The 144,179-nt window shown below is 43.7% G+C and overlaps 2 protein-coding genes across 2 annotated transcripts; both read right to left on the bottom strand.

Moving 5' to 3' along the window:
• Nucleotides 1-6,289: 6,289 nt before the first annotated feature.
• LOC130303509 (protein spinster homolog 1-like) lies at nt 6,290-9,456 on the bottom strand. The gene is made up of 2 exons (XM_056551805.1): nt 9,353-9,456; nt 6,290-7,880 (listed from the first exon to the last, which is right to left on the bottom strand). Exon 2 carries the CDS (start codon nt 7,853-7,855, stop codon nt 6,341-6,343), a length of 1,515 nt encoding a protein of 504 aa, XP_056407780.1. The 5' UTR covers nt 7,856-7,880; nt 9,353-9,456; the 3' UTR covers nt 6,290-6,340.
• Nucleotides 9,457-35,905: 26,449 nt separating this feature from the next.
• LOC130303493 (NLR family CARD domain-containing protein 3-like) lies at nt 35,906-139,252 on the bottom strand. Its single transcript, XM_056551798.1, has 7 exons — nt 138,932-139,252; nt 125,818-126,086; nt 120,436-122,131; nt 118,594-118,680; nt 67,223-67,306; nt 40,031-40,114; nt 35,906-37,548 (listed from the first exon to the last, which is right to left on the bottom strand). The coding sequence occupies exons 1-7, from the start codon at nt 139,021-139,023 to the stop codon at nt 37,191-37,193; spliced, it is 2,670 nt and encodes an 889-aa protein (XP_056407773.1). The 5' UTR covers nt 139,024-139,252; the 3' UTR covers nt 35,906-37,190.
• Between the last annotated feature and the right edge of the window lie 4,927 nt (nt 139,253-144,179).

The following is a 144,179-nucleotide window of genomic DNA, read 5'->3' as shown; positions in this document are numbered from 1 at the left end:
ATAGATAAATTTATATCATATAGATAGATAGATCAGTTTCCCAACCAGGGGGCCTCCAGCTGTTGCAAAACTACAACTCCCAGCATTCCTTTGGCTTTATGAGCATACTGGGAGTTGTAGTTGGAGGCCCCCCTAGTTGGGAAACACTGATCTATATCAATCATCTATCTATTATCTATCTATCTATCCAAAAAAAAATAAAAAAATCAAGAGACCAGCAGCACACAGAAAAATTAGTGCAAAAAAGGTGGAGATTTATTGCATTATCCCAGTGTACAAAAGAAGCGACGTTTCAGCGACCTCTCGTCGCCGTTCTCAAGGAGCTTGAGAACGGCGACGAGAGGTCGCTGAAACATCACTTCTTTTGTACACTGGGATAATGCAATAAATCTCCACCTTTTTTGCACTAATTTTTCTGTGTGCTGCTGGTCTCTTGTTTTTTTCTAGTACAAGTGAACCTCTCACCAAGGTCCACACCCAGCGAGCACCATTGCATTGGTTTTTTTAATTTTGTTGTGCTGCTCTTCTGGAGTTTTTTTTTTTTTTATCTATCTATCCATCTATCTCCTACCTATCTATCTATCTATCTATCTCATATCTATCTATCTATCTATCCATCTATCTATCTATCTATATCCATCTATTTATGTATCTATCTATCTTTCTATTTATCTATCTATCTCATATCTATCTCAGATAGATGAGAGATAGATGAAAGATAGATAGATATGAGAGATAGATAGATAGATAGATAGATAGATAGATGATATATAGATATACAGATAGAAAGATAGATTAATAGATGATAGATAGATAGATAGATAGATAGATAGATAGATAGATATGATATAGATAGATAGATGATAGATAGATATGATATAGATAGATAGATATGAGATAGATGGATAGATAGAGCAGTGTTTCCCAGCCAGGGGGCCTCCAGCTGTTGCAAAACTACAACTCCCAGTATGCTCATAAAGCCAAAGACATGCCGGGAGTTGTCGTTTTGGAATAGCTAGAGGCCCCCTGGTTGGGATACACTGATCTATCTATCTATCTATCTATCTCATATCTATCTATCTATCTCATATCTATTATCTATTATCTATCTATCTATATATCATCTATCTATCTATCTCATATCTATTATCTATCTATCTATCTATATATCATCTATCGATCTATCTACAAAACTAAAGATCCAGCGGCACTCCCAGATAAGGTGCAAAAACAAAGTGTTTTATTCCCCCATGTATGTGTGACGTTCCGATAGCATCCCGCCATCTTTATCATACGTACAGTTGTACATTCTGTAGTCGCTGTGACATCACTGTGCTTCATAATAAATTGTGACATCACTGTGCTTCATAATAAACTGTGACATCACTGTGCTTCATAATAAACTGTGACATCACTGTGCTTCATAATAAACTGTGGCATCACTGTGTTTCATAATAAACTGTGACATCACTGTGCTTCATAATAAACTGTGACATCACTGTGCTTCATAATAAACTGTGACATAACTGTGCTTCATAATAAACTGTGACATCACTGTGCTTCATAATAAACTGTGACATCACTGTGCTTCATAATAAACTGTGACATCACTGTGCTTCATAATAAACTGTGACATCACCGTGCTTCATAATAAACTGTGACATCACGTGCTTCATAATAAACTGTGACATCACTGTGCTTCATAATAAACCGTGACATCACTGTGCTTCATAATAAACTGTGACATCACTGTGCTTCATAATAAACTGTGACATCACCGTGCTTCATAATAAATAGTGTTGCTCGCGAATATTCGCAATTCGAATATTATTCGCGAATTTCGCATATTCGCGAATTCGCGAATTTCGCGAATATAGCGCTATATATTCGTAATTACGAATATTCGTTTTTTGTTTTTTTTTTATTCACAGTACACATCACAGTGATCATCCCTCTCTGCTTCCAGCTTGTGTGGTGTAAAGAAGGCTGTAATACTACTGTGTGAGACTGGCGTGAGAAAATTCGCATATGCGAAACTTAGCATGTGCAACTTTTCGCGTATGCTAATTTTGTATATGCTAATTTTCAAATATGTTAATTTTCGCATACGTGAATTTCCGCGTATGCGAAAATAAAACGGGAATATAACGAATATGCGAATATTCACGAAAATATAAAGAATATTCGTCCATATATTCGCGAATATTCGCGAATTCGAATATGGCCTATGCCGCTCAACACTAATAATAAACTGTGACATCACCGTGCTTCATAATAAACTGTGACATCACCGTGCTTCATAATAAACTGTGACATCACCGTGCTTCATAATAAACTGTGACATCACCGTGCTTCATAATAAACTGTGACATCACCGTGCTTCATAATAAACTGTGACATTACCGTGCTTCATAATAAACTGTGACATCACTGTGCTTCATAAACTGTGACATCACTGTGCTTCAAAATAAACTGTGACATCACTGTGCTTCATAATAAACTGTGACATCACTGTGCTTCATAATAAACTGTGACATCACTGTGCTTCATAATAAACTGACATCACTGTGCTTCATCCTGTAATTTGATGTCACTGTATAACAACCCTGTAGTGACATCACCGTTTATTATTCTTGAATGCTGACTTCACTGTGTATATTTTCCCGGTACAATGACATCACTGTATAGTTACCCTCTACTGTGACAACACTTTGTTTATTAACCCTGTAGTGACAAAACTGTTTATTGTCCCTATACAGAGACATTACTGTTTATATTAACTCTGAACTGTGATGTCACTGTATTGTCACTCGCAGTGCAAGGTAAATATGTACAGTGGCATTAGGGTATACAGGCTTAATATATACAGTGATGTCACAGTGCAGTGTAAATATCAACACTGATGATGCAGTATAGAGATAACACACAGTGATGTTATAGTTCAGGGATAATATACACAGTGATGTCACAGTACAGGGATAATATACACAGTAATGTCACAGTACAGGGATAATACACAGTGATGTCACAGTACAGGGATAATACACAGTGATGTCACAGTACAGGGATAATACACAGTGATGTCACAGTACAGAGATAATACACACAGTGATGTCACAGTACAGAGATAATACACACAGTGATGTCACAGTACAGGGATAATACACAGTGATGTCACAGTACAGAGATAATACACACAGTGATGTCACAGTACAGGGAGGGATAATATACACAGTGATGTCATAGTACAGGGATAATACACAGTGACGTCACAGTACAGGGTTAATACACAGTGATGTCACAGTACAGGGATAATACACAGTGATGTCACAGTACAGAGATAATACACACAGTGATGTCACAGTACAGGAATAATACACAGTGATGTCACAGTACAGGAATAATACACAGTGATGTCACAGTACAGGAATAATACACAGTGATGTCACAGTACAGGAATAATACACAGTGATGTCACAGTACAGGGATAATATACAGAGTGATGTCACAGTACAGGGATAATATACAGAGTGATGTCACAGTACAGGGATAATGCACAGCGATGTCACAGTACAGGGATAATACACACAGTGATGTCACAGTACAGAGATAATACACACAGTGATGTCACAGTACAGGGATAATACACACAGTGAGGTCACAGTACAGGGATAATACACACAGTGATGTCACAGTACAGGGATAATATACACAGTGATGTCACAGTACAGGGATAATACACACAGTGATGTCACAGTACAGAGATAATACACACAGTGATGTCACAGTACAGGGATAATACACAGTGATGTCACAGTACAGAGATAATACACACAGCGATCTCACAGTACAGGGATAATACACAGTGATGTCACAGTACAGAGATAATACACACAGTGATGTCACAGTACAGGGAGGGATAATATACACAGTGATGTCATAGTACAGGGATAATACACAGTGACGTCACAGTACAGGGATAATACACAGTGACGTCACAGTACAGGGATAATACACAGTGATGTCACAGTACAGAGATAATACACACAGTGATGTCACAGTACAGGAATAATACACAGTGATGTCACAGTACAGGAATAATACACAGTGATGTCACAGTACAGGAATAATACACAGTGACGTCACAGTACAGGGATAAGATACAGAGTGATGTCACAGTACAGGGATAATATACAGAGTGATGTCACAGTACAGGGATAATACACAGTGATTTCACAGTACAGAGATAATACACAGTGATGTCACAGTACAGGGATAATACACAGTGATGTCACAGTACAGGGATAATACACACAGTGATGTCACAGTACAGGGATAATATACAGAGTGATGTCACAGTACAGGGATAATGTACAGAGTGATGTCACAGTGCAGGGATAATAGACAGTGATGTCACATTACAGGGATAATACGCACAGTGATATCACAGTACAGGGACAATACACAGTGATGTCACAGTACAGAGATAATACACAGTGATGTCACAGTACAGGGATAATACACAGTGATGTCACAGTACAGGGATAATACACACAGTGATGTCACAGTACAGGGATAATACACAGAGTGATGGCACAGTACAGAGATAATACACAGTGACGTCACAGTACAGGGATAATACACAGTTATGGCACAGTACAGAGTTAATACACAGTGATGTCACATTACAGGGATAATACACAGAGTGATGGCACAGTACAGAGATAATACACAGTGATGTCACAGTACAGGGATAATACACACAGTGATGTCACAGTACAGGGATAATACACAGTGATGTCACAGTACAGGGATAATGCACACAGTGACGTCACAGTACAGGGATAATACACAGAGTGATGGCACAGTACAGAGATAATACACAGTGACGTCACAGTACAGGGATAATACACAGTGATGGCACAGTACAGAGTTAATACACAGTGATGTCACAGTACAGGGATAATACACAGTGATGTCACAGTATAACCATCTCACAGCCGGACCACCATGTAATTTCAGCAGAAAATAAAGCAGGGCCTCATGTTCAAGTTTCGCCTAAGGCCTCACAAAGTCTAGAGCCGCCTCTGGTCGGCCCTACCATGGGACCCGGTGGGACCATAAGTCCCAGGTGGCACTTTTCAGGGGCGGCATTTTGCTGCCCCCTTTTTTTTTTGTGGCTAGTAGGTTCATGGTAGGGTTGGCGCCGCCGCTGCTCACTGTTCTAAAGCAGCTGCAGGGTATAATAGCGCAGCGGGCACTTTAGACAGTGAGTCTGGCTCCGGCCGACCGGTGTCTGACGAGGGACGTCGCACAAGTGACGTACATCTGCAGACCCGCTCAGGAGGACGTCAGTGACGTCACTCGTCAGGCCGCTGCCGGAGAGGAGAAGCGCTATGCAGGGCAGGTAAGTGTGTCTCTGTGTGTGTCTTTGTCTCTGTGTGTTTGGGGGGGGCTATGGCTACCTAATGTGAGGAATCTATGCTACCTAATGTGGGGAAACTATGTTACCTAATGTGGGGAATTTGTGCTACCTAATGTGGGGAAACTATGCTACATAATGTGGGGAAACTATGTTACCTAATATGGGGAATCTGTGCTACCTAATGTGGGCAAACTATGCTACCTAATGTGGGGAAACTATGTTACCTAATGTGGGGAAACTATGTTACCTGATGTGGGGAGTCTGTGCCACCTAATGTGGGGAAACTATGCTACCTAATGTGGGGAAACTATGTTACCTAATGTGGGGAATCTGTGCTACCTAATGTGGGGAAACTATGCTACCTAATGTGGGGAAACTATGTTACCTAATGTGGGGAATCTGTGCTACCTATTGTGGGGAAACTATGCTACCTAATGTGGGGAAACTATGCTACCTAATGTGGGCAAACTATGCTACCTAATGTGGGGAAACTGCTACCTAATGTAGGGAATCTATGCTACCTAATGTGGGGAAACTATGCTACCTAATGTGAGGAAACTATGCTACCTAATGTGGGTAATCTATGCTACCTAATGTTGGGAATCTATGCTACCTAATGTGGGGGGCTTGAATGAGCTGCGGCATATAGGAGGCCTTAATAAATAATTAGAAACTTATACAGCAAGTGACATATGGGGGTCCACCTGAGTAAGTGACACATGGAGGGGGGGTGCTGAACAATTTATGTTTTGGGGGGGGGCACAGGCACATTCTTTGCACAAGGGCCCTCTGCTGTCTGTGTCTGCCCCTGGGTAGAGAATAAGGGGTAAAGTGGAACATAGAACAAATGCAGTTATATTTTTCTTAATTTTTTTTAATGAAGTAAACGAGATAAAGGTAAGCAATGACTTTTCCTCAGTCTGAAGCGCGGTCCTCATCGGCAGGAAGCAGTGAGGAGGAGGAGGATGACGGAGGTTCTGATTCCATCTCTGCTTCTTTTTCGTCCCTCTCTATATATAGGGCCGTGGCCATGAAGAAGGCCCCTCCGATGACTGCCATTATGGTGCAGGTCATGAGGGCATACTCCAGGCTGCGGTATTTCAGAAGAGGGGATTTGGCATATCCTCGTTCGTAGGTGTCAGATATCAGGCCGATGAGGTACGGGCTGCCGGCGTCACCTAGGAGGTGATAGATTGTCATCTGCACGGCCAGGGCTGAAGATCTCCTCCACGGAGTTACTACTTTTAGTATAATGTCAGATATGAGGGTGAAATTTACTGACAGAAGCGTCTCTCCGATGAAGATGAAGATGTTGGTGGCAACGAGGCTGATGTTGCCAAAAGTCAATGCCAACAGAAGAAAAGGGGCGGAGAGCATCATCGCGCATCCACACACAAGCGGGTCCGCCCGTGGGTTGGATTTGCGATATCTTTTACTTATCTCCGTCCCTGCTACAACTCCCAGAATGCCGGAAACCACTGTAACCACACCAAATATTAGGATGTCGTGATAGTCACACGGTTCAGCACGGCAAGGGTCCTTCTCTTGTAGGAGTGTTCGTGCGTGGGTCAGGTATGACGGACCCCATACACCTATGGCTCCCACTATGAAGGATACCGCCGTCGATCCCATGGTGGTTAACATGAAGCTTCGATTTTTAAATAGTTTTCTCAGATCTGTCGCCCATTTGGCAAACTTCTGGGATTTGTTGTTCTTCTTCCCGTTTGTAGTCGTTCTTGGAAGCTCCTTTGTGACCAAAATCATCAAAGCCACAGCTATGAGGCCCAGGCCAGGGGTGACCCGAAACGCCCAGTGCCAATCACCCCTTGCTGCATCAGTCACTTTGGGCCCGATGATGTATCCTAGTCCGCAGCCTACAGGTATGACGGAGTAAAACACGTTCAGCATGCGGGTCCGCTGGTCACTTGTAAAAAGGTCTGCAATGATGGAGGGGGCGATGGTGCAGAAAGTCGCCTCTCCGGCTCCAACCAGTCCACTCGTCAGCAGGAAGAGCAGGAAATACCCGTCAGGGATGAATGACAGGGTAAGTGTCATGCTCAGCCAAACGATGACTCCTGCGCAAACAGTATATTTCTTATTACAGTGGTCGCCCAAATATCCGGCAATTGGTGCGACCAGCACATAGCTTCCAATGAACAATGTATTCAATAAGCCGGACAGACTAGCATTGGTGTCATATGCTTTCTGTATATAAGGCAGCACCCCCGCCACGCTGGAGCGATTTGCATAGATGAGCAAATTAACAAAGGCGAGGATCACTACGGTGATGATGGAACGTGCAGTGGACATCACGCTTAGAGATGGCAGGTTCTGCCTCTCAGGGATATCGCCCTTTTCTACATCCATATCACTATGGTCCTCTATTGCTGCTTCCTCCTCCTTCAGCAATGGGTCTTGTGGAGAGGCCATGGTCACAGGTCAGAGCCTGAAAACACTAGATAGAGAGAGATAAGTGAACACATTAGACAACATGTCATCATTCCTGTCATTATACAATAGATCCTTCATACAGAGCAGAAATGTCCAGCACAGAACCACAAGATAACACTAAGACCATCGCAGCCTCAGAAGAAGACGCTTCTCTATAAGTGTTTTATATGGAGACGTCTTCCCTGAGGTTACCAATGTCTGATAACCCTGAACCTGTCCGGTCCTGGTAATATCTGATAGCCTTGAACCTCTCCGGTCCTAGTAATATCTGATAACCCTGAACATGTCCGGTCCTAGTAATATCTGATAACCCTGAACCTGTCCGGTCCTAGTAATATCTGATAACCCTGAACCTGTCCGGTCCTAGTAATATCTGATAACCCTAAACCTGTCCGGTCCTAGTAATATCTGATAACCCTGAAACTGTCCAGTCCTAGTAATATCTGATAACCCTGAACCTGTCTGGTCCTAGTAATATCTGATAACCCTGAACCTGTCCGGTCCTAGTAATATCTGATAACCCTGAACCTGTCCGGTCCTAGTAATATCTGATAACCCTGAACCTGTCCGGTCCTAGTAATATCTGATAACCCTAAACCTGTCCGGTCCTAGTAATATCTGATAACCCTGAAACTGTCCAGTCCTAGTAATATCTGATAACCCTGAACCTGTCTGGTCCTAGTAATATCTGATAACCCTGAACCTGTCCGGTCCTAGTAATATCTGATAAACCTGAACCTCTCCGGTCCTAGTAATATCTGATAACCCTGAACCTGTCCGGTCCTAGTAATATCCGATAACCCTAAACCTGTCCGGTCCTAGCAATATCTGATAACCCTAAACCTGTCCGGTCATAGTAATATCTGATAACCCTGAATCTGTCCCAGTAATGGTGGATTATAAGTGCTTGGCTGTCTGGTCACTGGGCCATGTGAACTTCATACTGTAGATACAATTGGGCTATCCTGCTTTATACATTTACTAATAATGAACCTACCCCACCTCATTGGGATCTATCCGTCCCCTATATGACTTTCTGCCACTAGTTGATTTGAAAATTTTCCCTTTCGGAGTACCCGGAGTATTTCTATTGTTAGTACACACAGAATTCTATTATATACTATTATATTTCTGCCCTAATCTTTCTGTCATTCTTTTACTACACCACCAAATCTTTCTCATAGACTTATATCTTTTAGAACTTCATGAATTAGGGCTCTTTTTCTTGGGGGCTTTTTTGGGCATAATTGCATTTTAGCAGTTTTGCAAGAAAAAGCTCTGGTCATGATACTATCTGTGCGTTTTATTATGTTTAATACCTAAGCCAAGTATTGTCACAATGCTATGAGAAATATAACTTTTGTTATTTCTTTTGGAAATTAATTTCTTTGCTAAAAAAAAAAAGCAACAGCAATAAAAAAAAACTGTCAAACAAAAAGCCCTGTGTATGTATGAATAGAAGAGGCTGAGACTTACCTTGTGGTTCTCTCTTCAGACAAGGAACGGTCAAAATCTTGAATTCTCTATCGCAAATAGAAACTCTCTAACAAACACTTTGCACCACAGGTTGTGAATGCAAAACACACTGAAGAGACTGCAGCCGGTGCGCACCTCCTTGTACAGCTTATGGTGACATCATCACAAGCGTGTGTGACATCACAGGGTTCTAAACCATCTTCAGGTATGTGTATATCTGTATAGTAAATGTGAGTAGCCATATTAGTCCAGTGATGCAGATTGTAAAACCTTTTTTATTGGACTAACAGAATTTTGTAGAGACAAACTTTTGGGATTCCTCCCTGATAATTTATAAAGTTCTTTGATCATTAGTCCTTGTCTATTGGACTTGATAAAGGGAGGAATCCTGAAAGCTTGTCTCTACAAAATTCTGTTAGTCCAATAAAAAAGGTATTACAAGAGACTGCAACATATTTTTTGATTTGTGTGTGTGTATATATATATATATATATATATATATATATATATATATAGTTCCAAGCGTGAGTAGGTGTCTCCAGCTAGGGTCCGTGTCCAGGATTCTGCATACGTAGTTCCAAGGAAAATACTGTGGCACTCAAGGTATGGTGAAAAAAATGAAAACTATTTATTCATCCCAAATGTGCAAAGAGCAACGTTTCAATGGTCTCACACCATTATTATCAAGCCCCCTGACGAAGCCCATACGCGAAACGTGCGTTGGGGTGTTGGTGCTTGGTGCTCCTGGCCTTTGGGTATATGACAGGTAGTCTTTTTTAGGTATTACCTACCTTGGGTTCCTATTTATGTTTGTTATATTGCATTGCTGCTCCTTATGTTACATCAATGTATGTTAGATATTATATCTATTGTTACGATATCATAAGTATGCTACGCCAGCCTTATATTATGTATGCTCTCGACTGAATACCTACATTACCCATACCAGGTCCACTGGCACTTGTTGTCTCCTGCGTAAGGTCATCCTCTGCCTTTTACTAATTTTTAAAACTGTTTTTTATTGTCTAATAAAGATTGTTATACTTTTTGAAATAATATTAGTATTGTGGGTCTCTGTTTTTGGCTATATATTGGTACCCCCGGGACCTACATACGGCACGTATTGTTTTGCCGTTTATGTTGCTTGGCTAAAATAAAAATTGTTACCAAACATAAAATAATTGTGTTTTAACACAAAATCTACCACCTCAATAATGTAATGTCTCAAATCCACAGAATATTTAGAAAATCTCATCAGTATATCCGAGATAGCTGATAATGCCAGGTTTTGCGGAATACTGGAATAGAGCGATTCAATGTCGCAAGTAAGCCACGACAGAGAATCGACCCATGTGAATTTAGTTCTTCTTACCAGGAGTTTACTGAAAATTCAGATTGTTCAGATACCACGGACACTAGCGGGGACTCAGAACCGCAATATATGAACACTCACAAGAATCGCAATGCGAGATGGCTGCACGGGCTTGCTGGGAGTTTTAGTTTTGAAACATCTGGAGGTCCGCAGGTTGAAGACCACTGTATCAGACATTGACAAGCGGTGATGATGATGACATGTGGTGATGTTGACAAGGGGATGATGAAGGGGGGGTGGGATTATGACAAGGGGATGATGAAGGGGGGGTGTGTGGGATGATGACAGGGGGATGATGAAGGGGGTGTGGGATGATGACAAGAGGATGTTGACAAGAGGATGATGACAAGGGGATGATGAAGGGGGGTGGGGATGATGACAAGGGGATGATGAAGGGGGTGTGTGGGATGATGATAAGGGGATGATAAAGGGGGGTGGAGATGATGACAAGGGGATGATGAAGGGGGTGTGGGATGATGACAAGGGGATGATGAATGGGGTGTGTGGGATGATGACAAGGGGATGATGAAGGGGGGTGGGGATGATGACAAGGGAATGATGAAGGGGGGGTGTGGGATGATGACAAGGGGATGATGACAAGGGGATGATGAAGGGGGGATGATGACAGGCGGTGATGATGAAGGGGGGATGATGAAGGGGGGATGATGAAGGGGGGATGATGACAGGGTGATGATGACAGGGTGATGATGATGAGGGTGTTAATGACGGTGGTCTGGATGATGACAGGGGGGGATGATGTATTTCCCACCCTAGGCTTATACTCGAGTCAATAACTTTTCCTGGGATTTTGGGGTGAAATTAGGGGCCTCGGCTTATATTCGGGTCGGCTTATACTCGAGTATATACGGTAACCTACCTACCTAGCGGCAAACCTTTTACTTGCCTTCCTACCAACTGAACTTACTACCTGTCTAAATAACTTACAAACTTACTACTTGCCTACCTACTTAGAGAATGTTCTACTTACCTAATTTACTACTTGCAAATGTACTACCTGCTTACCTAGCAAACATATTACCTGGGTGGAGGGGGGGCGGGGGCCCAGGCATATTCTTTGCACAGGGGCCCTCTGTTGTCTGTGTCCGCCCCTGTCTAGGAGTATGGTCAATCTACTCAGACCCATCTGTCATTGGTGGCTGGAAATCCTGGCTGATCCATCCCTGATTCATCTTGGCAAAAGTCAGTCTCTCCACATTTTTAGTGGACAGACGAGTTCGTCTTGGGGTGACTATGGCCCCGGCTGCACTAAACACCCGCTCTGATGGCACACTACTGGCCGGGCAGGACAGCTTTTCCAGGGCAAACTCCGCTGGTTGCGGCCATAAATTGAGTTTGGCTGCCCAGAAGTCCAGCGGATCTTCAATGGTTGTTGGCAGGGTCATGTCGAGGTAAGCCACCACCTGCTGGTTAAGGTCCTGCTCCATGTCCACCTGCTGCTGATGAGTAGCTTCACTATGTGGCTGAAGGAAGCTACTCATCAGCGACTGTAGACTCAGGCTGCTGCTGATTGAGCCGGTACTGCATCTGCCACCCCTCCCCAGCAGCCGTGGCAGTGGAAGGTGAGCGCAGAGGGCCCCCCGAGTCAGACCTGCGAGTGGATGGACCATGTGGCCGATAGGCATCGGCCAACCAACTACGTGGAAGCTCCCTGAAGTAGGTCAGTTTGTCCTCCCTCTCAGTGGGTGTAAAAAAGGCCCCCATTCTGGTCGAAGGTCTAATAAGGTGGAGATCCAGAAGTCATCGCGCTGACGAATTTTGACAATTCGGGGGTCACTACGCAAGCAACTCAGCATGCATCGTGCCATTTGTGACAGTGACTCGCTGGGACTACCTGCCTCCATCTCCACTGCATACTGCCACGGTGTGTCTGGGTCCTCTGTCTCGCCTCCCTAGTAATAACCCTCCAGCTCCTCTGGCTGCTCCTGCTCCTCCTCTCCTGTCCAATGACCAGAAACACCGGCCATCTCATCCACCGTAAACTTTGCTCCGCTCTGCCCCTCATCATCCTCCTCCAGTTCATCCCCCACAGGACTCATGTAGCCTTCTGATGTAGGCGCAATATCTCCATTGCTGTGACCAGCCATGTTTTCAATAATTTTTTGGAGTAAATGTAGGAGTGGGATTGCATTGTTCATTGCGTAATTCGAGCGACTAACAAAAAATGTGGCTTCCTCAAAGGGCCTCTGCAAACGGCAGGTGTCACGTATGAGCTGCCACTCGGTCACATTGAAGTTACACAGGGGAGTACTCCTATCTGCTTGTATCATCAAAAAATCTGTGATGGCTTTTCTTTGTTCGTATAGTCTGTCCAACATATGGAGGGTGGAATTCCAACGTGTGGCAACATCACAAATGAGACTATGTTGGGGGATACCGTTCTGACGCTGCAGCTCAAGCAAAGTGTGTACAAGTGGCTGAAGTGCATGCACAGTTTCCTTGCCATTGTCAGGACGTCTTGCAAATGGGGTGAAGACTTGATGAACTTCTTGACAACCAGATTCAACACGTGTGCCATGCAGGGCGAATGGTTCACACTTCCTTGTCACAGCGCGGCCACAATGTTCTTCCCATTATCGGTCACCATGGTTCCCATTTCCAGATTTCGTGGAGTAAGTCATACTCAGATTTCTTCCCTAATGAACTTCAGCAGTTCCTCCCCTGTGTGACTCCTTTCGCCAAGGCAAACCATGTGAAGGACGGCTTGACACTGCTGTGCCCTACACACGTGGTACGATGAAGGGCCACCGAGATTTGGATGCGCAGTGGAGGCCGAGGACACGGGGGAGGAGGAGGAGGTGCACACTGTAAAAGGACCAACTGCCTGGGAGCGAGAGCGTGGAGGAGGAAGCGGTGTGACCTGTCCAAGTTGCTGTTGTGGCTGTGCAGGAACAACATTTACCCAGTGGGCTGTAAAAGACATGTATTGTCCCTGCCCGTAGTTACAGCTCCACACGTCGGCGCTGCCGTGCACTTTTGCCGTGCAGGCTCAAGAACTGGCCCACCTTCTCTTGTACAAACTTATGCAGGGCTGGTACTGCCTTCTTCGCAAAGAAATGACAACTTGGGACTCTCCACCTCGGCACGGCACAAGCCATCAATTCCCTGAAAGTTGCAGAGTCCACCAGTTGGAAAGGGAGGGACTGCAACACCAGCAACTTGGACAGGAGCACATTCAACTTGTGCGCCGTTGGATGAGTAGGCGCATACTGTTGTCTCTTGGACATGGCTTCGCCGATCGATTGTTGGCGGAATGGCTGACTACGAGCGGAAGAAGCAGGAGCGCAAAAAGGAGGGTTTGACACAATGCTCCCTTCAGCTGAGGTGGTGGAGCCTTGGCTGGATGATGAAGGGAACGGATGGCCACTGGGTGATGCGGCAGGCTGGACCACTACCTCAGAGCCACAGTTATCCCAGGCCGCTTTATGGTGGTGAATCATGTGTTGACGCAGGGCCGTGGTGCCGAGATTGGGACCCTGGCCACGCTTCACTTTCTTCCGACAGATTTTGCATATGACTACGCTAAGGTCCTCCAGATTCTTTATGAAGAACAACCACACCGCAGAGTAGCTGATTTTCCCACCCGCAGTTCGCACTATTTCACTGCTATTGGCGCCGTCTCCAGGAACCCCTGTTCCACTACCTCCCTGAATGGTAGCTTGCCGCGAAGCAGGTGGTCTCCCCCTGGCACGTTTGGCTCCTGAATTTTCACTACTGCCACCACTATGCTGATTTCAAGCCGTGCTACCGCCTTGCTGCCTCATTGACAAAGAGCAAATCTCTTCTCCTGATGATGATGAAGCACCGCCTTCTGCACCCGGCTCCCAATTGCGATCGGCTTCATCATCATCAAAAGATGTGTGCACGTCAGTGAGGTCCTCCTCGTATTCCACAACAGTGTCTGCCTCAGGACCCTGAACAATTGAAACACCGCCTCCCATGTCCCTCTCCGCATCAATACTTGCCCGCCTTGTGGAGCAAGGGACGCATGTCTCCTCACATTCTTGGCTGCCCATTAGATGCTGACTGTCCTCTATTACATCATGCTCACTAAATAGTGGAGCTGAACCCAAAGCATGAGATACTTTTTTGGGAGAAGGAACAGCATAGGACAAAGGCAATGGGATTACAGGGATTACAGGGAACCCACCGACTCTTGACTGGGGTTGTCAGATGTCGCTTGTGATGATGGGGATGAGTGTGCAAACCAATTGATGAGGAGAGATGGGTCGATGACACGACCACTGGGTGTTAACGGGAGCTCAGGCCTATTGCTGCGACTCCTGCTGCCACTCGCCCCAAGTCTGCTGCCAACTCTTTCTGACGTATGTAGGCCTCTGCCCCTTCTCTGTGCACGTTCTGGCACTTCCCTGCCTGAGATACTTAGTGCGTTTATGAGGGTATAGAACAGCAGCAGGCGATTACTTATGGCTGTCCTTTCAAAGTATATAGGCCCTAGACAGAATAACAGTTACTAAATAGTACACTCCTTTGTTGTATGTAGGCCCTTTGCAATGATGAGCGCACTGGTATGCGTATTTCTACGCAGAAAGAACACTTTTTTTTTTAATTACACCAGTAGGTGTATACTAATGTGTGGAATAGCACTGAATTTAGCACAGAGACAGAATAACAGGTAGTAAATAGTACACTACTTGGTTCTATGTATGCCCTTTGCAATGATGAGCGCACTGTTAAGCGTATTTATACGCAGAAAAAAATTATTTTTTTGTTGTATACACCAGTCGGTGTATACTAATGTGTGGAATAGCACTGAATTTAGCACAGAGACAGAAATGCAGGTACTAAATTGTACACTACTTGGTTGTATGTATGCCCTTTGCAATGATGAGCGCACTGTTAAGCGTATTTTTTTTTCTTTAATACACCGGCAGGTGAATGACATGTGGTATAACACTTAATTTAGCACAGACAGAAAAAAAGGTAGTATATGGTACGCTATTTGCTTGAATTTAGGCCCTTTGCAATGATAAGGCCACTGAAAAAGCGTATTTGTACGCAGGAAAAACTTTTTTCTTCTTTAATACACCGGCAGGTGTATAACGTGTGGTATAACACTTAATTTAGCACAGAGATAGAAAAAAAGGTGGTATATGGTACACTATTTGCTTGTATTTAGGCCCTTTGCAATGATAAGGCCACTGTTAAGCGTATTTTTACGCAGGAAAGCCTTTTTTTTCTTTAATACACCGGCAGGTGTATAACGTGTGGTATAACACTTAATTTAGCACAGAGACAGAAAAAAAGATGATATATCGTACGCTATTTGCTTGTATTTAGGCCCTTTGCAATGATAAGGCCACTGTTAAGCATATTTGTACTCAGGAAAAATTTTTATTTCTTTAATACATCAGCAGGTGTATAACATGTGGTATAACACTCAATTTAGCACAGAGGCAGAAAAAAAGGTAGTATATGGTACGCTATTTGCTTGTATTTAGGCCCTTTGCAATGATAAGGCCACTGTAAAGAGTATTTTTACTCAGTAAAAATTTTTTTTTCTTTAATACCCCGGCAGGTGTATAACGTGTGGTATAACACTGAATTTAGCACAGAGACAGAGGAACAGGTGAAAAATGGTAAAAAGGCACTAAAGTCCACACTAATATGACTTATGTTACGCCTAGCGCTCCGGGTCCCCGCTCCTCCCCGGAGCGCTTACGGCGTCTCTCTCTCCGCAGCGCCCCGGTCGGTCCCGCTGACCGGGAGCGCTGCACTGTCATGGCCGTCGGGGATGCGATTCACACAGCGGGACGCGCCCGCTCGCGAATCGCATCCCAGGTCACTTACCCGTCCCGGTCCCCTGCTGTCATGTGCTGGCGCGCGCGGCTCCGCTCTCTAGGGCGCGCGCGCGCCAGCTCCCTGAGACTTAAAGGGCCAGTGCACCAATGATTGGTGCCTGGCCCAATTAGCTTAATTGGCTTCCACCTGCTCCCAGACTATATCTGTTCTCTGTCCCTGCACTTCCCTGCCGGATCTTGTTGCCTTAGAGCCTAGTGAAAGCGTTACTGTGTTTATCCATACCGTGTACTTGACCTCCTGCTTGCCTTATTGACTACGATCCCGGCTGGTAGGAGGTGGATCCTCTGTGCCAGAGAGGGATTGGCGTGGACCGTGCTAGTGGACCGGTTCTAAGTCACTACTGGTGTTCACCAGAGCCCGCCGCAAAGCGGGATGGTCTTGCTGCGGCGGTAGTGACCAGGTCGTATCCACTAGCAACGGCTCAACCTCTCTGACTGCTGCCTGCCCCGACCTTCTGCTACGTCCGACCTTGCTTTGTCTACTCCCTTGTACCGCGCCTATCTTCAGCAGTCAGAGAGGTTGAGCCGTTGCTAGTGGATACGACCTGGTCACTACCGCCGCAGCAAGACCATCCCGCTTTGCGGCGGGCTCTGGTGAACACCAGTAGTGACTTAGAACCGGTCCACTAGCACGGTCCACGCCAATCCCTCTCTGGCACAGAGGATCCACCTCCTACCAGCCGGGATCGTGACAACTTATTTCTGAACAGCAGCAGGACCCAACAGTGCAGCACCACCAAAAAAAAAATCCAGGGATTAAACCCTAAATTGCACTCTGTCACACAATTCTGAGCAGCAGATTTGTGGTGGAAAAAAAACTCAATAGAGCTGAAAAATGAGGAGATAAGATGCTTCAGAAAGTTCAGGCAGCTTGGAGATCTGTTTGAGGCAGCTGACAGCTATCTGCCCCTCTCTGCTGCAATGCTCAATAACGTGAATAGGAGGTTTAGCTATCAATGATCCTTCTCAGAGTAACAGCACAGCACTTCGCACTCCTGCCTTTCCCTAATGCTGATGTGACTAGCAGTTGCAGTGTAACGCTGTGGTATGAGCTATTCACACACACGCAGTCCCGTCCTCTCCATCTGAGTGCATAGATGAAATGAAGAGAGGCAATATGGCCGCCGATTATATAGGGGCTGTGACATCACAGGGGTCAGTGAACACTGATAGGCTGCATCTCACATGTGGTTCTGGGTTAGCCCCGCCTACCTTCATTCCCGCCGCTGTTTCCCGCCCTCCAATAATCCCCTGCCCCATGTACTCACATGTGGATCCGCCATCTTAGGTCCCCAATAGCCTGGAAAGCTGTAAAATGGAGTTTAATGAAGTGATTCGTGCGATAGAATCACGGCAATATTCGTATTCGTTGCAAATCGAATTTTTCATGAAATTCGTAATGAATTCGGGTTCGTCAACTTCGTTTCGCTCATCTCTATTTATATACATTTCACCTTTTTTGCTACTCCATTCCCTAAATTGAGAAATGTCTCTGAAATGATCTTCAATCCAGAACTAGTCATTTTACTTTGACATTTTGCTTTTAATGGACTTGATAAAAATAAGCTCCCTTATGTCTTGACTAGAGATGTCGCGAATTGTTCGCCGGCGAACAGCTCCCGGCGAACTTCGCATGTTCGCGTTCGCATCGCCAGGCGAACATATGTGAAGTTTGATCTGCCCCTATACTTTAACATTGCAGTAAACTTTGACCTTGTGATTCAGAGTCAGCAGACGCATTACAGCCAATCAGCATCAGTCCCCCCCTTCCAGACCCTCCTACCTCTTGCACGGACGCCATTTTAACCTCATTCAGCATGCTGCAGGCTTAGGAAGTGGAGGGTCAGAGAAGCTGCTCCTGCTGTATAGGGAAAGCGATAGCTAGGTTGCTACTAGGTGGTGTATTCAGGGTCCAGTTTACTTCTAAAGCACTAGTGTAACATCTGTTTTAAGGACAGCACCCAAAAAAGCCCTTTTTAGGGCTGAAAGATATCAGTCCTGGTTGGGAGGGAACCGCTGGTTAAAAGGGGTACTCCAGAATCAAACTTAAGTTCCTTCAAGCAACTATCTACTACAGTATTCAAAGGGCTGAAAGATATCAGTCCGTTAGTCTTGGAACAGCTGGAGGCACCCTGGTTGGGAGGGAACCGCTGGTTAAAAGGGGTACTCCAGAATCAAACTTAAGTTCCTTCAAGCAACTAACTACTACAGTATTCAAACGGCTGAAAGATATCAGTCCGTTAGTCTTGCAACAGCTGGAGGCACCCTGGTTGGGAGGGAACCGCTGGTTAAAAGGGGTACTCCAGAATCAAACTTAAGTTCCTTCAAGCAACTAACTACTACAGTATTCAAAGGGCTGAAAGATATCAGTCCGTGTGTTTTGCAACAGCTGTAGGTACCCTGGTTGGGGACCACTGCTTAAAAGGGAACTCCGCTGTCAAGCTTTTTTTCTTTAAAGCAACTAACTATTACAGTATTCAAAGGGCTGAAAGATATCAGTCTGTGTGTTTTGCAACAGCTAGAGGCACCCTGGTTGGGGACCACTGCATAAAAGGGGAACTCCGCTGGCAAGTTTTTTTGCTCATTGTCACACTAGTGCAAATCACATTAGGTGTGACAGTTGTGCAAATAAAAAAAATAAAAAATACCCTTTTTGGCTGTGAAATAACATCAGCCGTCACTGTTAGTTCACGTCACAGTTGCCATTTTTACTGCCTGCAGGGCAAATTGTGTCACCCTAGTGCAAATCACATTAGGTGTGACAGTTGCACAAATTTAAAAAAAATACCTTTTTTGGCTGTTAAATAAAATCAGCCGTCACTGTTAGTTCTCGTCACAGTTGCCATTTTTCGTGCCTGTAGTGCAAATTGTGTCACCCTAGTGCAAATCACATTAGGTGTGACATTTGCACAAATTTAAAAAAAATACCTTTTTTGGCTGTTAAATAAAATCAGCCGTCACTGTTAGTTCACGTCACAGTTGCCATTTTTCCTGCCTGAAGGGCAAATTGTGTCATCCTAGCGCAAATCACATTAGGTGTGACAATAGAGTCTTCTGGACTCTTGGATATGCGCTTGTTCTTATATTTCAGCCATGTGCACATGCCTAATTTTTCTGGCCTCTGGTGCTGCACTTTTTCTGCTGCTGTAATTTTTCTGGCCGCTGCTTTCATCTTGATTTGATGAAAAATTTTATTTTGAAAAGGATTTCTCTGTGATTTTCATCGTCCTGCATCATAGAGTATTCTGGACTTTTGGATATGCGCTTGTTCTTATATTTCAGCCATGTGTACATGCCTAATTTTTCTGGCCTCTGGTGCTGCACTTTTTCTGCTGCTGCAATTTTTCTGGCCGCTGCTTTCATCTTGATTTGATGAAAAAATTTATTTTGAAAAGGATTTCTCTGTGATTTTCATCATCCTGCATCATAGAGTCTTCTGAACTTTTGGATATGCGCTTGTTCTTATATTTCAGACATGTGTGCATGCCTAATTTTTCTGGCCTCTCGTGCTGCACTTTTTCTGCTGCTGCAATTTTTCTGGCCGCTGCTTTCATCTTGATTTGATGAAAAATTTTATTTTGAAAAGGATTTCTCTGTGATTTTCACCGTCCTGCATCATAGAGTCTTCTGGACTTTCTGATAATTTAAACTTGAATTTTCCAGAGTACTAACCATTACACCAAGGAACGCTTTTTGCGTGTGATTTTTAAACTTACATTTTCAAAAGTAAAATACAGAGAGGGACGAACTCTGTTTCTTTATTTGATGAAAAATTTTTTTTAGAAAATAATTTCTTTGTCTTTTTCTCTGTCCTGCATTATAGAGTCTTCTGGACTCTTGGATATGCGCTTGTTCTTATTTTTCAGCCATGTGTACATGCTTAATTTTTCTGGCCTCTGGTGCTGCACTTGTTATGGTGTTGCAATTTTTCTAGGCGCTGCTACAGCTGCGGCTGCAACAATACCAAATTTTTGAGCCATGTGTGCATGCCTAATTTTTCTGGTACTCTCTGCTGACATCTCTGTCCATTTTAGCAACTGTGCATATTAGATATATGGTAAGGGTAGCATGGTGGCTCAGAGGTTAGCACTGCTGGTTCAAATCCCAATATGTGCTGCCTAAAGGGGGGCTCTAACTATGTGCTGCCTAATATGGGGGAATCTATGTGCTGTGTGTAACTATGTGATGCCTAAAGGGGGGCTCTATGTGCTACCTAAAGGGGGCTAAAGCATGTTATTCCAAACCATTTAGGAATAATAGGTGATTTATGCCCTTTATGGATTAAAACCAGACTCTGCATCAACTATGTAATGTGCCATGGATCCCACTCCGGCATGCCACAGTCCAGGTGTTAGTCCCCTTGAAACCACTTTTAAATCACTATTCTGGCCTGAAAGAGTCCCTGTGGGTTTTAAAATCCGCCTGCCCATTGAAGTCAAAAATTTTATGTTCGCGACATCACTAGTCTTGACTAGCAGCACAATAGTGGGGATTTCTGCCAATGTGGTAGGACAGATGAAATTTGCGTTCTTGATATCTTGTTTTCTTACTGAGAACCTTACTGTGTCTGTTGCGAAGATTTCGTTCCTAGCCGGCATTTCTCAGGTGCTATTAGGACAGCTTTGCAAGCAGGTGATTGCGTCTGGCGATGCAGCTGCCTTCATTTAGCGCATGCCTAGAGCTCCATCCTGGTCGCCGCCATCTTGCGTTGGAGGAAGGCAAGTATCTTCTTCCAGCATGGGGAGGGGAGGGGATCCCTCCCTGTGCTACTGTTTCTCTTTTTTCATATTCTTTGAGCATAGTAAACTGAAAGTAGCTTCGCGGATGCTATCCTACATTTTCAGTTTAACAGTGAAGGTGATGCTTATTTAAATGCACTTTAACTGAAGAAAAAAAGCCAGTCAGCTGTTCCCAAACAATTTGTATTTTTCCTTGTATGAAAATTTTATTTTCTGAGCAATGGAGGCAGTCTCCTCACTTTTGCTCATAAGGCTGAAGACCGCCTTCATTGCTCATAAACACAGATTGCTCAGGATTGGATGAATTCATTTTTATTCCATGTAAAGTGCATTTTGAACAGCATCACTGGCACTAATAATGTATATATTTAGGTTAGTGCTGGTGATACTGCTCTCAGTTTCCCTTTAAATCCACTTTTTACAAGATGGCCTAGGCAAAGGTCTCAGCACTTCCACCTTAAGGGTCTCTTCACACGTACAGTATTCTGCGCAGATTTGATGCGCAGGATTTCAGACTGTGTTCAGTTTACATTGAAACTGCAGCAAAAAATCCTGTGTATCAAATCGGCGCATCAAATCTGCACAGAATACTGTATGTGTGAATAGACCCTAAATGTTCAGACAGCCACAATGCCTGTCTTCCTATGGAAAAGGGCATTAAAATGTCCAAGCAAACTTTAAAGGGGTACTCCAGGGAACTAAACCCATAGCCCATCCTTTCTCACCAAGCTATGTATTTGTCTAAATATCATTCATTAGCTATATAGAGCAGTTTTCCCCTTTCAGCTGTCACTTACATGCAGGGAGTGGGAGAAATATGTAATTCTTAAATCTTGTCTCCTCAGTAGGAGCTAGTCCCCTCCCTTCAAGTGTACACCCACACCTCCCCTCCCCCTTCCTCTACTTGTGTGCTGTGAGAGACGCTCAGTAAAGATTCTCAGTCTCCTCAGCCCTGCCCTTTGTCTACTCTACATAGATCTAATTACTGACTGCTGCCATTCAGAATACAGCATGATTTATTGCTTGGGGAAAGGATAGTTTAAAAGAAAAGGCATGTAGTGTGTGAGGCTGACTGTCTACAACACAGTATGCACACAGATAGTGAAAGTGAAAGCAATTGGCTGGCAGCCATTACACAGTGCTGCACTGACTTCTGGGAGTTGTAGTCTGTGCTGCAAACAAGGAAAAAGGAAAAAGGACAGCAATTTTCCAATTGTTCACAACATTTTCAAAATTTTAATGCTTCAGGGACCAGTTCAGTTTTGAAGTGGATTTGAAGGGCCTTCATAATACAAATACCCCATAAAATACCCCATGATAAAAACTGCACCACTCAAAGTATTCAAAATGACATTCAAAAAGTGTGTTAACTCTTCAGGTGTTTCACAGGAATAGCAGCAAAGTGAAGGAGAAAATTCAAAATCTTCATTTTTTACACTTTCATGTTCTTGTAGACCCAGTTTATGAATTTTTACAAGGGCTAAAAGGAGAGAAATCACCCTAAAATTTGTAACCCAATTCCTCTCGAGTAAGAAAATAACTAATATGTGGATGTTAAGTGCTCTGTGGGTGCACTAGAGGGCTCAGAAGGGAAGGAGCGACAATGGGATTTTGGAGAGAGAGTTTTTTGGAAATGGATTTTGGGGGCATGTCACATTTAGGAAGCCCCTATGGTGCCAGAACAGCAGGAAAAAAAACATGGCATGCAATTTTGGAAACTACACCCCTCAAGGATTGTAACATGAAGTACAGTGAGCCTTTACACCCCACAGGTGTTTGACGACTTTCCGTTAAAGTTAGATGTGTAAATTCTTTTTTTTTTCACTAAAATGGAGTTTTTTTGCCAAACTTTACAATTTTACAAGGGATAATAGGAGAAAATGCCCCCCAAAATTTGTAACCTCCTCTCTTTTGAGTATGGAAATACCCCATTTGTGGCCTTCAAGTGCACTGTGGTCGCGCTACAATGCTTGTCACGATTCGGCTTACGGGTTGTGGATCCGCTGTGTCAGCGAGGGATTGGCGTGGACCGTGCTAGTGGACCGGTTCTAAGAGGCTACTGGTTTTCACCAGAGCCCGCCGCAAAGCGGGATGGTCTTGCTGCGGCAGTAGCAACCAGGTCGTATCCACTAGCAACGGCTCAACCTCGCTGACTGCTGAGAAGGCGTGGGACAGAAGGACAAGGCAGAGGCAAGGTCAGACGTAGCAGAAGGTCGGGGGCAGGCGGCAAGGTTCGTAGTCAGGATGGATAGCAGAAGTTCAGGTACACAGGCTTTGGACACACTAAACGCTTTCACTGGCACAAGGCAACAAGATCCGGCAAGGGAGTGCAAGGGAGGAGATCAGATATAGCCAGGGAGCAGGTGGGAGCCAATTAAGCTAATTGGGCCAGGCACCAATCATTGGTGCACTGGCCCTTTAAGTCTCAGAGAGCTGGCGCGCGCGCGCCCTAGAGAGCGGAGCCGCGCGCGCCAGCACATGACAGCAGGGAACCGGGACGGGTAAGTGACCTGGGATTCGATTCGCGAGCGGGCACGTCCCGCTGTGCGAATCGCATCCCCGACGGCCATGACAATGCAGCGCTCCCGGTCAGCGGGACTGACCGGGGCGCTGCGGGGAGAGAGACGCCATGAGCGCTCCGGGGAGGAGCGGGGACCCGGAGCGCTAGGCGTAACAGTACCCCCCCCCCTTAGGTCTCCCCCTTTCTTTGTCCGGTAACTGCCTCCCCTGGGATGAGGACACCGGGAAAGAATGGAGGTTTTTCTCAACGGGAGGCAGCACAGCAGGAGTGGGAATGGGGAGGGAGGGCAGAGGGCGAAGCCTGGCACGGGGCAGTGTGACACCAGGACGGGGGCCATGAGGAGGCACAGAGGCTTGCCTGACGGGACTGGGAGGGGGGGAGAGGCACTTCCCATGGCAGGCAGAGTCCCAGTTCTTGATCTCCCCGGTGGTCCAATCAAGGGTGGGGGAATGAAGCCGGAGCCATGGCAGACCGAGGAGGACCTCAGAGGTACAGCCGGGGAGAACGAAGAGCTCAATCCTCTCGAGGTGGGGTCCAATAGACATCAGGAGGGGTTCTGTGCGGTAACGCACGGTGCAGTCCAATCTGGCTCCGTTGACCGCAGAAATGTAGAGCGGCTTGACGAGACGGGTCACCGGGATGCTGAACTTATTCACAAAGGACTCCAATATAAAATTTCCAGAGGCACCAGAGTCCAAGCAGGCCACGGCTGAGAGGGAGGAGTTGGCTGAAGGAGAAATCCGCACGGGCACCGTGAGACGTGGAGAAGCAGACTTAGAACCAAGAGACGCCACACCCACGTGAGCTGGGTGCGTGCGTGCGTTTCCCAGGCATGGAGGACGGATAGGGCAATCCACCAAGAAATGCTCGGTACTGGCACAGTACAGACAGAGATTTTCTTCTCTACGGCGATTCCTCTCTTCCTGGGTCAGGCGAGACCGATCCACTTGCATGGCCTCCTCGGCGGGAGGCCCAGGCGTAGACTGCAAAGGATGCTGTGGGAGAGGTGCCCAGAGATCTAAGTCTTTTTCCTGGCGGAGCTCTTGGTGTCGCTCAGAAAAACGCATGTCAATGCGGGTAGCCAAATGGATGAGTTCTTGGAGGTTGGCAGGAATCTCTCGTGCGGCCAGCACATCCTTGATGCAACTGGATAGGCCTTTTTTAAAGGTCGCGCAGAGAGCCTCGTTATTCCAGGATAGTTCAGAAGCAAGAGTACGGAATTGTATGGCGTACTCGCCAACGGAAGAATTACCCTGGACCAGGTTCAGCAAGGCAGTCTCAGCAGTAGAGGCTCGGGCAGGTTCCTCAAAGACACTTCGGACTTCAGCGAAGAAGGACTGGACTGAGGCTGTGGCAGGATCATTGCGGTCCCAGAGCGGTGTGGCCCAAGACAAGGCCTTTCCTGAAAGAAGGCTTACTACGAACGCCACCTTAGACCGTTCTGTAGGAAAAAAGTCCGACAACATCTCCATATGCAGGGAACACTGAGACAAAAATCCACGGCAGAGTCTGGAGTCCCCATCAAATTTGTCCGGCAGGGACAAGCGGAGGCTAGGAGCGGCCACTCGCTGCGGAGGAGGTGCAGGAGCTGGCGGAGGAGATGGTTGTTGCTGTAGCAGAGGCAGAAGTTGCTGTAACGTGGCGGTCAACTGCGACAGCTGCTGTCCTTGTTGGGCAATTTGCTGCGATTGCTGAGCGACCACCGTGGTAAGGTCAGCGAGACTTGGCAGCGGCACCTCAGCGGGATCCATGGCCGGATCTACTGTCACGATTCGGCTTACGGGTTGTGGATCCGCTGTGTCAGCGAGGGATTGGCGTGGACCGTGCTAGTGGACCGGTTCTAAGAGGCTACTGGTTTTCACCAGAGCCCGCCGCAAAGCGGGATGGTCTTGCTGCGGCAGTAGCAACCAGGTCGTATCCACTAGCAACGGCTCAACCTCGCTGACTGCTGAGAAGGCGTGGGACAGAAGGACAAGGCAGAGGCAAGGTCAGACGTAGCAGAAGGTCGGGGGCAGGCGGCAAGGTTCGTAGTCAGGATGGATAGCAGAAGTTCAGGTACACAGGCTTTGGACACACTAAACGCTTTCACTGGCACAAGGCAACAAGATCCGGCAAGGGAGTGCAAGGGAGGAGATCAGATATAGCCAGGGAGCAGGTGGGAGCCAATTAAGCTAATTGGGCCAGGCACCAATCATTGGTGCACTGGCCCTTTAAGTCTCAGAGAGCTGGCGCGCGCGCGCCCTAGAGAGCGGAGCCGCGCGCGCCAGCACATGACAGCAGGGAACCGGGACGGGTAAGTGACCTGGGATTAGATTCGCGAGCGGGCGCGTCCCGCTGTGCGAATCGCATCCCCGACGGCCATGACAGTGCAGCGCTCCCGGTCAGCGGGACTGACCGGGGCGCTGCGGGGAGAGAGACGCCGTGAGCGCTCCAGGGAGGAGCGGGGACCCGGAGCGCTAGGCGTAACAATGCTCAGAAGAGAAGGAGTCACATTTGGCTTTTGGAAAGCAAATTTAGCTGAAATGGTTTTTGGGGGGCATGTCACATTTAAGAAGCCCCTATGGTGCCAGAACAGCAAAAAAACAAAACAAAAACACATGGCATACTATTTTGGAAACTACACTTCAAGGCACGCAACAAGGGTACAGTGAGCCTTAACACCCCACAGGTTTTAGACAAATTTCCACTAAAGTTGGACGTGAAAATGAAAAAGTATGTGTTACCCCACATTTTACATTTTCACAAGGGGTAATAGGTGAAAAAGACTCCCAAAATTTGTAACACCATAAGGAAATACCCCATATGTGGATGTAAAGTGCTTAGTGGGCGAACTACAATGCTCAGAAGAGAAGGAGCACCATTGAGTTTTTGGAGAAAGAATTTGGTTGGAATAGAAGTCAGGGGCCATGTGCGTTTACAAAGCCCCCGTGGTGCCAGAACAGTGGACCCCTTCACATGTGACCCCATTTTGGAAACTACACCCCTCACAGAATTTAATAAGAGGTGCAGTGAGCATTTACACCCCACTGGCACAGATATTTGGAACAGTGGGCTCTGCAAATGAAAATTTTTTAATTTTCCCCATTGGGGCTTTGTAAACACACATGGCCTTCAATTTCAGACACATTCTCTCTCCAAAAGCCCAATGGAGCTCCTTCTCTTCTCAGCATTCTAGTTTGCCCGCAGAGCACTTATGGGGTGTTTCCATACTCAGAAGAAATGGAGCTACAAATTTTGGGGGGCTTTTTTTCTTATTTTCCCTTGTGAAAATGTAAAATGTAGGGTAACACTAGTGTTTTAGTGAAAAAAAATTTTTTTCACAAACAAAAATTTGGTCAAACACCTGTGGATGTTAAGGCTCACTATAGTAGTTTCCACAATCGGGTCACATGATGGTATTTATTGTTTTCTGTTTATGTCAGAACCACTGTAAAATCAGCCAACCCTGTGCAAATCACCAATTTTAGACCTCAAATGTACATGGTACGCTCTCACTTCTGAGCCATGTTGTGCGCCCGCAGAGCACTTCACATCCACATATGGGGTATTCCGTACTCAGGAGAAATTGCGTAAAAAATTTTGTGGGTATTTTTTTTCCTTTTACTGCTTGTGAAAATTAAAAGTATGGGGCAACACCAGCATGCTAGTGTAAAAAAAAAAAATTTACACTAACATGCTGGTGCAGACCCCAACTTTACCTTTTCATAAGGGGTAAATGGAGAAAAAGCCCTCCAAAATTTGTAACACAATTTCTCCCGAGTACGGAATTACCCCATATGTGGCACTAAACTGTTGTCTTGAAATACGACAGGGCTCCAAGGCGAGAGAGCGCCATGCGCATTTGAGGCCTAAATTGGGGATTTGCATCCGCCACCAAAATACCCTTCAGCAGTGTTTCCCAAACAGGGTGTCTCCAGCTGCTGCAAAACTCCCAGCATGTCTTGACAGTAAGTGGCTGTCCGGCAATACTGGTTCCGTTTCAGAAACAGTGCCGTACAAGACATTTTTTTCTAGGGGTAGGTGTAGGGGTATGTGTATACGTAGTGTTTTACTTTTTATTTAGTGTAGGTGTAATGTAGTACATTCACACGGACAAGTTTCCCGCTATGAGTTTGAGCTTCGGCACAAAACTTGCCACAGCTCAAACTTGCAGCGGGAAACTCACTGTAAACCCCTGATCATGTGAATATACCCTGTACATTCACATGGAGGGGCAAACCTTCAGCTGTTGCAAAAGTACAACTCTCTACATGCCCTTTGGCTGTCTATGCATGCTGGGAGTTATGCAACAGCTGGAGGTACACTGGTTGCAAAACACAGTTTGTTACTTATCTCAGTATTTCACAACCAGTGTGCCTAAAAAATTATAGCTCCCAGCATGTACAGTCTGTCAGTGCATGCTGGGAGTTGTAATTTGCAACAGCTGGAGGCACACTGGTTGCGAAACACTGAGTTAGGTAACAAACTCTGAGTTTCGCAATTGTTGTTACAACTCCCAGCATGCCTTTCTGTTGTCAATGCATGCTGAGACTTGTAGTTTTGCAACAGCTGAAGGCACACTGGCCTTCAGCTGTTGCAAAACTACAAGTCTCAGCATGCATTGACAACAGAAAGGCATTCTGGGAGTTGTAGTTATGCAACAGCTGGAGGCACACTTCTACATCGCTCAGCATGCCCTTTGGCTGTTTGTGCATGCTGATTGTTGCAGTTATGCAACAACTTAAAAAAAGTGCCTCCAGCTGTTGCATAACTACAAGCCCCAGCAAGCACAAACAGCCAAAGGGCATGCTGGGAGTTGTAGTTTTGCCCCCATCTGTTGCAAAACTACATCTCCCAGCATGCCCTTTGGCTGTGCATGCTGGGAGTTGTTGCTTAGCAACAGCAGGAGGCGAACAACTCACCTCCAGCTGTATCCTGCCACCGCCACTGAGGACGCTGCTGCCGCCACCGCCCGGGGATCTCTGCCGACGACACCAACTTCAGAGACCCTCCACGTCAATGCCAGGGATCCCCACCTGCCCTGACGGACAGGTAAGGGACCCCCAACTTGCCCGATGACTGCCCCATCACCTCCCAGCAGGCTTGGTGATTGATCGGTCATCCGGACCGATCAATCATGCGATCGGACACCACCTATCACCCTTTTTATCTGGGTCACCGGAGACCCGATTGACCCAGAATGACTGCTAATCGCTAGTCTGAATTGAGGGGGAGGGGTTGCACAGGGTGCCTGTCGAACGATCAGCAGGCATCCCGGTCCGATCCCCACCCAGCGAGCGTCAGGGACTGGAATTCCCACGGACATACAGGTACGCCCTGGGTCCTTAAGTTTCAGGGCGTCAGGGTATACCTGTATGCCCTGGGTCCTTAAGTAATAAATGTAGAGACAAAAACAAAAAGGACCCGTGCGCATCTAAGCACAATTATCTTTTTAAATACGAAAAAGATCAGAAAAAATCAGGAGAAGGTTTTGCTCACCTTGCCGTGTTGCGCTGAGAGCACAACACCTATTGTCGCTTGTTTCCCTTGCTTTCAGGGAAAATGTATGGAGGAGTGCTGCCAGCACCTGTCCCGTGCTTCCACCCGTGGAAGACGGTTCCAATCAATGAAGAAAGAGAGAAGATGCAGCTATCTGCCAAATAAAAATGGTGCTTGCGGAGCGGCGCTCACCTCCTGTCAGTCGGCAGCTTAATAAACCATCAGGATACAGGTTTGTTCATAAAACCATGGAGGATTTTATTAGCAATAGTAAAAACAGGAACAAGGCGTTTCGAGGGGAGACCCCCTCTTCGTCAGGTTCTGATTGGTAATGGGGCCTGACGTGCCTTTTATGCACGTCAAAAAGCCCATGATAGGATACATACTGCAAAAATGAATGATAGGTACAAATCATCATCTGTGCGATACTGTAAATGAAAATTTAACATAAAAACATTCTTTCTCTATTGAGTCTTAAAATTAACAATATTGAAAAATAACCAGGTCCTATTTCTACATTCATATGTCTGTTGGTTTATGTGGGGTAACTTGACAGCAAACTCATGGTCCTGTGCTGCAGACAAGCGTTCATGCTTGCTGCGCTGAACACTTTCATGCCTGATTGCAATCTGGATGGGAGACCCGCCAAAGTGATCCATCATCCCTCCTTGGTCAACCATCGTCCAGACGGTGCGGATAACGTGCAGATCAATAATATATAGAGTGCTTTGGGTGACATTTAGTGAATGGGCACTTCTCCTTTCAGAGAGACGATATTTCAGTGAGCACTTCTACTTCTACGATGTTTTTGTGTTCCAGTGGGCGCTTTTATTCTTGGAGAACCGGTAGTTCTGTATTACAGTGGACGCTTCTATTTTCAGAAAGCCGATGTTATCTGTATTTCAGTGGGCGTTTTTATTCTTAGAGAACCGGTGATTTTGTATTACAGTCGGCACTTCTATTTTCAGAAAGCCGGTATTCCTGTGCTCTAGTGGGCGCTTCTGTTTTCAGAGAGCCAGTATTTCTATGTTCCAGTGACAACTTCTATTTTCAAAAAAACGATACTTCTGTTTTCCAATGGGCGCTTCTATTTTTATTTTTAAAGGGTCGGTAATTCTGTATAGCATGGACACATTTTTTAAAAAAATATATAGAGCAGTCTTGTTGTAGATGTTACTTTTACACAATACTGCACGGGGATCTATTTATTTCTTTTAGGGGTGCTATGATCATTCCAATTCTTTAGTGAATTAGTTCAACTGCCTCATTCAGCCCATGAGGCTGTAAAGTTTGAAGGCTGTAGATCCAGTACATCTCTTTGCGTACGAGTGTGTTAAACCGATTTTTCTTTTCGATGGGAATTTGTTCCAATGGAATGATGGTGATACATGTGAATTTCCCTTCGTGGTTTGTACAGATGTGTCTGGACAGGCTGTGCTGCATGAACTTCCTCTTTCTATTTGACCGATGCTGGTTCAACCTCAGGTGAAGGGGTTGGGTTGTACGTCCCACGTACTGCTTCCCACAGCAGCACTCTATTAGGTAAATGACAAAATCACTTTGACAAGTAAGTTGTTGCTTGATAGGAAAGGTGTCTCCTGTGAACGTGCTCATGAAGGACTGTTTCCCGTGCCCTATTGACTGGCAGCAGAGACAGCGTGCTTTCTTACATTTTTTTATTCCTATATTTTCTGATGTTTTGGCCTTAGTTACCAGTTTTTCATGTCATTTTAGATTGCTAGGAGCGATCATGCCTTTTAGTGTGGGAGCATGCCTAAAGGTCACTCCTGGGTGTTGCGGTAGAGATTGTTTCAGGTAGGGATCTGCCAATAGTATTTGCCAGTGTTTCGAAAGAACCTTCTTTATATCTCTCTGTCCGGCTGAGTATTTGGTAATAAAATTGCAACTGTATTTGTTGAATCCTTTTTTTTTTTTTTTGCTTTTAGGTGAAGTGGTTCCATTGACTTGCCTAGACATTCCTCCTTGGTAAGTAGTTGTTTTTTTATATGCATTTTCTACAAGTTCTTTTGTGTACCCTTTGGCCAAAAACCGTTGGCCAAAGGGTACCCAAAAGAACTTATAGAAAATGCATATAAAAATGTGGGAATTCCCTTGCTTTTTGACGTGCGTAAAAGGCACGTCAGGCCCCATTACCAATCAGAACCTGACGAAGAGGGGGTCTCCACCCCTCGAAACGCGTTGTTCCTGTTTTTACTATTGCTAATAAAACCCTCCCTGGTTTTATGAACAAGCCTGTATCCTAGCACCATTCTTATTTGGAAGATACCTGCATCTGGGTCCTTAAGTGGTTAACTGGTTTGAGTCAAATAATTCAAATAATATTGATAATATTGAAACTCTTTTTTTTCTTTCTGTATACCTATGAATATACTCTAAGAGTTTATCTGTCTCTCTCTCTCTCTCTCTCTTTCTCTCTCTCTCTCTGTATATATATATATATATATATATATATATATATATATATATATATTTGTGCATTATAACTCTTTTAGGTTTCCTCATTTACTTTGTAATGTCCAAGATGCATACTAATATAGGGTTAACATGTTCAGGATTTGACGTGCATCGGGGGTGGTAAAATGTTTTTGTATTTATTCATCTTATTCATTGTATATTCGCTAGACCTTGAGAAAGGCCCTTTGCTGAAATGCGTCAGTATGTTCTTAATTTTTTTGTACCTCTGGGTGTTATTAATATTTACCAAATAAAGCCTTATGTTTTAAGAAAAGTCATACAGAGTGCTACGGACCCTAGCTTCCTGACCTGGGAATATCCTTTGTTCACAAAAACTCTATGTCTGTTTCCAGCCCAACACATACTTGATAACCCAAAATAATTGAGGGGACCCCATCCTGAACCTGTTAATTCTCATCTGTATAGTGTCCTGACTTCAGTTTCCTGTTCACTTATCTTCATTCCGGGTATTCCTGTCTTTATATCATCCTGGTATTTCTGCCTCTATATCTTTCTGAAATGCTGTTTGTCGTTACTCTCATACCTACCTTATTACTTTGGTCCTGAACCTGTTAGTTTGTCATTTATATTTTTGCCGTTATATCCTCCTGATACCAGGGGATACCACGGGGTATCAGGAGGGAACCAAGGTAAAATATAATGGAAAGTTTGCAAAGTATATAATGGCACACCTGCCATTATATACTGTATTACTTTGGTTCTCTGTTTGTTTGTCCTTGACTGTGGCCTGACCTGATTCTATGACCTCTGTACAGTTCTGTTTATTATTTTGTGACACCCCTGCACCATATATAGTGCATAGTCTGCCATTCAGTTGTGTATCCACTGTGTTGGACATATACGCAAGTAGGCCGGAAAAGCAATTCACACAACTATGTTCACATATTGTAAAATAAATAGCAAAATACATTGGTAAAATAGTAATACAATATGTCAGTTTTTACTCTAACAATGTGCACATTAAAAGTCTATGGAAACTTTTTGATCTCTTTGGTTTATGTTTTTTTCCTGTGACATATTGTGACAAAAAATTTATAATTCTGGCATTGCATCAATAATATCATTTTAGTGATAATATTATTGATCCAAAATTATAATTTTTTATCGAGCACCTCTTCCATAGAGACACATGGAGGGGGCGTGTCAGCCATGGGTCATGCTGCTGCTGACACGCCTCCTGCACAGGAGAGCTGCAGCAGAGCCAGGGACCCGCACAGGAGATCGCGTGGGGTCCCAGCTTTCGGACCCCCCCCCCCCCCCCTGGGATCAGACACTTATTTCCTATCCTGCATATATGGGATAATTGTCTAGGGCTGCAGAACTCCTTAAAATGTTTAAATTTTTTTTTTTTTTTACATTTTTAACGTTTCTATTCTTATTTCACATGCAATCATTATATCACTGTCATCAGTGAAATTGCTGATGTCAGTCATTGATTGTAAGTGATGGCTGCTGCTGGCACCCGCTGTATATGAAGCAAGCTCATCTCTTGGGCCTGATCCATTCATCCAGAGCATGTGTAAGATGGATGTCACCAAATGGTTAAATAAATGTACATACAAAAACTTCCAAATCTTTTGGGGCTGGATTTAAAAATAAATAATATTTTTTTTTAAATATTTCCACTCATCTACCAGTCAAAAACTGGCTCTGGGCCACCTGGGTGAAGGCTGCTGAAATATCCAATGGTTATTGATAACTTAAAAGAAAACTATCATGTAAAAAAGCTTATCCCCCATCCAAAGTTTTAGATCGTGGGGGGGGGGGGGGGCGAGCGCTGGGTCCCCTTGCAATCTGCTGTTTGGAGCCCCGGCTCTCCTATACAGTGGTGCATCTCAACCCATGGCCAGAAGCTGGAGCCGCCATGCCCCCTCCATATACAGTGGGTTAAAAAGTATTTAGTCAGCCACCAATTGTGCAAGTTCTCCCACTTAAAAAGATGAGAGAGGCCTGTAATTTTGTAACTATGAGAGACATGATGAGAAACAAATCCACAAAATCACAATGTCTGATTTTTAAAGAATTTATTTGCAAATTATGGTGGAAAATAAGTATTTGGTCAATAACAAAAGTTCATCTTAATACTTTGTTATATACCCTTCGACGGCAATGACAGAGGTCAAACGTTTTCTGTAAGTCTTCGCAAGGTTTTCACACACTGTTGCTGGTATTTTAGCCCATTCCTCAATGCAGATCTCCTCTACAACAGTGATGTTTTTGGGCTCCCTCCAAAGGTTTTCTATGGGGTTGAGATCTGGAGACTGGCTAGGCCACTCCAGGACCTTGAAATGCCTCTTACGAAGCCACTCCTTCATTGCCTGGGCTGTGTGTTTGGGAACATTGTCATGCTGAAAGATCCAGCCATGTTTCATCTTCAATGCCCTTGCTGATGGAGGGAGGTTTTCACTCAAAATCTCACGATACATGGCCCCATTCATTCTTTCCTTTACACAGGTCAGTCGCCATGGTACCTTGGCAGAAAAACAGCCCTAAAGCATGATGTTTCCACCCCTATGCCTCGCAGTAAATTTGGTGTTCTTTGGATGCAACTCAGCATTCTTTCTCATCCAAACACAATGGCCCTCATTTACTATTGCAAACCTAACATGTTTTGTCGGGTTGTGCGCCAGATTCTGTCGCATTGCGCCAGATTCTGTCGCATTGCACCAGAATTTGCACCAGAATTGAAAAAACCCGACTAACTCTCCATTTTGCTAAGAAAACCTGAAAATGGGGCATGTCCACCTGTAAAATGGGCGTGGTTTCCAAAAAGGGGCATGTTCCCAACATTTTCACAAAAACCCAACATATTTACTAAGGTTTCCACATAAAATGTGGTAGATTTGAGCTGAGGAAAACCAGACAGATCAGAGCATGTGTAAAAAAAAGCAAAGTGTAGGGAAAGTGAAAAATGTATGGAAAGTACAAAAGTACTGTGGAAAATACTGTGGGAATTAAAACCCACAAACAAACCTACACTCCACTCTTAGTAAATGAGGGCCAATGAGTTGAGTTTTTATCATATGACCATATGACTTTCTCCCAATCCTCTTCTGGATCAACCAAATGCTCTCTAGCAAATTTCAGACAGGCCCAGACATGTACTGGTTTAAGTAGAGGGACACGTTGTTATGTTATACGCTCCAGCAGCACACGCTGGCCGTGAGCGCATGGTTGCGTTACCTGTTGCTGCCGGCGGGGCTAGGACTCGCATCACGGGACGTGTCCACATGCGAGCCCCAGTCCGTCACTCACCTGGTGCTTCTCCTGCCCCAGCCTCTGCCTCTCAGTCCTCTAGGGTGTGCGTGCACCGGAGCTTTAAGATTTAAAGGGCCAGTGTGCTCATTAGTGTAATTCACCTGTGGCTCATTGATAAATTCCTCCACCCGCCTCACTTCCCTGCCGGATATTTGTTGCCTTGGGCCTGAGAGAAAGCATTCCTATTTTTGCCTTGCCGTGTATCTGATCCTTTGCTCCATGACCTGACCTTGCTCTTTGCCGATTGCCTACTGACCATTTGCCATGTTCCTGACTACGCTACTGTGCCACCTGCCTTGACCTTCTGCTATTCTGACTACGAGCTATTTTATCCCTCCTGTGCCTCGCATCTCCTCAGCCGCCTGTGTGGTCGAGCTGCACCAGGGGTAGCGACCTGGGTGCCGCCTGCCGCAGCAAGTCCATCCTGCTTTGCGGCGGGCTCTGGTGAAAACCAGCAGCACCTTAGACTCCACTCCCTGGTACAGTCTGGGTCATCTGCCACACAGGTCCAGCGGATCCACATCCACCGGGGTTCCTGTCTTCTTAAACGTGAGTGTCAAACACGTCTGGCACTGCACAATTTGAGTCCCTGGCGGCTTAGTGTGTTATTGATAAAAAAAAGTCCAAAGTGGATGCAGCACCAAACAGCTGAGGATTCAAGCTTGTAGATGGAGTGAGACTTTATTTGCTATCCATGTGCAACGTTTCGGCAACAAACTGCCTTTTTCCAGCATGCTTGAAAAAGGCAGTTTGTTGCCGAAACGTTGAACATGGATAGCAAATAAAGTCTCACTCCATCTACAAGCTTGAGTCCTCATCTGTTTGGTGCTGCATCCACTTTGGACTTTTGTATGCCTTTCCAGGTTGGCATTCCCGGATGATCACTTGCACACGTTGATTGGATCGGTGCTGTCTCTCCTCTTTACCGTGTGTTACTGATAGTTAGCCTTTGTTACTTTGGTCCCGGCTCTCTGAAGGTTATTCACTAGGTCCCCCCGTTTGGTTCTGGGATTTTTGCTCACATTCTTGTGATCATTTTGACACCACCGGGTGAGATCTTGTGTGGAGCCCCAGATCGAGGGAGATAATCAGTGGTCGTGCATGTCTTCCATTTTCTAATAATTGCTCCCACAGTTGATTTTTTTCACACCAAGCTGCTTGACTATTGCAGATTCAGTCTTCCCAGCCTGGTGCAGGTCTACAATTTTGTTTCTGGTGTCCTTCAACAGCTCATTGGTCTTGACCATAGTGGAGTTTGGAGTGTGACTGTTTGAGGTTGTGGACAGGTGTCTTTTATACTGATAACAAGTTCAAACAGATGCCATTAATACAGGTAACGAGTGGAGGACAGAGGAGACTCTTAAAGAAGAAGTCAGAGCCAGAAATCTTGCTTGTTTGTAGGGGACCAAATACTTCTATTCCACCAAAATTTGCAAATAGCTTCTTTAAAAATCAGACAATGTGAGGTTATGGATTTTATTTTTCTTCTCATTATTTCTCTCATAGTTGAAGTGTACCTATGATGAAAATTACAGGCCTCTCTCATCTTTTTAAGTGGGAGAACTTGCACAATTAGTGGCTGACTAAATACTTTTTTGCCCCACTGTAACTCTATGGGAGAGCCATTCGACAATCTTTGGCTCTCCCATAGAGCTATATAGAGGGAGCATGGTGGCTCCCATTTTGGGCGGGAGTCGTGACATGCTCCTGTGATGGAGAGTCAAGGCTCCAAACAGCAGATCACAGGGGCTCCAGTGCTCGGACCCCCAACCTTCTAAAACTTATCCCCTATCCTTCAGATAGGGGATATGTTTTTTTTCCCATGATACTTATCCTTTAAGGCTGACTGGATTATTGTTCTTTTGTAGTTATATCATTGCCAAAATGTTTAAAAAAGGGGAACAGGAAACTAACTTATATACATTATATACAAGAAAGCTGCTAATACTATTAGGAGGGTTTTGAGGGAATATTTGAGAAATGTTTTTGTAATGTTAGAAAGCTCTGCAACATCCTGTAGTTTACTAAGGCACTAGGTATGGAGGTAGGTAGGAAATAACTTCCTTATTTTGGGATCCATATATAATACATTCAATGCAGACATGGACAAAGTGATTACATGAAAGAGTCAATTTCATAGATTTCCTGACTGCTGCTGAAACATCTGCTTGAGGTCCTCCATCTTTCTAGCTATGTTCCTAATGGAGCACTGCTGTATTCGTTCCTGCAGAAAACCATTTATCTGCATATACCAGTCCTTCATCCACTCAGCATCCTTTCCATCACAGAGGCCTAGGCCTCTGTACACCTTTGTTAAGAAAGACACAATCTTCTCATCATTGCAGATTTTGCACCGTTGAAATATCCAGTCCCACCAGCCTTGCCAAAAATCTTTGCCGTAGTTCTCATCAATGTGTGCAACAATTATGCTTTTGTGTGTTTTTTCCTTCAGAGCTGTAATGTTTTCAGGGTCTACGTTGTTCCCCAGCAATCTACAAATAAATATAAACATTAATTAAAGTAGACATATCAGATAAATATATAATAAAACTATACAAAAAATCTCAATTTACTGCTATACAAAACCAGAATTAGATCGATAACACAAAGAAAAAGGGGTTCTTTTAGTGTAACAGCAGTAAGACTCTCTAGCTCAGGATGTTGACATGGGGGATTCATCAGATGATCTGAGAAGAGGTCTGGAGGCCAAATAATAGATGACCCTCTTGGGGATGCAGGGCGTACGCCCTGCATCCCCAATCCTTAAGGACTCCGGGCATACCTATATGCCCACGTCAAGTTTAACGGGTTTAAACCGTTCTCACTGGCGGAGAATGGGTTAAAGCCGGTGGGTCCCGGTTGCTGCGGGCAGCCAGGACCCACGGCTAATGCTGGGCATGGCCGATCAGGCCAATGACCGGCATTAACCCTTTAGACGCTGCAATCAAAGTTGATCATGGCATCTAAACCGAAAGTAAAAGAATCCCGGCAGCTCAGCGGAGCTGATCGGGACTATCATGACAAAATCGCGATGTCCCAATCAGCTTACCGGACAACGGGAAGGTCCTCATCTGCAATAAAACGAAAATGCAAAAACGAAAATTTGCTGAGTCCTTAAGGTGAAAATAGATTGAGTCCCTAAGCAGTTAAGAGTGTGTTCACATAATGGCTTCACGCTTCAGCAGTTGGATCTGGTGGAAGAATTTTAACCCCTTAAGGACTCTTTATTTTTACGTTTTCATTTTTTCCTCCTCGCCTTCAAAAAATCATAACTTTTTTATATTTTCATCCACAGTCTAGTATGAGGGCTTGTTTTTTGCGCGACCAGTTGTCTGTTGTAATGCCATGTCACTTTACCATAAAATGTATGGCGCAACCAAAAAAATACTATTTGTGTGGGGAAATTAAAAAGAAAACCGCAATTTGGCTAATTTTGGAAGGTTTCACAAAATCACAAACTTTTTAACCAAATTAGTACGTTAAAGATCCCCCTATTTTGAAGACCTATAACTTTTTCATTTTTCCCTATAAGCGGCGGTATGAGGGCTAATTTTTTGCGCCATGATCTGTACTTTATATTGATACCACATTTGCGTATATAAAACTTTTAATACATTTTTTATTAATTTTTTTTAATCAAATGTTATAAAAAAAAGCAGCTATTTTGGACTTTGTTTTTTTACGTTCACGCCGTTCACCGTACGGTATCATTAATATTTTATTTTAATAGTTCAGATATTTACACATGCGTCGATACCAAATATGTATATACAATATATTTTTAACACTTTTTGGGGGTGAAATAGGGAAAATGGGGCAGTTTACGTTTTTATTGGGGGAGGGGGTTTTTCAAATTTATTTTACTTTATTTTTTTACTTTTATTTTTACACTTTAATAGTCCCCATAGGGGACTATATAAAGCAATCACTCGATTGCTAATCCTGTTCAGTGCTATGAATAGGACATAGCACTGATCAGGGTTATTGGTCATCTTCTGCTCTGGTCTGCGGGTAGGCAGATCAGAGCAGAAGACTCCTGGAAGACAGCGGAGGCAGGTGAGGGGACCTCCGGCTGCCGTGCTGGATGATCGTATCGCCGTGGCAGCGCTGCGGGCGATCCGATCATCCAATTATGTGACCACGATGCTGCAGATGCGGTGATCGGTATTGATCACGGCATCTGAGGGGTTAATGGTGGACATCCACGGGATCGCGGATGTCCACCATTACCGGCGGGTCCCTGGCTGCGATCAACAGCCGGGACCTGCTGCGCATGATCCGGGCATCGCACCAATGTCCGCGGTTATGCTTAGGATGTAAATGTACGTCCTGGTGCGTTAAGTACCGCATCACCAGGACATACATTTACGTCCTTCGTCGTTAAGGGGTTAAAACTGCTTCCAGTCATATCCCTGCTGAACTCCTGCCGTACCCCATTCATTACAATGAGGTGACCTGAGTCAGCAGAAGACCACGTTTTTAGTCCAGTTTAAAAACCAGATATTGATGGCAAAAATAAAGCAATAAAAAAACTGATTTTTACAATGGTCATGGCCCCATTCTAAACATAAAAATGTTGATAGTATGAATCCATTCTCTAGGTTATATAAGTTATTTTTGAGATGTTATTATATAATATGCCTACCTATACCTAAAAAATTGACCTAAGGAGAACAAAATCCTGCAAGACATACTGTGATGTGTCTATAAGGGCACGTTCACATGGTGCGGATACGTTGCGGATACGCCGCCGATGGACCCTACAGTGTGCCTCCATCTGTGCCTGCTCACAGCGGCAATCTGCTGCTACGAGCAGACATGCTGCTATGTGCGAGTTGCCGCGTGCGTTCACAGTATACTCGCACACATCGCAGCTGCTCTTGGCATAGCTCAGGGAGCAGGGGGAGTGGCTGCGGTGTGTGCGAAAAAAGGTTTGTGGAAACAATTGAGGTTGATTAAAGATGTTGTACTTACACCACATGACGTAAAGTTGAGTTGAAGGAGGATATGTCAGAGAATTGTTGGATGGCTGTGTAATTGATGTTGTTTCCTTCAAGCCTGGGAAAAATGATTGACATTTTTTGCATGTGGTTAAAACATAAAATCAATGCACAAAACTACTCCAAGATAAGACTAAGTTTAGTATGTATACCAGGAGGGCTCCCGACACACTATACACACTGATCATGTCTACAAATAAATGTTCTATTATCTGACCAAAATACATCAGTATACCTTAAAGGGTACCTCTCATCAAATAAACTTTTGATATATTTTAGATTAATGAATGTTGAATAACTTTCCAATAGCATGTTAATGAAAAATATGCTTCTTTCTATTGTATTTTTCCCGATCAGTCCTGTCAGCAAGCATTTCTGACTCATGCTGGAGTCCTAAACACTCAGAGCTGCCAGCCTGCTTTGTTCACAGCCAAACAGGCTGTGAACAAAGCAGGCTGGCAGCTCTGAGTGTTCTCCTTTGTCAACAAAGCAGGACTGGCAGCTCGTAGTGTTTAGGACTCCAGCATGAGTCTGAAATGCTTGCTGCCAGGACTGGTAGGGAGACCCCTAGTGGTCATTTCTTCAAAGTGGAAAATTAAATAGAAAGAAGCATATTTTTTAATCTGTAAAGTTATTCTACATACATTAATCTATAATATATCAAAAGTTTTTTTGATGAGAGGTACCCTTTAAGAAAATATAGAATGGCAGTAGATCAAGAACAGTGTCATGTAGAAAAACAAATAGCAAGAAATGTACTTACGTTTTGATTGGTGGGGGTCCAGGTGCTAAGATCCCCACAAACACCTAAAATAAAGTGGCAGAAGTGCTCAGCTGACTGCTGTGCCCTTTCATTTGTGCATGGTTGCCCTTGGAGATCTGAATGGGTAGTATATGAACTATCAACCCACTGTGATACCAGCCATACCAAGCTCTTGCAGAAAATCTCATAGGGGAGATTTATGTTTTAAAGTCATTTATTTTTTTGTTTTGTTTCCTGTGACATACTTATCATACTATCATAGTGGGTTGATAAGTTTTTGAGCACATAAGCAAAAAAACTATAAATCACAATTTTGTATGATTTCATTCACAAAAAGTTGCATTTGCTCACTTTAGGTCTCTACAGGCTTTCTTCTGCTATAGGGGTATGTTCACACAGTATTTAAATGTGGATTTCATGTTGTGTTCAACAGCATAAAATAAGCAGCTTACAATCTGTAACTTAAAATCTGCAGCGTTTACGCTGTATGTGAACATACCTTTACACCACATAAAATCTGGAACATAAAATCTGCAGTATAAATTTTGCAGCATATATGCTGTGTGTGACCCTTGAGCTGGTGCACAGATTCCCTGGGTTGGGCACATCCCTAGCTACCTGTTCAATAAGTGGAGCATGGACTACCAGAACCTCTGCTCCCCCGTAACAGAGACAGCCAGACAGACTCCTGTTTTATGTTAATGCTTATTATGTCAGGTAACCGCAAATTTACCATTTCATGTGTAGATAACATCCAACATAGCAAATGAAGCGGAAAAGCCAGGGCAAGGAAAAAAATGTAGTATGTATCTAAGCCATTGTTGTACCGTGTTTCCCCGAAAATAAACATTACCCCGAAAGTAAGCCCTAGCAGTATGGGCTGCAATATAAGCCCTACCCCGAAAATAAGACCTAGGCCAGGGGTAATCAACTGGCTGACCACGGTCCAGATCTGGACTGTGGCCGCCAGTAATGCCCGCAGACCCGACCCGAGGATGGGGGGGCTGTAGCAGTGTCGAGGATGGGGGGGACTGTAGCAGTGTGGAGGATGGGGGGCTGTAGCAGTGTGGAGGATGGGGGGCTGTGGGAGGATGGGGGGCTGTAGCAGCCCCCCAACCTCCACACTGCTACAGCCCCCCATCCTCCACACTGCTACAGCCCCCATCCTCCACACTCCTGCAGCCCCCCCATAAATAAATAAGCCCTACCCCGAAAATAAGACCTAGGCCAGGGGTAATCAACTGGCTGACCACGGTCCAGATCTGGACTGTGGCCGTCAGAAATGCCCGCAGACCCGACCCGAGGATGGGGGGGCTGTAGCAGTGTCGAGGATGGGGGGGACTGTAGCAGTGTGGAGGATGGGGGGCTGTAGCAGTGTGGAGGATGGGGGGCTGTGGGAGGATGGGGGGCTGTAGCAGCCCCCCAACCTCCACACTGCTACAGCCCCCCATCCTCCACACTGCTACAGCCCCCATCCTCCACACTCCTGCAGCCCCCCCCATAAATAAATAAGCCCTACCCTGAAAATAAGCCCTAGTGTATTTGTTGGGACTAAAATTAATATAAGATCCGGTCTTATTTTCGGAGAAACACGGTATGTATTCTAAAAAATGGTAAGTAGGCTGTTGCCTTGAAGAATAAGCTTTTACAATGGGAATCTGTCTGAATCTGTTTGCATTTTCTGACTGATGGAACTGATAAGGGTAAAGGGAAACTGAAAACAGACTGCCAAGCCTGCTAAGGGGGGAATGGGATTTTTCCAAAGTAAGATTAAAGTGTACACATTGGCAGTTACATATGCAAATGCATAGAGCAGATGTACACTATTCGGTAGCCAGCACTGAAACTGGCACACCGGCACACATCTGTATATGATGCCTGACATCTTCATTACCCATGTGCAACTCAATGGCCCCTGCCAGCCTTCATTTTACATGTGTAGTACCTATATAACTTCTGATAACCTCCATTTCTTATGTACTATACGCATACAGTCTCTGACAACTTCCATTTCCCTTGTGCCCTCTCCCTTCTATATGATGAAGTTAAAGGGGTATTCCAGGCAAAACCTTTTTTAATATATATCAACTGGCTCTGGAAAGTTAAACAGATTTGTGAATTACTTCTATAAAAAAATCTTAATCCTTCCAATAGTAATTAGCTTCTGAAGTTTTCTGTCTAACTGCTCAAGGATGATGTCACGTCCCGGGAGCTGTGCATGATAGGAGAATATCCCCATAGGAACTGCACAGCTCCCGGGACGTGAGTCATCAGAGAGCAGTTAGACAGAAAACAACAACTCAACTTCAGAAACTAATAACTATTTTTTAATAGAAGTAATTTACAAATCTGTTTAACTTTCCGGAGCCAGTTGATATATAAAAAAAAGTTTTGGCCTGGAAAACCCCTTTAAATGTAATTTGAGGTACACTTCAAAGCGCAAGTACCGAGTTTCAGGCCTGCATGATCTTCTGCTCCAATTGGGGAGATGCAGGCCATTTTGGGTGTACAGTTGCCAGGGCAGCCATACCAAGCTCTGTGAAGTTCCGTGCATGAGTCCTACTCATCTGAGAGGGGCTTGTGCACGGAACTTTGTTGAGCATGATACAGTTGCCTCGGCAACTGTGCCAGCCAGCCTGGCCTCCGTCTCCCTTACGGTAGAGCTGAAGATTGCGGAGGCCTGAAACATGGTACTTGTGATGGCAGTGATGGCAAGAGGCTTATAGGGCCAGGAAGACTTTGATTGTAGAGTCATAATTTCATAAGAGTGTCCAATCTGAGGCAATAAATAAAAGAAAAAAACTCATATTGTAGCTGCATTCATAGTCTCTGGCAGGACACACAATGTGAAAATGTACCTCCATTTTTAGCTAAATTAAAAGCTCCCAGTAACAGTGAGCATGTTCTCAATTAAGGATTTTCAGAAACTTGGCAAAACCTCCGCCATGTTCACAACCCAATTATACTATCAGAGATGTGTTCCGAATGAATATTCATTTAAGAGTGTGGTATCTTTTGTATGGTATCATATTTTACTCTACTGTCATAAATGCTGGAATTATAAATTGTGTGTTAGGACTTTCTTCCTTCTCAGCACATTACTTTTGCTTCATGAATAAAGATGCAACATGTAAAATATCAATTCAGCTAGTATAGTACTTGTGCTATATGAAGCAGTGCTGAGTCTTCCACGTGTGTCTCTGTAAAGGCAGAAAGTGAAGGGGCTGGCCACAATTATTTGCTTACACCTGGACTTGCTAGCGCGATTGACTCCCTAATAATCGCAGCCAGTGTTTTATATTGTGATTTCGCTCCCATCTAGTAAATGTTGATAATAATATACAGATATATAAAATAATACAGGCGCTGATGTGCTACAGTAGGTCTATTCCTGTTTAATAAGTACTGAAAGATAGGAAAAATATAAGCACTATTAAAAGCAGAAGGTATGTACCGATTGGTGACAACTCCATTGTAACATTTTTAGGCTTTAAAGGAACCTTCTTACAGGTGGCACTTACCTACTTGGGACACCTCTGTAATGGAAGAAACCATGTGAAGGTATTTACTAAATGGGGGAACCTACCTACTCTTCCCCCAATCTGCTTACCTACCCACTCTTCTGTGTGAGAAACCAAGGGATTATTATTACTGTATGGATCGCTATACGTGCTTAAAGCGTACAGATCCTAAAATGTTTGTTTGGCAGGTTCTGTGGAGACAAGCTGTGGCTAAAAGAAATCATCATGACTGTCTGGACCGGGTGGAGAATAAAAATGAAAAGTGAACGACTCCAATCACAGACGTCATCACCTAATGTAACAGTATGTAATTACTAATATGGTCTGCAGAGCCTGTGAAGAGCCTGGTCCCCACTATATGGGCACTGTGTGGGGGGATTTTAGTCTGTGTACAGTGGTTTTATTCAGTATCAGTATGGTAATATTATCCCGTCATTATATGGTGGTAGTGGTCATGATGTGGCAATATTTTTTTGTCCCTTTTATAGTGGTGTTATTGGTGATATTGGTCTGTATATAGTGGTTTTATTCAGTATCAGTATGGCAGTATTATCCTGTCATTATGTGGTGGTGATGGTAGTTGTAATGGTGTGGTGCAATTATTTGTCCTTTATATAGTGGTGATAATGTTCTCTGTATAGTGTTTTTTTATATAATAAAGGTATGATGGTATTAGTCACTGCAATAGTAATATGTCATCCTGATGTGGAGACATTATTTTATGTGAAAATCAACCCCTGGTGAGCGGCGATGCAGACACTATATGCATCACCATTCTCTTACATTCACAGACCCGCAGGGAGATTCAAAATAACCTCCATTTTCCGGGTGCTTTCAACCAACGATAGGTTAGGGATTCGGTGGGTGGGGCACCAAAATGCACCTTCGCTTGTGTAGACAAAAATCCTTGTACCAGCCCTGCCCAGGTTGCAATGCGGCCAAGACCTGACATCACTAGTCAGCTGATGACAGGGAGCCTGTCTGCTTCAATGGGTGGAGCGATCGCTTGGTGGGAGAGAGATCAGTCTGCAACTAATTGTAATTTTGCAAAAGCTGTAGGCACCCTGATTGAAAAACACAGGTCTTTTGAATGGATGCAGCTCATTTATGTTTCAATGGTTGGGTCGCTGATGTGTGTGTGGGGGGGGGGATGGAAATAAAGGATTTGTAGGCAAAGAAAGAAACTCAAACAGGAAATACCAGTTCACAAAAAGATAGCCACAGTGTTATGGTAATCTCACAACATAGCCATTTATCCCCAAGACAAGTGCAGATCCTTCCTAAGCATGTCCATTACAGTCTGACAGGTATGTACTAACCTCACCTAATGGTGGATAACCCCTTTAAATGGAGTCCCCTAACTCCCATCCTACCTGGTGATCGACCTCCATTCTAGATTTAAGTTTACAGAAGTGAGACCCATATCTATTAGACATTTATGGCTGTCGATATGCCATTATTTTCGGTGACTGAATACTCTCTTCTATCTGTAAGCTCTAAAACATGTCATGTTTTTTTGATAGGATGGGCTTCACCTCTGCAATGGGTGTATGGGGGCCCTTGGCTCCAATATCTGGCACTTCATAGAGGAAAAGACTGCACATGTGTTGCACTCACTCCATTGTAGTTTATGGGAGTTATAGCAACTATCTCCTATGACCTAAAATGGGGAGAGCCGCTCAAATGGACTGCTTCCTCTCCACTGTATTTCTCTCTGGAATGCCACGTAAAGGTTTGGGAATCTAAGAGATAGCATTTTTCAGACATTCATGGCTTATTCTGTACACATCCTAAAATAGCATGAGATGGAATGACTCCTTGAAGTCAATGGGCAGTAAAAGCTCCAGTAGCAAATCTACAACAGATCTGCTGCAAAAATATGCACATGTGAATGTACACTTAAAGCGTACCGTCAGATCAACAAAAAAACAAAAACATTTTTTTAATATATCACTCAGTACCTAATCCTGACCATGTACATCAAATTTTTATGTGTCTAGCTCCTTTATTTATTTTTTTATTACACTTTTAATTTAGCTCACTAGTCTGAATTCCTCTCAAAGGGAGGGGGCGTGGCCTCACTGTGCAGGTCTCCGCCCCCTCCCTCAGTATGCTGTCTGCTCACATTTCCCCTAGCATTAGCAAAACTACAACTCCCAGCTTGTCCTCACTGACAATAGCGGGACACAAGCTGACAGTGAGAGGATTTTTCCTCCAGCTGTGAGCCCTGCGCTCACAGCTGTCAATCAAGGAAGTGTGTCCATGGCATAGGTAATGATGCATGGACACAGTAGGACTAGTATGTGTCCAAGCAGGCAGGAGAGCAGTTGTTTGACTGGCTTTTTCAGTATGAAATACTGAATTTCTTTTTTAATGAAAGCAATTGCAAAACCTATTGGTTATACATGCTTTACAACATTTCAAACATTTTTGGATCTGGCAGGGCCCATTTAAAGGGAATTCAGTTAAAACTGATGCACTGTGTTATGGCTACTGCAGTACCTGAAAGAAACAAAGGTGAAGCAGTTCAAGACAGGGGCGGACTGACAGGCAGGTCCAATAGGATGCCGTCCTAAGGCCGGCCGGGAAAAGGGGCCGCTGTCAGCCACCAGTTAATTTTTAAAAAAAAATTCCTAAATTGCCCGGGCCCGGCACAGGGAAAGGGCCCGCCCTCTGCAGCCGCACAACCTACACCAACCCCTAACCCCCGCAGCGACCGTGCGCCTATTCCACAACTACCATTCCTCCCCCCCACCCCTTCCCGCCGGGCGCTACCTTTCATTACCCTGCGCCGCCTCCTCCGTCACTCCCTCTCTGTCAGGGAGAAGTCCAGTGCCACAGCCTCTGGGGCAGCTTCCAGGCCGCAGCGCACCATCACTCACCGCTGGAGTCGGTCCTGATCAGATCCGGACTGTGAGGTGAGAGGGAGAGGGGATTATTCCATTATGGTAGTTGGGTATTATTCTATGGTGGGTGTGTGTGTGTGTGTGGGCGGGGGATTATTCTATAGTGTGTGTGTTGGGGGGGTGGTGTGGTGGTGGTGGTAGTATTTTTCTATAATGTGTGTGTGTGTGTGGGGGGGAGGTTATTCTATAATGTGGAGGGGGGGGGGAAATATTCCATAATGTGGGGGTGTTATTCTATAGTGTGTGTGGGGGGGTGCTATTATTCTATAGTGTGTGTGTTGGGGGGTTCTATTATTCTATAGTGTGTGTGGGGGGTATTATTCCATAATGGTGGGGGGGGGGTATTATTCTATAGTGTGGGGGTGGGGTGGGGGTGGTATTATTCTATAGGGTGGGGGTGGTATTATTCTATAGTGTGTGTGTGTGTGGGGGGGGTGGTATTATCCTATAGTGTGTGTGGGGGTGGGGGTGGGAGGTGCTATTATTCTATAGTGTGTGTGTGTGTGTGGGGGGGTGGTATTATTCTATAGTGTGTGTGGGGGGTATTATTCCATAATGGTGGTGGGGGGGTATTATTCTATAGTGTGTGTGGGGGTGGGGGGTGCTATTATTCTATAGTGTGTGTGTGTGGGGGGGGGGTGGTATTATTCTATAGTGTGTGGGGGTATTATTCCATAATGGTGGGGGGGGGGGGGGTATTATTCTATAGTGGGGGGGGAGATTATTACATAATGTTGGGGAGGGGTATTCTATAGTGTGTGTGTGGGAAGGAGGATTATTCTATGATGTGGGGGGATTATTCTATAATGTGAGGAGGGGAGAAATTATGCATGTGAGGGGAGATAATAATGATTATTATAATCCTCCCCTCACATGTATGTATCATCTGCCCCTCACATATCTGATAATCCCCTCCTCACATGTATAATCCCCTCCTCACATGTATAATCCCCTCACATACAATCTGATTATGAGATTATACATGTGAGGAGGGGATTATCAGATTATACATGTGTGGGGATTATCAATGTGAGGAGGGGGTTATCAGACTATACATGTGAGGGGTAGATGAAACATGTATGTGAGGGGAGTATTATAATAATCCCCTCCTCACATGTATTATCCCCTCCTCACATGTATAATCCCCTCCTCACATGTATATAATCCCCTCCTCATATGTATAATCCCCTCCTCACATGTATAATCCCCTCCTCACATGTATGTAATCCCCTCCTCACATGTATAATCCCCTCCTCACATGTATAATTCCCCTCCTCACATGTATAATCCCCTCCTCACATGTATAATTCCCCTCCTCACATGTATAATCCCCTCCTCACATGTATATAATCCCCTCCTCACATGTATAATCCCCTCCTCACATGTATAATCCCCTCCTCACATGTATAATCCCCTCCTCACATGTATATAATCCCCTCCTCACATGTATATAATCCCCTCCTCACATGTGTATAATCCCCTCCTCACATGTATAATCCCCTCCTCACATGTATAATCCCCTCCTCACATGTGTAGAATCCCCTTCTCACATGTATTATCCCCTCCTCACATGTATAATTCCCCTCTTTATATGTGTATAATCCCCTCCTCACATGTATAATCCCCTCCTCACATGTATAATCCCCTCCTCACATGTATAATTCCCCTCCTCACATGTGTATAATCCCCTCCTCACATGTATAATCCCCTCCTCACATGTATATTCCCCTCTTCACATGTGTATAATCCCCTCCTCACATGTATAATCCCCTCCTCACATGTATAATTCCCCTACTCGCATGTATAATCCCCTCCTCACATGTGTATAATCCCCTCCTCACATGTATAATTCCCCTCCTCACATGTATAATCCCCTCCTCACATGTGTATAATCCCCTCCTCACATGTATAATCCCCTCCTCACATGTATAATTCCCCTCCTCACATGTATATAATCCCCTCCTCACATGTTTATTATCCCCTCCTCACATGTGTATAATCCCCTCCTCACATGTATAATCCCTCCTCAAATGTATAATTCCCCTCCTCACATGTGTAGAATCCCCTTCTCACATGTATTATCCCCTCCTCACATGTATAATCCCATCCTCACATGTAAATAATCCCCTCCTCACATGTATAATCCCCTCCTCACATGTATAATTCCCCTCCTCACATGTGTATAATCCCCTCCTCACATGTATAATCCCCTCCTCACATGTGTATAATCCCCTCCTCACATGTATATTCCCCTCCTCACATGTATAATTCCCCTCCTCCCATGTATATAATCCCCTCCTCACATGTATAATCCCCTCCTCACATGTATAATCCCCTCCTCACATGTATAATCCCCTCCTCACATGTATATAATCCCCTCCTCACATGTATATAATCCCCTCCTCACATGTGTATAATCCCCTCCTCACATGTATAATCCCCTCCTCACATGTATAATCCCCTCCTCACATGTGTATAATCCCCTCCTCACATGTATAATCCCCTCCTCACATGTATAATTCCCCTCCTCACATGTATATAATCCCCTCCTCACATGTTTATAATCCCCTCCTCACATGTGTATAATCCCCTCCTCACATGTATAATCCCTCCTCAAATGTATAATTCCCCTCCTCACATGTGTAGAATCCCCTTCTCACATGTATTATCCCCTCCTCACATGTATAATCCCATCCTCACATGTATATAATCCCCTCCTCACATGTATAATCCCCTCCTCACATGTATAATTCCCCTCCTCACATGTGTATAATGCCCTCCTCACATGTGTATAATCCCCTCCTCACATGTATATAATCCCCTCCTCACATGTATAATTCCCCTCCTCACATGTATAATCTCCTCCTCACATGTGTATAATCCCCTTCTCACATGTCTAATTCCCCTCCTCACATGTATAATCCCCTCCTCACATGTGTATAATCCCCTCCTCACATGTATACTTCCCCTCCTCACATGTATAATTCCCCTCCTCCCATGTATATAATCCCCTCCTCACATGTATAATCCCCTCCTCACATGTATAATCCCCTCCTCACATGTGTATAATCCCCTCATCACATGTATAATCCCCTCCTCACATGTATAATCCCCTCCTCACATGTGTATAATCCCCTCCTCACATGTATAATCCCCTCCTCACATGTATAATCCCCTCCTCACATGTATAATCCCCTTCTCACATGTATAATCCCCTCCTCACATGTATAAGGCTCGGTTCACACTGATGAATCTCCAGAAGGAATTTCCGCCAGCGATCCCTTTAAGCGGCACTAAGACCGTGCAGATCTTTCTGCAGATCCGCTCAGAAATGCATTGCTGTCTGGCAGAAATTCCATCTGGAGATTCTTCAGTGTGAACCTAGTAATCAGATAATGTAATAAGTATTACTCCCCCCCCGTATGTATCCTGTACTGATCCTGCATTATACTTCTTGCTCTTAGATCCAGCATTAAATCTATGTGCATGTATGTTGAAACCATTGTATGTTGAGACCATAACTCAATGGAAACCTGTTAATTGGTTCTGAAGCCACCAAAATGTCATCCAAAAGTAGAAAAAAGTGAGGATTAAAGAATAAATGTCATGTGCGATACTGTCTGCTAAGCCTGTGTATCTAAATCTGTCGTGTACGATACTGTCTGCTAAGCCTATGTATCTAAATCTGTCATGTGTGATACTGTCTGCTGAGCCTATGTATCTAAATCTGTCATGTGCGATACTGTCTGCTAAGCCTGTGTATCTAAATCTGTAATTTGTGATACTGTCTGCTGAGCCTATGTATCTAAATCTGTCATGTGCGATACTGTCTGCTGAGCCTATGTATCTAAATCTGTCATGTGCGATACTGTCTGCTAAGCCTATGTATCTAAATCTGTCATGTGTGATACTGTCTGCTGAGCCTATGTATCTAAATCTGCCATGTGCGATACTGTCTTCTAAGCCTATGTATCTAAATCTGTCATGTGTGATACTGTCTGCTGAGCCTATGTATCTAAATATGTCATGTGCAATACTGTCTGCTGAGCCTATGTATCTAAATCTGTCATGTGTGATACTGCCTGCTGAGCCTGAGTATCTAAATATGTCATGTGTGATACTGTCTGCTGAGTCTGTGTTTCTAAATCTGTCATTTGTGATACTGTCTGCTGAGCCTGTGTATCTAAATTCAGTATGTGCGATACTGCCTGCTGAGCCTGTGTATCCAAATCAGTTATGTGTATACTGTCTGGTCAGCCTGTGTATCTAATCCTATCATGTGTCAAACTACTGCTGAGCTTGGGGCTGGACTGGCCATGTGAGATAGGCCACAATAAGGGGCCCTGAGCGGAGGAGGGAGCAGTGGAGTCAGGAAGGTTTAGGGGTACGATGGGGTCAAAGGGGTCTGGAGGAGGACACAGGGGTTTTGGGACAGAGCAGTCTGGAGTAGGACACAGTGGTTTTGGGACAGAGCAGTCTGGAGTAGGACACAGGGGTCTTGGGACAGAGCAGTCTGGAGTAGGACACGGTGGTCTGGGGGGATAGAGCGGTCTGAAGGAGGATTTAGGGGTCTGGGGGCAGAGTGGTCTGAAGGAGGACTAAGGGGTATGATGGGGCAGAGGAGTCTGGAGGAGAATTTAGGGGTAAGATGTGGGCAGAGGGGTCTCGAGGAGGATTTAGGGGTATGATTGGGCAGAGGGGTCTGGAGGAGGATTTAGGGGTATGGTTGGGCAAAGGGGTCTGGAGGAAGATTTAGTCGTATGATTGGGCAGAGGGGTCTGGAGAAGGATTTAGGGGTATGATTGGGCAGAGGGGTCTGGAGGAGGATATAAAAGGTGTAGGGGACAGATGGGTCTGTAAGAGATGTATTTATGGGGCACAGTATCTGGCAGAGTTATAATGATTGTCTTCTTATGGAGGATGAGGATCTGCGGACAAAGTGACTAACCTATGATGTGCTTGTGTCAGACTCTGCAGAGAAGATGGAGCTGGAAGAAGTCCTAGCGTCTGGACCAGATGAAGAAGAGAAGAAATTACATCAGAGAAGACGTCACTCAGGTCACTGATATGATTGTGAAGTCAGTCTGACTGTCCCATCAGAGCTGTAGTCACTTATATCATTGTGTAGTTTGTCTGACTGTCCCATCAGCTGTAGTCATTTGTAAGTTCTGCAGGGATAATGGGTGAATGTACCCCTATCTGTTGCTCTGCAGCCATTACAAATCTACAACTCCCATCATGCCTAGGGCTCTCCAGCATAGTCCAAAATGGTGGGACTTGGGAAGTCAGGCAGACTGGGTGGGCACAATCCTTTGTAGTGGTCACTATTATGTTTTAGGGGCTCTTGTATGATACTGTTATGTACTGAGCAGTCTATGTACTACTGTACTATGTCATGACACACAGTGTGTGGCACTAGTATACGGCAGTGGCGCATTGTGTGACAATTATATCCAGGCAGCACAGTGTCTGACATTAATATATCCACAATTGGTGGAGGGCGGCACTTCTGTAGATTGATGGATCAGGCCCAGAACATAGTAGAAAAGTAATCCCAGCACTCACCATATGTTCAAGGATATGTAATAAAGTACCTTAAATATATATGGTGAGTGCTGGGATTACTTCTCTAATATTCTTATATCCATGCAGCACAGTGTGGGGCACTGTTGGTATATAGAGTATGTAGCATTTTATAATTGCCCCCCACCCCTTCTTTTGTGCTAGGGATGTTTAGGGACCCGTTACTTACAGGCAGCCATGACATGGCTTGCACTTCAGGATGATTAGGAACAAACCATTAGTGTAATACTTTTTGCTGAGGATCACTGTGCATGTTGTAGATGTGCAACCATTTCTGATTTTTTTTCCTCTATTTTTCCTCTATTTGAGTCTCACAGGGGGCCCTTGCTTTATTTGGTCCGGGGGCCCTGAATGTTGTCAGTCCGCCCCTGGTTCAAGATAGGGGGGGACATCTGGGTGGAGCAAAAATGGTTGAGCCAAAATAGTGCAGAAGAGAATCTTTGGAGGTGCTAAGTAAAGAGATGCAGTGAAGGAGAGTTATAGAAGATAATTTTCATATGATGTCAGGAGAGAGAGAGTAATATTGAAAACTCATGGTGAAGGGAAGTTACTATTCAGAGGACTGCAGCCCTCTGAGAAAAACCCCTTTCTATCTGCAGAAGTCTGTGTATGGTGTACTGTGAGTTAACTTGCCAGTTTTTTGTGCATTGCATTAATAGCATACACCAAGGTATTGCAAAAGTCTAAGGGTTAATCATTTGCATAATGCTGTGTAAGGATGAGGTGATGTCTTGGTCACATGATACATCCCCTATCTACTTTCTATAAAAAAAACTTCTAAAAGTCCTTACTCCAACCCCCAGGCCTCAAAGGGCTGGTCCCAAACTAGTTTGATTTAGTTCTGGCTTAGGCCAGCAAAGTGTGAGGAAGTCTCCAAGTTCTGCTCTTGTTTGGTGGAAAGTAAAAAGTGTCTGTTCCTAGGCTAGAGTGTCTCATCCTGGGCCAGAAAGTCTGATTGCTGGTGGGTCCAACCTCTGGGACACCCCTGGAATCTCCTGTACACAGAAGGGGGTCGACAGGCTCCTTCCATGCAGTCGCTATGGAATAACTGGAGACAGCAGGAGGTAAGCGTGGTTAAACCCCTTGCAGTCAGATACTTATTCTTATCCTGTGGTAAATGATACATTTTAAAATGCTGGAGTACACCTTTAAAAGGTCAGGCTAAAAGAACAAAAATTAGAACCCCTAATTGAGTGTTTTGGTTCAAATCTGCCTCCAAGCAAGTCATAAGTCCTGTTTCAACTGAAAATAACATCACCTGGGCCAGATCCGGTCCAGGTGTATGGTGACCATGGAACTGTATGGAGTTTGGGGGTCATCCTAAGTCCATGTTGTGAGGGCAAAGGGATTAAGTTTCCAACTCCATGAAGTAGTGTCATCTAGTCAGAGGGAAAAAAAAGCTGAACAAGGGGCCATTTGCATACACTTTTCAGTGACCTCAGTAGTCAGAATTGGTGCTATTTGGCTGACATATCACAGAAAATTCCTGTGAATGCCCTGCAGATAGGGTATTTTGTCACAACAAGCTGTGAATAGAAAGTATTGCACCTTAATAAGCCAACCTGTATAGGCCTTCCACAGTAGAGTTTTAACTAACTGGACAAAACATGTCTGGGCTGTCTAAATAAAAAAAAAAAAACACAAAAAAACCCCACCATGCTCGCACAATGCTTCCTGTATCCCTGCTCCCGATCTCTCCTACGTACCTCTTCTTGGTGCTAGAGCCCAATACATCACCATAGCACTCAGCAAATCACTGATGTATTGCCCCCCCCCCCCCCAACACTAGGAAGGGGAGCACGGTGGAGACTGGGAGCAGTGATACCAGAGGCCTCGGGGGACTGAGGGAGGTAAGTATACATTTTATAGGCAGCCTGGCCATGTTTTTAGAAAAACACTTTTCACCCGACAACCCCTTTAAGTGTGCTTAATCTTAAAGGGACCATGACCAACTACTGATCTGTTCAAATAGTGTAATATTCTTCTCTATGCTATAAAGACTTGGATCTGCCAAGAAGGTTCAAAAGAGTTGTTTTCAAGTGTTTGGAGTTCTTATTCTTGAACACAGTCCATCAAAGAATAAAAGATAAGTCGGCACTGCTCCGCATTGAAAGGAGATTCAATAAGTCCACAGCTAACACACCTTAATACTTTCAGCCGTGCTGTACCGATGTGTTGTTCAATCTGTAAAACACATATGTCCAAGCCACAAAAGAAGAATGGAGGATGGCACTCACTTGTTCTCAGCGTACAAACAGGTTTATTGAAACAGTCGGGTCATCGATACAGAGATGGCCAACTCTGTATCGGTGACCCGACTGTTTTAATAAACCTGTTTGTATGCTGAGAACAAGTGAGTGCCATCCTCCATTCTTCTTTTGTGGCTTGGTCTTATTCTTGCACTTCACAGTACAGGGACAATTTATCAGCTAATCCTAGCTAGCTTGTTCTACAACATATCATGCCTGTGGACTCTACAACTCGGTCGTGAAAGATTACATTTGGCCAAGATAAATAGTACTGTGTCCTAAAACAAAAACAGCCTGCAGCATGGGTAGTATTGGAAGACCAAATGGACAAATTGATTTTTATCTTCATCAATATTGTAGGCTTCCTCTTCGAGGTAATAATTTATGAGGTGATAAAAAATTCACAACTGGCCAACCATTTGTGAAGAACATTAACATTCATTATTCTGAACTCCAAAGCAGCGATTGGTAGATTGACCAGCATGTGAAAAATGAAATCGATCGCAAGCATTGACCACATTCACGTTGTTGAACAATCTTACCTGTATAAAATAGGAGCCCTATCAAAAGGTTTATGTTTCTCTTTCAGACAGAATGGGAAACTTTTTTCTTCTGTTTGTTATAAAGTCACAGGGAAAAAAATGCAACGTGAATGCAACTTATGATTTTAACTTATGATGTAATGCTTTTTGTTTGTTCATATTGTCTAAGGTGTATTAACACGACACCAAAACAATGCACAGAACAGAAATGTATTAAAAATGTATTGCATTATTATTGCTGCGTTATAAAAAAAAACATACATGGACATACAGTATATAAGCAATAGTGCAGGACTGGTAGGAATAATAGTCTATAACAATATTACAGGTAGTAAATATATCAGACATATAACCAAACACCAGACTGAGCCCATGTAGAAATATAAATCCATGCACAATACACAGTACAGTAGCACCAAATACCCCAATGTACATTTAGCTATCCATCTTTCACTGCTTTGTCCTGCTTATGGCCGATATGGTTATGGACTTGTGCTATTATTTGTACCTATGCATTTAGCATATATCATATATTTCCATGCTGTATATACTCTCCCTGTATTGTAGTATTTTTACCACTTCAGTGCAGGACAGTCAGGCAGTTAGCTGGGTTACAGTTAGAAAACGGGGTAGAGGGAAAAGTGTCAGGGAGGCTAGTCCTGAACTGGCACACCCCAACAAGTTTGCCCTTGTTCTTCAATAAGGGAATCTCTCGAGGGGCCACAAAAACATTGAACTTTAGGAAAGCAAAGTTCGATCAACTCAGAGAAGCCCGTAACAATATAAAATACGATAATGTCCTCAAAAACAAGAATACTGACACTAAATGGGAGACTTTTAAAAATATCTTAAATTCTCACTGTAAGATGTAAATACCTTATGGGAATAAAAGAGTCAGAAATAAAAGAAAACCAATATGGATGAATAAAAATGTTAAGGGGGCAATAAATGAAAAAAAAATTATTTAAACTACTAAAACAGAACGTCAGTGAAGAAGCATTAAAAAGCTATAGAGAAAAATGTATAATATGTAAAAAACAGATAAAAGCCGCAAAAATAGAGACAGAAAGACTCATTGCCAAAGAGAATAAAACTAACCCCAAAATGTTCTTTAACCCCTTAAAGGGTAGCTCCCACCATCCTATTTTTTTTCTGTCCCTGCCTATTGCCAATCTATCCCTAACCCCCTCCCTGCTTTAAATTTTTCTTTTTACTATATTAAAAATAACTTTTTGTCTGCCTGGTAGTGTGCTCACTACCAGGCAGACTTCCCCAGCAGGCACCACGTCACTGATGCCTTCTGGGGACAACACTTCCGCCCTTAGTTTATCTACACAGAGTGCTTCCAGCTGTTTCACCACTACAACTGCCAGCTTGCCCTGACATCTATAGGCTGTCAGAGCATGCTGGGAGTTGTAGTAGTGAAACAGCTGGAGGCACCCTGTGTAGATAAACTATAAGTTAGTGCCATGCAGTGCTACGGCGCTAGCCCGTTCCCTCTGTCAAAGCCCCCCCATACCCCGTTCCCTCCATCACAGACCCCCCCCCCTCGCCAGCCCGCATACCCCGTTCTCTCCATCACAAACCCCCCTCCGCATACCCCGTTCCCTCTTACTTACAGATACTGCAGAGTCCGGCAGCGGGCGGGTGTGCAGGGGCAGCGGCGACGACACGTGCGGGAGGAGTGGCCTCCCAGCCAGTGGCCGGGGAGCCAATGCGCACGCTCCTGCCTGTCTGATTGACAGGCAGGGAGCGAAAGCAGCCTAAATGAAAAAGGACTGATTGCCAGGCCAAAATCAGTCCTTTTTCAGGCATGACGTCACGCCAGGCTGCAGCCGGCCACTAGGAGGGAGACCCCTAGTGGCCGGTTTTCAAATGTAAATTACACCATGTTAATAAAAAAAAAAAATAATGAAACTATATTAGAGATATGTTGTGGTACATATGTACTACAACATATCAAAAAAAAAGTTGGTGACAGTGCCCATTTAAGGACCAGGCCATTTTACACCTCAGGACCAGAGAGTTTTTTGAACATCTGACCACTGTCACTTTAAACATTAATAACTCTGGAATGCTTTTAGTTATCATTCTGATTCCGAGACTGTTTTTTCGTGACATATTCTACTTTAACATGGTGGTAAATTGTTGTGGTAACTTGCATCCTTTCTTGGTGAAACATCCCAAAATTTGATGAAAAAATTGAAAATTTTGCATTTTTCTAATTTTGAAGCTCTCTGCTTGTAAGGAAAATGAATATTCCAAATAAAAAAAATTTTATTCACATATACAATATTTCTACTTTATGTATGCATCATAAAATTGACAAGTTTTTACTTTTGGAAGACACCAGAGGGTTTCAAAGTTCAGCAGCAATTTTCCACAAAATTTTCAAACTCACTATTTTGCAAGGACCAGTTCAGATTTGAAGTGGATTTGAAGGGTCTTCATATTAGAAATACCCCATAAAAGACCCCATTATAAAAACTTTACCCCCAAAGTATTCAAAATGACATTCAGTCAGTGTTTTAACCCAATTTTTGAATTTTTACAAGGGGTAAAAGGAGAAAATTTATACTTGTATTTGTAACCCAATTTCTCTCGAGTAAGCACATACCTCAAATGCCTATATAAATTGTTCGGCGGGTGCAGTAGAGGGCTCAGAAGTGAAGGAGCGACAAGGGGATTTTGGAGAGTACGTTTATCTGAAATAGTTTTTGGGGGGCATGTTGCATTTAGGAAGCCCTTATGGTGCCAGAACAGCAAAAAAAAAAAACATGGCATACCATTTTGGAAACTAGACCCCTTGAGGAATGTAACAAGGATTTAAGTGAGCCTTAATACCCCACAGGTGTTTCACGACTTTTGCATATGTAAAAAAAAATAAAAATGTTCACAAAAATGTGTGTTTCCCCCCAAATTTCACATTTTTGCAAGGGTTAATAGCAGAAAATACCCCCCAAAATTTGTAACCCCATCTCTTCTGAGTATGGAGGTACCCCATAAGTGCAAAACAGGTTGTCGTTCAGCTCACCACCGCCGCCTCCGTGCGGACACCACGAGCACAGTCAATAGTAGAAAAGGATTGTCCAACACTGTAAGCACGATGCAAGGATGGTTTATTATAAAATCACACAGCAAACAGCAACAGGGATCATGAAGTGACGCGTTTAAGCGACCTTAGTCGCCTTAGTCGTACTAAAGTATGTCAAGATCTCTCTGCCTCTTATAGTGGTCCGCCCCGCCCCCCCCCCCCCCCCACACACCAGGCATGCACCGGAGTGGACTAGGGCAGTGCATCCCCACACCAAAGAGGCAGATTTACAATCATATTCACATTGGATAAGATGAACACAGTAATGGGTATAAATCACAGACCAAAAAATATATACAAAAATACAAAGAAATACAAAACAAAATATCATATCGGAGACAAAGAAAAATGGAATGGCACAGAATAAATCTTAATAGCTAAATCCAGTCTGTACCAGCACAAACATGTAGAAGTACAATAAATCTCCTTGTGTGTTCTAATCTAGAAAACAGGATAGAGCCCACATCGTCAGTGATAATCAACTATACCAGACCACAACCTCAGTTATGCCTGGCATATATAATTATATAAGAAAAAAGGAAAAGAACATCCAAATCACTGCTAAAAGTAATAAAATCTTATTTCATGCACTGTGTCGATAACATGGAAACAATATTCAGGGTTATACCATAATATTAAGCCAACATGGATTTGACACAGCGCATGAAGACGTTAATACCCAGGGTTCTATAGGAGGAAAAACGTGAAAAGCGGGAGGGACCATTCATCCGAGACATGTGTATGCAAAACCACACAATATAATTGCAAGTGTATGTATAAAGTAGGTATCGGCATTTTGTGGCATACATAGGTCAGGGATATCACTAAATAAGATGAGGAGAGGACTACTAATACTATATGATTGTGGCACAGGAAAAAAGAAAGAAAAGGTGGCAAATGGCAGCGTACAACATGGAGCACTTTGTCAATTGCAATACTCCCCATGTTGTATACCTCATTACGTGTCGGGAGTGCAATATCCAATATGTGGGGTGCACGACAGGTGCCCTGAAAGTGAGAGTTCGGAGGCACCTGTCCCCCATTTTAACTCCCGACACGTATCTATGGTCAGTCGACATTGTGCCGAAAAACACTCAGGCTCGTTTCGTGGCCTTTGTGTACAGAAGAAAATTACTAGACCGTGAGGTCTATTGGATTCTGAAACTACATACGAGGTTTCCGATGGGTATGAACAGGAGACAGGACACCATGTTATACTATTAAATATAAGTTTTTGCACCGAATATTTATTTGAGTAACAATGTTTATCACATGTTGTCCCTCTCCTGTCCCCATACTTTGTGGAGTGCAGCGCTACCAGTTACTCTTATTAAAGTTTCCTTTTATTACATTCTGGGGCTTTTTTATACGCTGCTATTTGCCACCTTTTCTTTCTATTTTTTCTGTGCCACAATCATATAGTCTTAGTAGTCCTCTCCTCATCTTATTTAGTGATATCCCTCACATATGTATGCCACAATATGCCGATACCTACTTTATACATACACTTGCAATTATATTGTGTGGTTTTGCATACACATGTCTCGGATGAATGGTCCCTCCCCCTTTTCACGTTTTTTCTCCTATAGAACCCTGGGTATTAACGTCTTTTCATGCGCTGTGTCGAATCCATGTTGGCTTAATATTATGGTATAACCCTGAATTTGTGGTATTGTTTCCATGTTATCGACACAGTGCATGGAATAAGATTTTATTACTTTTAGCAGTGATTTGGATGTTCTTTTCCTTTTTTCTTTTTCTTATATAATTATATATGCCAGGCATAACTGAGGTTGTGGTCTGGTATAGTTGATTATCACTGACGATGTGGGCTCTATCCTGTTTTCTACATTGGTAGATTAGAACACACAAGGAGATTTATTGTACTTCTACATGTTTGTGCTGGTACAGACTGGATTTAGCTATTAAGACTTATTCTGTGCCATTACACTTTTCTTTGTCTCCGATATGATATTTTGTTTTGTATTTCTTTGTATTTTTGTATATATTTTTTGGTCTGTGATTTATACCCATTACTGTGTTCATCTTATTCAATGTGAATACGATTGTAAATCTGCCTCTTTGGTGTGGGGGTGCACCGCCCTAGTCCACTCAGATGCATGCACCTGGTGGGGGGGGGGGCGGGGCGGACCACTATAAGAGGCAAAGAGAACTTGACATACTTTAGTACGACTAAGACGACGAAGGTCGCTGAAACGCGTCATTTCATGATCCCTGTTGCTGTTTGCTGTGTGATTTTATAATAAACCATCCTTGCATCGTGCTTACAGTGCTGGACAATCCTTTTCTACTACCCCATAAGTGGACCTGAAGTGCACTACGGGCTAACTACAATGCTCAGAATAGAAGGAGTCATATTTGGCTTTTTGAGAGCAAATTTTGTCGCATTTAGGAAGCCCCTATGGTGCCAGAACAGCAAAAAAAAAACACATTGCATACCATTTTGGAAACTAGACCCCTTGAGGAATGTAACAAGGAAAAAAGTGAGCCTTAATACCCCACAGGGGTTTCACGACTTTTGCATATGTAAAAAAAAAATATGTTTTTTTTCACTAAAATATGTGTTTCCCCCAAAATTTCACATTTTTGCAAGGGTTAATAGCAGAAAAGACTCACCAAAATTTGTATCCCCATCTCTTCTGAGTATGAAGGTACCCAATAAGTGGACCTGAAGTGCACTACGGGCGAACTACAATTCTGAGAAGAAAAGCAGTCATATTTGGCTTTTGGAGAGCAAATTTTGCTCGGGAGGCATGTCGCATTTAGGAAGCCCCTATGTGCCAGAACAGCAAAATAACCCCCACATGGCATACCATTTTGGAAACTAGACCCCTTGAGGAACATAACAAGGGGTACAGTGAGCATTTACCCCCCCACTAGTGTCTGTCAGATCTTTGGAAAAGTGGGCTGTACACAATTTTTAATTTGCACAGCCCACTGTTCCAAAGATCTGTCAGACACCAGTGGGGTGTAAATTCTCACTACACCCCTCATTACATTCCATGAGGGGTGTAGTTTCCGAAATGGGGTCACATGTGGGGTTTAGTTTTTTTTTGCGTTTGTCAAAACCGCTGTAACAATCAGCCACCCCTGTGCAAATCACCTCAAATGTACATGGTGCACTCTCCCTTCTTGGCCTTGTTGTGCGCCCCCAGAGCACTTTGCGCCCACATATGGGGTATCTCCATAGTCGGGAGAAATTGCATTACAAATTTTGGGGGGCTTTTTTCCCTTTTATCTCTTGTCAAAATGAACAGTATTGGGCAACACCAGCGTGTTAGTGTATAAAAAAAAAAAATTTTGCACTAACATGCTGGTGTAGACCCCAACTTTACCTTTTCATGAGGAGTAAAAGGAGAAAAAGCTCCACAAAATTTGTTAGGCAATTTCTCCTGAGTAGGGCAATACCCCATATGTGGCCCTAAACTGTTGCCTTGAAATACAACAGGGCTCCAAAGTGAGAGCGCCATGTGCATTTGAGACCTGAATTAGGGATTTGCATAGGGGTGGACATAGGGGTATTCTACGCCAGTGATTCCCAAACAGGGTGCCTCCAGCTGTTGCAAAACTCCCAGCATGTTTGGACAGTCAACGGCTGTCCGGCAATACTGGGAGTTGTTGTTTTGGAGCTGGAGGCTCCATTTTGGAAACAGTGGCGTACCAGATGTTTTTCATTTTTATTGGGGAGGGGGGCTATGTAGGGGTATGTGTATATGTAGTGTTTTTTACTTTTAATTTTATTTTGTGTTAGTGTTGTGTAGTGTTTTTAGGGTACAGTCACATGGGCGGGGGATTACAGCAAGTTTCCCGCTGCGAGTTTGAGCTGCGAGTTTGAGCGAATTTGCTGCATCACAAACTTGCAGCCTGATACTCACTGTAAGCCCCCTACCCATGTGAATGTACCCTGTACATTCACAGGGGGGGAACCTCCAGCTATTGCAAACTACAACTCCCAGCATGAACGGTCTATCGGTGCATGCTGGTAGTTATAGTTTTGAAACAGCTGGAGGCACACGGGTTGGGAAACACTGAGTTAGGAAACAGACAATGTTTCCCAACCAGTGTGCCTCCAGTTGTTGCAAAACCTCATCTCCCAGCATTCTCAGGCATGCTGGAAGTAGTAATTCGGCAACATCTTTAGAGCCAGATGTTGCCGAACTACCACTCCCAGCATGCTTGGAGTTGTAGTTTTGCAACATCTGGAGGACTACAGTTTGCAGACCACTAATACAGTGGTTCCCAATCTGTGCCCTTCCAGATGTTGCAAAACTATATATCCCAGTATGCCCAAACTGTCCAGGCATGCTGGGAGTTTTAGTTCTGCAACATCTGAAGGGCCAGATGTTACAGAACTACAACTCCCAGCATGCCTGGGCAGTAAGGGCATGCTGAGGATGTGTAGTTTTGCAACATGTGGAAGGGCGCAGTTGTCTCCAAACTGTGGACCTCCAGATGTTGCAAAACTGCAACTCCCAGCATGCCCCGACGCCAAGGGCTGTCTGGGCATGCTGGGAGTTGTAGTGTAAGGGGACCAGATGGAGCAGTCCAGATCGCTTTACGGCGGTCTGGACTGCTGCAAAGGTCCCGCTCCGCCGCCAAAGATCCACTCACCTGTCGCCGGTGCCGCCGTCTCTGCCACCGGGATCCAGGTCTTCAGGGCCCAGCACTCCCCCGTCGTGTCCTTCGGTCTTCCTCCCGTTCTCTCCGGACTTCCAGGGGCCGGGCAGGGTGGGAGGAAGTAACGGCCCCCCCCCACTGCGATTGGTCGGTTAGCTAACCGAGGAATCGCAGGTGATAGGAGGAGGTGGCAGGCTTGCCACCTCGCTCCTATACTTCAGCATGGTCCTGGCTGTCTGTGACAACCGGGATCATGCAAAATTACCGGGTGGTCGGGTCCCAGAGATCCGATCAGCCCGGTAACGCCGCAGCTTCCCTCGCGATTTGCGACGATCGCCAACATGGGGGGCAGACATGGCCCACCTCGTCGTTTGCCCTGGATGCCTGCTGAAACCTTTCAGCAGGCATCCGCTTCCGATCTCTGCCCGGCGCACGGCAGGGACCGGAAATCGCCAGGACGTATGAGTACGTGCCTGGTCCTTATAGCCCAGGGTGCAGGGACGTACTCATACGTGCCTGGTCCTTAAGGGGTTAACTTTATATATAGCAAAAAGGTCAAAAATGAAAGTGTAGGCCCTTTATAAAATGATGAGGAAGAAATTATAAACGGAGATCAGGAAAAAGCAAATATATTAAACAAATTCTTCTCCGCTGTATTCACTGAGGAAAATGAAATGCCAGGTGAAATACAGCAAGATAAGGTAAACTCCCCAGTACAGGTCACCTTTCTAACCCAGTACAGTGTCGCCTACAAAAAATCTAAATAGACAAATCACCAGGTCCAGATCACCCCTGTGTTCTAAAGGAATTAAGTAATGTAATAGACAGGCCCTTATTTTTTATATTCAGGGACTCTATAGTGAAAGGGACTGTTCCCCAGGACTGGCGCATGGCAAATGTTGTGCCAATATTTAAAAAGGGGTCAAAAGGTGACCCCGGGAATTATAGGCCTGTTAGTTTAACCTCTGTTGTATTTTTTGAAGGTTTTCAAGAGATGCTATTTTGGAGTATCTTGATAAAAATAAATGCATGACTCTATATCAGCATGGCTTTATGAGGGATCGGTCCTGTCAAATTAACCTGATCAGATTTTATGAGTAGATGAGCTCCAGACTGGACCAGGGGCAATTGCTGGATGTTGTATACTTGGATTTTTCCAAAGCATTTGATACGGTTCCACATAAAAGGTTGGTGCATAAAATTTGAAGTATTGGGCTGGGGGAGAATGTGTGTAAGTGGGTAAGTAACTGGCTCAGTGATAGGAAACAGAGGGTGGTTATTAATGGTACTTATTCTGATTGGATGACTGTAACTAGTGGGGTACCACAGGGGTCCGTCTTGGGTCCTGTACTATTTAATATATTAATTAATGACCTTGAAGAGGTAAACACTATAGAGGACAGTGCACTGTTACAAATGGATCTGGATAGGTTGGAGGTTTGGGCTGGGAAGTGGCAGATGAGGTTCAACACATGGGGAAGAAAAATCTGGGCTGGGATTATGTATTAAATGGGAGCACACTTGGGACGACTGATGTAGAAAATGACTTAGGAGTCTTGGTTAATATTAACATTCGCTGTAGTGACCAGTGTCGGACAGCTGCTGCCAAGGCAAATAAAATCATGAGTAGTGTTGAGCGGCATAGGCCATATTCGAATTCGCGAATATTCGCGAATATATGGACGAATATTCGTCATATATTCGCGAATATTCGCATATTCGTTATATTAAAATTAACATATGTGAATATTAGCATATACAAAATTAACATACGCAAAAATTCGCATATGCGAATTTTCGCATATGCGAATTTTCGCACGCCAGTCTCACGCAGTAGTATTACAGCCTTCTTTACACCACACAAGCTGGAAGCAGAGAGGGGTGATCACTGTGATGTGTACTGTGAAAAAAAAAAAAAAAAAAACGAATATTCGTAATTACGAATATATAGCGCTATATTCGCAAAATTCGCAAATTCGCGAATATGCGATATTCGCGAATAATATTCGAATTGCGAATATTCGTGAGCAACACTAATCATGAGGTGCATCAATAGGGGCATAGATGGCCACGACAAGGAAATAATTCTACCGCTGTACAAATCACTAGTCAGACCATACATAGAATACTGTGTACAGTACTGGGCACCAGTGTACAAGAAAGATATAGTGGAGCTGGAGAGGGTTCAAAGACGGGCAACCAGAGTAATACGGGGAATGGGGGAGACTACAGTATCCAGAAAGATTATCAGAATTGGGGTTATATAATTTAGAATAAAGAAGGCTTAGGGGAGACCTAATAACTATGTATAAATATATCAGGGGACCATACAAAGATCTCTCCCATGATCTATTTATACCCAGGACTGTATCTATAACAAGGGGACATCCTCTACGTTTAGAGGAAAGAAGGTTTCTTCACCAGCACAGACGGGGGTTCTTTACTGTCAGAGCAGTGAGACTGTGGAATTCTCTGCCTGAGGAGGTGGTCACGGGGAACTCAGTAAAAGAGTTCAAAAAGGGTCTGGATGCATTTTTGGAGAATAATAACATCGCTGGTTATGTATACTAGATTTATAGAGACAGAACGTTGATCCAGGGATTTATTCTGACTGCCATATTTGGAGTCGGGAAGGAATTTTTTACCTCTAGTATGAGGGTTTTTTTTGCCTTCCTCTGGATAAACTCAGTAGGGCCTCATTAGGGATATAGGTTGAACTTGATGGACTCTGGTCTTTTTTCAACCTTATGAACTATGTTACTATGTTGGCTATTGGAAATTTGTGGGTATGATAACATAGTGTTATGCAGCTTAGGTTGTGCAGTAATGTAGGTACAACGTTTGCAGATAGCGCTATAAGCCAACATCGGTGTCTGTATCTTTTATTTTAATAAATACAATTATTGTAACTCTTCTCAAAACAAGTCTCCATACAAAACAGACAGACTAATAAATCGTATTATTCAGGAAGCGCTCTACAGAGTGGATGTCTTTAAAGGAAGATGTTGCAAGTGTCTTTCATCAATAATGCATGTATATGTTCCACAGCAATATCTCTATTGTACTGCGTGAATGATCTGCATATTGTCCACCAAAGGTGTGAAAGGGAAGGGAGAATATTCTGAAATGGCCTGTTTGACATGCAGAACCACATGATAAACACAATCTAACATTTTATGTAGAGATACAGGATGTTTTATTCATAATACATCTTCAGTTGTGGCCAAGACCAGATTTAAGACACACTGCAGACAACAGCCACCATCCTATATAAAGGTCCAGCGCATTGAACCCCTGAGTAACAGGGTCGTAGAAGAAATCCTCGGCTGCAGCCTGCAGGGATAGCCGGGCTCTTTTTGGGAGTCGGTGAAGGTCCAGACGAAGGTAGAAAGAAGAAAAGACCTGCGGTGGCGCTGCGCAAGTGGATGTGCAAGAAGTTCGGACTCAGATGGATGGGTGAAACATGTATTTTATTCATACATGGATCAGTTGTGCAACTTATCCATGTATGAATAAAATACATATTTCACCTATCCATCTGAGTCCGAACTTCTTGCACATCCACTTGGGCAGCCCCACCGCAGGTGTTTTCTTCTTTCTACCTTCGTCTGGACCTTCACCGACTCCCAAAAAGAGCCCGGTTACCCCTGCAGGCTGCAGCCGAGGATTTCTTCTATGACCCTGTTACTCAGGGGTTCAATGCACGAAACCAAGCATCACCCAAGGTAAGCATTACTCTTTTTGGGCATTTGGGATATTTAGCCCACGGAATTATACGAGGCGCTGCCCTCCTTTTTTTTCATATATTCGTACCATCCTATATAGGTATAAACTTTCAAAGCCAGTTTGATAAAGACCATGTTCTCTTACCATAATCCCGTCAGGGAGCGATTGTGTGGGAGACATCTATAGAGTTCTAGAAATTCTTCATCTTCTAGCTGTGTCCAGCCAAGGCTATAAAATACAAAAAGTGCATGGTTAGATGTTATAATCTATGTTGGGTCTGATGAAAGAATACATTTTATTTTATAGAGGGTGGACACTGCAAAAATGACAGAAAGTACAGATTATTAAATCTGTTTGGGACTGTTGTGTCAGATGACTTTCCAGAATAAGCAATTAAGTGTATACAGGTGGAAAAACAGATTTTCTTGTGATTGTGTGACTTTGTTTTCCCTGACCTGAGTTCAAGAAAGGGTGAAGACTAACTGTTTTGATGTCACTGAAATACAATTCCTATATCTCTATCTCTCACACACAGAAGCAGCAGCAGCATGGAGGACATTATAAATTAGTTCAGCTACTCCCCACTCCTCCTCTCTCTCCCCAGTGACTTTTATGGGCTTATCTTCATTTCTGCTACTCTGAAGACAGGTTTCACTCATGAATAGAGAATTAATTATGAGTACACAAGACTAGAGAATAGAAAGTCTGAAAATAGGAATTTTCTTTAATGGAATATATTTACTGTTTTTTATTGGTGGTACTTTTAACTAGTCACACCAGTGTTCTGGTCCCTTACTCTCTGGGAACTTACTGCACTTGTGAGTTGTGCAAAATGAAAGTACATGCACCACAAACGTGGTATGAACCAATTCTTAGATATGTCATTGTTTATTCTATGCCTATTTGAATTGGTAAGCAAGTAAATATGAGGTGGATGCTGGGGAACTAATTCCCACATGACTGTCCACATGCACCATGGAATCTCACAGTGCACAACAATATTTCTTAGGGTGTTTGATTTTTTCTTATGTTGTATTAAGTATTTCATATATATATATATATATATATATATATATATATATACATATATACACACACACACATATATATATATATATATATATATATATATACTGTATATGTAAAACTCAATGTGTGTGCGTGTATGTGTGTATGTTCCAGCATCAATTCCAAACGGCTAAAGATATTTCCATGAAACTTGGTACACATGTTACTTATATGTGAAAATATAGAATAGATAAATTAACCCTTACCCACCCCCCATTGCATCCCATGCAAGTCTCTGGGAAATGTATGTTCCAGGATAACTTCCAAATGGCTATGATGAAACTTAGTACACATCTTACTTTTTTGTCAAATAAAAATATATAATAGTTAAATTACCCCTAACCTACCCCCTTACGGGAAGGATGGGGTTTTTGTCTTAAGTTCCATGCATGTATATAGGACTTCCAGTACCTTACACCACAAGCTCTGCATCTCCTGGTGAGTGCATCAGTCTGGCCACACCCATCCCGCATGCCACACCCCATCTTATAGAGCCACACCCACCATTCAAACCACACACCTTTTATTTTCTACCCTTTTTGTGCATTGGTCCCTCCCTCAAGTCTTAAATTCCAATTCCCTTCAGGGTTAGCAACCCCTCCGGGACTAAGACCCCTGACTAGGGTCACCCTTTTAAAACTTCACTTTTATTTATTATTTGTTAAGATCAAAATGAGATGCAAAGAATAATACAAACGAAGGTGTTTAAAAACACAATATATAGGAATTGGATTGGTCCATTACTGGTTCCACTAATTCTATTTCACTAGGGCTTCTATGTTAGGGACTCTTTTATTCCATTAATCTGGATCCTAACTGTCCAGAGCAGCATATCTGGATCCTAAGATTCCAAGGTCTAGATGTGAGGTTGGGATATGAGGACAGGATATGAGGACAAAAGCTTCCTATTATATTACCTTCCTCCCCCACAAGGATTAGTTAGGAAAAACCAGGCAACATCTGGTACTCAGCTAGTATATATATATATATATATATATATATATATATATATATATAACTCCCCTAAAATAACAGACACCCAATGGACCCCATTTAAATTTAAATCAATGGGATGTGTCGAGACCTGGTGGTGTTCATTGTGCAAAAGGTCCTTTCAATTCCTTTGTTTGGCTCCAAATTGAACTGAATACACCATTTTCTGAGACCAAAGCATTTTAGATTTTTCATAGACATAGACTTAATGGCAACATTTTGGAGAATTCATTTGTTTTATTTGCACATATAGCAACCAATATTTTTCTTTGGTGTCCTGGTGCAGAACACACTTGTCCATCTATCCTTTCAGGTGGATGTCCCTTTAATGTGTCTGCTCTGGGTCCACTGCTCAGGTTTATATGTATTGTGTTTCATAATTTATTACTATGTCATATCTGTTGTTAAATGCACTTATATGTCTTATTGTCTCATCAAGAGGTAATCTTTGACCAATCAGGGCTCTTGCCCTGCTCCCCTAAATCTGTCTGTCAGTTAAGTGAGACAAGGAATGTGAGTGGAGGTCAAGTCCAGACCGTTGCTGTGGGACCTGTACTTCACCATATGAGGATAGACCTAAGAGACCCAGTTGCAGCAACCATTTTTGTTCCTGAGCAACATCACCTTTTACAGGATCCTGATAACCAGGTCATCCATCCATCAATTAAGCCTGTCCTGTCAACTTCAGACACAAGTCTGCTGTGAGGAGAAGAGCCAGTGAGCCGACGGCCCCATTAGCAAAAAAAAAGAGGATAACGAGAGTGAAAGCCTCTGGCAGCTCTGGTCCATACATGTCTACCTTGGCAGTTAGCCCTAACACAGGATTCCACAAGTGAAGTGCCGAGTTAGTGATTGTTAGCTCTAACGTCAAGTCAAGCTTAAAGGGTCACTCCGGTGGAAAACTTTTTTTGTTTAAATCAACTGGTTCTAGAAAGTTAAACAGATTTGTAAATTACTTCTATTTAAAAAAAATCTTAATCCTTCCAGTACTTATTAGCTGCTGAATACTACAGAGGAAATTATTTTCTCTTTGGAACACAGAGCTCTCGGCTGACATCACGAGCACAGTGCTCTCTGCTGACATCTCTGTCCATTTTAGGAACTGTCCAGAGCAGCATATGTTTGATATGGGTATTTTCTACTACTGTGGACAGTTCTTAAAATGGACAGAGATGTCAGCAGAGAGCACAGTGCTTGTGATGTCCGCAGAGAGCACTGTGTTCCAAAAAGAAAATAATTACCTCTGTAGTATTCAGCAGCTAATAAGTACTGGAGGGATCACTTTACCTGGCGCTTGACACCAGCAACCGCTTATCCTTGGTAGTGTGATAGTTATCACTCCTGACCATTCTTATGGTCACATCACCCCACCGTACACAAACACGCAATTATCCCCAGCTTACCACATTTAACATTAACATGGAGAATACAGGAGTAACAAATACAGTATAGCCAGAGAGAACACGCTAACTAGACAGTAGCAAGCACTAATAGTTAACACATCACCATCCGTTGACCTTTTAACATAGTCCCTCAAGCATAAGCTGCAGCTGTTGCTATACTTAAACAGTTTTAATTTTTGTTTAAAGTTTTATTTGCTAATTTTTTAGACCATAAGTGGACTTGGCCATTGCCTCGATGATATCCCATGATATAATATATTATAATGACAAGTTGATTTAAATGATTCTGACTGCCGATCAATATATTTTAACCCCTTAAAGGGGTACTCCTGTGGAAAACTTTTTTTTTTAAATCAACTGGTGCCAGAAAGTTAAACAGATTTGTAAATTACTTCTATTAAAAAATCTTAATCCTTTCAATACTTATTAGCTGCTGAATCCAACAGAGGAAATGGTTTTCTTTTTGGAACACAGAGCTGTCTGCTGACATCTTGACCACAGTGCTCTCTGCTGACATCTCTGTCCATTTTAGGAACTGTCCAGAGCAGCATATGTTTGCTATGGGGATTTTCTCATACTCTGGACAGTTCTTAAAATGGACAGAGATGTCAGCAGAGAACACTGTGTCATGATGTCAGCAGAAAGCTCTGCGTTCCAAAAAGAAAATTATTTCCTCTGTAGTATTCAGCAGCTAATAAGTACTGGAAGGATTAGGATTTTTTAATAGAAGTCATTTACAAATATGTTTAACTTTCTGGCACCAGTTGACTCCATTTCTTCTGAGTATGGAAATACCCCACATGTGGATGTAAAGTGCTCTGCGGGCAAACTACATTGCTCAGAAGAGAAGGAGCACCCTTGAGCTTTTGGTGAGAGAATTTGGTTGGAGTAGAAGTAGGAGGCCATGTGTGTTTACAAAGCCCCCCGTGGTGCCAGAACAGTGGACCCCCAGATGTGACCCCATTTACACCCCACTGGTGTTTGACAGATCTTTGAAACAGTGGGCTGTGCAAATTAAAAATAAAATTTTTCATTTTCACGGACCACTGTTCCAAAAATCTGTCAGAAACCTGTGGGGCGTAAATGCTCACTGTACCCATTATTACATTACGTGGGGGGTGTAGTTTCCAAAATGGGGTCACATGTGGTGGGGGGGGGTCCACTGTTCTGGCACTATGGGGGCTTTGTAAACACACATGGCCTTCACTTTCAGACACCTTCTCTTGTCAAAAGCCTAATGGGGCTCCTTCTCTTCTGAGCATTGTAGGTTTTTTTTACACTAACATGCTGGTGTAGACCCCAACTTTACCTTTTCATAAGGGGTAAAAGGAGAAAAAGCCCTCCAAAATTTGTAATACAATTTCTCCCGAGTACGGAGATACCCCATATATGGCCCTAAAATGCACCATGCGCATTTGAGGCCTAAATTGGGGATTTGAATCCGCCACAAAAATACCCTACGGCAGTGTTTCCCAAACAGGGTGTCTCCAGCTGTTGCAAAACTCCCAGCATGCCTTGACAGTCAGTGGCTGTCCGGCAATACTGTGAGTTGTTTTTCAACAGCTGGAGGCTCCTTTTTGGAAACAGTGCCGTACAAGACTTTTTATTTTTATTTTTTTATTGGGGGGAAGGGGGGACTGTGTTGGGGTATGTAGTGTTTTACTTTTTATTTTGTGAAGGTGTAGTGTAGTTGTTTTAGGGTACATTCACACAGGGGCGGTGGTTTACAGTGAGTTTCTCGCTGGGAGTTTTAAGCTGCGGCTGAAAATTTTCCGCATCTCAAACTTGCAGCAGAACTGGCTGTAAACCTGCCCGTGTGAATGTACCCTGTACATTCACAAGGGGGGGGGGGCAAACCTCCAACTGTTGCAAAACTACAACTCCCAGCATGCACTGACAGACCATACATACTGGAAGTTGTAGGTATGCAACAGCTGGAGGCACATTGGTTGCGAAACACTGAGAGTTTGTTACTTAACTCAGTGTTTTGCAACCAGTGTGCCTCCAGCTGTTGCAAAACTACAACTCCCAGCATGTTCAGTCTCTCAGTGCATACTGGGAGTTATATTTTTGCAACAGCTGAAGGCACACTGGTTGCAAAACACTGAGTTAGGTAACAAACTCGGTTTCACAACCATTGTGTCTCCAGCTGTTGCAAAACTGCAACAATCAGCATGCATTGACAGTCGAACGGCATGCTGAGACTTATAGTTTTGCAACAGCTGGAGGCACACTGCTACAACTCCCAGCATGCCCTTTGGTAGTCTGTGCATGCTGGGAGTTATAGTTATGCAACAGCTGGATGCACACTTTTTCATAGAAAAAATGTGCCTCCAGCTGTTGCATAACTACAACCCCCAGCATGCACAGACTACTAAAGGGCATGCTGGGAGTTGTAGTTGGAACTCCAGCTGTTGCAAAACTACAACTACCAGCATGCCCTTTGGCTTTGCATGCCGAGAGATGTTGCTAAGCAACAGCAGGAGGTGAACAGGCCTCACCTCCTGCTGTATCCTACCACCAGGAACGCCGCCGCTGCTGCCACCGATCCTGCTGCTCCTGTCGCCGCCACCGATTTTGAGGGGACCCCCTCCGGACCAGGGCAAGGTAGGAGACCCCCACAGGCCCCGATCGCCACCATCATCGCTGTCCCGATCAATCAGCAGGGTCGTGATTGGTCGGTCGTTCCGACCGATCAGTCACGTGATCGTGAGGCGGCACCTGTGCCACCTCACTTCTGCTGGGTAAGGGTGAATGGGGCCCCATTCACCCTTTTTTTCCGGGTCACCGAGTCACCAGAGACCCGATTGACCCGGAATTGCCGCAAATCGCTGGTCTGAATTGACCAGCGATTGCCGATATGGGGGGACCTCAGTACCCCCCTGGGCGATATGCCGGGATGCCTCCTGAATGATATCAGCAGGCTTTCCGGTCCAGTCCCTGCCCGGCGAGCAGCAGGGGCCGAAAGAATGCAGGGCGTACCCATATGCCCTGAGTCCTTAACCCCTTAAGGACCAAGGGCGTACAGGTACGCCTTTGCTCCTTGGTACTTAAGGACCAAGAGCGTACCTGTACGCCCGTGGGAATTTCAGTCCCCGCCGGGCGCGGACCGGACCGGGGTGACTGCTGATATCTATCAGCAGGCACCCCGCGCAAATGCCCAGGGGGGTCATCAGACCCCCCCATGTCGGCGATCGGTGCAAATCGCAAGTGAATTCACACTTGCGATTTGCGCTGATTCCGGGTCATTACGGGTCTATGGTGACCCGGTGACCCGGAATAGAAGGGGGATCGCGGGTGTCCATGACACCCACAACCCCCCTGAAGAGATAGGAGTGAGGTGGCAGGCGTGCCACCCCTCCTATTGGTGGTCTAGACATGACCACCAATAGCAGATCGGGGGCGGGGGGGTTAACTTTCATTTTCCTCGTTCTGCCCACCCACAATAGGCGAGGCAGAATGGGGAAACGACAGGGACCGGCGCCGGAGTCCACTTACCGATCTGCGGAGGCTGCGGGCGACGATCAGCGTCGGAGATCGGCGGACGGCGATGTACTGCAGCAAGCTCCCTGGATCCGACGGAAGTCGGTAAGTTGCCTAGCAACATCTAGAGGGCTGCAGTCCGAGACCACTATATAGTGGTCTCTATACTGTAGCCCTCCAGATGTTGCAAAACTACAACTCCCAGCATGCCCAGACAACTGTTTGGGCATGCTGGGAGTTGTAGTTTTGCAACAGCTGGAGGGCTACATTTTGAGACCACTATATGGTAGTCTTTGAACTATACCCCTCCAGATCTTGCAAAACTACAACTCCTAGCATGCCCACAGAACTGTTTGCTGTCCGGGCATGCTGAGATTTGTAGTTTTGCAGCATCTGGAGGGCCACAGTTTGCAGTGGTCTCTATACTGTAGCTCTCCAGCTGTTGCAAAACTGCAAATCCCAGCATGCTGGGAGTTGTAGTTGCGATCCCTCCAGCTGTTGCATAACTACATCTCCCAGCATGCCCTTCGGTGATCAGTACATGCTGGGAGTTGCAGTTTTGCAACAGCTGAAGGCACACTGGTTGGAAAATATTGAGTTAGATAACAGAACCTAACTGAAGGTTTTCCAACCAGTGTGCCTCCAGCTGTTGCAAAAGTACAACTCCCAGCATGCTCGGTCTGTCAGTACATGCTGGGAGTTGTAGTTTTGAAACAGCTAGAGGTTTGCAGCTGGAGGTTTACAGGGTACATTCACACGGGCAGGCTTACAGTAAGTTTTCTGCTTCAAGTATGAGCTGCGGCAAATTTTTCGCCGCAGCGCAAACTCCTAGCAGGGAACTCACTGTAAACCTCCGCCAGTGTGAATGTACCCTAAAAACACTATCTACACTAACACAAAATAAAGGGTAAAACACTACATATACACCCCCTTACACTGTCCCCCCCCAATAAAAATGAAAAGCGTATTTTACAGCAGTGTTTCCAAAACAGAGCCTCCAGCTATTTCAAAACAACAACTCCCAGCATTTCTGGACAGCCACTGACTGTCCAGGCATGCTGGGAGTTTAGCAACAGCTGGAGGCACCCTGTTTGGGAATCACTGGTGTAGAATACCCCTATGTCTACCCCTATGCTATCCCTAATTTAATCCTCAAATGCGCACGGCGCTCTCTCACTTCGGAGCCCTGTCGTATTTCAAGGAAACAGTTTAGGGCCACATATGGGGTATCTCCGTACTCGGGAGAAATTACACTACAAATTTTGGGGGGCTTTTTCTCCTTTTACCCCTTATGAAAAGGAAAAGTTGGGGTCTACACCAGCCTGTTAGTGTAAAAAAAAATTTTTTTTTTACACTAACATGCTGGTGTTGCCCTTTACTTTTTATTTTCAAAATTTCTAACGCAATTTCTCCTGAGTATGGAAATACCCCATATGTGGGCGTAAAATGCTCTGCGGACGTACAACAAGGCTCAGGAGTGAGAGCGCACCATGTACATTTGAAGCCTAAATTTGTGATTTGCACAGCGGTTTTGACATAAACGCAAAAAAATAAATACCGACATGTGACCCCATTTTGGAAACTACACCCCTCACGGAATGTAACAAGGGGTATAGTGAGCATTAACACCCCACAGGTGTTTGACAAATTTTCGTAAAATTTGGATGGGAAAATGAAAAAAAGAAAAAATTTTCACTAAAATGCTGGTGTTACCCTAAATTTTTCATTTTCACAAGGGAAAATAGGAAAAAAGCCCCCCAAAATTTGTAACCCCATTTCTTCTGAGTAAGAAAATACCCCAAATGTGGATGTAAAGTGCTCGGCGGGCGAACTACAATGCTCAGAAGAGAAGGAGCGCCATTGGGATTTTAAAGAGAAAATGTGTCCGGAATTGAAGGCCACGTGTGTTTACAAAGCCCCCATAGTGCCAGAACAATGGACGTAATGTAATAAGGGGTGCAGTGAGCATTTACGCCCCACAGGTGTCTGACAGATTTTTGGAACAGTGGTCCGTGAAAATGAAAAATTTAATTTTTCATTTGCTCAGCCCACTGTTCCAAAGATCTGTCAAATGCCAGTGGGGTGTAAATACTCACTGCATCCCTTATTAAATTCTGTGAGGGGTGTAGTTTCCAAAATGGGGTCACATGTGGGGGTCCACTGTTCTGGCATCACGGGGGGCTTTGTAAACGCACATGGCCCCTGACTACCATTCCAAACAAATTCATTCTTCAAAAGCTCAATGGCACTCCTCCTCTTCTGAGCATTGTAGTTCGACCGCAGGGCACTTGACGTCCACACATGGGGTATTTCCATACTTAGAAGAAAGTGGGTTACAAATTTTGGGGGGTATTTTCTGCTATTAACCCTTGCAAAAATGTGAAATTTGGGGGGAAACACACATTTTGGTGAATTTTAATTTTTTGTTTTTTTACATATGCAAAAGTCGTGAAACACCTGTGGGGTATTAAGGCTCACTTAATTCCTTGTTACGTTCCTCAAGGGGTCTAGTTTCCAAAATAGTATGACATGTTTTTTTTTTGCTGTTCTGGCACCATAGGGGCTTCCTAAATGCAACATGCCCCCCAAAAACCATTTCAGAAAAACGTACTCTCCAAAATCCCCTTGTCACTCCTTAGCTTCTGAGCCCTCTACTGCGCCCGCCGAACAATTTACATAGACATATGAGGTATGTCCTTACTCGAGAGAAATTAGTATAAATTTTCTCCTTTTACCCCTTGTAAAAATTCAAAAATTGGGTCTACAAGAACATGCAAGTGTAAAAAATGAAGATTGTGAATTTTCTCCTTCACTTTGCTGCTATTCCTGTGAAACATCTAAAGGGTTAAAAAGCTGACTGAATGTCATTTTAAATACTTTGGGGGGTGCAGCTTTTATAATGGGGTCTTTTATGGGGTATTTCTAATATGAAGACCCTTCAAATCCACTTCAAACCTGAACAAGTCCCTGAAAAATAGTGAGTTTGAAAATTTTGTGAAAAATTGGAAAATTGCTGCTGAACTTTTAAGCCCTCTGGTGTCTTCCAAAAGTAAAAACTTCTCAATTTTATGATGCAAACATAAAGTAGACATATTGTATATGTGAGTAAAAAATAATTTATTTGGAATATCCATTTTCCTTACAAGCAGAGAGCTTCAAAGTTAGAAAAATGCTAAATTTTCAATTTTTTCATAAAATTTTGGGATTTTTCACCAAAAAAGGATGCAAGTTACCACAAAAATTTTCCAACATGTTAAAGTAGAATATGTCATGAAAAAACAATCTCGGAATCAGAATGATAACTAAAAGCATTCCAGAGTTATTAATGTTTAAAGTTACAGTGGTCAGATGTTCAAAAAACGCTCTGGTCCTAAGGTGTAAAATGGCCTGGTCCTTAAGGGGTTAAGGACTCGGAAATGGGGGCGTATGAATACGCCCTGCGTCCTTAAGGGTTTAATACTTATATACCATTGCTAATGCTGCAAAGAAGATATTTGTTACCCTATAACCTATGAATCAGCTTGCTATCTGCTCGTGACTAAGATGGAGACCTTGGGATGACGCCAGAAGGACCAAGATGAGAAGTCAAAAGACAAAATATTTGAGGAAGATATAGGGGGATATTTATCAAAGTTGTCTATGTCCCGCATCAATATAGACCAAACTACAGAGGGTTAGTCTGGTCTATTGTGCACCTAATTTATCAAATGGCGCACAGCTCTTGATAAATTCTGGGCACAGACTGCATGATCTATGCTTTAGTCTATATTTAAACCTGCTCCAACACGGTCTGACATTTCGGCGTACCTTCAGCCTATGCGACTTGTCGCTGAAAAGTCGCTTTTGATAAATTCAGCACCAATGCATTTTTCAATGCATTTCAGTCTAAAACAGACTTGCATGCATCATGTTCTAAAAATCCTCTAGAGCAAAAGTCGCAGAAAATTCGCACATATTTAGACTGCGATTTTCTGTGCGACAAATTTAGACAAGGAAAACCAGTCTAAATCATTTGATAAATCTCCCCCATAGTCTTTATAGAAGGGCAGAGAAATCTGGAATTTTCCAGTGTGAGAGTGAGAGGGCAGCGTAAGTGAACTTTGGCCAAGAGAGAGAAGTGGATGTTTAAATATGCTAATATATACACGGAGACAAAACTCAAATAACCAATCAAAATATAACATGATGATTTTGACATGATAACTAACCTCCCCTTTTTGTCAAATATAAAAACCAAAGTACTTCTGTGTAATAAACAGAATTCTCTGAGAAGTCTTGGGAACAGTTCCTGGGTTTCTTGCTGAGAAAGAGTTTTATACCAACTTTTTTGTCTGGTGCATATTTCTTGTGTCGACACTCAGCAGTATACAGCAGCAGTCATGCAAATTTTAAGGTCTCATCCGCACCCATCCTTGACAGTTGGTGTCAGAAGTGGGATTCTGTTCCCTGGACCCCACTCGAAGGAAGAGACAAGTCTGGTGGACCGACACCTTCCCGGCCGTCCAGGGCAACCCAGAACTGTCCAAACTAGGAGTCTAATTGTTACGTTATGCGATCCGGCCGCACACGCTGGCTGTGAGCGCATGGTCCCGTTACCTGCTGCTGCCGGCGGGGCTAGGAATCACATCGCAGGAAGCTCCCGCATGGGAGCCCCAGTCCGTCACTCTCGGGGTGTTTCTCCTGCCTCCTCCTCTGCCTCTCTGCTCCGGTGTGCATGTCCCTGTCCCCTAGGGCGCGCGCGTGCCGGAGCTTAAAGATTTAAAGGGCCATACCGCTCATTAGTGTAATTAACCTGTGGCTCATTTATAAATTCCTCCACCCTCCTCACTCCCCTGCCGGATCTTTGTTGCCTTGTGCCTTAGAGAAAGCGTTCCTCAGTATTGCCTTGCCGTGTATCTGATCCCTTGCTTTGTGACTTTGACCTTGCTCCTCTGCCGCCTGCCTACTGAACTCCTGCTACGTCTTGACTACGCTACTGTGCCGCCTGCACTGACCTTCTGCTATCCAGACTACGAGCTGCCTTATCCCTCCTGTGCCTCGCATCTCCTCAGCTGCCTGTGTGGTTGAGCCGTGCCAGGGGTAGCGACCTGGGTGCCGCCTGCCGCAGCAAGTCCATCCGGCTCCCTTGTACAGTCCGAGTCATCTGCCACACAGGTCCAGCGGATCCACATCCCCCGGTGTTCCTGTCTTCTGAAACGTGACTGTTACAGTAAGATACGGCCATGGATCCTGATGAGATACCCCTGCCTGAAGTCGCGGATATTTCCTCCGTTGTGGTACATCAGTCACAGCAGTTGGCCCGACAGGCGCAGCAATTTTCTCAACTTTCAGCCACAATGCAACAGCTTGTGACCATGCAACAGCAGTACGTACCACAATCTGGCCCACTCCCACCTCCAGCTCCTACAGTGTCTTCTGGCTCCCAGCTACGCCTGCCTTTACCTCCCAAGTATGATGGGGATTCCAAGTCATGCAGAGGCTTTGTTACACAGTGCTCCATGCACTTGGAGCTCATGTCTGAACTGTTTCAATGATTCATTCAGCCACTTTATGGTGTCCTCATGCTGTCGCCGCCTCCACGCTGTGTCATTCAGCCACTATATGGTCTCCTCATGCTGCTGCCAGCTCCATGCTGTGTCATTCAGGTACTATATGGTCTAGTCATGCTGCCGCCACCTCCAGACTCTGTCATTGTGCCGCTCTGCGACAGTGATTCTAATAGCGACGCCTCTAATATGCATGTCATACTGAATAACAGTATTATTTCACTAACCCAGCACACACACTATGAGTGTTCCAGCAAGGCAAAGTGTTCTACACCCCTATTGAGGCTCTCTGTAGGCCAGAAATAGCCATTTTTAATACAGATTTGCCGCAAATAAATTCGTACCGAACCAATTTTTTTCGTAAAATTTGTGAAACGGCTGAATCTAATTTTTCAAAAATTTGCTCATCCCTAATTCTCATATTTCACCAGAAATCACTTTTCTTTTTCTTTTATTTTTTTTAACCAGCACTAGACTTATACTGTAAGTTCAATGTTCTAGGAGAGAATAAAGAAAATGATTTCAACTGAAAAATATTGAATCATCGGACAACCCCTCTAACTGCATCTGTGGGTCATGTGATCAGATGATTAAACATGATACACTAAATAGCTAATTTATTTTAGGCACATATATTGTGCAAAGGTTCTATTTTTATGTGTCCCCTGTCACATACCAGATTTTATAAACAGATAATTCTTTGTGTTTGCTTGTCTCTATGATTTATTCTAGAACATAAAACGGGACACTTCCAATTCAGCATTAATAATGTCATTGCTGTCTGGACATCTTGTCAATTTTTTTTTTTTTTTAGATGAAAAAGCATCAGAATGTTCTATATAAACTAACAGTGTTTGAACCTGTGGAGGGTCATGGGGATGAGTTTTAAAGATGTTGTTCTGCTTGCACAGAACCAGCAGGTATTTCAGTTAATGATACCCTATTCATGGAGTACTTTACTGGGAAAAGAGGATACTGAGAGCAGGCTAAGGATCCAGTGAAGCACCTGTCAAAAAAGGATTGTTTATTTATCACATACAGAACTTTTGCCAATGTTCAGTGTAGCAGAAAGTCCATTCAGAGTTACTACTTGTCTGATGTCTGGCAATAAAAGGGCACTGTCAGATATAAAAACTTTTGAGATGTTGTTCATCTTGTCAAAACAATAGTTTTTCTAATATACATCTTTAACCCCTTAAGGACCAGGGTTTTTTCCATTTTTGTTTTTTTGCTCCTTGCCTTTAAAAAATCATGACTCTTTCAATTTTGCACCTAAATCCATATGATGGCTTATTTTTTGCGCCACCAATTCTACTTTGTAATGACGTCAGTCATTGTTCCCAAAAATCTACGGTGAAACAGAAAAAAAAAATCATTGTGAGACAAAATTGAAAATAAAAAGCCGTTTTGTAAGTTTTGGGGGCTTCCGTTTCTACGTAGTAAATTTTTCGGTAAAAATGACACCTGATATTTATTCTCTAGGTCCATACGGTTAAAATGATACCCTACTTATATAGGTTTGATTTTGTCGTACTCAGGAAAAAATCATAACTTCATGCAGGAAAATTAATATGTTTAAAATTGTCCTTTCTGACCCCTATAACTTTTTTTATTTTTCCGTGTATGGGGCGGTATGAGGGCTAATTTTTTGCGCCGTGATCTGAAGTTTTTAACGGTACCATTTTTGCATTGATAGGACTTATTGATCTTATTTTGGACTTTTGAATTTTTTTCCGCGCACGCCATTGACCGTGCGGTTTAATTAACAATATATTTTTATAATTCGGACATTTCCGCACGCGGCGATACCCTATATGCTTATTTTTATTTACACTGGTTTTTTATATGGGAAAAGGGGGGTGAATCAAACTTTTAATAGGGGAGGGGTTAAATGATCTTCATTCACTTTTTTTTTCCACTTTTTTTTGCAGTGTTATAGCTCCCATAGGGACCTATAACACTGCACACACTGATCTTTCACATTGATCACTGGTTTCTCATAAGAAACCAGTGATCGATGATTCTGCCGCTTGACTGCTCATGCCTCAGGGACTGAGCAGTCATTTGGCGATCGGATAGCGAGGAGGCAGGTAGGGACCCTCCTGCTGTCCAGTAAGCTGTTCGGGATGCCGCGGCTATCCCAAACAGCCCACTGAGCTAACCGGCATGGTTTCAGTTTCACTTTAGACACGGCGTTCAACTTTGAACGCCGCGTCTAAAGGGTTAATAGCGCGCGGCACAGCGATCAATGCCGCATGCTATTAGCCACGGGTCCCGGCCGTTGTTAGAGGCCAGGCCTGACCCGCTATGACGCGGGGCCACGCCGTGGCCCCGCGTTATAGATCGGGAGCGGACACATGACGTTCCAGTACAGATTTTTTTTGCTGTGAATTTTGGCACTGAAATGTTACAGATTTGTATTTAAAATCCACAGCATTTACATTGTTCATGGCTCAACCTTTAATTTAATTTCTTCAAATATATGATAATCATCAGGGATATTTTGAGAGAGAGCTAATGATGGATGGGTATTTCTCTTACTGGACCCTTCTACAGTTCTATGCTTAGATTAACACACTATGGCCCAGATAATTCTGTCTAAAACCAAAACTGGCTTTGCCCACAGCAACCAATCACAGTTCAGGTTTCATATCTTAACGAGCTCTGGTAAAATAAAAGCTAAGTTATACTGGTACCTATACCGACAGCCACTCTCATAGATCTTCTTTTTAAAGTGTACCTTTGCCTCCTAGAGACATGTTACATTTTTTGAATGGTGGGGTCTGAGTGTTCAGACCCTGAACAATTGTTAAAACAGGCGGGGAGAAAAGTGTGGCCATGGTTCAAACACTCAGACCCTGTTTGATCAAAACTGTGAGTCAGAAGTTTGTCACAGGTACACTTCAAGAATGCTCCACAGGTTGCCAATAAGATTGAGGTCAGGAGATTATACTGGCCAAATCATGATTTTTGTTTCTTTTATGCATATAGCAGTCAATGGATCCATTGTGTCTTTTGCAGCATGAGATGATGCATTGTCTTGCATGAAAATGATTTTATTTTGGAAGATGTGATTCTTCTTTTAATTACATGGCAGAAAATGTTATTAGGAACTCCACATATTGTTCAGAGATCTTTTTTACTCCCTTAGAAACCCTAAAGGGACCTACCATCTCACTTGCCAATATTCCACCCAAATCATCCCTTTTAATGTCACAGTCTTGTTAGAGTGGCTGTATAGTAGCCATCCGTCTGGACCATCCAGTGTAGGGAGGCATTTATCAGTGAAAAAAACAGTTTTAAAGTCTTAATGTATTTGTGAGCCACTGCAAATACTTTTCTTTGTGGGAATCGATAAGGGTTGGCTGGACTACAGGCTTATGCACAACTGCCAGCATCAGGAGGTTCGTGACACTGTGTAGACACCAACAGCTTCAAATACCTAAAAAATAGTAAACCAGTCCTCAAAGGATTGTGAAGAGTGAAAAATGGATAGATAAATGGAGAGAAAAGGATGATAACTGTTACGCCGAGCGCTCCGGGTCCCCGTTCCTCCCCGGAGCGCTCGCCTCATCCTCGTTGCTGCAGCGCCCCGGTCAGATCCACTGACCGGGTGCGCTGCGGTACCGCCTCCAGCCGGGATGCGATTCGCGATGCGGGTGGCGCCCGCTCGCGATGCGCACCCCGGTCCCCGTACCTGACTCGCTCTCCGTCGGTCCTGTCCCAGCGCGCGCGGCCCCGCTCCCTAGGGCGCGCGCGCGCCGGGTCTCTGCAATTTAAAGGGCCAGTGCACCAATGTTGATGCCTGGCCCAATCTTCCCAATTACCAATTAGTGTGATCACCTGTGTACTTCCCTATATTACCTCACTTCCCCTGCACTCCCTTGCCGGATCTTGTTGCACTTGTGCCTAGTGAAAGCGTTCCCTTGTCTGTTCCTAGTCCGTGTTCCTGACCTCCTGCCGTTGCCCCTGACTACGATCCTTGCTGCCTGCCTCGACCTTCTGCTACGTCCGACCTTGCTTCTGCCTACTCCCTTGTACCTCGCCTATCTTCAGTATCTTCAGCAGCCAGAGAGGTGAGCCGTTGCTAGTGGATACGACCTGGTCACTACCGCCGCAGCAAGACCATCCCGCTTTGCGGCGGGCTCTGGTGAAAACCAGTAGTGTCTTAGAACCGGTCCACTAGCACGGTCCTCGCTATCCCTCTCTGGCACAGAGGATCCACTACCTGCCAGCCGGCATCGTGACAGTAGATCCGGCCATGGATCCCGCTGAAGTTCCTCTGCCAGTTGTCGCTGACCTCCCTACGCTGGTCGCCCAGCAAGCTCGTCAGATCGCCCAGCAGTCGCAACAGATAGCGCAACGAGATCAACAGCTGGCATACTTGACCTCCGAGGCACTGCGTATTCAGTCACAGATACAGCAGCTGCAGCCGCAGATACAGCAACAGCTACAGCTGCAACTACCTTCTCCTCCGCCGGCTCCTGCAACTCCTCCGCAGCAACCGGTCCTTCCTAACCCCTGCTTGTCCCTGCCGGACAAATTTGGCGTAAAGATCGCCCAACGAGATCAACAGCTGGCATACTTGATCTCCGAGACACAGCGTCTTCAGTCACAGTTACAGCAGCTGCTGCCGCAGATACAGCAACTTCAGTCACAGCAGCTGCTGCCGCAGATACAGCAACTTCAGTCACAGCTACAGCTGCAACAACCATCTCCTCCACCGGCTCCTGCAACTCCTCCGCAGCAACCGGCCGTTCTTAACCCCTGCTTGTCCCTGCCGGACAAGTTTGATGGGGACCGCAATGATTCTGCCACAGCCACAGTCCAGTCCTTCTTCGCTGAGGTCCGTGGTGTCTTCGAGGAGCCTGCCCGAGCTTCTTCTGCCGAGATTGCCCTGCTGAACCTGGAACAGGGTGTTTCTTCCGTTGGCGAGTACGCCATTCAGTTCCGTGCTCTTGCTTACGAGTTGTCCTGGAATAGTGAGGTTCTCTGCGCGACCTTTAAAAAAGGCCTATCCAGCAACATTAAAGATGTTCTGGCCGCACGAGAGACTCCTGCTGACCTACATGAACTCATTCATCTTGCCACTCGCATTGACATGCGTTCTTCCGGATGGCGTCTGGAGCTCCGCCTGGGTATGGACTTTGTTCGCACGAAGCGTTTTTTCTCCCCGGCTCCTCTCTCCTCTGGTCCTCTGCAATCCGTTCCTGTGCTTCCCGCCGCGGAGGCTATGCAAGTTGACCGGTCTCGCTTGACACCTCTAGAGAGGACACGACGCCGCATGGAGAATCTTTGCCTGTACTATGCCGGTACCGAACATTTCCTGAAGGATTGTCCTATCCGTCCTCCCCGCCTGGAAAGACGTACGCTGACTCCGCACAAAGGTGACACAGTTCTTGATGTCAACTCTGCTTCTCCACGCCTTACTGTGCCTGTGCGGATATCTGCCTCTACCTTCTCCTTCTCTACTTTGGTCTCCTTGGATTCCGGATCTGCAGGAAAAATTTTTTTGGCCTCTCCTATCAACAGGTTCTACGTCCCTGTGACCAGTCTCGCCAGACCCCTCTACATCTATTGTATTAACAATAAAAGATTGGACTGTCTCATGCGTTTCCGCACAGAACCCCTCCTAATGTGCATCGGACCTCATCACGGAAAAATTTACTTTTTTTTCCTCAGGTTCTTTGGCCCCAAGAAGAGGGGGAGACCCAAGGGGGGGGGTACTGTTACGCCGAGCGCTCCGGGTCCCCGTTCCTCCCCGGAGCGCTCGCCTCATCCTCGTTGCTGCAGCGCCCCGGTCAGATCCACTGACCGGGTGCGCTGCGGTACCGCCTCCAGCCGGGATGCGATTCGCGATGCGGGTGGCGCCCGCTCGCGATGCGCACCCCGGTCCCCGTACCTGACTCGCTCTCCGTCGGTCCTGTCCCGGCGCGCGCGGCCCCGCTCCCTAGGGCGCGCGCGCGCCGGGTCTCTGCAATTTAAAGGGCCAGTGCACCAATGTTGATGCCTGGCCCAATCTTCCCAATTACCAATTAGTGTGATCACCTGTGTACTTCCCTATATTACCTCACTTCCCCTGCACTCCCTTGCCGGATCTTGTTGCACTTGTGCCTAGTGAAAGCGTTCCCTTGTCTGTTCCTAGTCCGTGTTCCTGACCTCCTGCCGTTGCCCCTGACTACGATCCTTGCTGCCTGCCTCGACCTTCTGCTACGTCCGACCTTGCTTCTGCCTACTCCCTTGTACCTCGCCTATCTTCAGTATCTTCAGCAGCCAGAGAGGTGAGCCGTTGCTAGTGGATACGACCTGGTCACTACCGCCGCAGCAAGACCATCCCGCTTTGCGGCGGGCTCTGGTGAAAACCAGTAGTGTCTTAGAACCGGTCCACTAGCACGGTCCTCGCTATCCCTCTCTGGCACAGAGGATCCACTACCTGCCAGCCGGCATCGTGACAATATCCAGTGCGAATGTCACAGTAAAATATTGTAAATCAGTATTCTAAATATGATGACAAGTGTTAAATGTTGATATCCCCAAGTAGAAAGTGTTGGGCAACAAAGGAGACCCCCAACCCATGGGTCATCGAAAGGACTTATTCCAATGCAAGCATGCCGCCTACAGGAGGTATTGAGCTCTACAACTTTGTCCACAGAATGTAGAGGAACTGTTCTGATTGACTGGGGGTATTTAGGTGTTCCATAGATGGGCAATGTATGGTCAATGTGTGCGTTTAGATGACTGATGTAAAAGTTTACTCACTAATGATTAGTTAGGCACTTCCATATTGCTTTCTGCACCATTCCTTTCACCTTTCCCTTTTTCCATGTACCCCTATCCTTTAGTTAGGTTTGCTTTGCACTTATTTGTATTTGTAATAAAACCCTTTAAAGATCCAGTTGTAACCCCAAACCAAACACAGGCTTTTCTGTATCCAAATTACAGACCACATGCCCCAGCCTGACTGACATCTGTCCACTAGGCCACTTGGACTAAAAATAAGCTGAGACTTCCTGCTCTGTACAGACCATTTCTCAGAAGTGTCCTTCTTAGAATCAAGGACAGGATTACAGTAAATTTTGACTCCAGTGTAAGGATAACCGAGGTGAACACAATAGTTGTTGCTCACAGATCACCCTCTCCTTCCCTGTAGAATGAATGGCTAAGCTCTTAATTAAAAAAATAGACAAATAAAACACAAAATAAGAAGAAAAGAACATCTTTCATTATATGCCTCTAAATAAATATATATATATATATATATATATATATATATATATATATAGAGAGAGAGAGAGAGAAGCAGGTGGAGCAGCACTCTCAAGTTGAATTAGGTGCAGTGGGTGCAGGCTGTGGATGGGCCCTGGTCCTCGGGCCCCGATGAAATACAGCAACCAAGTAAACGCAGCAGCACTCCAGCGTAGTGAAGAATAGTGACTTTTATTTATCACCAAAAAGCAATAGCGACGTTTCAACCACCTCACGTGGCCGTCCTCCTATATATATATATATTATATGTAGCTAATACATTCACAAAGGTTGTCCCATTAACCCCTTAAGGACGCAGGACGTAAATGTACGTCCTGGTGAGGTGGTACTTAACGCACCAGGACGTACATTTACGTCCTAAGCATAACCGCGGGCATCGGAGCGATGCCCGTGTCATGCGCGGCTGATCCCGGCTGCTGATCGCAGCCAGGGACCCACCGGCAATGGCCGACGCCCGCGATCTCGCGGGCGTCCGCCATTAACCCCTCAGGTGCCGGGATCAATACAGATCCCGGCATCTGCGGCAGTTCGCGATTTAAATGAACGATCGGATCGCCCGCAGCACGGCGATCCCGTACGGTGAACGGCGTGAACGAAAAAAAATTAAAAAAGTCCAAAATTCCTACTTTTTTAATACATTTTATTAAAAAAAATTATAAAAAATGTATTAAAAGTTTTTTATATACAAATGTGGTATCAAAAAAAAGTACAGATCATGGCGCAAAAAATGAGCCCCCATACCGCCGCTTATACAGAAAAATAAAAAGTTAGAGGTCATCAAAATGAAGGGATTATAAACGTACTAATTTGGTTAAAAAGTTTGTGATTTTTTTTAAGCGCAACAATAATATAAAAGTATATGATAATGGGTATCATTTTAATCGTATTGACCCTCAGAATAAAGAACACATGTCATTTTTACCATAAATTGTACGGCGTGAAAACAAAACCTTCCAAAATTATCAAAATTGCGTTTTTCGTTTTAATTTCCCCACAAAAATAGTGTTTTTTGGTTGTGCGATACATTTTATGATATAATGAGTGATGTCATTACAAAGGACAACTGGTCGCGCAAAAAACAAGCCCTCATACTAGTCTGTGGATGAAAATATAAAAGAGTTATGATTTTTAGAAGGCGAGGAGGAAAAAATGAAAACGTAAAAATTAAATTGTCTGAGTCCTTAAGGCCAAAATGGGCTGAGTCCTTAAGGGGTTAAGAAAAATAAGTCTAAACTGATGCAGAATGTAAAATTAAACATATTTCAAATATACAAGTATTACTATTGCCGCTGCCTGGCATTAGAGGTGAGTCCTTCAGCAGCCATTTTTTCACTGATTGTAAAGCAGGTGCAGGTCCTAGGTGCGCTTTAAAGACCAGAAAAGCAAAATGGCATAAATGTACATTATTTCGTGTAAACTTATTCTCACCCATCACACAACTATACTTCATAGGGCGGTACAGTATGCATTTTAGGACATCGTCAGCCGTAACTCCGTCCTCCGTCAGGTCAAACGGCATCCCGCCTCCTCCCTCGGGCCACTCTCCGTCAGGTGTCAGCAGCAACTCCCTCCTCCCTCCTTTGTGATCCTAAAGTATCTCATCCAAAACTCCGTCATTCCTTAGACAAAAAACGTTCCTGCCGTGTAGCAGAGATCTGAGTCATTGTCGGCTCTCTGCTATGCGGGTTCTGCTGTACACGTTATTCAATGTCGGCTCTTCTATACAGACTCTGTAGCACATGTAGTGTCTGTAGTACACACGTTCAAGTTTCACAGTTTTGACTCTGCTATACATGCTGTGCAGCGTCGGCTCTGCTATGCGGCAGGAAGTTGCGTCTGAGGGAGAATCGTCTGAGGCATGACGGCGTTTTGGACGAGTGAGTTTCGGATGAGGGAGGAGGGAGTTGTGGCTGAAGGATGACGGCGATTGGTGTGAGGGAGGAGGCAGCACGCCGTTTCACCTAACGCAGGATGGAGTTACGGCTGATGACTGGCAATGTCCTAAAATGGACACCGTAGGGCGGGAATGGGTTAAAATTTATGATTTGCACCTTTCCCACTCCACTTTTCTAGCTTGTCCCCTGATACGCATATCAATTAGGCAAAATTTATCATTTTAGTGTATCATGTGTATAATTAATTTGGTACGTTTTCTAGTCACTTTTTTTTTTACTTTTGGATTTCTACACTGATTTCTGGAGTTGCAAATAATAAACATGTTAAAAACCATACTGTACAACATCTGTCAGAAAGCAAAAGTGTCAACTCAGACGCAAATGCACCCAATATGGTGTAAATGCATACAAAAGATTGCTATGAAAAATATGCCAAAATATAGGCATGAGAAATGATAAATGTCCACCTGTGTGTGTAAAACCAACCGCACATTACAAATCTAGCTCTGCTACTTCTGTAGTACAAAAGAAAAAATATATAAGTCATAGTCCCCTTAGGTTAGAATAGAAGAGAAATGTACTGATCATCTCTAGTCTCACAATAAGTATTTCTGTAGTCTGTGTGATAAGAGCCTGAGGGTTTACACTTGGTACCATAGCAATGCACCTGGGGTGAAGACCAGCAGAAGCGTATTGCTAAAAATGAATTCCTGCATAAATTAAGAACCTGGACTCCAGCTATACTGTATAAGGAAATATGAGTATATACTTGTGTCAGTCTAATAAATAATATATCATATCCGATGATTTCCGTTGTTTATTTTTAGAAGTGAGAAAAATATGTGAGATTAAAAGATGAGGGAAATTGTTTGCAGAGGCATGTGTACAGCGGCTATGTCACCATAGAAACACAGTGGTTAAAGAGTAGAATAAAAATACCTAGGAAATATATTTATTGTATGCCTTGTGCAGATGTGATCATACTGTATTTAGCACATCATATCGCTATCCTGTAACTGTACATAATAGTGGAAAAAAGTTATAAGTATAATATCCATTTTACAGAACTAGAAAGGGGAGGGGGTGGCTAAGGCTGGGCTAAGGACACTTAAGTAAGATGTGCAAATGTATTAAGCGTATAGGCAAAACCTACAAGTGCTACAGGATGACAATGTAATTCCATATATTTATTGAATCCATGAAATGTCTAAAAGATAACACTTTTTTAGAATGATATCCCTTCATCAGGTCATCAGGACAGATATTGAAATGCACAAAAAGGGTTCAAAACAACTTGTATGGGGAGTGGGGGACATTTCCCTTTACTGCTTAAATCAGTAACAAACATAATGAATAGTGATAAAGGAGCAGAGCCTGGTGAACCCGGTCTAATTCAGAACTTTGAAGTGGCAGCAGCTCGCCAAACTTTTGAACATTGCCAGCTCACGTGAACTTGGCGACAACAATAATAATAGCAGAAGGAAAGAGGAACACATGGCGTTTTGGAGCCTGAATAAAGGAGGAAGTCCTGGGAACACTGAGATGACGTTAGGGTAACCTAGTAAACCTAGGGTAGCCTAGCATACATCTAGCTATCACAAGATCACATGACCCCAGGGTATTAAATCATAGCTTTTTCATTTATATGTAATTCAGCTCCCAGGACAATAAGAAAACAGCATAGAGGTGAGGTTAAGAGGCTTATGCTCTACACTGCAGCCACCATTTTGGAGAGAATTTCAAAGCAAATTGAGCAAAGCTTTAAATGAGTATTCCGGGCAAAAACATTTCATCCCCTATCCAAAGGATAGAGGATAAGATGTCTGATTGTGGGGGGGGGGGCGCTGCTGGGACTCCCCTCGATCTCCCTGCAGCAATTGCATTCTATGTTGGAGCTGCATCTCCAGTTTCGGAAATCTCTGGGTTTCCGGGACTAGGGATGTCACGCCATGCCCCCTCCATTCATGTCTATGGGATGGGGCTTGACGGCCATCACGCCCCCTCCCATAGACATGATTGGAGGGGGCAGGGCGTGATGTCACGTCCCCAGTTCCAGAAACCCGGAGGCTTCCGAAACTGAAGACGCAGCTTCTATGCGGGTGCTGCAGGGTGATCGCGGGAGGGGCCCCCGTGATCAGACATCTTAAAAATGTTTTTTCCCAGAATACCCCTTTAATTAGTAGTACTAAAAATCCCAGCCAGCAGTGAACAAGCCCAAAAAAGTTATCATATTAAAAGCTGGACAAAGATTGATCATTGAGATAACCTCAGACAGTGACCTCCTGTCACCTGCAGTACTGTGTTCAGCTGGTGCACTATAAATCCCAGCAAACACATAAAAGTTATCACAATACAATACCTAGCAAGCAGTAAAAGCAATGGGCTGAACTGTATTTTAACATAAATTTGCATTAAAAGCACAGTGAACGTGGACTGAGTGTTTAAGGCCAAGTTACAAGTATTTTCTGGTTTTAATCGAACATATAGCATTTCTACCTGAGTTTAACATAGCTACACATTTAAAATTGTTAAGAGTGAACTTGGCAAAGCCATCTAAGAACAAGATGTGTTTATTTTCTGGGTTTAATCAAACATTTCTACCTGGGAATAAACAAAAGTATGCATTTAAAAGTGCTGTGAGTAAACCCTGTTCTACTTAAATAAAATAGCATTTGTAGGTAGGTTTAAAATAAATGTGCATTTATAGTGTTGAGGGAGATAGTTGACTAGAAGGTGAGTGACAAATAACCCCCAAAATATAGAAATAACCCACAAATATTTTCAATAAGAAAACTATATCTGGTAAAGGAATTGTTAGATGTGGTGGAGGACAGAGCACCCCTGCAATGTCCTCTTCCAGTAAGAATGATGGAGGCAGTACCAGCACCAGTAAAGGTGGCAGCAGCAGCCTGGTGCCTGGTGGTAATAGTATCAGCCGGCAAATGTTCTCACTGTTTTCCAGGGGTTGTGTGGTTTCAGAGAATAGCACAACCCTTGTAATCTGGTTGAAAGGTCTTCTCAAAAGGAGGAAAAAGAGTGTGACAATATGACTTTGAGCCCGGTAGTGTTGGACAAGATGTGGGAACTAGGTGAGGAGAAGGTGACATGTTCAGAGCAGGAGGGTAGTGGTACTGTCAGTGAAGAAGAACGTAGCTGAGGTAACCTCAGAACACTTATCAAACATAACAGATGTAGGCTTGCTTGTCTTATCTGCACAAGCGACAGTGACACTGCTGCATCTGTAGGCTCGAAATACAAACCTACCAGAGGAGGGGCACAGGTGGTGGTGTACTTGTCTGGTATTCTGCCATCTGGAAATTCTTTTCTATCTTAAGAGATGCAGGAAACATGGCACTGTACTGTCTCTGCAAACAGAAACTAAGCCAAAACCAGGGTACAAGTATAGGAAATATGGGCCAGATTTATCAAACTGTGTGTGTGAAAAACTGCAGTTATTTTCCAAAGCTAACAATCACAGCTCAGCTTTCCTATCTTAATGAGCTCTGATAAAGTGAAAGCTAAGCTGTGATTGGTTGTTGTGAGAAAATCTCTACAGCTTTTCTTTCACACAGTTTGATAAATCTGGGCCTAAGTCTCTACATAGGCACATGGAGCAGCCTCCCAAGGCCGCATGAGACAGTCGAGATGCTCCACAATGTGAGAAAAACTTTTCTTTTGCTGCTGCTGCTCCTCCAGATCCTTCTCAGAGGCAGCACACACTTGTATTCATCAGTGTCATGCCCCCCCCCCCTCTATTCCATCAGTTCGATTGGGGAATCTATGTCATACAGGCAACAGTATTCAGTGTGCCCTCAGTGTGGCCAAGTTGTTGGTATTGGTGCAGGCACTACCATTCCATCTTATTGACTACATGGGGTGTTACCAGCCCAGGTAGTTGCCGGTGTGCAGCACAGTGCATGCTATAGTAGATACTTGAAGTAGTAGCTATGGCCAGGGCCAATATATGTCTTTTTTGGCCCACTGGGTCAACATTGTGCAGACCAAAGCTCCACTACAGCAAACCAAGGAAATAGTATCACAACCCCGTTTGAACATCTTGCATCTTTATAGCTAACCCTCCCCCAACCCCTTTCATTGGTTCAAAGTCAAGTGCTGCCATTCTATATTATATCTGCCAAGCCTGAATGAGAAAATCTACGTCTCTTGTAGAAGTGCAAAATTGTGTCATCAAAAATTTCATGAAAGATTGTGGCAGTCTCAGTGATGTACTGGCTATATGCCGGAAAGTTAGCATTCAGTTTAGCCATTCTTATGCTGTTAAACATGACCTCCTTGACCTACAGCATCAAGATGGTCTTTCTCAACACTCCTTATTTTATGAAGTTTCAACATGGAGAACTCAGTAATACATATGTTGGACTGCCTTTACCAGCAGCATAAAGTGGTGATAGATTTCTTAGTGCAGCAGACAGATGATTTATGGAGCCAGTTTGACTTTCAGCAGAGGCATTGGCAGCTAATCAGAGACATCTGTCACATGGTCAGACCTTTTGAAGAGGCAGCAAGGAGAACAGTGGAATTAGTGATGCCGCTGATATTACTTCTGAAGCAAATAATTCAAGTCTAGCTGCCAGCAGAATGGATGTTCTTCCTGAGGAGTAGTTGGATGAGGAGAATGAAGAAGTGGGACCTGAGAAGGAGGATTTGGATATGGAATCTGTTGAAGAGATAGGGAATGATGAACCTATACAAGGTGAGAATGATGATGATGATGATAATGATGATGAGGACCACTGTGACCAACCTCGGCAGTGTAGGGCAGAGACAGAACAAACTGGGGCTTCGGAAAAGCTGACAAGAATGGTGACCTTTATGCTTTCTTGCTTAAACAGAGACAGGCATATTGCACACATGAAGGAAAAAGAGTACTGGATAGCAAAGATACCCTCTGTATTTATCATGTATGGGGGAATTATTTTCACCATCTGAGAAATGATAAATTAGATTTAAAGATGCGCAACCAGCTTGCCACAGCTTTCCAGCACCAAACACCTGCTGAACCAGGGTCCAGTCTCCACTCTCCGCTGAGTCAAGGCTCCACTTCCTCTGCCAGCACTATCCCTGCAAGAGGCAGGAGCAGTAAAAGCAGCAGCACCATCTGGTATTCCCCTCTGACATGAATAGTGCCTAAAGGGATTTGAACCACCCCCTGAACAACAAGGTTGATGCAGTGCCTTTTCTCTGACAGACATCACAAGCCTAGACCCAATGGACTTCAGAGTCACAAGATCAGACCATTCGCTAGAACTTTCACAATTTGCTATAGGTGCTCTATCGTGTTTAACCTCCAGTGTAGAATCAGAGTAACTGTTCAGCGTGGCAGTCGGTGGTGTCACCCCTAAGCAAATAAGATTTTCAGTCAGCAACATGGAAAAACTCAAGTGGTGTGCAAACAGATATATCACAGCTTTCTAAAATGATTGATATAAGAAAAATTATATTTTGGTAATAAATGTTTTCCACAATACTGATATGGATATACAGTAGTAACAGCCATAGCATTCAGTTTGCATGTTGTCGTAATAATCTAAGCTGCACTAAAATGACAAAATCTTACCAGTTGCTATGGTAAACAGCTTCTTTGTTTTTCCCCTAGTGGATTGACAAATTATTTATTCACATTCAACACAAGTACAAAAGATGTCACACTATTGGTTAAGCAAAAGTGATGCTAAGCCAAGGACTCTATATACTGTTAAAATATGTCATGGTTATAATCTTACATAGCAAATTCATGCTGATTTCTTTCACTCTCAACCATCCTAATTCATATGCAGATCAAGCCTACATTCCCACGGGCTGATTTTATGGGAGATTTTCCACTAAAAATATTTACTGCAACAGCCCTTAGTGAATGGGGGTTTTGTGTTGAATGATAGCATACTCCATGGCAGACAGTTTTGTGCTGCATTTTTGTCCATCATTTTTAAGTGTCTTCCCGATATAAAGTCACTGGCATAATGTAATCTTCTGAACACTATTACTTTAGTATTAGAACACAAAGCTGCTGTGACCCATAAAAGCTAGTGGTACTTAAAGGGGTACTTTGCTGCCCCAGTGTTCGGAACATTCTGTTCCGAATGCTTGGAGTGGGTGGCAGGGTTGTGACTCCCTGTGCCACAGCTATTTTCTGACCCCTTTAACTTGTGTTTAGTATTTATGTGTACTCCATTCACCTTGCAGTTTGGTTAATGTTATATTTCAATAGTCTGGACATTTCTGCATACAAAAAATATGTTTTAAAAAAATATTTACCTTTATCTACACTTTTATGTCCCCCATGGGAAGATTTATAAATAATAATTTGATTGCTTATGCAATTTAATACACTACTATAGCAATGCATTGAATCTATTTTTCTGTAATTTGCTAGTACAGTCAGCTTACGGTTATAGAATCAGATCTAAACTAGAAAAAAAATTGTGGGGGCTCAACCAAATAAATAACATATGGGTGCTGCCCTAGTGTTTAAAAACTTTCACAATTTAAAAAAGGAAAGAAAAGAAAAAAATACTCCAAGATGGCACACACCAAATAATGACAAATACAATACTTTGTTATTTACACATAATACACAATGTATGGAAAACTCTCTAAAATCAATTAAAATATGCCCATGAAAGGCAAAACAAACTCCACATGGGGTGGGTGCCATGGATTCCACCCCCAGGGCACTCAAACCCCAATACAATGTGTGCAATTGTCCCCAATAAACTGGCTGTTTAGTATGTAGTCCTATGTAAACTCAACTCCTGCCTAGTAGAAAATAGTCACAGTTAATAACTACAGATTCATTCTAATGATATACAACCTCACAATTGTACGGGGTCACAAAATAGCAGACATTAGACCAATAGGGGAGTTCAAAAAGTGCACCAGTAGGTGAGCGCCCAGCTAAAACCTCAGAAGCAGATCTACAACAGCTCACACCAATGCCTTCAGAAGGCCTCAGGCATCTATACCACCAACAACATGCATGCAGACTCTTTAATGCAGCTGACAGTTTTGACCATGAAATTAAAACAGTTACAATAGCCGGCAGTGGGGATCACTCTGTGGTGACTATTAGCAGCAGTTCTTGGCTTCTGAAGACAGCCAGGTTCTGCTGGGTATGGTGTGAACTTGTGTCCCCTGGCCAGCTACAAGATGTGACTCATTTACTCCATAGACTATAATGAAGTGAAAGAGTCAGATCTAGTAGCCAGGCTGGCAGTGAAGTGCACAGATTCCACCGGACCTTTACGACTCTAGGACGGGGCCCCAGATCTTCACACTGAATGGATGACATGTGCTTCATAGACACAGTGCAGACTGGTGGCTATTATAAATGGCTGGAAGATTCAACCAATCAGAGTGGGCATTTACTGGTAAAACCCATGTATTACTGATGTGCATGTACTGATTTGTTGTCTAGTATGGTATAGTGTGGTACTATACTGCTTTTTACCTGTGCCAGGGCTAGCTTTTGGACACCAGGTAAGGGTGACCCCATTATGTATGTCTGGTACACTGTACATACTGTACAGGATCCTGAAGAAGCACTTGCCCACTAGTTGAAGTGATTTGTAGCTTCTAGCACCTATTTCTGGATTTTATACATAAGGACTTGGTTTATGTGCATTAGTTATCTTGTCATTTTTCTTCAATCTTTTTGACACTTTGAAACCAATTACTAGATTTCTATAGTCTCAAGACAGTGATTTTAGTCTATGTTTTTCCTGTACCCAATAAATATTGTAACTTGAGGGTCCACTGTATTTGACCATTTGTAACTTGCATCCGGATAGAAGTGACTATTTCCTGTACAGTATATGAATAGTTCATTTCATAAAGTCAGTGTTAGATGTGGGAGCAGTGCCCATAAATTCAGGCAGAATGAATAACACTTCAGAAGAAGCAATGCCAAATGGCAATAAAAGAGCACCTTTCTGCTATTCCTAATAAAAAGCATGGCATACAATGGGAAACAATTTTACCATTTGTAAGCTATTTTCATATATACAATTATACTTCATGGATTATATCTTTTAGCTATAATACTTTGTACATTATGCAATTTTACATTGGATAATAGAATGCACAAAACCCATCTAATATAGTTATTGCATATCACAAGTATACTTTCTTTTTCCTAAACAGGGAGACTTATTCTAGGCACATGGCAAAATGTGAGCATCAGTGGGGGTCCCAATAGCTAGGAAATGATGGTCTATAATAGCAACATGCCATCACTTTTCATGGGAGAAATGCTCTAATACAATACTTTGTAATCTTATACTATTAATGTTATATATCTTATATGTTGCTATGTTGTAGCATACAGTATTTGAATATTAAATATTCCAAAAATAAGATACAAAGGATAATGTAATTCTAATAGCACCTAGTTATGTACAAAGTGAGTGTAAAGGAAAACTAAACACTAAGTCTGAATACTAAAGTGAAAATAAGAGCTTTCAATACAAACATGCATAATAGAACAAGGGGAATACACAGTCAGTGTACAGTCACAGTATACAGACTATACAGTCACATTGCTTCTACACATTAGGAGAGGTGGGCTTTACATGGATAGGTTACAATGCAAACACATTACTTCACATATATGATGCTTACTTTTCATACTACTGACTGGCGGATAAAATGCATATCATATACAGAGATTAGGCGCCACCAAGTGGTGCATGGACAGAATGCATTGAATCAATCACAGTAATGTTGAATTTGTTACATAGTACATAGACATGAAATAATAATTTATCATGGCAAGGCTATTGTTTAATATATTAAGGATTATGATAATGATGAATATTATTATTCAAAACCAAATATCGTTGTACATTGCACATTATTTCTGTGTACGTTTCACAAACGAAAAAAACAAAGAAGCCTGGTAATGCGAAACGTCAGGTTCGGTGGTTGCTCCTGTGATACCCTGTACCATTGTGTATGATTTATGTACTCTGAATAATATTTGTACCTTTATCTGACACACTGTGGTTGCCTATTGTATTTGTGTAGAGCACTTTGCATTTTATATTGCATCCCTACTAACTACTAGTGGTGACATATTTTCTTTTTTCAAACTGGCACTGTTGGGAGATTGTCTCTAGTGTCCTATTACCATATTACCCAGGAGCCCTACTTACTCTGTTATGCAACAAGATTCTTCTCTGTGGAAATAGTTTGATGTTATATGTTATGTTTCTAAATGTCTATATTTTGCATATGTGCTTTCTATAAAAATGTTTGTGAAACATGCTTGCTTGGGTGTAGGATCATTCCTTTTTTGAAATTGGCATCTAGTATTTCTTTTAAATAGGCACTGTCAGATACAGAAACTTTTTGAAAATGCCATCACTAGGAGTCCCCAAACCTCCTGGGACACTGATGAGTCCCACAGCAGCATGAGCATTTCTAAGGGTCATGAACACGAGATGGCTGATTGACAAGGCTGCAGGAGGAACACAGCCTGCAGCAACACTGCTACAAGCTGTGCACCAATCATGTGCCTCCAGCTGTAGCAAAACTACAACTCCAAGCATGCCTGGACAGTTAACCCCTTAAGGACCCAGCCCAAATATACCTTAACCCCTTAAGGACCGGAGGTTTTTCCGTTTTTGCATTTTCGTTTTTTGCTCCTTGCCTTTAAAAAATCATAACTCTTTCAAATTTACACCTAAAAATCCATATGATGGCTTATTTTTTGCGCCACCAATTCTACTTTGTAATGACATTAGTCATTTTGCCCAAAAATCTATGGTGAAGCGGGAAAAAAAATCATTGTGCGACAAAATTGAAAAAAAAACGCTGTTTTGTAACTTTTGGGGGCTTCCGTTTCTACGTAGTACATTTTTCGGTAAAAATGACACCTGATATGTATTCTGTAGGTCCATACGATTAAAATGATACCCTACTTATATAGGTTTGATTTTGTCGGACTTCTGGAAAAAATCATAACTACATGCAGGAAAATTAATACGTTTAAAATTGTCATCTTCTGACCCCTATAACTTTTTATTTTTCCGTGTATGGGGCGGTATGAGTGCTCATTTTTTGCGCCTTGATCTGAAGTTTTTAACGGTACCATTTTTGCATTGATAGGACTTATTGATCACTTTTTATTCATTTTTAAATGATATAAAAAGTGACCAAAAATGCACTATTTTGGACTTTGGAATTTTTTTGCGCGCACGCCATTGACCGAGCGGTTTAATTAATGATATATTTTTATAATTCGGACATTTCCGCACGCGGTGATACCACATATGTTTATTTTTATTTTTATTTACACTGTGTTTTTTTTTTTATTGGAAAAGGGGGGTGATTCAAACTTTTAATAGGGGAGGAGTTAAATGATGTTTATTCACTTTTTTTTTTCACTTTTTTTTTGCAGTGTTATAGGTCCCATAGGGACCTATAACACTGCACACACTGATCTTCTATGTTGATCACTGGTTTCTCATAAGAAACCAGTGATCAACGATTCTGCCGGATGACTGCTCATGCCTGGATCTCAGGCACTGAGCAGTCATTCGGCGATCGGACAGCGAGGAGGCAGGTAGGGGCCCTCCCGCTGTCCTGTCAGCTGTTCGGGATGCCGCGATTAGCCGCGGCTATCCCGAACAGCCCGACTGAGCTAGCCGGGAACTTTCACTTTCACTTTTAGCCGCGCGGCTCAGCTTTGAGCGCGCGGCTAAAGGGTTAATAGCGCGCGGCGCCGCGATCGGCGCTGCGCGCTATTAGAGGCGGGTCCCGGCTTCACTATGACGCCGGGCCCGCCATGATATGACGCGGGGTTACTGTGTAACCCCGCGTTATATCAGAAGAGCAGGACCAAGGACGTACCGGTACGTCCTTGGTCCTTAAGGGGTTAAGGACCCGGCCATTTTTTGAACATCTGACCACTGTCACTTCAAGCATTAATAACTCTGGGATGCTTTTACCTTTCATTCTGATTCCGAGATTGTTTTTTCGCGACATATTCTACTTTATGTTAGTGGTAAAATTGTGTGGATACTTGCATCATTTCTTGGTGAAAAATTCCAAAATTAGATGAAAAAATTGCAAATGTTGCATTTTTTTTACTTTGAAGCTCACTGCTTGTAAGGAAAATTGATATTCCAAATAAATTGTACATTGATTCACATATACAATATGTCTACTTTATGTTTGCATCATAAAATTGACAAGTTTTTACTTTTGGAAGACATCAGAGGGCTTCAAAGTTCAGCAGCAATTTTCCAATTTTTCACAAAATTTTCTAAATCGGAATTTTTCAGGCACCAGTTCAGTTTTGAAGTGGATTTGAAGGGCCTTCATATTAGAAATACCCCACAAATGACCACATTATAAAAACTGCACCCCTCAAAGTATTCAAAATGACATTCAGTAAGTGTGTTAACCCTTTAGGTGTTTTCTTGTAGACCCAGTTTTTGAATTTTTACAAGGGGTAATAGATGAAAAATCCCTCGAGTAAGGAAATACCTCATATGTGTATGTCAAGTGTTCGGCGGGTGCACTAGAGGGCTCAGAAGGGAAGGAGCGACAATGGGATTTTGGAGAGGGAATTTTGCTGAAATGGTTTTTGGGGGCATGTCACATTTAGGAAGCCCCTATGGTGCCAGAACAGCAGAAAAACCCCAACATGGCATACCATTTTGGAAACTAGACCCCTCAAGGCACGTAACAAGGGGTCCAGTGAGCCTTAACACCCCACAGGTGTTTGACCACTTTTCGTTAAACTCGGATGTGTAAATGAAAAAAAATTTTTTTCACTAAAGTGCAGTTTTTCCCCCAAATTTACCATTTTTACAAAGGGTAATGGGAGAAAATGCCCCCCCCAAATTTGTAACCCAATCTCTTCTGAGTATGGAAATACCCCATGTTAGGACGTAAAATGCTTTGCGGGCGAACTACAATGCTCAGAAGAGAAGGAGTCACATTTGGCTTTTTGAAAGCAACTTTTGCTGAAATGGTTTTTTGGGGGCATGTCGCATTTAGGAAGCCCCTGTGGTGCCAGAACAGCAAAAAAATACCCACATGGCATACTATTTTGGAAACTACACCCCTCAAGGAACGTAACAAGGGGTCCGCTGAGCCTTAACACCCCACAGGTGTTTGACGACTTTTCGTTAAAGTTGGATGTGTAAATGAAAAAAAAAATTTTTTTTTACTAAAATGCAGTTTTTCCCCTAAATTTTACATTTTTACAAGGGGTAATAGGAGAAAAAGACCCCCAAAATTTGTAACCCCATTTCTTCTGAGTATGGAAATACCCCATGTTAGGACGTAAAATGCTCTGCTGGCGAACTACAATGCTCAGAAGAGGAGGAGCGCCATTGAGCTTTTGGAAAGAGAATTAGTTTGGAATGGTAGTCAGGGGCCATGTTCATTTACAAAGCCCCCCGTGGTGCCAGAACAGTGGACCCCCCCACATGTGACCCCATTTTGGAAACTACACCCCTCACAGAATTTAATAAGGGGTGCAGTGAGTATTTACACCCCACAGATCTTTGGAACAGTGGGCTGTGCAAATGAAAAATTAAATTTTTCATTTTTACGGACCACTGTTCCAAAAATCTGTCAGACACCTGTGGGGCGTAAATTCTCAATGTACCCCTTATTACATTACGTGAGGGGTGTAGTTTCCAAAATGGGGTCACATGTGTCGGGGGTCCATTGTTCTGGCACTATGGGTGCTTTGTAAACACATGTGGCCTTCAATTCTGGACAAATTTTCTCTACAAAATCCCAATGGCGCTCCTTCTCTTCTGAGCATTGTAGTTCGCCCGCAGAGCACTTTAAATTCACATATGGGGTATGTTCTTACTCAGAAGAGATGGGGTTACAAATTTGGGGGGGCTTTTTTCCTATTTTCCCTTGTGAAAATGAAAAATTTTGGGTAACACCAGCATTTTAGTGAAAAAATATAAATTTTTTTCATTTTCCCATCCAACTTTAATGAAAATTCGTCAAACACCTGTGGGGTGTTCAGGCTCAGCATACCCCATGTCACGTTCAGTGAGGGGTGTAGTTTCCAAAATGGGGTCACATGTGGGTATTTTTTTGCGTTTTTCAGAACCGCTGTAAAATCAGCCACCCCTGTGCAAATCACCAATTTAGGCCTCAAATGTACATGGTGCGCTCTCACTCCTGAGCCTTGTTGTGTGCCCAAAGAGCATTTTATGCCCACATCTGGGGTATTTCCGTACTCAGGAGAAATTGCGTTACAAATTTTGGGGGTCTTTTTTTCCTTTTACCGCTTGTGGTAATAAAAAGTATGGGGCAACACCAGCATGTTAGTGTAAAATATTTTTTTACACTAACAGGCTGGTGTAGGCCCCAACTTTTCCTTTTTACAAGCGGTAAATGGAAAAAAAGACCCCCAAAATTTGTAGTGCAATTTCTCCCGAGTACGGCGATACCCCCTACATGGTCCTAAACTGTTTCCTTGAAATACGACAGGGCTCCGAAGTAAGAGAGCACCATGCGCATTTGAGGACTAAATTAGGGATTGCATAGGGGTGGACATAGGGGTATTCTACGCCAGTGATTCCCAAACAGGGTGCCTCCAGCTGTTGCTAAACTCCCAGCATGCCTGGACAGTCAGTGGCTGTCCAGAAATGCTGGGAGTTGTTGTTTTGCAACAGCTGGAGGCTCCGTTTTGGAAACCCTGCCGTACAAGACGTTTTAAATTGTTTATTGGGGGGGACAGTGTAAGGGGGTGTATATGTAGTGTTTTACCCTTTATTAGGTGTTAGTGTAGTGTTTTTAGGGTACATTCACACTGGCGGGTTACGGTGAATTTCCCACTAGGAGTTTGCGCTGCGGCGAAAAATTTGCCGCAGCCCAAACTTGAAGCAGGAAATTTACTGTAAACCCGCCTATGTGAATGTACCCTGTACGTTCACATGGGGGGGGGCAAACCTCCAGCTGTTTCAAAGCTACAACTCCCAGCATGTACTGACAGACCGTGCATGCTAGGAGTTGTACTATTGCAACAGCTGGAGGCACACTGGTTGGAAAACCTTCAGTTAGGTTCTGTTACCTAACTCAATATTTTCACCAGTGTGCCTCCAGCTGTTGCAAAACTACAACTCCCAGCATGTACTAATCACCGAAGGGCATGCTGGGAGATGTAGTTATGCAACAGCTGGAGGTACCCAACTACAACACCCAGCATGCCGAGACAGCTGTTTGCTTTCTGGGCATGCTGGGAATTGCAGTTTTGCAACATCTGGAGAGCTACAGTTTTTAGACCACTGCACAGTGATCTCCAAACTGTGGACCTCCAGATGTTGCAAAACTATATATTCCAGCATGACCAAACAGCTGTCTGGGCATGCTGGGAGTTGTAGTTTTGCAACATCTGGAGGGCTACAGTTAGAGACCACGGTCTCAGACTGTAGCCCTCCAGATCTACTTACCGGCTTCCGTAGGATCCCGCCAGCCGTCCTCTTCAGACGCACGTGACGCCGCCCGCCGATCAATGTCGCCGCAGCCTCCGGACGGGTGGACCGGTCCCCCGTTCTGCCCCGCCTATTGTGGGTGGGCAGGACGGGGAAAACGAAAGTTAACCCCCCCGCCCCCGGTCTGCTATTGGTCGTCGCCTCTGACAATCAATAGGGGACCAATAGCAGGGATAGGAGGGGTGGCAACACTGCCACCTCACTCCTATGCCTACAGGGGGGTCGTGGGTGTCTTAGACAACCGCGATCCCCCTTCTATTCCGGGTCACCGGGTCACAATAGACCCGTATGACCCGGAATCGGCACAAATCGCAAGTGTGAATTCACTTGCGATTTGCGCCGATCGCCGACGGGGGGGGGGGGCGTCTGATGACCCCCCTGGGCATTTGCACGGGGTGCCAGCTGATTGATAACAGCAGTCACCCCGTTCCGGTCCCCGCCCAGCACGCGGCGGGGACCGAAATTCCCACGGGCGTATGGATACGCCCTGGGTCCTTAAGTACCAGGACGTCAAGGCGTATCCATACTAACTATGTAACTATGTAACTATGTACACACACACCATATTGTCTTTGGTGATAGAGTACAGGCAATCTCCAATAATCATTGTAAGTGTGTGTCTGTGTGTGTGTGTACAGCATAAAACCAGAGAGGAAAGGGTTACAGAGCAGGGCTGCCAGGCTCCCTAATAAGACCAGTAAGTCAGCAGAGAGAGGGAGAAAACTGAGTCAGCACAGTGCAGGCAAGAGGGGACATGCCCTCTCCACAAGAGAGAATGGAAAAGACAGTGAGCAGCTGTAATATGCTATTTTTTAGCGAAATATGGGTGATAGAGACATAAAATTACACGTACATGATCAGGATTAGATATTGAGTAACATATAACAGTTTTTTTTTGTGTGGGATCTGACAGGTACACTTTAAGTTTACAAAAGTCTAAGGGTACTGTTACATGTATTTTTTTTTTTGTAATGGGATTTGTTATGTGTTTTCATGCATCAAAGGTACATTTACATAAGACGTGTTTTAACAAAATGTACACATTTGTACATGCTTTTCAACCCCTTAGTGACTGTCCGTACATGTTTTTACAGGGGCCACTAAGGAGCCTTAGGCTAGATCACCTTTTTAGGGCCAAGAAACCTCAGTTCCTGGCAGTCTAACCTATTACATGCCACAGTCAAATCATAAGCATGGCATGTACCTATTCTGTGGAGCTTTCTTACCATGTCACCAGCCCAATGGCATAATCCCTGGATGCCGATGGGTTTCCATGGGAGCTTGGGGTCTTCTAAAGTCCCTGGTGCCTGCCATATAAGTGCCAGTTTACAGCCATGCAGAAGGCACAGTTGTGCCCACAAAATCAGCCATGGCAGGGTGAGTAGGCAAGGAAGGAGAAGTGTGCAAACCTTAGACATAAACTATGACAGGAGGCATGAGTGGTAGAGGTAAGGCAGAACTATACTGTTGAGCAATGAATCCATCAAGAAAACTTTGCCCAAGCTTGAGTGAAAACTTTTCAGTTTTACTTCAACAAATTTTCCCATAAAATATTCCTTGTCCTAAAATGCATTTATCGTCACCTTAGGTTTATTTAGAAACAAAAGTTTTGTACAGTAGATCAATGTAAATTTTCTCACAATGATAGACAACTTGCATCATCTAAAATTAAAATGAATATTGAGAGTAGATCACTTGACCATCAGTCTTAATCAGTCTTCATGTCATAATATACTGTTTACAGTACAGAGATGTAGTGAAATAGCTTTAACAGTATAACACCTAGTGGGTGTATAGCACCTAGTGCGTGTGAACCTACTTTGCTACCCAACTGGTTGACATTAACCTACCGCTGTGAGTGTTGACTAGGTGGCCCCCTGATTTTCACCCTTTAACCCCCAGGATGAGTTCTTGCATAGCTAGAGGACAAACCAACAGGTAGGATGGGTAGCAGAGATTCTTAGTCAGAAATTGTCAGGAACAGGTCAAGGTCAGACACAGTTACAGCAGAATCCACAAACAGCAAAAATGGATGAGGTCAATATGGCAAGCCGGTGTCCTAAGCAGTACCAGATAAATACAGTTTGCATGCACAGGAACACTTAAAGTAGAAGGAAGACTAGCATGCTAGAAGCCTTTCCTCAGGCAGGTTGGGAATGGTAAAGCTGTCTGATATAGCAGGTAAAAATTGTGAAAATAATTTGGGAGGGATTTAGATGCTCCAGCCTTTTAAGAGGCACAAGGGGAGTGCTTATACAACCTATAGGCAGAGCCAGGAATACCAGGAGGAGCAGGAGTAGGAGCATTGCAGGACTAGGGTGTGTGTAGTGAAGGTAATGTGGCAAATGGCACCTGTATTACACAAAGGCTTGAAGAAGATGAATCAAAGGCATTTAGGAATACATTCAAGTTCCATGAAGGATCATTCTAATAGGAGATTAAAAGGTTATGTAAAGAGCTTTATTATGGTGATCTGCTATGTTAGAATAAAAAAATAGATCTATGAGCAGAGACTTACAACTTAAAGGTGCACACAATAAGGCCCTTATCCACTTCTGACTGTGAAAATCTTAAAGGGGTTGTGCGCTGCCCTGCAGTTCGGAGCTCCGCTCACAGCGTCCGGAAGTTCATTACTCCGAACGCTGTGTGCGGGCTTCCGTGTTCGCAGCCGCCGGGCATGACGTCACGCCCGGCCCCTTCGTGACGTCTCGCCCGCCCCCTCCTGACGTCACGCCTGCCCCCTCTAACAAAGTCTATGGGAAGGGGGCGTGACAGCGGTCGCGCCCCCTTCCCATAGGCTTTCGTTGAAGGGGCAGCGAGACATCACGAAGGGGGCGGGCGAGACGTCACGAAGGGGCCGGGCGTGACGTCACGCCCGGCGGCTGCGAACACGGAAGCCCGCACACAGTGTTCGGAGTAATGAACTTCCGGACGCTGTGAGCGGAGCGCCGAACTGCAGGGCAGCGCACAACCCCTTTAAGGATAGGAACCTGAGAAGAATGGGGATCCATCTCTGATAGAGAGTAAACCCCTCCAAGCTCCAGAGTAGATTCAACATGTTGCCTTTTTTACTTGTCACCTTAGATAGACCTATACTGAAAAATAGTAGTTTCCTTTAAGGTTGCAAGCTTTCCAACTGTACAGGAAAACATACAGTATACTCCTAGAGGACCATATTTTTGGTCAAAAGGAGTAAAATTTCCCAACTCCTGTTCTGTCTGGTAGTGAACAGATCTATTTCTAGACAGCCCACAGCTTCACAATCTTGTGACAACTCTCCTGACTCAGAGATCATTTATCCTGGTTGAGCCTTAGATGACTCAGAAAATCTATGCCACTGTTATAATGTCTGACAAAATTTGAATATGACGGTTGCAAATCTCTGGTAAAAAAAAACTCCCAAGAGTCCCAAGCCCTGTCCCAAGCCCTCTTAAAACCCTTAACGACCAAGGACGTATATTTACGTCCTTGGCCGGTTCCCGCGATATAACGCGGGGTCATATCGGGTCGGTCCCAGCATGTATCTGATGCCGGGACCCGGGACTAATAGCGCGTGTCAGCGATCGTGGTGCCGCACGTTATAAAACCTTTAGACGCATCTAAACCGAAAGTAACACCATCCGGGCTGCTCAGCGGTGCTGATCGGGACCACCGGAGTGAAAATGCGGTGTCCCGATCAGCTAGGACATGAGCCGATGTCCTCTTACCTGCCTCCGGCATATCCCCTCGGCGATTGATTGCTACAAGCCTGAAATTCAGGCTTGAGCAATCGACCGCTGAGAACCCTGATCACTGCAAAGCTATGGCTTTGCAGTGAACAGGGTATAAGATCAGTGTGTGCAGTGTTATAGGTCCCTATGGGACCTATAACACTGCAAAAAAAAAGTGTAAAAAAAAGTTAATAAAGGTGATTTAACCCTTTCCTTAATAAAAGTTAAAATCCCCCCCCCCTTTTCCCATAAAAAAAACACCATGTAAATAAAAATAAATATAAACATATGTGGTATCGCCGCGTGTGTAAATGTCCAAACTATAAAAATATATAATTAATTAAACTGCACGGTTAATGGCGTGCACGCAAAAAAATTCCAAATTAACGTATTTTTGGTCGCTTTTTATATCATGAAAAAATGAATAAAAAGCTATCAAAAAGTCCGATCAATACAAAAATGGTACCGCTAAAAACTTCAGTTCACGGCGCAAAAAATGAGCCCTCATACCTCCCCATATGTGGAAAAATAAAAAAAGTTATAGCGGTCAGAAGATGCCAATTTTAAACATATACATTTTTCTGCATGTAGTTATGATTTTTTACAGAAGTACGACAAAATCAAACCTATACAAGTAGGGTATCATTTTAACCGTATGGACCTGCAGAACAAAGATAAGTCAAAATGTACTGCGTAGAAACGGAAGCCCCCAAAAGTTACAAAATGGCGTTTTTTCTTCAATTTCGTCGCACAATTTGTTTTTCCGTTTTGCTGTAGATTTTTGAGTAAAATGACTGATGTCACTGCAAAGTAGAATTGGTGGCACAAAAAATAAGCCATCATATGGATTTTTAGGTTCAAAATTGAAAGAGTTATGATTTTTAAAAGGTGAGGAGGAAAAAATGAAAGTGCAAAAACGGAAAAACCTGTGGTCCTTAAGGGGTTAAGAAAGCTTTCTGCCTTTTTGTTCATAGGATCTGTATCCTATCTTTTAGAGACCATAGCAATAGAAACCCTGTTTTCTTTCTGGCATCTTTGAGATTAAAAGCTTTCCTATTTGGCTTCCATCAGTCTCTTGCTTAGTTAACCGCTTAATGACACGGTCTATTTTGGCCTTGAGAACCAAGGCCAATTTTTGTAATTTGACCTGTCTCACCTTAAGTGTTAATAACCTTGGGATGCTTTAACTTATTGAAGTGATTCACAGATTATTGTTTTTTTTTAAGACACATTGAGGGAGATTTATCAAAATCTGTGGAGAGGAAAAGGTGACCAGTTGCCCATAGCAACCAATCCGATTGCTTAATTCATTTTTTTAAATGAATAATTTAATAAGCAATTTGATTGGTTGCTATATGTAACTGGTCAACTTTACTTCTGCACAGGTTTTGATAAATCTCCCCATTGTACTTTATGTTAGTGGTAAACTTGTGCTCCATGTGTTATGCAGGGACATAAATCCCATGGATGCACCTCTACTGCACCCCATGTTGTTTTAAACTCAGCTTCTGTGCTAGCTAGAAGTGAAGACCAAAAGAAAAAAAAGCTTTAAGCCTAACCCTTTCCTCCTGTGAAGATGCCAACTTGAGCCTTGTTGGTCACTGATGCTGCTGGAAAAAGGGAACTACTGGGTATGTAAGATGCATGGAAAAGGAAGCTGAACCCTATACAACAGGGTGTTTTTAAACCTAAGGGAGCTAGGTTATAGAGAGCAGCACCCAAATATAATGGGTAGTACACTTACTGAACCAAGGCACCTAATGGGCTAGTCTGGGCCACAAGTTGGAGATTACCCCCCTTTTCCTCTATCCAGGACAGCACCTGGAAATATAAAGATATCCTACTGGGACAAAAACCACGGAGGCAGTATTCTGGTGGATGAACCCTCTCCTAGTGCTATCATGGGTGAAGAGTTCAGCCTTAAAGCCAAATTAACTGAGAATCCATGTTCCATCTATAATGTGAGTTGTACATGAAGATCATTGGGACAGTTGCTCTTGCAGTATGTTATTTCTAATTCGACTCCAGCAACATACAGAAAAGTCAAAATATTATATACAGGGTAATTCAAAACCTTGGTATAGTTTATCGGTCTGCATTGTAAGCCAGACTCATATGGGGCTCATAAAAATCATGTGGTCCATATCGGGCACATGAGGAACTCACCGAAAGTAAACATGTTATATGCCGTCGATATATCTAACACCCTGTGACTTTTTTCTGTGGGACTATGTCAAGGTGTATCTGCCCTCCCAGCCACAGGAACTGAACAACCTAAGACAACGCATAGCTGAAACAGTAGAATCTATATCTGAGGATATGCCTGCTTGGGTCTGGACAGGACTTGACTACCGACTAGACATCTGCCATGTCACCAATGGAACATTTGTAGTGTATAGATAAAACTTGGATACATAATGGCCCTCATTTACTATTCTAAACCCGACCTCTTTTGTCGGGTTTTTTTGTCGCATGTTTGTCTGCGCCATGTCGCAGACATCGTGCGCCAGTCTGCGACACTATGCGACATTTTTTCCCGACGGACCCGATGTGGATTCTCCCAAACCCGAAAAAGGGGCGTTACCCGACATTTCTGAGCTTTTCCACATATTTATTAAGGTTTCCAACCCGAATTTGTTGAATTGTTGTGGATTTTTTCCCGACAGCTCAGAGGAGTTGCAAACCAAAACCTACAAAACCCACGTGCGACAAACAGGATGCGACATAATAATAAATACCAGGGGAAAAAAGCAGTCGGGTAAGAAAGCAAGATAGACTCACAACCCGATTTTCTTAGTAAATGAGGGCCAATGTGCCTTTACATGTTACTACATTTGTGTTCTCTTGGTTATGAAAACCGATGCTATAAGTTTGCACCATCCTTTTTGAATCACTCGTACAGTAAGGGAGGTCACATAGGTGCAACCTACTGATGAACAGCTACTCAGATAAATACAATTTAGGAAGAGGTGGCTTCTTGCACACAGATAAGGCTCCTCTATGGTCAATCACATGGTTATATGCACTATACCAGTGGTCTCAAACTATGGCCCTCCAGATGTTGCAAAACTTCAACTTCAAAGGATAGGGGAAAAGATGTCTGATCACAGGGGGTCCTGCCGATGGGGAACCCTGAGATCTCCGGACCAGCAGCGATGACGTACGGAACATGGAAGCTTGGAGCTTCCATGTTTCGTGACATCACGCCACGCCCCCTCCATTCAAGTCTATTTGAGGGGGTGTAACGGCTAGTACGTAGCCGTCACGCCTCCTCTCATAGACAGGAATAGAGGGGACATAGCGGCTGCGGTCTCCAATTATCTGGCACGGAGCTGAGTTTGCTCCGTGCATCGAATGACTGGGGGGGCCACAGCGGAGATCATGGGTGTCCCCAGCGGCGGGACCCCCACAATTAGACATCTTATCTCCTATCCTTTGGATAGGGGATAAGATGTTTTCCAGCTGAGTACCCCTTTAAGGCAATCTTCTCTATACCTTTTAAGTGCAAAACACAAAGCGGGGTATTTATCAAACCTTGTGCAATTGAACAGTGGAGCAGTTGCCCATAGCAACCAATCAGATTTCAGCTTTAATAGTTTAAAAGTAGTGAAAGCCCCCTTCATCATGAGGTTAGACTGCATCAGCTGCATGAGATGAAACTTTGGTCAAAATATGAAAACTCAAGGGCACTCGTTGTCTTATGAATAATCCCATGGTGACAAATTACATGGGAACATGTGCAATATAGATGCCACGTTGGTTTTATTACCATAGCTGCAGCCAGTTGTAAATGATTTATTATGCAGCTTGGAACCATATATGTATACTATTGTATGTTATTCACCTGGTCACCTGAGCATGCTTTTCATCAGTTGCTGAGTATTGTAGTTCTCCATACAATGTGTTGTATGTTTTATCATTTGTTTGTTGAATAAAGATTGATTATTTTAATACATTTATTGTGTCTTCTGCAACATCTTCGTATGGGTTCTATTTGACTAAAGGTTGTCATGTTTTTGAAATTGGATTCAAATTCAAGGAAAAAGCGTTTCATCTAATTTTTGGTGAATTCATTACTTAGAATGTCTAAATGGTTTCAAAATACAGTGTGAAATGAAGAAATAGGAAACCACAATGTTAAAAAGGAAACACAACAAAATACAAATAAAAAGTATCAGTTTTGCTCTCCCAGTAAGGGTTTATTCATGCACAAAATTAAGTTATGATGTGTATTTCAGTGGCAAAAATCCAAAGCTGAACCCACTAAAATATCTGATGGGGATATACAATTTTAATTGGATACTGCCAGATCCAAAAACATTTTATATGTTGTTACTGATGAAAATTAAAGACATTTTTGTAATATGGTTGTTTAATTATTTTTTTTTTTTTATATTTAATAAAGAAAACAGCTCCTAAAAATCCCACCACTAGGGGTCTCCATACCTACTGGGATACTAACCAGTCCTGCAGCAGCATCAGCTTGTCCATGAGTCATTGACAAGAGATGCATATACAAGGCTGCTTGAGCAGACACACCAATCACCTCCCACCACCACAAGGGTGGGACATACCCCCTTCCCCTCAGAGGATTTCTAACACTGTGAACTAATGAAAAGAGGTATTTTTTTTATAATAAATATAGGTTAAAGAGGAATGAGAATTAGATGAACATGGTCAGGATTTGGCACTGAGCAACTGTCTTTTATTTTTTATTTTTTGGTGGGATCTGATAGGTACACATTAACTGTCAAAGATCTTCACCAGGATTAGTCCTAATGTTATCAATAAAAGGAGCACTATGGGATTTTTCCGAACAATTTATCCTCTATGCAGAGAATACGTGTCTGATTGCGGGGGGGGGTCTGACCTCTGGGACCCCTGCAATCTCCTGCAAGGCACCCAGAAATGGAGCATGTTGACCCCGTACAAAGCTGATAAGCCCCTCCATGTTCCATGTTTCTATGGGAAAGCCAAAGATACAGCGTTTGGGTATCTCAGGCACTCCCTGCGATCAGACACTCTTCCCTTTCCATTGGTTAGGGTATAAATTGTACTTTTTTAACCCCCTTAGTGTAGAACGGCGCCCGTATACGGTGGATGACGTGATACCTTTGCACATTCTGCCGTATATAGGCTGCGTTCATTAAATGCATGCCCCGCAGCGCTGATCGGGTTAATTAGCTAAAGTCTCGGGGTGTCTGGCGGGAGACCACTCCTGCCTAACACCCCGGGACCCCATTCGATTAACCCGATCAGCGATCAGGTGTGCTGGGGCAGCGGGTGTGTAGCGGGTGCGCGACGGGATCGACGGGTGCGTCGAGATCCGGAGTTCCGGCGACGGCGTCCACGATGACAGGGGTAAGTACCCCCCCCCCCCTTACAGTCTGGACATGCTGGGAGTTGTAGTTTTGCAACATCTGGAGGACCACAGTTTGAAGACAACTGTGTAGTGGTCTCCAAACTGTGGTCCTCCAGATGATGCAAAACTACAACTCCCAGCATGCCCAGACAGCCAATGCCTGTCTGGGCATGCTGTGAGTTGTAGTTCTGCAACATCTGGAGGACTACAGTTTTGAAACCACTACACAGTGGTCTCCAAACTGTAGTCCTCCAGATGTTGTAAAACTACAACTCCCAGTATGCCCAGCTGCTAACGGCTGTCTGGGCATGCTGGGAGTTGTAGTTCTGTGCCTCCAGCTGTTGCAAAACTACAACTCCCAGCATGCCCAGACAGCCATTTGCTGTCTAGGCATGCTGGAATTTGTAGTTTAGCAATTTGCAGTTTTGCATCTGGAGGACCACAGGTTGGAAATCACTGTGCAGCTGTCTCTAAACTGTGGCCCTCCAGATCTTGCTAAACAACCAGCATGCCCGGCAACAAGCGGCTCTCAGTACATGCTGCGAATTGTAGTTTTGCTACAGCTGGAGGCACACTGGTGGGTAAACACTGAGTTAGTCTGTTACATAATTCAGTGTTTTCCCATCAGTGTGCCTCCAGCTGTAGCAAAACTACAACTTTCAACATGCACAATCTGTCAGTTCATGTTTGGACTTGTAGTTTTGCAACAGTTGGAGGTTTGCGCCTGTAAACATCCCCTACCCCCCACAATGTGAATGTACAGGGTACATTCACACGAGCGGGGCTTTACATTGATTTCCTCATGCGAGTGTGAGCTGCGGCAAATCTTCCACCCCAAATCAAACTCCCAGCGAGAAACTCACTGTAAACCCCCGCCCGTGTGAATGTACTTTAAAAACACTAACTACACTACACAAAATAAAAAGTAAAACACTACATATACACCCTTACACAATTACCCCCCCCCCCCAATAAAAATGCATTTCCAAAACAGAGCCACCACCTGTTGCAAAACAAAAACTCCTGGCATTGTCGGACGGCCATTGACTGTCCAGGCATGATGGGAGTTTTGCAACAGCTGGAGGCACCTTATTTGTGGTGGTGGTGGTGGAGGCAAGAGTAAAGCTTGCATCCATGTCTGCCCCTATGCAAATCCCTAATTTAGGCCTCAAATGCGCATGGCGCTCTCTCAACTCGGAGCCCTGTCGTAATTTCACGGCAACAGTTTAGGGCCACATAGGGGTATTTCCATACTCGGCAGAAATTTCCTCATTTTACCCCTTATGAAAATTAAATATTGGGGTCTACAACAGCATGTTAGTGTAAAAATTATATTTTTTTACACTAACATGCTGGTGTTGCCCCACACTTTTCATTTTCATAAGAGGAAAAAGGAAAACAAGTGTCCCAAAATTTGTAACGCAATTTCTCTTGAGTATGGAAATACCCCATATGTGGACGTAAAGTGATCTGCGTACGCACAACAAGGCTCAGGAGTGACAGCACCATGTATATTTGAGGCCTAAATTGGTGATTTGCACAGGGGTGGCTGATATAGCGGTTCTGACATAAACGCAAAAAATAAATAAAAAAACACCCACATGTGACCCCATATTGGAAACCACACTCCTCACGGAACATAGCAAGGGGTATAGTGAGCCTTAACAACCCACAGGTGTTTGACAAATTTTCATTAAAGTTGGACATGAAAATGAGAAATTTTATTTTTTTCACTAAAATGCTGGTGTTACCCAAAAGTTTTCATTTTCACAAGGGGTAATAGTAAAAAAAAGCCCCCCAAAATTAGTAACCCTATTTCTTCTGAGTAAGAAAATACCCCAAAAGTGTATGTAAAGTGCTCTACGGGCGAACCACAATGCTCAGAAGAGAAAGAGCACCATTGGGCATTTGGAGAGAAAATTTGGCGGGAATTGAAGGCCATGTTCGTTTACAAAGCCCCCCATGGTGCCAGAACAGTTGACTCCTCCACATGTGAGCCCATTTTGGAAACTACACCCCTCACGGAATGTAACAAATGGTGCAGTGAGTATTTGCACCCCACAGCTGTCTGACAGATTTTTTGGAACAGTGGTCCGTGAAAATGGAAATTTTTTGTTTTCATTTGCAAAGCCCACTGTTCCAACAATCTGTTAAACACCAGTGGGATGTAAATGCTCACTGCACCCCTTTTTACATTCCATGAGGAGTGTAGTTTCCAAAATGGGGTCACACGTGGGGGGGTCCACTGTTATGGCATCACAGGGGCTTTGTAAACGCACATGGCCCCCGACTTCTATTGCAACCAAATTCTCTCTCCATGGCGCTTCTTCTCTTCTGAGCATTGTAGTTCGCCCGTAGAGCAGTTTACATCTATATATGGGGTATTAGCATACTCAGAAGAAATAGTGTTACAAAGTTGGGGGGCTTTTTCTCCTTTTACACCTTGTAAAAATGAAAACTTTGGGGTAACACCAGCATTTTTCATTTTCACGTCCAAATTTAGTGAAAATTCGTCAAACATCTATGCAGTAATAAGGCTCACTGTACCCCTTGTTACGTGCCTTGAAGGGTGTAGTTTCCAAAATAATATGCCATGCATTTTTTTTTTTTTTGCTGTTCTGGCACCTTGGGGGCTTTCTAAATGTGACACGCCCCCCCAAAAGCCATTTCAGCAAAATTTGCTCTCCAAAATTCCATTGTCGCTCCTTCCCTTCTGAGCCCTCTAGTACACCCACAGAGCACTTTACATCCACATATGAGGTATTTCCTTACTCGAGAGAAATTGGGTTACAAGTTTTGGGGGGGCTTCTTCTCCTTTTACCCCTTGTAAAAATTCAAAACATGGGTCAACAAGAACATTTAGTTAGTGTAAAATTTGAAGATTTTGAATTTTCTCCTTCACTTTGCTGCTATTCCTGTGAAACACCTAAATGGTTAACAAACTTTTTGAATATCATTTTGAATACTTTGAGGGGTGTAGTTTATATAATGGGGTAATTTATGGGGTATTTCTCACAAAAAGGTCTCTCAAATCCACTTCAAACTGAACTGGTCACTGAAAAATTCAGATTTTAAAATTTTCATGAAAAACTGGAAAATTGCTGCTGAACTTTGAAGCCCTTTCTTCAAAAAGTAAAAAAAAATTCTACTTTATGATGCCAACATAAAGTAGACATATTGTGTATGTGAATCAATATATAATGTATTTGGCATGTCCATTTTCCTTACAAGCAGAGAGTTTCAAAGTAAAAAAAAAATGCAAAAAGTTTTTCATGAAATTTTTGAATTTTTCACCAAGAACTGATGCAAGTATTGCCGAAAATATAAAACTAACATAAAGTAGAATATGTCATGAAAAAACTATCTTGGAATCTAATTCACAAGTTAAAGCATCCAAGAGTTATTAATGCTTAAAGTGACAGAGGTCAGAAACCGTTGCAAAAAACGGTTGTGTCCTTAAGGTCAAAATGGGCTGTGTCCTTAAGGGGTGAAGGTTAATCCTTGACTTTTTCATGCAAAATCTACATAAATGGATTTTTCCATACTCATAGGCCCAGATTTATCAAACTATGTGAGAGAAAAAGTGGAGTGATTTTCCCACAGCAACCAATCACAGCTCCGCTTTCACTTCACCATAGCTCGTTAGCTGAGCTGTGATTGGTTGCTGTGGGAAAATCACTAAATTTTTCCTCTCACAAAGTTTAAAAAATCTGGGACATCATTTTTCTATTGCATGTAAAAATGGCCTAGAGCACTATACACATTTATTTGGTGCTTACTACATCTGTTCTTTGGTGTGAGAATGGCAGCTGAAGAATTAAATTTGTTATCCACATACTGGCAAATTAACAGTAAATGAATCAAGAAATCTTAAAGCATTACTATCATAAAATACAACTTTTGACATGTTACTAAAATATGTAAAAAAATTCACACTGGGTCTTACTCCTGAGAATTGCTGCAAATGCGAGTTATAAACCTGGAAAGTGTGTGGCAGCAAGCACCTCACTCTCCGACTCTCAATCAAATCCAATTTTTTGGGGTATAAGTGATGCAGTCTATGCAGTGAACCGGTCATATCAGCTGGCCAGGGAGTGATGAAGGTTATACTTATATTTAACGTGTAAAGCTTAAAGGGGTGTTCCAGAAATTTTTTCATGTGACTATGCTACAGGGGCTGTAAAGTTAGTGTCGTTCATAATGTAGTGTCTGTACCTGTGTGTGATGGTGGCCTCGTAATTCTTCTGTGATTTTCACCAAAAATATTTATTTTTAACCCCTTATGGATGCAGGGCGTACAGGTATGCCGTGATGTCCTGGTACTTAAGGACTCAGGGCGTATCTGTACGCCCTGGTCGAATTTACCGGGTTTAAACCATTCTCACCAGCGGAGAAAGGGTTAAACCCGGTGGGTCCCGGTTGCTACGGGCAGCCAGGACCCATGGTTAATGCCAGGCACTGCCAATGTGGCCGATGTCCAGCATTAACCCTTTATACACCCCGATCAATATTGATCGCGGTCTCTAAAACAAAAGTAAAAGAATCCCGGCAACTCAGCTGAGCTGATCGGGACTAACACAAAAATAAAATCGTGATGTTCCGATCAGCTTACCTGATGACGAGAGGGTCCTCACCTGCCTCTCCGTTGTCCGATTGGCGATCTACTGCTCCATGCCTACTCAGCAGGCAGGAGCAGCAGAGCGCCGGTAACACTGATTAGTGCTATGCTATGGCATATCATTGATCAGTATATGCAATTGGAAGATGGCATGTTGTAGCTCCCTTTGGGGGCTAAAAAAAAGTGCAAAAATAAAAGTTAATAAGAATTCACTAACCCCTTCCCTATTAAAATTTTAAATCACCCCCCTTTTCTCATTTTATAAATAAAATAATGTAATAAATAATAAAAATAATCATATGTGGTATAAACGCATGCGTAAATGTCTGAACTATTAAAATATAAGGTTAGCTAAACCACACGTTCAACTGCGTACACGTAAAAAAATATGAAGTGAAGCAATGCTTCATGTACCATAAAAATATTAATAAAAAGCTATCAAAAAGTCCCATCGAAACAAATATGGTACCAATAAAAACTACAGATGGTGCAAAAAATGAGCCCTCATATTGTCCTGTATGCGGAAAAATAAAAAAGTTCTAGGGGTCAGAAAATTACAATTTTAAACATACAAATTTTGGCGCATGTAGTTATAATTTTTTTTAAAGTAGAAAAATAAATAAAACCTACATAAAATGGGTATCCCTGTAACCATATGGACCTACAGAATAAAGATAGGGTGTAATTTTTACCCAAAGGTGCACTGCCTTGAAACTTTTTTTTTTTTTTCATTTCACCCAACAAATAATTTGTTTTCATTTGCCGCAGATTATGTTATAAAATAAGTAATGTCATGCCCTTATATGCGTCTGTAGGTGAAAAAGTGAATGTGTTATGATTTTTATGCATTATGAAGTGCAAAAACGTAAATAGTTTTGAGTCCTTAAGGTGAAAATGGGTCCTTAAGGGGTTAACAGAATATAAAATTACTCAGGTTTTCCCAGGTTGCAGTGTGACTGAGACATAACATCACTAGTCAGGTGTGCAAAGGGAGCCTGTCCTGCTTCAATGGATGGAGCGACCGCCGGGTGGGAGAGAGATAATTTTGCAACAGCTGTAGGCACCCTGGTTAGAAAACACAGGTCTTTTGAATGGAATGCAGCTCATTTGTGTTTCAATGGGTGGGGTGGCTAATGTGTCGGAGGGAGGGAAGTGACCTCAAACTTACAAACTATTGAACTATGGGATTTGTAGTTTGAGAACAAAATCCAGGAAATACCCAGTTCACAAAAAGCTAGCCACAGCATTATGGTAATCTCACAACACAGCCATTTAGCCCCAAGACAAGCGCAGATCCTTCCTAAGCATGTCCATTACTGTCTGCCAGGTACGTACTAAAATCACCTTATGGATGATAACCCCTTTAAGTAGATCCTGGTTCATTTCAACTTTTGTCCATCTGGTTAAATTGTCCTTTTTCATAATTTTATTTCACAAGACAGACATGTTTTTATCCTGTCAAAAGAAAGGAATACCGAAGGATCCATTTTTTTTTTTTTTTTTTTTTTTGTTAACAATGGAAAGTTTGTAAACATGCTTTTCTTAAAGAAAAAAAAAACGAAACAAAAAACTGATAGGTCAATATGATAAATAAAACTACTTAAGAAAATCCTGAAAATGCTATCTAAATAACTATGTAATCCTAGTTCTAAAAAGAAAGTTAAACACTTAAAACCTACCCCAAAAGTTCTATTTTGCAATCTGGAGACATTAGAATGCCAGAGAGAATTGTTATTGCTTCAATATCCAGGTTATTCTCACCAAGCCTAAGGATTGAAGTAACAAAACACAGATGTTAAAAAGACTTCTTTTGGAATCATGTTCCTTACTTATCATACATACAGAACATTTATTAAAGGCATTGTTCTTCCTTTGGGACTGATATTTTGTTACTGAATCAGGGGTGCAGATAAAGAGGCACATATTTAAAGGGGTACTCCACTGGAAAACAGTTTATTTATTTATTTTATTAATCAACTGGTGCCAGAAAGTTAAACAGATTTGTAAATTACTTCTATTTAAAAATCTTAACCCTCCCAGTACTTATCAGCTGCCGTATACTACAGAGGAAGTTATTTTTGTTTTTTTTGTTTAAAATTTCCTTTCTGTTTGTCCACAGTGCTCTCTGCTGACACCTCTGTCCATGTCAGCAACTGTCCAGAGCAGGATAGGTTTTCTATGGGATTTGCTCCTACTCTGGACAATTCCTGACATGGACAGAGGTGTCAGCAGAGAGCACTGTGGTCAGACAGAAAAGAAATTCAAGAAGAAAAGAACTTCCTCTGTAGTAAACAGCTGATAAGTACTTAAAGGATTAAGATTTTTAAATAGAAGTAATTTACAAATCTGTTAAACCTTCTGGTACCAGTTGATTAAAAAAAATAGTTTTCAACCGGAGTACCCCTTTACTCCTTTTCACTCTTGCCATTTCCACAGCAAGAGCTGCTACACAAAACATTGCTGTTCAGTGCTGCACAGTCTGTAACACCTGCATTTATTCCCTGTCTGATTCTCTGCGTGTTGCTAAGAAAATCCTCTGCCAACTGCTTAAAGTGCTTAAAGGGAATCTGTCATCAGCATCACCCACACTAACCTGTTGGTATATGCTTGTAGTGTGGGTGACACTGATAACAATTGTCTTTACCATTTTCCAATTAATGGCTTAATTCTTCAGTTTTTGCCATTTTTGCATTTATGCAAATCAACTGGCTTGGTATACTCTGGGGGTTAACAAGCCCTAGTTGCGCTGGGATGTCTGGTTGGCTCTCAGAGAGATTTCACTTATGTTCTTCATCTGCGACTATTGTGCATGTGTCGCCGACAGGGTACACCTGGGAGCGCTGCTGCACTGCTTCACAGCCGCCATAGGAGACATGCACTGGAATCTCTCTGCTTAAGACAGAGATTTTACAGGGAAAGGGACATCAGTATGTATAAGGGGGTGTTAGGCCCCTTTCACACTGCGGGTATGACCCGTCAAATACGTCCGGAAAACTCCCTTTGTTTGCCAGAGAAAAAGATTTTTTTTCTCCAGCTTTTTTCGATGCTAAAATAACGGGCTTTTCACTGCCAGAGACAACAGGCAGTGTGAATGTAGCCTAAGTCTGAAGTTCCAGACCAGACATCATGGTGCACTAGGAGCTTGGTAACCCAAGCCAGTACATTTGCATAAATACAAAAATTGCTTTACCAACAGATTCGAAGTGTAATAGCACTACCATAGCAGCATACACTGAGGTTTCACAACTGTGTAAGGGTTAAACAAAAGGCAAGGCTGGACCCAAAATAAGTCTCATCCAAGTCTGGCTTTTACATAGTTACACAGTTAATATGGTTGAAAAAAGTCATATGTCCATCAAATTCAAACAGGGAGGTGGAGAGGAGGAGTATGGGTGGATAAGGGGAAGGGTGCATAAACGTACATAAAAATAAATGTGGTCGCTTTTTTTTTCATTACAGACCAAATTAGCCTTAGTTATATTGTAACCTTATCTAAAGTAAGCTAGAAATGAATTACTTACCATAATTTCCTACACCGATGAAGGTACGGCTGCAACTTTTCCAAATAGCTTGCATCCACATGTGTAGCTGTTAAATCAAGTTCATCAATTTCCATGGGAACAATGTCCAAGAAATATGCTAATACGTCAAAGTCAATGGGTGAGAAAATGTTATCACTCACATTAAGACGTAACACAGACGGAGTTATTCTATTTGCCAAGCTGCTCATTTGCTGTTCAAACAAACAGTGCAGTAGATTCAGGATATAGCGGCCGGTTTCACAGTGTTCAACAATTGAATTTACCAACCATGATGTATACATTTCTGACTTCTTGCTTTCGCCAAGATTCAGATGTTTTGACAGAATCTCCTGATTTCGTACTGAAAGCAATCCTGAAAGAAACCTAAGAAATAAATCCAAATATCCAGATCCAATGCCTAGATTTTTTTGTAAATCCATATCCATGATGTTTTCAGTAATGTTTTCTGCATGGGCATAATAGAAAGCTGCAAAAAATTCTTGTATGGTGAAATGGGTAAAGGAAAGAACATTTTCTGTATATCCTAGGTCCTGTACACACGTAGTATCAAGAAAACTATTTACAATGTCTTTCGGAAGTTTTTGAAACTTTTCAAGATCTTTCTCATAAAATAAGGTTTCATGCTTCAGAAGGGAGTGGTAGGCAATCTGACCTAAGCCAAGAACCCCATGTAATACAGCACCGTCTTTAGTGCTATAGACTTCATGGGCATGATATTTCAGTAAGACTATGAGATAATGGCAGTAAATGTCCGTCATTGTTTTTGGACACTCAATGTGAAGTGTCGAGATTCCCTTTAGAACACTGCAGACTATCCAGCAAAATGCTGGAATGTAACATAACGTAAATAGAAAATGATTATCCTTCACTGCTACAAAGTGTTCGCTTCCCAGGCGCTTGTCTCCAAAAAACTTTTGGAAGTAATCTTCTATTTCAGTAACAGAGAATCCAGTGATTATCACAAAGCGTTCAATACACTCAACGGGTATGTGATTTATGACTGTCGGCCTACTTGTGAGCAAAACGGTGGCATCCGGAAGAAGTTCTCCTTGGATTAAGCTGCCAATAAGCTGAGGTATTTCTGCCTTTTCATCTGGATCCATTACATATTGCTCCATGTCCAGCTGGTTGTAGGACTTAAATTCATCAAACCCATCCAAGATCGCTAAAAGTTTATGGCTGTTTTTGAAAATGTCATCTAAAATGTTTGACAAATGACCATGTTTTTTACATATCACTTCCCGCAAAGTTATTGGCTTATTTATTAAGTTAAGATCTCTGAAAGTGAAGTTGAGAACAAAGTCAAAGTGTTGATACTCGACTGCATTTGAAAAATCCACCAAAATTTTTTGAACGAAAACAGTTTTCCCTATTCCTGCCACACCACTCACAAGGATTTTATTCGGTGCCCTCCTCTCATTTTGCTTATCAAAAAGCTGTTGAAGTGTAAGCTTACACTTGTCTTCTTTCTTGTTTTGGAGGTGTATCCGTTGTTGACCAAATGTCAGTAGCTCATTTTTCTTCATTTCCAAGCTGTAGTGTCCATTCACCAGCAGGAGGTTAACAAAATAATCAGAAAAGTAGAATTTATCACCATGTCTGCAGTTATAGAAGTTTATGAAGTCACTTCTACGTTTAAGGACATTTTTGTGTTTCTGTATAGATTTTGTATATTCTGAAAAGAAAGAAATGTTGATAATGTGCTTTTCCAATATGTCACATATTTACACATCTTTGCACATACACAAGTACAATAAGCAGGAGGGGGGCAGGTAAGGGAGACAGTTGGTCACCTGTTAGCAGGTAAGGAAGCAGTCGTTCATTGGGCAATAGTGGCAGTGGGTTTGGTTGTAGGGTTATCTAAACAGATGGGTTTTCAGGTTGCTTTTGAAGGTCTTGACAATGGGTGAGAGATGGATATATAGAGTATGGGGAAAGCACAGGAGAAATCATGGAGAGGGTTCTGTGAGGTGTGAACAAGGGGAGAGCTCAGGAAGGGGTCTTGAGAGGATCAGAGATTACGTGAGCGGTTGTATTGGGAGATCAGGTCAGAGATGTATGGAGAAGATAGGTTGAGGATGGCCTTGTATGTCATTGTTAGCAGTTTAAGCTGAATTCCATAAGCAATAGGTAGACATCGTAAAGGTTGGCAGAGGGAAGCAAGGAATGTCACAAAAAAAAGTTGCAAACCCCTCCAAAGCACTGCAAATCAACACTCGCCCAGACCTGGCTTAGAAAACTGCTTTTGGAAAGTACTTTCAAAAAGTTGCACATTTTCGGCGCAACTGTGACTTTTTGTCCAAAACAGTTGCAGAGGAGAGGAGGAATCATACAAATTGGTGTTCTAAAGTGTTTTTTTTTTCTTATGTGCACCAAATATATCAACCCCCCTGCTATAGTATGATAAATTGGTTGCACGTAAGCAAAAGCAAATTAAAAATAAATTACATCAAAACTTGCTTTCTAAATGCAACAATGATAAATTTCCCCCTTTGTGTTTATCTGTTGAGCACCACTAGGATCAGCCTGTGCTGACTAGTCATACTATGGTGCTGTGAACACAGTAGTGTTATGTGCTATCTCACTATAGGTCATTATCTTGTTAGATAACTTGCATTCCAAGAATTTGCATTGCAAATCTGTCACAAAAATTTGGTCTGCTACCTTTAATCTGGGAAATACAGTAATGTGTAACCCATTTTTATGTAAACTATGTATGTAAAGCGTATGCTAAGTATGTCACATAGTTGATTGTACCACTACTGTATACACAGATTTCCTAGAAAAGATTGATGTAGACATTTTTATTCGGCAACCATACTGGAGTCTTCCTATGTGGCAGAAAGGTATTTGGGTCTTTTCTATTTACTGGTGTCACTGTTCACTGTAGTCCTGTCTGTGCTGATGAGGAGAGCATTGCTGGGAAATGATCTTTATCGAACAGCAAATATCAGCTCAGTTTCAGGCTTGGGATGGGATGATCCATTCAATATCTGGGACTTCTATATCTTTAATATGATGATCATAGGGCCAACATTTTCCTAACCGTATCATAAATGGGGAATTGATGAAGATTAAGGTGCTTGAAGTTTGAGGCTAAAAACACATGTTGGAGTTAGACTGAAGATTTCTGTAGCAGAAAATGAGCCCAAGGCACAAGTGTATTCACTTGGAAGGGGAAATCTAAAGGAAAGTCTTATACTTTGCCAAGAAAATATTCAGCATATCTGCAACATGTGGCCTCCACTAATATATCTCATTGACACAGGCGTATTACCCGCTACAAGTTTTAAAAAAGGGGGTGGGGGGTGGGATCTTTGCGGGCTGTCCTTTCCACTGTTGAAAATTCTTCTCAGATCCTATTAACTTCAATGGGGACTGCAGCGGACATTGCGCAGCGGGAAACATGCTGCGAGTTTGAATGTATCATCAGCTCATCTGAATGAGCCCTAAGGATCAGTTCACATGTGCGCATTTTCTGTTTCAGATTTGATGTAGCAGATTTTGCTACCAATGGAAGTTAATGACTAACAAAATCTGCTACAGTAGATCTGCAGCAGAAAATATGCATGTGTAAACTGGCCCTAAAAGAGGTTATCCAGGACCAGAAAAAAAGGGGGATGCTTTCTTCCAGAAACAGTGATACTCATGTCCTCAATTTGTGTCTGATATAACAACTCAGTTCCATTCAAGTTAAAGGGAAAACATTTTATTTTTATTTTTTTAAATCAATTGGTGGCAGAAAGTTAAACAGATTTGTAAATTACTTCTATTAAAAAATCTTAATCCTTTCAGAATTTATCAGCTGCTTTGTACTACAGTTCTTTTCTTTTTTAATTTCTTTTCTGTCTGACCACAGTGCTCTCTGCTGACACCTCTCTCTATGTCAGGAACTGTCCAGAGCAGGAGCAAATCCCCATAGCAAACCTTTCCTGCTCTGGACAGTTCCTGACATGGACAGAAGTGTAAGCAGAGAGCACTGTGGTCAAACAGAAAAGAAATGAAAAAAGAAAATAACTTTCTGTGGAGCATACAGCAGCTGATTAGTACTGGAAGGATTAAGATTTTTAAATAGTAAGTAATTTACAAATCTGTTTAACTTTCTGGCACCAGTTAATTTAAAACAAAAACATTTTTTAAAGCCAGAGACCCGCCAGTAATGGCGGACATCCGCCATTAACCCCTCAGATGCCGTGATCAATACAGATCACGGCATCTGTGGCAGTGCGGTACTTTAAATCGATGATCGGATCGCCCCCAGCGATGCGGCGAAGATTCGGTCATCCAGCATGGTGGCCGGAGGTCCCCTCACCTGCCTCCAGCCATCTCCAGAGGTCCTCTGCTCTGGTCTGAGATCGAGCAGACCAGAGCAGAAGATAGCCGATAACACCGATCAGTGCTATCCCCTATACATAGCACTGAAGAATATTAGCAATCAAATGACTAATAATGACTATTAAAGTGTAATAAAAAATAAAAAAAAGGTAAAAAAATATGAAAAATCCCCTGTGTTAAATGTGTTCATTATCTCGTGCAGTGAACAGCGTTAACGTAAAAAAAAGCCAAAATTGCTGCTTTTTTGTCACATTTTATTCCAAAAAGATTAAGAAAAAGTGAAATATAAGCAAAAGTTTTACTGATAAAAACTACACATCATGGCGCAAAAAAATGAGCCCTCATTACGGAAAAATTAGGAGGTCAAAGATTTGTCAAAATAGGGCAATTTCAAACATACTAATTTTTTTAAAATAGTTTGAGTTTTTTTTAAGCAGTACAATTATAGAATAGCATATAACATGGGTATCATTTTAATCGTACTGATCCACAGAATAAATAAAACATGTCATTTAACAGTAAAGTGTACAGCGTGAAAACTAAACCTTCCAAAATTTGCTAAATTGTGGTTTAGAAAAATAAGTTATTTCATTACAATGTAAAATTTTTTATGCAAAAAAACAAGCCCTAATATGGGTCTGTGGATGGAAATATAAAAGAGTTATGATTTTTAGAAGGTGAGGAAGAAAAAACGAAAATGCAAAAATAAAATTGGCCTGGTCCTTAAAGGGTACTCCTCCTGAGGACATCTTATCCCCTATCCAAAGAGTCCCCAGTGGCGGGGCCCCCGCGATCTGACTTCTTATCCCCTATCCTTTGGATAGGGGATAAGATCTCCTTGGGCGGAGTACCCCTTTATGGCCAAAATGAGCCTGGGGCTTAAGGGGTTAAGGGAGAAGTGTTGAACTACCAGATACAACCTGTTTGTTTACAACAACAAAAAATCCTGGATAACTCCTTTAAATCTCTGATGTAACCTTTTTCAAAACTATTTTAAATCTACATTTCATTTTTATATTTACTCACCACTTTCACTTGTTGTTTGTTTTCTAGATGTTTTAAGTTGCTGAAAAAGTTGACAAAATATTGATGCATTTTCTTCTCCAAGACAATATATGATATCTAATAGTTTCCTCACTTGTTTTCTGGGCCCTCCCTCATGGGCCACATCTTCATAATCATCCCTTGATAGTAACTGTTGTTGCAAAGTGTGATCGAGAATAGAGGAAATGTAAGATTCCAATTCATCCACCAGTTCAACTCGATATTTTTGTAGAAACAAAAGTGAAGACAACCTAGAAATGCATAAAAGAAATATAGCATAAGATCATTAAATCAAATGAAATCCCATATGGGGAATGATGACAGCTATTCTCATTGCAATGCTTTCTTCTCTATCATCATAATATCATACAGACATAGACAAAATTCTTGATACCCTTTTGTTAACCCCTTAAAGACCAGATAAATTTTAGTTTTATTTATTTTTATTTTTTTTTCCGCCTCGCTTTTTAATAGCTATAACTCCCTTAATTTTTACTCTACACATCCATATCAGGGCTTGTTTTTTACGGGACCAATTGTACTTTGTAATGGCATCTTAAATTAGGGTTAATGTAAGGGCAGACTGACCAGCTGGTCCGTTCAGACATGGTCCAAGAGCCAGGCTGGGTAAAGGGTTCACCGTTGCAGAAGGTACTTGCAGCTGTATGAGAAGCTCATGCACATATAGCTTAAATTGCACCTGTCAGATCCCACAAAAAAACTAAACTGTGGTATGTTACTCAGTACCTTATCCTGATTATGTACATGTAATTTTTTAGGTCTCTATCACCCATATTTCACTAAAAATAGTATATTACAGCTGCTTAATGTCTTTTCAATTGTCTTAATGGGAGGGGACGTGATAGGGGTGTGACAGAGATGTGGCCAGATGTGCCTCGCAGGGGCCCTTGCTTTACTTGGTTCGGGGGCCCTGATTGTTGTCAGTCCGCCCCTGGGTTAATATATGTTTTTTAATCTTTTTATTTTTTTTACACTTTATTAGTCCCTTTAGACTCTTTTAGGGGGAATTATTAGAGTGATCATACATATCAATGCAGTTTATGAACTGCATTGATCTGTGTGATCTGCTCTCCATTGGTAGAGCCTGCTTCAGCAAGAAAGGAAAGAAATCAGCTCATCTAGTGCATCCATGAATTTCCTTCAGCAGGGATGCAGTTTTCACTTCAACTCTCACATGCAGTAATCCAAAACAATGACCAAGAGAAAAAAAAATCATGAAAATCCATATCCTTTATTCTAAAATCGTTAAAAAGTCCAAAACAGCATAGAAAATGTAAACTTACAAACTAATTGGACCTATTTGTTTCAAGTGCGTCCGCAGTCTAAGTCATGGCTGATAATCTGGACAAAACCACTCCCTTTTGTAAGGCTAAGTCTCCACTTGGTTTTTTATCTGGCAATTTTTGGAATACTGCTACTGCAGTTTTTGAGCCAAAGCCAGAAATGTATTCAAAAGGAATAGGACATATAAAGGAAGAACTTATACTTCTTCTCCCTTATGGAACCACTTCTGACCTTGGCTCAAAAACTGCAGTGGGGGTTTTTCAAAAACTGCAAGAAAAAATCAACAAGTGTAAACTTAGCCTAAGGGTGCGTTCACATGCTAGTAACTAGCAACGGGTTTCCCGCTGCGGGAAACCTGATGTGGGTTACGCTACCATTCATTTGAATGGGTCCGTGGACAGTCTGCAAATCTGACACTATTGCGGACTGTCTGTGGACCCATTTAAATCAATGGTAGCGTAACTCGCATTGGGCAACCCGCAGCTAGTAATAGTGTGTGAACGCACCCTTACAGAGTGAAACCTGGGAGTTAGGTCACCTGAAAGAAAATGTACGCTTGAAGGTATCACCCACACCCGTTACCTTCACTGTGGCGATATAGAGTACTTGTAGATGTTGTCACGATGCCGGCTGGCAGGAGGTGGATCCTCTGTGCCAGAGAGGGATTGGCGTGGACCGTGCTAGTGGACCGGTTCTAAGTTACTACTGGTGTTCACCAGAGCCCGCCGCAAAGCGGGATGGTCTTGCTGCGGCGGTAGTAACCAGGTCGTATCCACTAGCAACGGCTCAACCTCTCTGACTGCTGAAGATAGGCGCGGTACAAGGGAGTAGACAAAAGCAAGGTCGGACGTAGCAGAAGGTCGGGGCAGGCAGCAAGGATCGTAGTCAGGGGCAACGGCAGGAGGTCTGGAACACAGGCTAGGAACACACAAGGAAACGCTTTCACTGGCACGATGGCAACAAGATCCGGCGAGGGAGTGCAGGGGAAGTGAGGTATACATAGGGAGTGCACAGGTGAACACACTAATTAGAACCACTGCACCAATCAGTGGCGCAGTGGCCCTTTAAATCGCAGAGACCCGGCGCGCGCGCGCCCTAGGGAGCGGGGCCGCGCACGCCGGGACAGGACCGACGGAGAGCGAGTCAGGTACGGGAGCCGGGGTGCGCATCGCGAGCGGGCGCCACCCGCATCGCGAATCGCATCCCGGCTGGAGGCGGTATCGCAGCGCACCCGGTCAGTGGATCTGACCGGGGAGCTGCAGTAGCGAGGATGTTGCGAGCGCTCCGGGGAGGAGCGGGGACCCGGAGCGCTCGGCGTAACAGTACCCCCCCCCTTGGGTCTCCCCCTCTTCTTGGAGCCTGAGAACCTGAGGACCAGACTTTTGTCTAGGATATTGTCCTCAGGTTCCCAGGATCTCTCTTCAGGACCACAGCCCTCCCAATCGACCAAAAAAAAGGTTTTCCCTCTGACCTTCTTGGAGGCCAGTATCTCCTTTACGGAGAAGATGTCAGAAGAACCGGAAACAGGAGTGGGAGAAACAAGTTTGGGAGAGAAACGGTTGATGATGAGTGGTTTAAGAAGAGAGACATGAAAGGCATTAGGAATACGAAGAGAAGGAGGAAGAAGAAGTTTGTAAGAGACAGGATTAATCTGGCACAAAATTTTGAAAGGACCAAGATAGCGTGGTCCCAATTTGTAGCTGGGGACACGGAAGCAGACATATTTAGCGGAGAGCCATACCTTGTCTCCGGGAGAAAAAACGGGGGGAGCTCTTCTTTTCTTATCAGCAAACTTTTTCATGCGAGATGAAGCCTGTAAAAGAGAATTTTGGGTCTCTTTCCATATGGTGGAAAGATCACGAGTCACTTCATCCACAGCGGGCAAACCAGAGGGCAAGGGAGTAGGGAGGGGGGGAAGAGGGTGACGGCCGTACACCACGAAAAATGGGGATTTGGAAGAAGATTCAGAGACTCTGAAGTTGTATGAGAATTCGGCCCATGGTAGAAGATCTGCCCAGTCATCCTGGCGGGAGGAAACAAAATGCCGTAAATAGTCACCCAGGACCTGGTTAATTCTTTCTACTTGCCCATTGGATTGAGGATGATAAGCAGAAGAGAAGTTTAATTTAATCTTGAGTTGTTTACAGAGAGCCCTCCAGAATTTTGACACGAATTGGACGCCTCTATCCGAGACGATCTGCGTGGGCAAACCGTGAAGACAAAAAATATGTACAAAAAATTGTTTTGCCAACTGAGGCGCTGAAGGAAGACCAGGAAGAGGAATAAAATGTGCCATCTTGGAAAATCGATCAACGACCACCCAAACAACAGTGTTGCCACGGGATGGGGGTAAGTCTGTAATAAAGTCCATACCAATCAGAGACCAAGGCTGTTCGGGGACAGGCAGAGGATGAAGGAGACCAGCAGGCTTCTGGCGAGGAGTCTTATCCCGGGCACAGACAGTACAGGCCCGCACAAAATCAACAACATCCGTCTCCAGAGTCGGCCACCAATAGAAACGAGAGATGAGTTGCAAGGACTTTTTGATGCCCGCATGACCAGCGAGGTGGGAGGAGTGACCCCATTTGAGGATTCCGAGGCGTTGGCGTGGAGAAACGAAGGTCTTCCCTGGAGGAGTTTGCCTGATGGAGGCTGGAGAAGTGGAGATCAGACAGTCAGGAGGAATGATGTGTTGCGGAGGGAGCTCTACTTCCAAGGCATCCGAGGAACGAGAGAGAGCATCGGCCCTAATGTTCTTGTCGGCAGGGCGAAAATGAATTTCAAAATTAAAACGGGCAAAGAACAGAGACCACCTGGCCTGGCGAGGATTCAGCCGTTGGGCAGACTGGAGATAGGAGAGATTCTTGTGATCGGTGTAAATGATAACTGGAAATTTTGATCCCTCCAGCAGATGCCTCCATTCCTCAAGTGCCAATTTAATGGCCAGTAGTTCTCGATCCCCGATGGAGTAGTTCCTCTCCGCCGGAGAGAAGGTCCTAGAAAAAAAAACGACAAGTAACAGCATGCCCGGAAGAATTTTTTTGTAGAAGGACCGCTCCAGCTCCCACTGAGGAGGCATCAACCTTCAATAGGAAGGGTTTAGATGGGTCAGGTCTGGAGAGCACGGGAGCAGAAGAAAAGGCAGACTTGAGCCGTTTAAATGCTTCTTCCGCTTGAGGAGACCAGGACTTAGGATTGGCATTTTTCTTGGTTAAAGCCACGATAGGAGCCACAATAGTGGAAAAATGTGGAATAAATTGTCTGTAATAATTGGCGAACCCCAAAAAACGTTGGATAGCACGGAGTCCGGAGGGGCGTGGCCAATCTAAGATGGCAGAGAGTTTATCACGGTCCGTTTGTAGTCCCTGGCCAGAGACCAAATATCCTAGGAAAGGAAGAGATTGACATTCAAACAGACATTTCTCCATTTTGGCATAAAGTTGATTGTCTCGAAGTCTCTGAAGAACCATGCTGGCGGTGTTCTTCTAAGTTGGCAGAAAAAATCAGAATATCGTCCAGATACACAACAACACAGGAATATAAGAGATCACGAAAAATTTCATTAACAAAGTCTTGGAAGACGGCAGGGGCGTTACACAGGCCAAAGGGCATGACCAGATACTCAAAGTGTCCATCTCTAGTGTTAAATGCAGTTTTCCATTCGTCCCCCTCCCTGATGCGGATGAGATTATAAGCACCTCTTAAGTCCAGTTTGGTAAAGATGTGGGCACCTTGAAGGCGATCAAAGAGTTCTGAGATAAGAGGTAGAGGGTAGCGGTTCTTTACCGTGATTTTATTAAGTCCGCGGTAGTCAATGCAAGGACGTAGGGAGCCATCTTTTTTGGACACAAAGAAAAATCCAGCTCCGGCAGGAGAGGAGGATTTGCGGATAAACCCCTTTTTTAAATTTTCCTGGATGTATTCAGACATAGCAAGAGTCTCTGGGGCGGAGAGAGGATAAATTCTGCCCCGGGGTGGAGTAGTGCCCGGGAGGAGGTCAATAGGACAGTCATAAGGCCTGTGAGGAGGTAAAGTCTCAGCTTGTTTTTTGCAAAATACATCAGCATAGTCCATATAAGCCTTAGGGAGACCGGTTACAGGGGGAACCACAGGGTCACGGCAGGGAGTACTGGGAACCGGTTTAAGACAGTCCTTGAAACAAGAAGTACCCCAGCTCTTGATCTCTCCTGTGGACCAATCAAGGGTTGGGGAATGGCGTTGAAGCCATGGTAGTCCAAGGAGAATTTCGGAAGTGCAATTGGAGAGGACCAAAAACTTTTTCGTGATGGGGTCCGATGCACATTAGGAGGGGCTCCGTGCGGTAACGTACGGTACAGTCCAATCTTTCATTGTTAACACAATTGATGTAGAGGGGTCTGGCGAGACTGGTCACCGGGATGTTGAACCTGTTGATGAGAGAGGCCAAAATAAAATTTCCTGCAGATCCGGAATCCAAGAAGGCCATAGTAGAGAAGGAGAAGGTAGAGGCAGATATCTGCACAGGCACAGTAAGGCGTGGAGACGCAGAGTTGACATCAAGAACTGTCTCACCTTTGTGCAGAGTCAGCGTACGTCTTTCCAGGCGGAGAGGACGGATAGGACAATCCTTCAGGAAGTGTTCGGTACCGGCACAGTACAGGCAAAGATTCTCCATGCGGCATCGTGTCCTCTCTTGAGGTGTCAAGCGAGACCGGTCAACTTGCATAGCCTCCACGGCGGGAGGCACATGAACGGATTGCAGTGGACCAGAGGAGAGAGGAGCCGGGGAGAAAAAACGCCTAGTGCGAACAAAGTCCATATCCTGGCGGAGCTCCTGACGCCTTTCGGAAAAACGCATGTCAATGCGAGTGGCTAGATGAATGAGTTCATGCAGGTTAGCAGGAATTTCTCGTGCGGCCAGAACATCTTTAATGTTGCTGGATAGGCCTTTTTTAAAGGTCGCGCAGAGGGCCTCATTATTCCAGGATAGTTCGGAAGCAAGAGTACGGAATTGTATGGCGTACTCGCCAACGGAAGAATTACCCTGGACCAGGTTCAGCAGGGCAGTCTCAGCAGAAGAGGCTCGGGCAGGTTCCTCAAAGACACTTCGAATTTCCGAGAAGAAGGAGTGTACAGAGGCAGTGACGGGGTCATTGCGGTCCCAAAGCGGTGTGGCCCATGACAGAGCTTTCCTAGACAGAAGGCTGACTACGAAAGCCACCTTAGACCTTTCAGTAGGAAACTGGTCCGACATCATCTCCAAGTGCAGGGAACATTGTGAAAGAAAGCCACGGCAAAACTTAGAGTCCCCATCAAATTTATCCGGCAAGGATAGTCGTAGGCTGGAAGCGGCCACTCGCTGCGGAGGAGGTGCAGGAGCTGGCGGAGGAGATGATTGCTGAAGCTGTGGTAGTAGCTGCTGTAGCATCACGGTCAGTTGAGACAGCTGATGGCCTTGTTGCGCTATCTGTTGTGACTGCTGGGCGACCACCGTGGTGAGGTCGGCGACAACTGGCAGAGGAACTTCAGCGGGATCCATGGCCGGATCTACTGTTACGATGCCGGCTGGCAGGAGGTGGATCCTCTGTGCCAGAGAGGGATTGGCGTGGACCGTGCTAGTGGACCGGTTCTAAGTTACTACTGGTGTTCACCAGAGCCCGCCGCAAAGCGGGATGGTCTTGCTGCGGCGGTAGTAACCAGGTCGTATCCACTAGCAACGGCTCAACCTCTCTGACTGCTGAAGATAGGCGCGGTACAAGGGAGTAGACAAAAGCAAGGTCGGACGTAGCAGAAGGTCGGGGCAGGCAGCAAGGATCGTAGTCAGGGGCAACGGCAGGAGGTCTGGAACACAGGCTAGGAACACACAAGGAAACGCTTTCACTGGCACGATGGCAACAAGATCCGGCGAGGGAGTGCAGGGGAAGTGAGGTATACATAGGGAGTGCACAGGTGAACACACTAATTAGAACCACTGCGCCAATCAGTGGCGCAGTGGCCCTTTAAATCGCAGAGACCCGGCGCGCGCGCGCCCTAGGGAGCGGGGCCGCGCGCGCCGGGACAGGACCGACGGAGAGCGAGTCAGGTACGGGAGCCGGGGTGCGCATCGCGAGCGGGCGCCACCCGCATCGCGAATCGCATCCCGGCTGGAGGCGGTATCGCAGCGCACCCGGTCAGTGGATCTGACCGGGGAGCTGCAGTAGCGAGGATGTTGCGAGCGCTCCGGGGAGGAGCGGGGACCCGGAGCGCTCGGCGTAACAGATGTGTGTGAACATCGACCAATACAACAGCATGGGAGTATCCACCAACACCCATTACCTACACTGTGGCAATATGGAGCTATTGTAGATGTGTGTGAACATGGACCAATGAAAATTCTATTCACTAAAATTGATGGATATGTACAATCATAAAAATATATACAGTAATATTAAAATGATTATATTTGAACAGAATAAAAACATACAGTAGAGACACCATTCTAATTTATATAAGATCAATCGTGTAACATAATTTTATTCTTATAATTTGACCCTTTGGAGTTGTCAAGATTAAAAATCCAATATACCTCTCCAGACGTTTCAAATCACCTCCTATACTGGTCAATCTCCCTCATTCTATGGCATAGATTCTAAAGTACATTAGTTCATCTTGATGTTGCATTATAAAATGTCTGGAAGCCCCCAAAAAATTACATCCTTCATTGAACATGTTTCTATTTTTGTTTTCATTTATATCTGCAATATGTTTTAATGCTCAAACTCGTCATTTACGTGTGATGCATCCCACATTTAATTTATTGCATGCTGTACATTCAATACAGTACACCACATTTTTTTACAATTACAGTTTAAAAACAAAAGAATGTTATATGTTTGTCTGTTAGTGCTATCCTTGAACGTAGTACAAAATATGGCAAAAGTGCATGTTTTCTAGGATTTATATTTTTATCACTAGATGATATAATAACCCCAATTGTAGGTGCTTTACATGAACCTATTTTACAATGATTTAGCAAGATTTTATGTTGAATTTTATCAACATGTAATACTGATATGTGTTTATTATAGACCTGATATACCGTATTTATCGGGGTATACCACGCACCGGCCTATAACACGCACCCTCATTTTACCAAGGATATTTGGGTAAAAAAAGTTTTTTACCCAAATATGCATGGTAAAATGAGGGTGCGTGTGTGCGCGTGTATACCCCGATATACCCCCAGGAAAGGCAGGGGGAGAGAGTCCGTCGCTGCCCGCTTCTCTCCCCCTGCCTTTCCTGGGGTCTAGAGCGCTGCTGTCGGCCCTTTTCACCCCCTGGTTATCGGCGCCGCTGCCCGTTCTGTCCCCCTGACTATCGGTGCCGGCGCCGATAGCCAGGGGGAGAGAAGGGGCAGCGGCACCCATTGCCGGCGCCGCTGCCCCATTGCCTCCCCCATCCCCGGTGGCATAATTACCTGAGTCGGGTCCGCGCTGCTCCAGGCCTCCGTCGTGCGTCCCCAGCGTCGTTGCTATGCACGGCGCGGCGCTCTGACTTCATGCGCCGCGCCGTTCAGCGCATAGCAACGACGCCGGGGACGCACGACGGAGGCCTGGAGCAGCGTGGACCCGACTCAGGTAATTATGCCACCGGGGATGGGGGGAGGCAACGGGGCAGCGGCGCCGGCAATGGGTGCCGCTGCCCCTTCTCTCCCACTGGCTGTCGGCGCCGCTTCTCTCTCCCTGGCTATCGGCGCCGGCACCGATAGTCAGGGGGACAGAACGGGCAGCGGCGCCGATAACCAGGGGGTGAAAAGGGCCGACAGCAGCGCTCTAGATCCCAGGAAAGGCAGGGGGAGAGAAGCGGGCAGCGACGGCCTCTCTCCCCCTGCCTTTCCTGGGGGTGTATCGGCGTATAACACGCACACAGACTTTAGGCTAAAAATTTTAGCCTAAAAAGTGCGTGTTATACGCCGATAAATACGGTAAGTAAATTGCGGACTATATTCGGTTACAAAAATAGGAATGTCTTTTTTGATGTTTGTATGCATGTTTCCATATATATTTCTAATTTTGTTATGCATGTTATCAGAGATATGCATTTGTTCAGGTTCACTTTCAGATATTTTTAATAAATCCAAATGTTTTTAATTTGCAAAGATGTTCTCAGCACAAGATGACAAGATGCGGACGCACTTGAAACATGTAGGTCAGATTAGTTTGTATGTTTACATTTTGTATGCTGTTTTGGAATAAAGGTTATGGATTTTAACCGGTTGCCGACTAAGGACGAGCAGGGGAGAGCAGGGGGCACGTGCAGGAGATCGCAGGGGGGGGGGTCCTCTATCCGCAGGAAATGTTTTTAAAGGTATCAGTGCAGCCTACAGTTTAAAAGTATCCTCGAGGTTAGCTGTAAACGTGTGTAAATACCCAAATCCCTGAAACTTGAGAACAGGGAAATGTATAAGAGAAAACAGTCCTTAGGCTAAGTTTCTACTTTTTTTTGGGGGGGGGGGGAGTGCCGAGAAAAACGCCTATTCTGCCGCATGGCGTTTTTTCGGCCAAAAAACACTGCAGCCCGATGTTAGCTGTAAATCAATAAGAAATCGCTAAATTCTTTTTCCATTTGGCGTTTTTCAGTTTGGTGTTTTTTTTTATCCTTTTGGCGTGTTTTCATTCTTTTTTTTAGCTCCTTGGCGGTTTTGCAAAGTCGCAGCATGTTGAGCCAGCATTTTTTCCCCTGAAATCATGGTGATTTTTCTCCCATAGAAGTCTATGGGAGTGAAAAAACGCCAAGAAAAACGACACGTGGGTTTTAACTTTGGCACCTTTGCAGGCGGGTTTTATTATTTTTTGGAATAAAAAGTGATGGAGATACCTTTTTTAATAAAATTTCGTAGGGTTAAGAACAGATCACAGCGGGTATTACTCCTGACACCCGATGCGATTGTCCTATCTATTGCAGAGATGTGGAGCGGCTCTATACAGCGCTCACATCTCCGCACTATCCTTTGGCCAGTGATATGAATAGAACATCACTCATTCATATTCCCGCTGAGAGCTGTGATTGGCTGAAACCATCCAGCCAATCCCCACTCTGGGTGGAAAATATGAATGAGTGATGTTCTATTCACATCACTGGCCGAAGTATAATGCAGAGATGTGAGCACTGTATAGCCGCTCTGCATCTCTGCAATATTATCTACGATTGCATCGGGTGTCACAACTGACACCCAGGGCGATATGTCTATTAGTACAGGTACTACTACTCTCATCATGGAAAAAAAAGTTAAACACACACTTTATTAAAAATTTATTAACATTTTGTTGTTAAAAATATAAATTTTGTTAAATAAATTTTTTTCCATCACTACTGCATCTTTTTTTTGGTACCCAACAAAGTTTGGGTACCCAAAAAAATGCCAAAGGGGCCAAAAATGCAATTTCCACGTCATAGCGGGTTGGGCCCCGACCTAGCAATGGCCGGGACCCGTGGCTATTAGCACGCGGCACTGATCGAGGTGCTGCACGCTATTAACCGTTTAGATGTGGCGTTCAAAGTTGAACACCGCATCTAAAGTGAAAGTGAACCATTGCCGGTTAGCTCAGGGGGCTGTTCAGGATCGCCGCGGTGAAATCGCAGCATCCCGAACAGCTTACAGGACAGCAGGAGGGTCCCTACCTGTCTCCTTGCTGTCTGATCTCTGAATGACTGCTCAGTGCCTGAGATCCAGGATCTCAAGGGGCAGAATCATTGATCAATGGTTTCCTATGAGATCTATGGGAGCTATAACAATGCAAAAAAAGGGAATAAAGATCATTTAACCCCTTCCCTAATAAAAGTTTGAATAACCCCCTTTTCCCATTAAAAAAAACAACTGTGTAAATAAAAATTAACATATGTGGTATCGCCGCAAGTCCAAAATAGCTTATTTTTGATCACTTTTTATATCATGAAAAAATAAATAAATAGTGATCAAAAAGTCCGATCAATACATAAATGGTACCGCTAAAAACTTTAGATCATGATGCAAAAATTGAGCTCTCATACCACCCCGTACGCAGAAAAATTAAAAAGTTACAGGGGTCAGAAGATGACAACTATAAACATAAATTTTCCTGCATGTAGTTATGATTTATTCCAGAAGTACGACAAAATCAAACCTATACAAGTAGGATATCATTTTAATCGTATGGACCTACAGAATAAAGATGATGTGTCATTTTTACCAAAAAATTTACTGCGTAGAGACGGAAGCCCCCAAAAGTTACAAATGGCATTTTTCCTTCAATTTTGTCGCACATTGATTCTTTTTTACGTTTCACCGTAGATTTTTGGGTAAAATGACTGATGTCATTACAAAGTAGTATTGGTGGCGCAAAAAATAAGCCATCATATGGATTTTTAGGTGCAAAATTTAAAGGGTTATGATATTTAGAAGGTAAGGAGGAAAAAATAAAAGTGCAAAGACAGAACAACCCTCCGTCCCCAAGGGGTTAAAGTGATTCTAAAGGATAGACATAGGTGAAGAATATGAAATTGTGTAGTACAAGTTAATATTGGAGTAGCTGCAGATTACAGTACAATACCCCTGCAACAGGGAGCTTGTGACAAGTAGCTTTAATCAGGTTGCGCCTGAGGATCCGAAGCAAGTGTCCTGGATTCCCCAGTAGAGAGTGGACGCCTGTGCCGGATGGGCTACTCTGGGTGGCCCCCTCATGTGCCACTAAAAAGCATGCGTGCCAGGAGTTGCAGGCTTTCCAAATGCAATTCCTGATATTTGACACTCTACATTTACTTTTTATTTCTGATACCATAGTATTATATTGTCCAACCATGCAGTTTTCTAGTTATTTCAATACACATTTAAACTTACATGGTGAATTGAAAATCTATCAGGAAGTCTGGAGTTGGCCTTCTCAAAGTTCTGGATTTTTGGAGATGTTTCGCTGTATTACAAGTGATAAAATCAGGCAGAGGTTTTACAGAACCAGTTGTTGGCTACGTGGTTTCAGAAAGTAAACAGGAACTTTGTAGGAAGCAGAAGTGTTCACGACATCTGGCACTTGTGTATATTTAGTCTGGTTATAGATTAACAGGTTTTTCCGAGAGTTTATGTTAACTGCTACTTAGAATTAAACAGCATTCACTACATCTTATAATTTAGTTAATATTTCTCATGCTATAAAGTTTATACATTTTGTAAATTCCTCTACGCCCCATGGCCAATTTTTGGTTACATAATTATAATTACCATCTGTATGTTGTACGTTACCTACATGCTATGAATGCCCCTCTATTGTGCTCATATTAGTGTTCAATAGTGTAAAGTCCAAGCCTGACAGCGATTGTGGACTACTCTACTATATATTCCCAACTATATGTAACAGAAAACATAATATATCTTTATAGCAAATTAAACCAATATGCTTCAGTTTCTTCTTGCTATCACTTTATTCATTTGTATCTCTTACGTAAACATCATTTTTGTTTCTTCTACTTAACACAGTATTTCCATCTTTAAAAGTGAATATGCTTTATAATCCATGTAAATCTGACTTCTAGGACCTTCACTAATCCTATGAATGAATGGGGAAAACTGCAATTCTCAGCACAGTGACCCGAAGCATCACCATTCAGGAACACAGCACTAAAACATGTGTCGAATGGGGTCCTAGAGGTCAACATCTACTTGATCATGGAATATCCTTGTACTATGGATCACTTTATATGATAGGAATAACCTTCAATTGAATCTGTTTTTTTTTTAAATAATAAATAAAAATGTACATTCAAACAAAAATACACTTACAAGTCATTAAATTTGTGTTACCTTTTTTTCTGCCAGATATTTAAAACAGTGTCTCCCTCTTCAGTGGTCATCAGCTCCTCACCCATGTATAGTCTTCTACAAAGACTAGTCATTTGTCATCTTCCTGTTTGTGCTTCCATGCTCTTGTAATGAAGTACTTATCTGCATTAGGAATCCATAGTACTATCCTGCAGACCGGAGGAAACGTGTAACTTCTTTCGCCTCTGTGTTGCTACCTCCTTTCAAGATTGCAGCATTCTTATTCATAGTCACTATTCACCTGACACACCCAATGTTGGCACAGCTCCTCACACGCTGACATACTTATAAGAAAGCAAAACAGGAGCATGTGACTGCCTCAGCCTTGTTGGAATATGATCCTTCTCAGCCTGTATTGTGAAATGAAGTAGAAGAAATACTTGAAAGTACGCTGCGTCATGGACTAAAGAGTAATTACAGCTGGCAAGTGGGGAAAACTACTATTAACTTAAAGGGGTCATCCAGCATAAAAAAAACAGGGCTGATATTTTCAGAAAAAAATTGCACCACATTTGTCTGCAGGTTGTGTGCCATATTGCCGATCACTTCTATTGAAGTTAATGGAGCCAAGTTGTAAGACCCTACACAAACTGCAGACAAGAGTGCTGCTGTTTTTGGAAGAATTTGGCTCTTTTTTCTATTGTGACTATTGGGGAGATTTATAAAAACACATGTGCAGAAGGAAAGTTACCCAGTTGCCCATAGCAACTAATCAGATTGCTTCTTTATTTTTTTAAAAGGCCTCTGAAAAATGAAAGAAGCGATCTGACTGGTTGCTATGGGCAACTGGGTAACTTTTACTCGGCACAAGTTTTGATAATTATCCCCCTATGTACACTTCTGGGCTAAAGCAGTATACGTGAAGAAGAAGTGTAAATATAGCAAAGAGCTAAGATGAGGTCCTGGCACTAAAAGTGTTAATAAGCACACTCCTTTTATCAGGTGACTGTAAATAAAGACCAGGTAAGCAGATGACAGTATATCATTATGCAAATGATCAATGTTCTACACGGCCCAATTTTCATCTGCTTAATTTCCTCAACATTAGTGTAGAAAGAAGACTATGATATAGTGGGGATATGTGAGACATGGCTGGATAAGAGCTATTACTGGGTGGTTAATATACAGGGTTATAGACTGTACATAAATTACCATACAAGAAAGCAGGAGGGTTTGCTTATATGTAAAATCTTGTCTAAGGCCCATTATGCGTGAGGACATAAGAGATGAAAATGATCATGTGAAGTCTCTGTGGGTGGAAATAATGGGAGGGGGTAAGAACAATAAATTACTGATAGGGGTTTGTTATAAGTCGCCAAGTATAATGGCAACTGCAGAAAACCTACTTACAGAAAAAATAGTTTAGGAAGGTGAAGTTATTATTATGGGGGTCATAACTACCCTGATATAGTCTGGGAAGCTGAAACCTGTAAGTCCAGCAGGGGAAAAAGGTTATTGGCAATAATAAAGGACAATGACCTTTCCCAACTAGTGCAGGACCCAACAAGAGGGGGGGGGGGTCTATTTATCGACCTTATACTAACCAATAAGCCAGACATAATATCCGAAGTAGAGATAGAGAGTCATTGTGGTAATAGTGATCCCAACATAATAGATTTTTATTTGTGGTTGTGGCTTACAACCTCAGTACTTACCAACAAAAAAACACCTAACCCCTTTTCTCCTTAGCCTGTTTTGATCTTAAAGGGGTACTCCAGTCTTAGACATCTTATCCACTTGCCAAAGGATAGGGGATAAGATGTCTGATCATGGAAGTCTCGAGACTGGGGACCCCCACAATCTCTCCTGCAGCACCCCCTGTCAACACCCTCACGGTGCAAAGATCGCGCCGTGTCTGATGACTCACGATACAGGGGCCAGAGTATTGTGATGTCATGGCTCTGCCCCCTCGTGACATCACACCTCTCCCCCTCAATGCGATACTCCGGCCCCTGTATCGTAAGTCATCAGACACAGAGCAATCTTTGCTCTGTGAGGCTGATGACAAGTGGGTGCTGCAGGAGAGATTGCGGGGGGTCCCCAGCGGTGGGACTCCCGCGATCAGACATCTTATCCCCCATCCTTTGGATAAGGTATAAGATGCTAGGGCCAGAGTGCCCCTTTAACTCCTTAAGGACGTAGGGCGTACCTGTATACCCTACGCCCGGTCCCGGTGTTTAAAACGGGGTCACGCGGTGACCCCACATCACACCGGGTCAGTCCCTGCTGCTATTCATAGCCGGGACCCTGGGCTAACAGCGTGCGGCATCGATCGTTGTGCCGCGTGCTGTTAACCCTTCAGACACGGCTGTCAAAGTTGACCGCCACGTCTGAAAATGAAAGTAAACGCTTCCCGGCAGCTCAGTCGGGCTGATCGGGACATCGCGATAAAATCGTGATGTTCCAATCAGCTGGGACGCAGGCGGAGTTCTCCTTACCTGACTCCGATCGTCGATTGATTGCTCCAAGCCTGAGCTACAGGCTTGAGCAATCAAGCCCCTATCTCACTGATCCGTGCAAAGCTATGGCTTTGCAGGGATCAGCATAGGCAGTGGCGTTGCGACCCGGGTGCGGGGGGTGCGGCCCGCACCGGGTGACACCAACCTTATGGGGTGACACCAAGACGCTCCGCAGCACCCACCCCCCCATCTGTGCCCGACCGGCCTCCCATCCGTCAGCACCCAACCCCCCACCCCCCCCCGCGCGCTGTGTGTGCGGTGCGCCCGTCCGTCAGCAACCCCCCTCTTTCTCCGGCACTGTGCGCCCGTCCATCATCACACCCCCCTCACCTTCACCAGCACTGTGCCCGGCCTCCGCTCCCACGTCTGCGCCGGCCTGACGTCACACCGCATGGCCGCGCAGGAGGACGTCAGTTACGTCACTCGCACGGCGCCCGGTGAGAAGGAGCGCTGCGCTGGATGGGTGAGTGTGTGTGTCTGTCTCTATCTATGTTTGTGTATGTGACTGTGTGTGTGTATGAGACTCTGTGTGTGTGTGACTGTGTGTGTGTGTGTGTGTGTGTGTGACTGTGAGTGTGTGTGTCTCTCTGACTGTGTGTGTTTGTGTGTGTCTCTCTCTCTGTGTTGTATGTGTTTTTTGTGTGTGTGTGTGGGGGGGGGGGGGGGTGGTGGTGGTATAACCAGCAATCTATTGTGGGGAGACTTTGACCCATTGTGGGGAACCTGCAAGGGAACCTGCGGCCTAATGTGGGGAAACTACTACCAAGTGTGGGGAGTCTATGCTACCTTATGTGGGGAGTCTATGCTACCTTATGTGGGGAATCTGTGCTACCTTATGTGGGGAGTCTATGCTACCTTATGTGGGGAATCTGTGCTACCTAATGTGGGGAAATTGCTACCTAATGTGGGGAATCTGTGCTACCTAATGTGGGGAAATTGCTACCTAATGTGGGGTAACTGGTACCTACCTAATGTGGGGGAACTGGTACCAAATGTGGGGAATCTATGCTGCCTAATGTGGGGAATAGATGCTACCTAATGTGGGGAAACTGCGACCTACCTAATGCGGGGGAACTGCTGCCTACCTAATGCTCCCCCCCTGGCAGTAGCACCCTCATCATCCACCAGAAACACCCCCCCCCCCAGCAGCACCTCCATCAGCAGATCCTGATGGTGGATGATGGCGGTGCTCCTGCCAGGAGGATGATCCTGCGGATGGATGATGGGGATGATACTGCCAGGGGGGATGGCCAGAGTAGCACCCTCATCATCCTCCGGCAACACCCCCCGAGTAGTAGCACCCCCATCATCCACTAGCAACACCACCAATACCCCCCTCCCGTCGTAATAGCATCAGCTAACGGATGTTGAGGGGTGTTACTGAGGTTGTGGTATTATATTCAGAGGGTGCACTGTATGGCAACGTTATATTCAGAGGGCGCAGTTTGTGGTAGTATTATATTCAGAGGGCGCAGTGGGTGGTAGTATTATATTCAGAGGGTTCAGTTTGTGGTAGTATTATTAGAGATGAGCGAACTTACAGTAAATTCGATTCGTCACAAACTTCTCGGCTCGGCAGTTGATGACTTATTCTGCGTAAATTAGTTCAGCCTTCAGGTGCTTCGGTGGGCTGGAAAAGGTGGATACAATCCTAGGAAAGAGTCTCCTAGGACTGTATCCACCTTTTCCAGCCCACGGGAGCACCTGAAAGCTGAACTAATTTATGCAGGAAAAGTTATCAACTGCTGAGCAGAGAAGTTTGTGACGAGTTGAATTTACTGTAGTTTGCTCATCTCTAAGTATTATATTCAGAGGGCGCAGTGGGTGGTAGTATTATATTCAGAGGGTACAGTATGTGGCAGTATTATATTCAGGGGTACAGTATGTGGCAGATTTATATTCAGGGGTACAGTAAGTGGCAGATTTATATTCACGGGTACAGTATGTGGCAGATTTATATTCAGAGGGTACAGTATGTGGCAGATTTATATTCAGAGGGTACAGTATGTAGCAGATTTATATTCAGAGGGCGCAGTTTGTGGTAGTATGATATTCAGAGGGTACAGTATGTGGTAGTATTATATTCAGTGGGTACAGTGTGTGGCGGTATTATATTCAGGGGTACAGTATGTGGCAGATTTATATTCAGAGGGTACAGTATGTGTTGGTATTATATTCAGAATGTACAGTGTGTGGTAGTATTATATTCAGTGGGTATGGTGTATGGAAGGTTTATAATCAAAGAGTATAGTAGTATTATATTTAGAGGATACAGTGTCTGGCAGGTTTATAATAATAATTGTTTTCATATAGAGGATGAGAATGCGCTGACATAGTGAGGAGACGTCTGGGCATCACATTCTGCAGAGAGAAGTTTTAGCTGGATCAAGTCCTGGCGGTATGTACCATCTGAATTAGATAAGGAAAGACTATAGAGAAGACGTCACCTGTAGTCACTGATATCATTGTGTATTCTCCTCACTATAGAGAAGACGTCACCTGTAGTCACTGATATCATTCTGTATTCTCCTCACTATAGAGAAGACGTCACCTGTAATCACTGATATCATTGTGTATTCTCCTCACTATAGAGAAGACATCACCTGTAGTCACTGATATCATTGTGTATTCTCCTCACTATAGAGAAGACGTCACCTGTAATCACTGATATCATTGTGTATTCTCCTCACTATAGAGAAGACGTCACCTGTAGTCACTGATATCATTGTGTATTCTCCTCACTATAGAGAAGACATCACCTGTAGTCACTG

The sequence above is a fragment of the Hyla sarda genome, chromosome 1, assembly GCF_029499605.1.
Source record: "Hyla sarda isolate aHylSar1 chromosome 1, aHylSar1.hap1, whole genome shotgun sequence".
In the NCBI taxonomy this organism is placed as follows: domain Eukaryota; kingdom Metazoa; phylum Chordata; class Amphibia; order Anura; family Hylidae; genus Hyla; species Hyla sarda.
This window is presented reverse-complemented; position numbering and strand designations above follow the sequence as displayed.

Bases quoted from the DNA above. Each gene is read 5' to 3' on its own strand.
- LOC130303509 (XM_056551805.1), bottom strand. From the start codon at position 7,855: ATGGCCTCTCCACAAGACCCATTGCTGAAGGAGGAGGAAGCAGCAATA.
- LOC130303493 (XM_056551798.1), bottom strand. From the start codon at position 139,023: ATGACTAGTCTTTGTAGAAGACTATACATGGGTGAGGAGCTGATGACC. The intron at 126,087-138,931 runs GTAACACAAATT...ATGCATTTCTAG, and splicing joins AATATCTGGCAGAAAAAAAG to GTTGTCTTCACTTTTGTTTC. The intron at 118,681-120,435 runs GTAAGTAATTCA...TTCAATCCTTAG, and splicing joins CATCGGTGTAGGAAATTATG to GCTTGGTGAGAATAACCTGG.